We start from the raw sequence: 120,024 nt of genomic DNA, 5'->3' as shown, positions 1-120,024 counted from the left end.
CACCATACCCTTCGCCTGCACCTTGCCCCTGCAATAATGGGGAGGAGTCCCTGCACTGCCATTCCTGCCCTGGCAATTCTCTAAACTCCCTATTATTTGAATAAAACCAGAGTCCTCATCGCTAGCTGGATACTCGGGGGTACGCTGTGTGTGTTAAATTCTCCGCATGCTGGTCATTTGCTGCCACGAGTGTCCGTGTGTGTGTAAAACGGTGCCTGGTGCTTTAGGTGTTCAGGCCCTAGGTCTTCCGGCTAATCGGGATTTCCGCAGAGGTGAGCTGGGTCGCTTGGTAAACTGAGCACAGCACACCCACTGCGTTGGATACAGCTAAACGTAAATGGGTACACCTGGGAGCAAAGAACGTGGGCGGTACTTACACGAGGGGGGACTCTATCGTGGGAAGCAGCTGACCTTGAGGTCCCAGTGCGACGCTGTGGCCAAAAGAGCTAACGTAATCCTGGGATACGTAAACCGGAGCATCTTGAGTAGAAAGAGAGAGGTTATTTTCCCTCTGTATTTGGCTCTGGTGGAATCCCGGGTCCAGTCCGGGTGCCCACAATTGAAGAAGGATGTTGATAAATTGGAGAGAGTTCAGTGAAGAACCACAAAATTTACAAAAGGATTAGAAAACCTGCCTTGCAGGGATAGGCTCAAGACGCTCACTCTAGTTAGCTTAACAAAGAGAAGGTTAAGGGGTTCTTCATCACAGCTCCCTAAGTATCTACATGGCGAAAAATAACGTTTAATAATGGGCTCTTCAGTCTTGCAGAAAAAAGTGTAGCACGATGCACTCGCCGGAAGTTAGATTCAGTCTGGAAAGAAGGGGCGAATGTCTGAAAGTGAGAGTACTTAACCACTGGAACAATTTTCCATGGGTTGTGGCGGATTCTTCATCACACACAGTTTTAAAATCACGATTGGGTGTTTGTCTAAAAGGTCGCGAAAAGAAAAGGAGTACTTGTGGCACCTTACAGACTAACCAATTTATTTGAGCATAAGCTTTCGTGAGCTTAAAAGATCTACTCTAGATCTTATTGCGGGGAAGTTCTCTGACCTGTGTTAGACCGGAGTTCAGACTAGGTGATCTGAATGGTTCATTCCGGCCTTGGAATCTATGATGCATGATTGTGAGGGAGAAATTCCAAGCCTGGCAGCAGGGGCATACATTAATGCATTCAAAGCACCTGACAGGGCTTTCACACAGCCTGGGGATAGCAGTGACTCTGACATCAGATTCAGCAATAGCCCCAGCCACAGGGACGATGCTCTCTGCAAGCACTTTGCCATAGGAGAAGGCTGCTTTGCTGCTTGAAGAGTGACTTTTGTGTTGCGTGTCTCACCCTGTGCTGCTCTGGCTGGGGCCAGGTCCTGAGCTCCTAACTCAGGGACAGGTGGATTGTTCCTCAGATTGCAGGGGCCTTCTGCGCTCAATTCCTCCCCCGCACTCCACTCCCGTTCTGTGAATGCTCTGTGTGTGACTGTGTGCAGGAGAATGGATCAAAGCAGGGGGTAGCCTCCCAGCAACCCCTGCATTCTCTCACCGTTAGGACTGCATTCACTTTTCCACAAAGCCTCCCTGCTCTGCAGAATCCACGTGACAATGGCTGAGCTGGTGCACATTGCCACCAAAGCAGTGTTATTGCGTGGCCACAAGAACTGGCAACGTCTGTTTCCAGAGCCCCCTGGTTCCAGGCCAGAGCATCCCTGCTAGGAGCATGAATAATCGAGGTGGGAGTGAGGACATAGCCCCGGCTCAGCAATGAGAACTGTGTACACACTACCCCGCTGCACAGGTGTCCCTGGCCCTCCTGTGTCACCCTGCCCCAAACCTCTGTGACTCGTGTCTCACGGGGTCTGTAGAGCAGCCTTTCAGCCAGGTGCCAGGGGAAGCTATTACCAGGGGAGGACATTACTGCCCCATGCTCCCCCTCGGCCCACAGGGTTTCTGGCTTGAACTCGGAGCTGCAGAGGCAAATGTGCAGGTGGTGGTCTGCCTCGCTCTGCCTGGCCCCGGCTCGTGTGCTCTGTTCTGAGAGGGGAGATGGAACGCAAGTATAAGTAAGGAGACCTGGTGCCTGATTTTGAAACCTGTCAGCCTCACGCCGCTGAAGTCAAACCTGCTGCGGAGGTTGGAGGCAGGAGAATGAGGCCTTCAGGGTTGCTGTGCATTAGCTGCCTTCCAATAAAGGGCCAGATTCTAATCTCAGAAGCTGATCCTAGCTCCACGGTGCAGACAGCAGGGTAGCGGATTTTTTTCAAGCTGTGCAGCGATACCCTGCTGTGCATCTGCAGTCACGCTCTGGCTCTGGGTGTTGAACTGCTGAGATGAACCTGTCAAGATATGCAAGAGGGCAGCTTCCAGCAGAGATCAGATAAGCTCAGCACAGCTCCCGAGGCTGCAGTTCGCCTTTGGGCTCACCTGGGGAGCTGCTGTTCATGGAAGGGTTCCGGTCAGATTCTCAGCTGTGGTAAACGAGCTACCCTCTGCTCATCATCAGAGAGGCAAAACTTTGGCTGGGGAAGGTGTTTCAAAATCTGGCTCACGATTTCACAGCCGGCTCTTATCTCTATAACAGCCCAACCAAGACACACCTCCCCCCATCCCTGCCACTAGTCAAACCCGGCTGAGCTCTGGGTGGTTTGAAATTCAGACCTCGATCTGAGTCTTGTGGTTAGAGCGCCCCTCCATTAATGCTGGGGAAAGGTTGGCAGAACTGGGCCTGTGTAATCAAGAGAAGAGAAGGCTGAGGGGGAACACGAAAGCAGATTTCAAATATGTAAAAGATTGTTATAAAGAGGACAGCAATCAATTGTTCCATGTCCACTGACAGCAAGAATCATCTTACTCTGCAGCAATGAAGATTGAGGTTAGATATCAGGAAAATATTTCTAACTGAAGGCTAGTTAAGCACTAGCCCGGGTTACCTAGGAATGCTGTGGAATCTCCATTATTGAAGGTTTAAGAACAGGTTAGACTAACACCTGTCAGGGGTGGTCTGGGTTTACTTGGTCAGTGCGGAGGAATAGATTAGACGACCTCTTGACGTCCCTTCCAGCCCTACATTTCTATGGTTTCCATGTTTTATTTTTCCATTTATGGCACAGTTTTCAAGCGTTCCTTTTTTATTATAATCAATTATTTATTTTACAATTTACAGACTCGTAGGTCACCTTCACGCAAGACCTTCCCCCAGAAAACAAAGTCAAGATATATTCATCTACCTCTATCTGTAATAGAGGGCCCCATCGCTGTAGTATCTCAGACCTTCCCAACTATTCACAGATTTATCCTGTGTGGCAGGGCAGTGCTATTATCCCCATTTCACGGAAGGGGAACTGAGGTACAGAGAAGCGAAGCTCCTGCTTCAGCAAAGCGTGACCTGAATGGGATTGAAGCATGTGTCAAAAGTTAAGCATGTGCTTATGGGCTTTGCTGAATGGAGGCTTAAGGGACTTGCCCAAGCTCACATAAGCCTTGAACTCTGATCTCCTTGTCATTGTTAGATCTATCAAGCTGGGCAGTTTCGGTTTTAAAATAAAAATGGGTTAGAAAAAGTTGACAATCAATAATCCTTAGGGAGAGATAATGGGAGCTAGATCTCTAATTGCCCTTTGTGCCTCAGAAAATCTGGCCCTTAGCTCTTATAGAGCACTTATAGCCAATAGAATGATTACTTTAGACTAAGGGACAGTGTGTTGTCTAGGAGTTAGAGACGGGGACTGTGAGTCTGGACTTGTGGGTTCTGTACCTGGCTTTGCAAATGGTGGAATGTTGAGCCCCTCTTTCCATATATATAAAATGGGGATAATGATACCTCCTTATGGCACCAGGGGGTCGTGTGTCAACTTCCGTTAATATCTTGAAGTGCTTTGAGATCTCCAGATAGATGGGCTCCAGAGAACAGCAAAGTGCCATTAATAATAGTAATACCTAAACTATTAAAAGGTCTCTGAAGAAGGCTAGAGAAAAGGACTGGAAATCTCCACTCCAAGCAACTTGGCGTGTCATCTCCTTTTGGAAAAAAACACCAACCAAAAACAGATACTTCTGCAGCGTAAGGTAAAGCTGATTTTGTACAGCTTTAACTGACACAGCCCTCACTTCGTACAGGCTAAAACTTGAGGGATTCCCTTCTTTTCCTCATGCGGATCAGCAAGCAATCCCTCAAGAGACTTAAAGCAACACCTGCTTACAATCACACATGCCATTATCCTGAATATCATTGTACACCTGCTTCAGATTCCATGGAGTGCAGAGGGGAGAGGGATGCTGGGGAGAGAGAGAGATTCCATATAATATAGGGCAATTCAGTTTGGCCAGGAGAAAAGCAAGAGGAAATAAGACAGAGGTAGATAAAATCACAAGGGATGGAAAAGGTCATTGAGATGTTCCTGAGTATCCCAGACCATCAAACAAGAACAATGAAAAGGCAACACATAAAAGGAAAACCTCTTTTCACACAATTATCCTCATGGTCCAGGGTATCAAAGAAATGGCGGGTTGGAAGGAACCTCGAGAGGTCGTCAAGTCCAACCCCCTGCACTCAGGCAGGACCAAGTAAACCTAGACCATCCCTGGCAGGTGTTTGTCCAACCTCTTTTTATAAACCTCCAATGACGGGGATTCCACAACCTCCCTTGGAAGCTTATTCCAGAGCTTAACTGCCCTTAGAGTTAGAAAGTTTTTTCCTAATATCTACCCTAAATCTCTAAGTTAGACAAATCACTTTGGATTGATATAGTTATGCACACTGAGTAGTACCTTACTCCATGAGTAGTCCCATTGAAACCAATGGGACTACTCGCATAGGCTACAATTTCCCCTGGAGCAAAGGATTGCTCAATGTGAGTGAGGGTGAGAGAACTGGGCTTTTAGCGAACACTTTTTAATAGGACACATCTGAAAATAGTAGCATCTGCAGACACCCTAGCTAGGAAAATAACTAAGGAACCGATACTGCTCCCTGTTACAGCACTGTAAATCTAGGGTAACTCCACTGAAGTCAGTGCAGTCACTCAAAATCACTACTGTAACTTAGAATGGACTCGGTCTTTAAGAATTATCAACTCATGCTTCAGGGCATAAACTGATCAGCTGTAGGGCAAGAAGGCATTTGCCCTTAGTATGGTATTATACATTGCACTTGGATTGTAAGCTCCTTGCAGCTAGGACTGTCTTTTTGTTCTGTGTCTGTACAGCCCCTAGCACAATGGGGTCCCGGTCCATAACTGTGGACCTAGACTCTAGTGCATTACAAATAAAAATGATTGTACGTGCCTAGCAGCTTTCCCTCGAGCATATCAACATGCTTTAAAAATTTGTTACATATTATGACTCCCATTTTATGGATGGGGAATTGGAGGTACAGTGACTTGTGTGATGTCACATGCTGAGTCAATAGCAGAGCTAGAAATAGAAACCTAATCTCCAAACTCCATCCCCCTGGGTCGCGTCCTCATTTTAATGGGGTCATCAGGGCTGGCTTAAGATTTGCTGGGGCCTAGGGCCAAAGCCGAAGCCTGAGCCCCACCGCCTGGGCCCGAAGCTGAAGCCTGAGGGCTTCAGCCCCAGCTGGTAGAGCTCAGGTTACAGGCCCCCTGTCAGGGGCAGTGGGGCTCAGGCTTTTGCTCTGGCCTCCTCACCCGGGGTGGCAGGGCTAGGGCACCTCAGGCTTCATCCCCCCTTCCTAGGGTCATGTGGTAATTTTTGTTGTCAGAAGGGAGCTATAGTGCAATGACATAGTCTGACCTCCAGCCTAACACAGGCCATAGCATAAAACATATGGCTTATTTTCATCTAGCCTACGGAAGTTTTTTCCACTGCTCATTTAATAGGAAGGAGCCAACTCTTCCTCTGGATTCAGGCTTCTGGCTCCGGCTGAGGTGAATGAGATCTGTGCATCCACGACCCAGGGAGAATGCGACTCTCAGTCTGCATCTCTTTGCAGGGTGCCATGGCGGGGGAGACCAGGTAAATGCATTCTTTCCAGGCCTTCAGTGCAACATTGCCCCAGTAAAATGCATCCATGTGAACAGCAAGACAAACAGTCTTCACAACCTCATTATCTGTGCTGCAGATGGTGCCCAGTCCTAAGCCTCTTTGTGCTCATCCTAATCCAATTCACAGTGGCCACACAGGTGACCATAGCCCATTTATTCTGTGTCTGCAGAGAAGCGGTTCCCAGGGTGAGATGAGAAGGCTGCCCAAGGGAAGAGATGTAAAGATTTAGGAACCAATGCCAGGGCCTTTTTCCAGCTCTCTGGACATCCACCAGTTGATGGGAAAGTGCTTCATTAACACACAAAAGAAGAGGGAAGGATCTTTATCTTGACCTTGGATTTTCTATGCCAGGGCTCAGGAGGGACGGGCACTTCTCTGGATTATTGGCCTGAGCAAAGCGATGTTCCTGGATTGCTTTCGGCGGGGTAAGTTGAGGAAGATATATATATATATATATATCTTTTTTTACTCTTAAGGCATATGCCTTTCCAACTGTGGAGGCCCAAATGTAAGGCTGAGTGTGGGACATGGAGCCAAAAGGGGAGACACATTCGAAAGGCAATAATGCAGGAAGCTGGAATGGATGCAAGATCAATGTCAGTCTCGGTCCTGTTTTTCAGTAGCTTGATTGTCCTCCCTTTGGACGCCCATCATTTACAGTAATGAAAGCGAGGCGATGATGGGGTCGCATGGGGCAAGCACGAACTTGCTTTTCAAATGAGGGCCGTGCCTCTGAGGGGAAGACGCTTGAGACGAATGATAGATTGGGCCAGAAGTATTACTGATGAATGTCTTTTGAGCTGTTTAGGGTCTTCAAGTGGGAAGATTTCCAAAGATTTGATCCAAAGCCCATTGAAATCAGTGGGCATCTTTGCCATTGAAATCCATGTGCTTTGGGCCACAATGCCCTAGTGAGGCATTTCAGATGCAAAGAGTTTTCCTGTTCACCTGCCACTGGGTTGAACTTTCCTGATCTAACCTGTCACAGCTGGTTGAAATCACACGTGACATTCAGGGACAGAAGCAGATTAAGAGCAGATCAACCAGATAAGCTGATACGGGCTCCCATGCACTGAGGGAGGTGCCCAGTGCTCCCAGCTGGTCCTATCTGTTTTAATAGCATTCCCCTCCTTGATTAGATTGGCTGATCTTGGGATCCCTGCTGTCAAGTCAGTGTCTGATGGCCCACGGAGCATGTGCCTTTTTCACCAGCACCCCTTACATTACCTACAGAGGCTGAACCGGGCCTTCTGCTTGAAAGGGGTCTCTGTGTGATCTGACCAGACCTCAGAACCTTTTTCAGTCGCGACCCTCAACTCCCATCCCTGCCTCTAACTGGAAGCAAGTCTGTAGATTTTTGGCCTGTCCAAGCCACAGGTCATTAATTCGTCCCTGCACCTGGGTGACTTATCATGGAAAATGGATTAATTATTTGGACTGAACATAGACTCAGAGAATAACCAAATGTAAAGCCAGAAGGGGCCATGATCCACATTTCAGAGTTATGAACAACCTCCATTCCCAAGGTGTTTTGTAACTCTGAGGTTCCACCGTACTTATTTATTATTAGCATTTATCATCATCATCACCATCATCATCATTCTTTATATAGTGCCCAAAATGCATTAGGTGCTTTTCAGGGCAAAGAAAAGGTCATGATATGGTCCTTCCTCCACCTCCTGGTTTTCCTTGTTGTATTGGGCTGCCCTTTGATCCATTGTATCCGTGGGAATTCTTTATTGTTTTTTAATTATGTTTTATTCTGTTGTGAAGAGCCCTGAGATGCTTGGCCAAGTGGATGCACTTTATAAATACCATAATTAGTAGTATTTGTGCCTACAAAATGTGTTCACACCCCCTTTGCCCACACGCATGTTGAAAATGGGAAAACTGCACGTGTGAATTAGCAATTCTGTGCGGGTCTGTTCTGAGGGCACAGATGTTCATACACGCAGGTGCAATTTAGGCATTTATATTTGAAAAGGTGGCCCACTCCATTCCCCTGTTAATGCAAAAGTGTTCCCTCTGCTCTTGCATCCAGTCTATTCTCCACTCTTGCATCCAGTTTAATTGTATATGACCCACTTCATTTGGTGGATTATCCCAGTCCAAATGGCCTCAATTTCCCTTCACTCACCAATACATCATTGTTCCCTATCGTGCATTTAGCAGTTTTCTATCCAATCTAATTTTAAATGTGCCAAGTGATGCGTCTTCCATCTTTTTCCATCGAGCCGCCACTGGCACTTTTTAATACTTGCAGACTATTTTAGTTTCTCTTACACACTGGTAGGCCACGTAATGTATATTTAGTTCTTTTACTCTTTCTCATATGTACAACACCTTCATCTCCAATATGTCTCTCAAAGTCTTTCTGGCTTGCAGATAGCCTCCACTGTATGCAATATTCTAAGGCCTTGACCTTGCAAAGCACCTAAGTACACGCATCAGTTTACTCACATGAACATTTCCATTGCTGCCCGTGAGCAAAGCTACATGCATACTTTAGTGGCCTAAGTATACAGATGGAGCATAGCAAATAACTCTGTGCAAAATAGTCGGGGGAGGAGGGTTCAGAAAAAAACCCATTTGAAACCATGCGTGTATGTAGAAAATTGGCGATTTTGTGTGAGGCCATATTGCCAAGTGAAGAAGACACTGGGTTGAGACCTGGGAGACAGGAGCACTGGCTTGCGGGGTGGCCTTGGACAAATCACTTCACCCTCCTACTTTTATCAGTCCTGTCTATTTAGACTGCAAACTCTTTGGGGTCGGGACTGTCACTCACTATGGCAAATGCAGCACCTAGCACAATGGGCCCCCAATCTCAGCGGGAACCCCTAAGCAGCACTGTCATACAAATAAGTAAATAATAACGCTATATAAAAGGGCATCTTGCTCAACAGCGGTACTACATGGCTTTGTATTTTTGCCTTATGTCTCAGCAAACAAATTGTCAGCTAACTTCCCACAGCAGAATCTCCACTGGGGTGGTCATGTAAGTGGCAGAGAGATTGTGACTTGTGTTTCAGATCCCAGGCTGAGTGATAGAAAAAGAATCTCCTGGTGTATAAACTGAGAAAAAATTGATCTAGAAGTCTTTGGAAAAAATTAATACCTAATTTTACAGTCACCTTTTGGACTACAGTTGCACTTCAAAATTGCAAAATATCATGACTATAACAGATAGCAGCTGGTAGAGCTGAATCAATATTTTGTAACAAATAATTTAGTTGGTTAATTTGCCTTTCACCCCCCCACCCCCCATGGAACCTTCACGAACACATCACAATTGTCTGGAATTTGTTATTTGAAATGACGTGATTGAAAACATTTGCAAATTTCATTTATTCCGTGGCCAGACCTGAAATCTAAAAATCATGCTGGGCTGGTTAGTTGCGATCGGTCACAGGCCTCCTGTGATAGCGTTCCTGCTCCCTGACAGCACGAACGTAACTCATACCACCAGGATTTTGGTGTGAAATCCTGTGGAAAATGAATTCCGAATTGCTTTTTACGAGTACCTGTGCAATCTTGACATTCACATTCTGCAACGATTCATGCTAGTAGAAATGAGCGTTCATGCAAAGTGAATACAAATGGTTTGCAAATGCAGCTTGAAGCCAATTCATTTAAAAATTTGAACAAATGTTCCTCCATATTTTTGCTGTATTCTTCCAGCTGCATTAGTCACTGCAAGCTTGTGTGTTTACTTCCTAGACTCATAGACAGTATATTATTTTAAGCCTTTCCAATTGCACCCAAAGCCTCTTAATAACTAATCTCAATTTTTTTTTTTCCCATCTGCCTTTGAAGTGGGTATAGGGAAAAGGGGGCAGTGGTCAAACCTGAATTCAGGTCAGGATCAAGTATCGGCTGGGGATTGGGGCCGAGGAAGATCCCTGAGATGAGCTCAGTGTTATACAAGCTTCATGCTGGCTTCTATGTATGTTTTTTGGAAGAAGTGGGTTTTGAGGACAGGTTTACGGCAGACAGAGGCTGCATGGTGCACTGGGTTATGGAGGACTATCTATCCACTTAAGTTTTTACAAGGTTACCCACAAACATGATATCTGAGCACCTTCCATTAACAATTCAGGCACATGAGAGGAGGTGTGGAATCAGCTAGTGTACATTAAAGAGTGCTGGCCAAGTACAGAACACATACAGGGAAGCAAGGGGCAACTAGAGATGAGGTGGAAGCCTGGACAGAGCTGTACATGGTGCTGGATGTGAACATGACATGGAAAGAGATCAGACTCAAGGAAGAGGGGTGCCTCTGATCTGGTGGCAGGCAGGGGATATAATTTTAGGGGCAGAATTTTCAATAGGAGTGAGGGGAGTACTATGGAAACTGGGGGGAACACAGAAAAAGTTTGCAGTAGTTGAGTCAAGATCCTCAAACACTGATCAGGATTTTATCAATAACAGATGGAGAGAGGAAGGAATAGATCTTGGAAAGATTATAGCGGAGGAACCAGTAGGAGCAATGACCCACATGTGTGAGTTCGGGGAGAAGGACAGAGAGGAGATGAATATGACACCAGGATAATGAACTTGGGTTGAATACAAGGAGGGTGGGCTGATTATTCACAATGGAAGAGGGATAAGTTTGTGGCGGGGAGATGTCCAAGCAATCTTCTCTGAGATCCTTCTGTCCTGTGAATGAAGGAAGACAGAAGGCAGAAGATTCTGGAAGTGAACCTCTGGCTAGGTAAGTGGTGTAGAGTAGAGGGTTTGGGTGTTGCGGAACACAGGTCCATTCTCTATTGAGAGAAGGGGCTGTATAGTTTAAATGGCCTCTGTAGAAGGGGAACCACTCTCCTTGGGGACAGGCTGGTTAGAGTAGTCAGGGGGGCAATAACTAATAACAAAAAGGAAAGGTAAAAAGAGGAAGGATATGAGTATTCAGCACAGAATCAAGATGTTAAGAACAAAATTAATCAAGGAACCAAAGGATATGAAGAGAAGAAATTCTTGAATTGCCTATACACCAATGCTAGGAGTCTGGGTAACAAACAAGAGGAATTGGAATTGCTCGTTCATGAGCATACATGTAATACAGTACTGAAATATGGTGGAATGGTTCACACAATTGGAATGTTAACATCAACGGTTATAACCTATTTAAGAAGGATCAACTGGCCAAAGGGGAGGAGGATTAGCACTCTGTCAAAAATGGCATTACCTGCTTCAGAGTCACCAATAACTAGAAGAAAATGATCTGGAATGTGTATGGATCAATGTCCTAATAGATAAAGCATAAGATAAGGTATTAGTTGGTGTCTGCAACAGAGCACAAAATCACACTAGGGAACAGAATGACCACTGCCATACACACATACTATAGTGTGTAGGAAAAAAAGCTGTGTGAGTGACATATGCTGGATGTCTCATGCTGCTAGAATTACATCATCCTTGGAATTTCTAAATATTATAGATGACAATTCCCTAACTAATGAAGTGTTGAAACCAACACGGGGGAATTCTATGTTAGATCTTGACAGCTAAAGAGGAACAGATCAATGGTAGATTAGGTACAAGTGCTCATGACTTGATCACATTTATAATGTGAAAAGAGAACAATATTCAAACCGGTAATACATATGCAAGGAATTGTAGAAAACTGATTAGGGAAGCAAAGGGATATGAGGAGAAATCTATGGCCAGCAGAGTTAAGGCTAATAGCAGTTTTTAAAGTATATTAGGAACAAAAATAATCCTAATAATTATATTGGTCCATTACTAGATGAAAAGGGTAAAATTATCAATTATAACGCATAAAAGGAAAAGGGTGATAGTGAATAATCAGCTGAACATGAGCTCCCAGTGCAATGCTGTGGTCAAAAGGGCTAATGAGGTCCTTGGATGTTGATAAATTGGAGAGGGTTCAGAGAAGAGCCAGGAGAATGATTAAAGGATTAGAAAACATGCTTTATAGTGAGCTCAATCTAAGCTGACTATCTAATCAGTCAGCTTAACAAAGAGAAGGTTAAGTGTTGACTTGATCACAGGCTATAAGTAACTACATGGGAAACAAATATTTAATAATGAGCTCTTCAGTCTAGCAGAGATAGATATAATATGACCCAATGGTTGGAAGTTGAAACTAGTTAAATTCAGACTGGAAATAAGGAGTAAATTTTTAACAATGAGGGTAATTAATCATTAATCAATGGAACCATTTACGAAGACTCATGATGGATTCTCCATCACTGACAATTTTAAAATCAAGATTGGATGTTTCTCTAAAAGATCTGCTCTCGGAGTCATAGGAGGTCAGACTAAATGATCACAGGTTCCTTTTTGTCTTGGAATCTATTAAAATACAAAAACTATTTTTTCAGTCACATATGTATAATTTACTTATGAAATACAAACCTGAGAGAAACCGGAGAGCGATTTGGTGGTTGCTGTGACATTCTCTAGGGCATTAGAGAGAGCCACGTCCAGAGGTAGACATCGTATACATCAATTTGAGGGAAACACTTTATCTGGTCTCAGGCGAAATGTGGACTGTGATTGCCAGAGCCACAGCTCAGGATGAGAGTCTGTGGAAAGTGAAAAGAAAAGGAGGACTTGTGGCACCTTAGAGACTAACCAATTTATTTGAGCATAAGCTTTCGTGAGCTACAGCTCACTTCATCGGATGCATACTGTGGAAACTGCAGAAGACATTTTATACACAGAGATATATAATGTCTTCTGCAGTTTCCACAGTATGCATCCAATGAAGTGAGCTGTAGCTCACGAAAGCTTATGCTCAAATAAATTGGTTAGTCTCTAAGGTGCCACAAGTACTCCTTTTCTTTTTGCGAATACAGACTAACACGGCTGTTACTCTGAAACCTGTGGAAAGTGAGTAAGGTTTCAGGACATCATGTTCTCAGCCCCTATCACTAATTCAGGAAGAAGCTCAGAGCCCTAGATGGGATTTTGTTTAAAGACACCAGCATGGTGATCCTTAAAAGTATTACAGAAAAACATGTTAAAAAGGACATGTGAAGGCCATTTAGGGATTGAAAAGTCTACAGGAAGGGCTAGAGATGTATTATACTGGCCTCAAATGAACAGCAACATTGAGGCAGCTGTCAAGGTTTGTTGCGTTTGCCATACATACAGGCCAGGTCAAACAAAAGAACCCATGCTGTTGGCACAGGAAAAGTAGGCATAGATTTGTTTACAGGGAAAAAAATGTACTCAGTCTAGACTATTATTCTCACTTCCCTGAGATAGCTTTACTGGCAGATACTACCACTAAACGGGTGATTGTATATGACAAGTCTATTTTTGCTATACATGGTATATCTGACATAGCAATGTTTGACAATAAGCTGCAATTTAGTAGACAAGCAGTTTGCAATGAAGCTTTGGTTTAGACATGTAACCACTAGTCCCCATTATCCCCAGTCCTGCAGGCGGGTGGGAAATGATGTTAAAATAATAAAGCACCTGCTTAAAAAGGTTACAGAGTCCAACTCTGATCCATATTTACTGTTGCTAAATTACAGGTTGGCACCAATGCAATATGGTTTGTCACCTGCAGACAATCTGTTTAACAGAAAACTGAGAACTAATGTACCTGTAATGGTGGGAGCTGATGTCAGAGGAACTGGGGATGTGCAAATGCATAGAGAGAGAAATATAGCTAAACAAAAAAGCAATATGATTTGGGAGTCCCAGGAGATGCCACCACTTCATGACCATGATGCAGCATGCACCTATGACGGAAATCAGTGGTGGCAAAGAGCGCTGATGTCATGTGAGTTTGCCCACAGTTTACTAGGTGGCCATCCCAGACAGATACAAGCTGAGGAAGAATAGGGGACCCCTTCTCCAACTTCCAGAAGGGAGGGAGATAAGGGGCACCGAGTCTGCCATTTTGCTTGAGAAGGTCTCAGTTAGGCGACAACTGCAACAGGTCAAGACAACCAAGCCCCAGGACACAACACTGCCAGAACAAATGGACTTGCAGTCTCCTAACAGTAGTATTCATATTTCAAGGGAAATCTGCAAGTCCAAGTGACAGCAGAGGGCACCTCAGGGATTAATTGAACACTGCTAATGAGCTTAGTTAGTAGATTGGCTATAAATTGGCCATAAGTTTTTGGAAGGTGTGTTATATCAGAGTTATATCATTGTTCTTTAAGCGTTATTAAGTTATGGCTGGGAAAGGAAGATGTGGGAAGTGATCGAGCAGATGGAGGGAAGTGATTATTCCCCTCTATTTGGCACTGGTGAGACCACACCTGGAGTACTGCGTCCAGTTTTGGTCCCCCCACTACAGAAGGGATGTGGACAAATTGGAGACAGTCCAGTGGAGGGCAATGAAAATGATTAGGGGGCTGGGGCACATGACTTACAAGGAGAGGCTGAGGGAACTGAGGTTATTTAGTCTGCAGAAGAGAAGAGTGAGGGGGGATTTGATAGCAGCCTTCAACTACCTGAAGGGGGATTCCAAAGAGGATGGAGCTCGGCTGTTCTCAGTGGTGGCAGATGACAGAACAAGAAGCAATGGTCTCAAGTTGCAGTGGGGGAGGTCTAGGTTGGATATTAGGAAAAACCTTTTCACTAGGAGGGCGGTGAAGCACTGGAATGGGTTCCCTAGGCAGGTAGTAGAATCTCCATCCTTAGAGGTTTTTAAGGCCCAGCTTGACAAAGCCTGGCTGGGTTGATTTAGTTGGTGTTGATCCTACTTTGAGCAGGGGATTGGACTAGACGACCTCCTGAGGTCCCTTCCAACCCTGCTATTCTATGATTTGATGTGGCATTGGGAACTGGACCTTTAAGTCCGGGGGAGGATCACTGCAAAAGCCTATGTGCTGTTACACAGAGGCAGTTGGAATTTCATCATTGGGTACAGAGAATCTCTGTCAAGCACCCAGGTCCCAGAGTGGTCAGTGGACACCACACCAATTCTCAAAACACAAAAGGAGTCTACATACTATACTTTGTAAAGTAATGGAACAAAAAGTTCACTGAACAGCTGTAGGGTAATGGAATTATGAGCATTAAGCAATACTGCTTTAATAAGCAATAAATCTTTCCAGACACACTTGCTCGCGTCTTTTGTTTTTGAATTAAAAGATCAGCAAACAAGGGGAGCTCAAAAGATGTAATTTTTGTGGATTTTAAAGCATTTTGACTGTGTTTTATGAAATCTGGATTGAAAAATTAATTCAAAAGTCTTGGATAGGAATGCTGTCATGTGGATTCAAAACAGCCCAAAAGGCCACGAACAAAGGACATTGAGATAGTCGAGAGAGCCCTGAGCTGCAAAGCTTAGATTCAGATTTGGGTCCAAACATCTTCAGAGTTCGGGTTGTTTATTTCCAGTGGCTTGGTCCAGGCTCATCTTCCAACAGCTGGTCCATGAATATTCCCTTTAAAACACTGCCCCAAGCCCAGAGGTCAAATATATACCTTTCACACAGATGTCTCCTGATAGAGACCATTGTAAAATTGCCTAAATTTCCTCATGTGCATAGGCGCTGACTCTGTGGGTGCTCCAGGGCTTAAGTACCCAAGGAAAAGAATTAGCAGGTGCTTAGCACCCACCAGCAGCCAGCTTCCCCCTACCTCCAGCGCCTCCCACCCGCCATGGATCAGCTGTTCCATGGCGTACAGGAGGCACTAGGAGGGAGGGGAAGGAGCAAGCCTGGGGCTGGGGGCAGAAAGAGGCGGGGTGGGAAGAGGCGGGGCGGGGGTGCGGCCTTAGGGAAAAAGGATGAAGTAGGGGCAGGGGCCGAGTGAAGGTGGGAAGAGGTGGGGTAGGGTGGGGGTTTTGGGGAAGGGGTGGAGTGTGGGCTGGGCCTGGGGCAGAGGCAGGGAGTCGAGCACCCACGGGTAGAGAGGAAGTCGGTGCATATGATCATGTGGCTTAATCCCCACCACCTGCAAGACTAGGGGATGCACCCAATTAGATGTAAGAACATAAAAACGGCCATACTGGGTCAGACCAATGGTCCATCTAGCCCAGTATCCTGTATTGCATCAGCGGCCAGTGCCAGATGCTTCAGAGTGAATGAACAGAACAAGGCAATTATCAGGTGATCTATTTCCTGTTGTCCAGTCCCAACTCCTCTCAGTTAGCAGGTTAGAGACACCCAGAGGATATGGTTATGTCCCTGACCATCTAGGCTGATAGCCATTGATGGACCTATCCTCCATGAACTTATCTAATTCCTTTTTGAATCCCATTATAGTTTTGGTCTTCACAACATCCTCTGGCAAGGAGTTCCACAGGTTGACTGTTCATTGTGTGAAGATGTACTGCCTTCTGGTTTTTTTTAAACCTGCTGCCTATTAATTTCATTGGGTGACCCCTGATTCTTTGTCATGCTTTGCACTTGAGGAGGTGAGTAGCTAATTGGCTCCTGGCCACAGGAGGTAGAGCTAAGCCGTAATAAATAGATTGAAGGAGCTTAGTTGAGGGGGAGATGACAGAGGAGACAGGTCTCTCTGGCTGAGAAAAGTCCAGGATTAGGATACACAGCTAGTGACAATGGAGGCAGTGCAGACTCCTGCAAGCGAAGCCTTGAGATAGGGTTTGCAAGTGGAGAAGAAAAGACTTCAGTTAGCCCAAGAGGGCAGAAGAACTATGCAGTTTTATCTGGACTTTTGTTTGGACTTGTTTATGATACCCCAGAAGGGGTCTGAACTCAGGTGACTTGGCCAGATTGCTGTGCCCCAGAACACCTGGGGCCAGAGGCTGGCAGCCGGCAGGTGGTGCTGGAGCTGAAGATAGCAGCAACACCCCACACTGACACACGGGGGGTGTTCCGAGGGAGCGTGAGCCTGGCCACACTACTGTTAATGTTCTGTTTTCCCAGTGTGTACCTGTCTATACTTCATCTCAGTTAAACACGTGAACAGCTCAGCCAGGTCAGACGAAAGCATGTAATATTCCAGCTCCTGTCCCTTATCTAAGCATTGCGAAGAAGCGTTTGTGACTGTGTGACAAGTAACCTCCCAGGGCTATGGCTACCCCGGATATGCTCCTTTACAGCAATAGGGAATGATTTCTGTGTGCAGAGTTTCAGGAGTTTCTTTTCCTGCTCTGGCCCTAGGGCACCAGAGAGGAAGTGCAGCAAACTGTGCGGTTTCAGGGGTGATTTGAGGAGGGGATGGGAAGTCGGCCTTGCCTGAGTACTGGGGCTGCCCATCAAATTCTGCGGTGTGTGTTGCCTTCTGGAGTAACAGTGAACCAAAGAGAAGGGAGATGGGAGGCTACTGGGGGAGGGAGGGAACACAGAAAGAGAGTAGGTGAGGGGAGTATCCAGGGGAAGCCAGTGTGGAGGGAGTGTGGGGTTCAGGCAGAGAGGGGGCAGTCAGCAGTGAGGGAATCAGAGTCAAGTGGAGAGGGAATGGTCAGCGGCGAGGGAATTGGGGTCAGGTGGAGAGGGGGTGGCTAGAGGTGCAGGAATTGGGGTCTAGTGGAGAAGAAGTGAGGGACTCGGGGTTGGGCAGAGACGGGGTGGTCAGCGGTGAGGGAATCGGAGTCAAGTGAAGAACGTGTGGAGGAAGTTTGGGGTTCAGGCAGAGAGGGGGTGGATCGTGATGAGGGAATAGGGATCAGTTGGAGAGGGAATGGTTAGAGGTGAGGGACTTGGGGTCAGGCAGAGAGGGGGCAGTGAGTGATGAAGGTATCGGGGTAGGGCAGACGGTGAATGAGGAAAGTGCCAGGGGAAGCCAGAGGGGAAAGACATCAAGAATCAGTGCAGGTTGAAGGAGGATCAATATGGGTGTCGAGAGCCAACAAGGAAGGAGGAGCCGGAACTGTTGGTGTTCCTCTGCCACTAGGTGCTCCGGTGGGAGCATGCCCAATCTGAGTTAGACAAACCCAGAACATGATGGTAAGAGGTGAAGGAATCCAGAGGTTGGGGAAGAGGGATGGGGGTTAAAACACATGCAAGTAACATGAGTTGTATTACACAATGAGTGAACCTGATAAGTTCTCCAGCAGGGGACAGGGTGAGGGCAGCTGTGGAAAGCCAGAGGGAAGAATTTGGGGAGAGATATGAAGGAGGACGAATGGGACACACAGAGGGGAATGGGACTGTGGGACATGTGGGAGGAGAATGATGGAGCTGATGAGTGAGAGGAGATTAGAGGTGAGAGGTTGGCACAGCTTAGGGCCCTTTGTAGTGAGGCCAAGCACTTTTAACTGGGTCTGGAGAGAAATAGGGAACCAGAGACTCCATGTGGCCAGAGGGCTGGGAGAGGAGGGTTGTTGTAGTTGCCATGTGTTGCCTAGATAGAAGAAGTGAGAGGCAGGGAGGTCAGAGAGGAGGAGGATGTGGTTACCCAGGGCAGACTGAACCGTGAGGCTCCTATTAATGCTAATGGGATAGGAGCCGTTGGCTGACTTCTGTGTGCAAATTCCTTTGGCCCGATGAGGGTTGTTTGCACACTGTCCACTTTGATTGGTCTAGGTTCTGCACTCACTTGCCCAGCTGTGGGATTGGTCAGCTAAGATGCGCACTATTGTTCAACCCCCTCATTGGGTTACCTGGCCTTTACAGACAGGAGTTCGGACCAGCAGAGCTGTTCAGAGAAAGGTGATTCCATGTCCCAGAGGATTTCAATATTCAGGTTCAATATTCTCTGCGAAAGGCAATGGGGCCTCAAGGCTCTGGAGCACTAGATTCTGGAAGCCCTGGGACTCCGATCCTGGAGCAGTCCACTGGACTTGCTGCCCAGTATCAATTGACCTTTGAAGTCTGGGCCCCGCAGCAGTCTGCCAGGTTGGCTACTGGGGTTCCCGATGGGTGAGTTGGCAGGAAACCGGGCAGGGTTCTGAAGGAAACCTGCCTGGCTGGCAGGGTTCTGGTTGTATTTTTGTGAAATTGCCCCATCTCTGTGAAACATTCCGATTTTGCTGAGTAGGCAAATTCAGATGAAACAATGTTTGCTCTGAATTTTTCAGCTGAACGTCTTAGTGAAGCTTTGATTCTCTCCAGGAGAGGCTGATAGCACATCTTCAGAGGAGAGCAAGATCCAGGAGATAGCAAGCCTAGGGAATCTAGCTAGGATATTTAAAATCTTTTCATCTGAGCCAGGGTTTCTGTATTGTCCTAGTGATGCGGATACATTCACGTACCCTTGTTTGTCCCATGTGATTAGTACCAGGTCTCTGGCCTGGGGTTTTGGGAATAACACAGTCCCTGCCATGCTGTATAGTGTCCCTGCCAATATATAGCAATATTTTATATATCTCCCATACCCGCCTTACACAAATATGCATGAGCCCGTAGAAGAAAAGAGCAGTGCAAAATCGCTTGCACAAATATTCACAGAAAAGTGAATAAGAAGAGGTGGGAATGTGGCTGTATAGAACTGTGAACTCGCAAAGCGTTGATGGATAATTGCAGCACTTGGCAAAGGTCCAGCCCTCACAATGCTGTCATTAAAAGAAGCAGCAGCAGTTGTGGTCCAAAGTCAATAGTGCTTTTCATTCAAGGCTTCCAAAGCACTTCATAAAATGTACACGCCAATTTATTTACAAACAACTAGAGATGGGTCTGAACCAACACTGAATCTAAACACTCCTGAACTTTGGGAGTTCAAAAGCCAGATGTATATGTTGCTGTTTCAGCCCATTACAAACAAGTGTATAATAAGGGACGCTTCATATATTGCGGAAATGCAGTCACCTCTTGGGTGGTACACAGTATCTGGTTAGCAGTACACAACAGCCTTTACCCTACACTATAATTTAAGCCCATGATTTATTATCAAGGGTCAACACTGTGATTGTCGATCTAAATTGGAGCCCATGGTCTGTATTAGGGGTACATGAACCCCTGTTCCTCACAACACACACATGCCTCACTGGCATGATGGATGCTCTATTTACAGTATATAACATATTTTTATTATTATATTTCTCTCCCCCCACCGCTTTTCCTCTCCTCACAGTCTCTGCTAAGCAGAAAGTAAACCCCACAACTATGGATTCTGAATCAAAGTCTAGAACCCAGGATATCTTCGTGGGTTTAGATTTAGGCAAAATGAGCTGACCCACTCTGAGGCTCCGGACCTGTAACCAGACCTGTGTGGGTGAATGGTTGCACCCTGGAAAACCAGTGACGTCAATAGGACTCAACATGGGCACAGGGCTTCACCCACATAGATCCGATTTCAGCATCAGGGCTTGAGTTTGCAAAAATCATGATTCCTGGGCGGTGTGCTGTGTTTATTTTAAAACAAGGTTCCAGTTTATGGTTTAAGTTGATAAACAGGTCATACAACTAACCCAGTGCCACTTTCGACAGACCTAGTGTTTTAAAAACAGTAAGCATTGAAAAATAACCAATTTCAGCTCTTTTGTCATTTCAGGCGGGCGGGTTTCTGTTCTGCGGGATTATGCCCTCAGATTTATTGCTGAGGAGTTAGATAATACATCTAGAGCTGGAGGGAGGAGATTTGCAGTCTACAGCGAGGTCTTCAGCAACTGTAAAGCCATGAGACTCTGCTGATTTACATGAGCAGAGGATCTGGCTCTCTAGCTTTTGTGTGTTTAAGTGCAAGAGAATTCTTTGAGAACTTGCAGCTGGGAGGAAAATCTGGACTAACATGATTGAAGATGAATTTGTTTTAAATGAATGGATAAAATCCAAAATATCTGAGAAGCAAATATAAAGAAAACTTAGTATGAAAGAATTCTGAAAGAATACGGTCTTATCATCTAGCACCTATCTGACTTTTATAAATGAATCCGTAACTTTTGGGGGAATTAATTCAGTGATCAATAACGTGAGGACCTAACAGGATGATAGTGGTTAGCAATGGAAACGTCCAATTTGATCACAGAATCTGTTCCCCACTCCATAAGGGGAGGATTTAGTTTCCCAATAAGGGACATATCATATTAAACTGATACCACACTAGCTCTTAGCCACAAGACTGATCTGAACCAGGCATAGTACAGGCAGGCATTGCGTAAGCTTCCCTCACACAACACTGCTAAGACATCTCACTACCCCTTAAAGCGTTAAATTCTGCCAAGTAGAGATTGTCTGTTGTACTGTGGTTTTACAGTGAGAAAGCACACCTACACAATGGTGGTGGGTACCAATATAAGAATCTGGGTGGATGGGTAGATAGGAATGTCCACAGAGGATGATGTATGAGCAAACTCCATGCCTACTTGTGCATGTGACCTAGTCTCGGATGTAACCCAGAGCTGGCCTCAGCTGTAAGGACAGGATGGGGGATGGGGCATAACCAAGGCATGCATTGCCTCCCCACTCTGCCCCAGTGCTGTAGGGGTGGGGAAGGTCTAATGATGAGATAATTCCTTCCTCTTAGGTCCCACTACCAGAGAGGGGCATAGTTGATCTTTGAATTTAATAGGCTGTGGCGTGTTGTAATGTGTGTGTGTGTAGCCTGTTACTTTCTATGGGTGGTACATGGACATTATATAAACCCTGCTTCGAGTGCCATCTAATTTATAGATTCATAGATTCCAAGGCCAGAAGGGACCACTGTGATAATCTAGTCTGACCTCCTGTATAACCAAGGCCAAAGAAGTTCCCCAAATAATTCCTAGAGCAGAGCTGTTAGAAAAACATCCAGTCTTGATTTTAAAATTGTCAGCGATGGAGAATCCACCACATTGAGAATCCCTTGGCACATTGTTCCAAAGGTTAATTACTTTCATTGTTAAAAATTTACACCTAATGCAGATTCTTGTTTAGCTCAAGTGGTAGAATGTTTTCAAAGCGGAAGGTCTTGAGGTATATCCCCAGTGCATGTGTGTGGTCAGCTGATGACCAAGATGACCAGCTGTGTCCATTATAATATTCCTATTTGATTCCAAGTCTCTGAGAATTTTAGCTTCACATGCCTGGCACTCGTGTCAGCTGTGCTTCCATATTCACCCAGTCAGAGAACACAATCTATACCATGTGACTTATCTGCAAATCACTACAAACCCATCTTAGACAACAAATGTTGAATATTTCGAGAGAGCATTCAAACAAAGTTTGTCAAACAATATTAAATAATGAATAGACTGGAAAATTTGTGATTTTCCTGTTTATATGCTGGGGTAGAAAAGGATGACACATTTGTCATTGTTATTAATGAAAAATTATAATCCAACACTTGTAAATTGTAGTAAATCAAATGTTGTACTTACAAAGTAGAGCTGGTCAAAATTTTTCAAGTTAAATTTTTTTTTTCACCCAAAAATCCAGTTTTGTCTCTATCTAAATGTTTCACATAAACAGTTCAAGTTTGGCAATTTTTCAATGAAAAAATTGTGAAATAAAATGAAATAGACATTTTACTTTGGTATAATTTCAAATTCTACATTTTGTTTTGCTTTGTTTTTCAAAAACCAAAGCAAAACAACAATTTGAAATCAAAGTAAAATGACAAAAAAATTAATTTCCAACTTTTTTGTCCAAAGAAAGCCCAAAATCTTCCGTGAAAATTTTCAAATGAAATCCATTTTTTTTTGCAAAAATAAAATTGGATTAGTCAATCAGCTTTGTTTGAAACGTTGACAGAAATCATAAAACTGTGATTCTATGTGAAAAAAAATGACTATGTAACAATGGCACCTCCTAGTACCTAGGTGGAAAAGAGATATTGGATAGTAGATGATTCTTTAATCTAACAGAAAAAAGTGTAAGAAGATTTAAAGTTTGGAAGCTGAAGCTAGACAAATTCAAACTGGAAATAAGGCATAACGTTTACCCGTGAAGGTAATTAATCCTTGGAACACCTTATCTAGGAAGGTGATGGTTTCTCGCTTGCTTAAAGTGTTGAAATCATGAGCGGATGCCTTTCGATAGGATATACTGTAGCTCAAACAGAAGTACAGGCTTTATGCAGAAATTGCTGAGTGAGGTTCTATGACCTGTGTTATGCAGGAGGTCAGAATAGCTGCTCATAACAGTCCCTTCTGAATTTAAAATCTGTTAATAAATTCAACAGATCTGCTCCCTGTGTGTCTTCAGAGACATACTTACTCTAGTCACAATAAAAGGGGTTTTTACTCCTGTAGCCTGATAGAGCCAATGCAGCTACTGGACATTGAGCTGGATTCTATTCTTCCTTGTGCAACACCAACAGAGGAGATGCTAAAGAAGCAGGGAAACTTTAGAGTCAGTCAGAGATGGGGTGAAGGAGCAGAGGTGGAACTCACATGGTGGAGGCAAGGACAGAAAAGAGAGAGTGTCTGCCCAGAGGGTGTCAACTTTAATTTTGAAAAAAATTGGTGAGATCCTTGGATAAGAAGAACAGGAGGACGCGTGGAACCTTAGGGACTAACAAATTTATTTGAGCATGAGCTTTCATGAGCTACAGCTCACTTCTCCTTTTCTTTTTGCAGATACAGACTAACACGGCTGCTACTCTGAAACTTGGATAAGAAGGAGGCTGCAGGGGAGGAGGAGGGGCTAGGGACAGCTGGAGGAAGAGCAAGACTTGACAGGGCTTAGAAGCACAAGACTTCCCCTGGAGAGAGTTCTGCCTTCACAACTGGAACATGAACAGGGGCAGGCTAGTCCCACAAGAGTGAAATGCAGCATTAAGGACAGGAAGGGTGTACAGAAAGGCAGGGTAGTCTAGTGGTTAGGACACTAACCTGGCACTTGGGAGATCCAAATTCAAGGCCTTGCATTGCCACAGACTTCTTATAGAACGTTGGTCTCTCTGTGGCTTAGTACCCCATCTCTAAGACAGGGATTCTAGCTCAGTCCTAACTCACAGCAGCGTTGTCAGGGTAAATACCTGAAAGACTTGGGGGTGTCCAGATGCTGTGGTGACTGGGGGCCACATAAGTACCCAAGATAGTTAGACTGCTCTCCATGCTGGGTGAGACATACAACAAGTCAGTGCCCTGGAGAGTTTACAGTCTAAAGGCATGAACAGGTATACTAGAGAACACACAGTGATGTATGGTCAGTGTGTGATGTATGGTTCTTACTATTATTTTCTTTGTATTGTAGTAGCACCCATAGGCACCAGTCCGAGATTGGGACCTTGTTGTGCTAGATGCTGTATACACACATGCTACAAAAAATTCCCTGACCCAGTCTAATGCCCTGGACTTACAACTGACTGACTGCATGTAGGAGTAGCATCCACCTCCATGCAGCCGACTGCAGGATCAGAGCCGATGTGCATGATGAGAGACAACAGCTAGATCCCACAAACAGACAGGAGAGCACAAGTACCAGTGAGACGGCCATGGTTACTGTAACACATGGTAGTCACGGCAGCTCAGCTCCTCCCTATTGCAGATGGAATGATTCACAGCACTGGTAGGGTGTATAAGAAGAGAGGGAAGAGAGAATACACCCTACAATCCTTGGGAGGCTCTGCCTGCCCCAGGGGGTTGTATGGGAAAAGGCACAGAGTGGGGTATGGCGGAATGGGAAGAGGGAAGCTGGGGCACAGTGTAGGGATGGGGGGATGCAACTTGCAGGGGTGGAGGTTCTGGGGGGATTGTTAGTTGTTCTAGGGTTTTGCAAAACTCACTTGAATTCAGACATTCAAACTCCAGTTTTATTACCAAGGTGATTCCACCGAAAAACGTAACTGTCGAACAACAAAGCAGGCACCAGAGGGAGAGGAAAGAGGAAGACAGTGAAGAGAAGAACCAGAGAGAGATGTTTGCAGGAGCTTTTATGTTTATTAACAGGGACCCAATTTCGAACCTGCTTGCACATTGTGGGGCTGAAAGTCTAATTCTAACATTACTGGGTCCATATAAGACTGAGGATAATCTGTGGGGGAAAAGGAGGATGAGGAGGAATATAGAGCAGAGAGTGAACCAATGGGGTGCGGGGGAGAAATGCTGAGAGATTATTTGTGGGGTGGGGGGAAGGATCAAAGAAAAGTCTAATGGACAAATACATCTAGTTTTTATACAGTACCATATAAAAGACACTCGTGCCAGTCTAGCATTTGGGGGCTGGTTCACCTGTCCATAACATATAGCACAGGTGTTACAACAGGGACAAACTTGGCTCTAAATTATTAAGTATGCCTACTGTTATATGATTCAGGAAAGTTAGATTGAGCGCCACGTGTCTTTATGCAATAGGAAAGCATTGCTTCTTCGGGCCTGATTCTGCTCTCTTTTACTCTGGTGCAAATCAAGAGTAACTCCATTGAAATCAATAGGATGTCCTGCAGTGTAACCGGGTGTAAGTGAAAGAAGAATCAGAAAATGTGTGTCTAAAGCCCTGTTGGATTTGAGAACCTTCTCTAAGAGATTAGGTAGCTTTGCTTTCTATCCTTAGCAACACAGTCCTGATTAACCCTCAGAGCTGTGGTCAGTCATTTTGAGGACACTTTGATTGACAGCCTATACCTGCTATTGCTTTTCACTGCGTTGAGCAGTGGTTCAGGTGTCAGATTTTTTAAAATCTCTTGGATGTTTTGTAAAGGAAAAGTCATCTCGATCAAGAACCATGTGGCAGTTTGGTGTAAGTACAGACACATGCATTGACGGTGCTTTGTGTTATTTTTCTACAACATTTTGTAACTGGGCTAGGATGCCATTATGTTGTCTAGCTCACACGTTTGATACAACCCAAGTCTAACCCTGGACCTTGAAACAAATGTTTCCACCATTCTCCCTTTGGGACCTAGTTAAAATTTAAACCAAACTGAGACTTTCCTGGGTTTTGTGGAAGGGTTTTTCATAGTGTGGGCCATTTCTCTATAGACAGACTTTCTTATGTACCACCTGCAGGTGTGTGGACCACCTATGGTCCCATTCGCCACTGTATGGACCATTTCTTGTTCCATTTGCAATCACTTAACATCCCTGTACAATTGCTTACATGGAAAAGTAATATAAGGAAAATATTTCATGTAACTTTAGCTCTTATTTAATATGATTTAGCAGCTAGAAACAAGGCAAGCCACCCATATCTAACCAAACAAATTTCCAGGAACCACCTACAAATTCTTTGTGGTCTCCTGGTGGCCCATAGATCTCAGTCTGGGAAGCTCTGGGTTACAAGATTATCTGCAAAGTATGCCAGCCAGTATCTGAAAGCTATGAGAAGGGATTTATGAGCAGAAGGAGAGGGACATACTTTTGAATGCCACTGAAACACATAGGAATGGGACAGCTTTATGAAGGGATAGAGTGGTGGATAGATCTTCATTGAACAAGAAAAGAAATGAACTGAAAAGAAAAGAAAAATCACCTGTCCTTCTCTAGCAAGGAGAGGCGATACATAAGTGAAAAAGCTGGAACTCTTGCAATCCGAGTCAATGTGAAGAGCATCAAAGAGCGGATTAAAAAATGTATCAAAATAATAATCTTTCAAATGGTGCCAAAGTTCATTTTTCACTCATTTTAGGCCAAACCATCATTTACAGAAATGGTAGATCTAATGTACTATCAGTGTGCAGATATTTAATTACAGCAGTAAAAAGAAAAAAATACTTGGGATCCAAAAAGATGTAAAATGGAGCAAATCACATTATTTATTGAGGCCCAAATGTTACACCCATTGAAGGCGATGACAAAATCCCCACTGGCTTTACTGGTAGCAGAATTGGGTGACCACTAAATTTTGAGTTGAATAATTATTTTCTTGAAATTAGAAGTAGCTGTGAAATACTACAAATAATTGTATAATCATGTGTATGAACTGAAGTAGACATGTACTTAGAGAGATGGTTATTACCTTCCTAGGGAATTTATGGCAAGTAAAAGCAGTTCTTTTTTTTTAAGAGTAATTCAGACAGAGTTCCCGTCTTCTGAGAATGTAATGTGGAAGATCAAATGGGTGCTAGTCCTGGACACCATGCCTTACCTGGAAGCAATCAGAGTCTCTTTCTTTGCTGATCACTTTCACATTGTGATCTCTGGTAATTTACAGTGCCTCCACCCATGCAATCATACTTAAAGCCTTCATAGACTTTGCATGTAGTTTTAGTGCTTTGTTGAGCATGTATGAACAGTACTATGGAGATTATTAGGCTGGCAAAGTATCATTTTTGGAGTCTTGATTCCTGTTTAATTGAAGGGGCTTTTGTAGTTTAAGCTCTTACTCAAATGACAATGTGGGATTTCCTGTCTGTCTATCTGTCTGTTTGTCTAGGCATTCATCTCACATTCATCACCACAGTATTTGAGCAGGTATAAATGACATTGAGATAAATCTTTTCAGTTCACAAGTCAAAAAGGATAGTTTTTCTAATGGCCGAGGTAATTCCATGTGGGACTTGAATATTTTCGGTAAACAGAAAGTAGCTGACAATTTAATGTAAGAAGCACAAGAAAGAATAAGAACCCAGCTTGCAGTCTTCTAGGTCTGTGCCTCCACAAATTGACAGCAGTAAAAATGGAGGCCTAGATTCTCAAGGTTGGGTACCTAAAGTTAGGCTCCTTACTCCATATCTAGGCATCTAAATAGGGAGCTGAGCACCCAGAAGCTCCTATACAAGTCGGACATACTTTTCTGATGACAACTATATTTTTAGAGCCACATTCTAATTTCACCACTGTACAGAGTTGCCAGCTATCACACTTCTATTGCAAGTCTCACTATATTTTTAAAGCCCCAGCTCATGGAGACGTGGGATCACATGAGAATCTCAGCTTCCTTTTTAAAAAAATGTAAATTTTTAGCTTGCTCAGTTTTGGAGAAAAGCTTGAAAACATGAATGGGAAAGGGTCAAAAACCAAAAGGCAAATAAAATGTAAGCCAGTCTCATGATTCTGGGGGGGGCTCACGCATAATTTTTGAATGGTTGGGTTTGGCACCACTGACTCCACTCCCAGTGTCTTCAGTGCAGTTGCTCTAGTGTAATTGTGACCGGAATTTGTTCACCAGTTATTAAAGGCTTGTAGTTACATTTGCAGCTACCTAATCTCATGTTTATTTGAGCCAGTTAGTTTGCAATGGTATGATACCAGGGTCCAAATTCTGCTCTCTTTTACACCCATATGGAAAGTATGGTTGCCCATGTGCAACAGAGAGCAAAATGTGGGCCTATGACTTGTCAGCTGTCGATTCTGTGTGACACAGTCCAAACTGTGCTGTGTTTGTGCTTCTGTTGCAGGTACCTTTAAGTGTGGGGAATGACTCAGGCACCTGCGGATTACCTGACCACCTCCAGTCCCTACAACTATGACCAGCCCCTTCCTGCCGTGGGTCGGACAAATTCCATCACGCAGGTTCCTCCGACCAAGAAAATAACCTTCTTCAAAAGCGGAGACCCTCAGTTCGGGGGAGTCAAGATGGCCATTAACCCGCGCAGCTTCAAGAGCTTTAATGCCCTCATGGATGACCTCTCCCACAGGGTCCCTCTGCCGTTCGGGGTGAGGACCATCACCACTCCACGGGGGATACACTGCATCAGCACCCTGGACCAGCTAGAGGACGGAGGGTGCTACCTCTGCTCTGACAAGAAATATGTCAAGCCCTTTAGCATCGGCACAGGCCAGAGGGTAGGCCCTCAGTGGAATGGCCGCCCGGTGAGTGCCCTGAAGAGAGGAGGGCAGGAGGGTAGGCGTGAAGACCATTCCAGGCCTTTCTCCCAGCAAGGCCCCAAAATACTCAAGAAAATCACTCTGGTTAAGAACGGGGACACTGGTGTCCGGCGCTCGATTATCCTGAATCACAGGAACGCCCGGAGCTTCAAAACTCTCCTGGATGAGATTTCCGAGCTCTTGCAGTTCACGGTGAAGAAGCTCTACACTGTTGATGGGAAGAAGGTGAGTCTGTGTGATACATGGTGCTTGCCATTTGTTCCTAATGAGTATTAACTCCTCGCTCCCCTTTATGCCCTACAAGGCAAATCCTCTGGCCCGAGAGAAGACTCAGAATGCAGCAAAGCCAGTTCTGCTGCCTGGGAGATGGTCAGGACCCCCTGTGGGCGGTGGAGCTCAGTCAGCCTCCATGTAGAAGGGGTTTTGTGGGGATGAGGTTGAGGTGGGCCTGGAGGGAAGTGGCCTATGCGTACTTCCCATGAAGCACTTGGTGTGGGGGAAGGATTCCAGACAGTCAGACCCGGAGCAGCTCACCTGCGTAAACTCCATTGTTTTGGGCGTTGCACTGGGGAGAGGATTTGGTCCAGGGACAGCAGTACTAGTCCAATCTCTGACTACAGAAACAAGGGGTTCTTCAGCGGGCGCCCTGGGCCAAACTAATCCTCCACTGGAATCGGGGGCCTGCCTTCAGCTGTTAGAGAGCTTCAAGTTCCCTTTCTCAGGAATGGCCATGCAAGGGTTCCTATTTGAGTCAATAGTTCTGCACGTCCAGACAGGCTGGTGCAAAAGAGAAACGCTGGTAAGAGATTGGCGCTGGCTGGCTTTTAGAGTTTCCTGCCATAGAAGATTATTGACTTGGACCACTTCTGACACGGTGTAAAATTATAGGCAGTAAGGGCTCAGTTGTACCAGATAGGCACAGTCCTGGAGAAGGGGTGGTGTGGAGCTGCAGCACCCCTGTGGGAACACCAGGAGGCATTGTGATTCAGGGAGGTCTAGTGGTTCCCCAAGCTCCCCGAAGTGCAATGGGAGCAGTTTCCCGACACCACCTACTATGAGAGCGCAGCATGCTTCCCGTTGTGCATAGGGACAGCTCTGCTGGCCAGTGCAGCATCAAGGCAGGGCCATGGCGTGGGGGTGGGCAGGGACTATGACTGTGCCTAGTTACTGTATTAGGGGCACAGGAGGGGAAGCTTCTTATGTCTTCCCATCCTTGTGCGCCCACACTGTACCCTGGCCTTAAGCTTGTGCCATGGGCGTGACTGGGACTTCAGCAGAACAAGATGGGCTTTAGATAACACGGTGGTGGGAGTAACAGAAAACTTTAAGGTAGAGAGAGAGAAATCTGTGCTGGGGATGTGATGAAAGGCCTGTCGTGTGTGATCTCCAGAACTCTTTACATGTACAACTCCTTCCTTTTTTCTTCCCCAGAATGATTCCTCAGCTGCCCTGAGGATCCTCTTATTTTCTCTCTTCTCCCCGATTTTGGCTTGAACTCCCCTTCCCCTTTGCAAGCCCCCACATGTCAGTCACCCCTCTCCCCCGCCCAGGACTAAATCGAACTTCCCCTTGAGTTCATGGGTGCAGATCCCTAATATCAGCTGGACACCCTGCATCTGTGGCACATGAAGAATTTATCCCCTCAGGAGGCAAACTTCCTTCTGCTACAGACCTCCCAGCCCTGCTGATCTAGGGAATAAGAGAACAGCGGGCTGAAACCCTAGCCTCGGTCTCGCACCGTCTAGAGGACTGACATTCAGCCACCAGGCAAATCCAAGTAACGTTTCAGACTCCCATCAGTGTCTGCATGAACAGCTGGGTAGCAATATCTTTAAGAACCTGACAGTCCCACAGAAACGAGATCATTCAGTCGCTATGGATGGAGTCATCTTCCATTGGGCAGCTCATGAGCCAGTGTGGGATCCCAGATACACAGAGCACGAGCTGTGGGCAGGACTATGCAGACTGTGCACAGTGTAATCAGAAACCATGCAAAACTCAACCCCTTTCATGTTTCATTACAAACTCTGAGCTGCCGCACCAATGGAAGATTCTCCAAGGTTCATGGATCAGCCTGGGCCAGTCTGTGTTTTAGGGTCACAGCTCGATCAGCCGACTTGTGCTTGGAGGATTTTTGTGCTGAACCTCACAATGGAGCTGACTGGGGCGGGGTGGGAACTGAAAGTGAAGATATTTGCACAGCTCCCTGCAGCAACAGTGGCTGAATTTCAGGTAGTTCCAGCTGCAGCACTCGCTTACAAAGAGACTGATTTTGCATCAAAGCCCATGGCAAACATCCAATAGATTTCAGTGGTATCGGTTCAGGCTCACAGTGGGATAAGCTAAAGACAGAGTAAGCGTACCCCCTCTCTACAGGTCTTTCCCACTCACTTGATAATTTGATCTACTCAGTTACAACAGAATTTGACCCAGAAGTTTTCACTGAATCTTCTCAGTCTCTGATTCAGTTTTGTTTGCTTTATTGGCATGACAAAGACCAGAAAGGTTGGAAAGTTAACAGCGCACACAGAAATCTGGACTGTGTTCCCTCTTCAGCTGGCTGGCTGGCTGAGTAGTGCATGCCTGTCTGAAAGCAGAATCTGGCTCCTTTCTAGGACAGGTTTCCAAGTGGGAAGGAGGTTTTATATTGTCATTTCCAACATGATGACACCATCTGGTGAGGCTGTTTCTGACATTGCTTTCCTTTCTCCCACAGATAGCCTTTTTCTTCCTTGCTATTTCATCACCAGTCCTGCACATGCTGATGGCAAAGTGCAACAGTCGACACCATGAGCAAGCCAGCAGTGGCTTTCCTATGCTCACTGGGGTTCTCTTTCTGAGGCAGCCAAGAGGCAAAGTGCCCCAATGCAATCTCAGAGCTTGAATAGTCATAGAGATGGGGGCAGAGATAGGAGTGGCAGTGTTATCCGTTTGGAGACAGAGCTAAATTACTAAAGTTACAGCCAGCTTCTGATCCCAGTTACACCAGTGTGATTCATTGCAGTTACTTGGGATTGACACTGGTGTAACTGGGATCAGAAGCTGGTCCTATGTATTAATTATTATTATTATAGTGATTGCTGGAAATGACTACTATTATTAAAGTTGCACATGTTTGCATTAACACCTCCTGTTTGAATTTATTCATAACTAGCCTGAGGAATTCACCTTTTGGACTGATATTCTGCTTGGTTGGATTTTGCCCAGCAGTGACTTTTCTTTTCTCAAAAAACTCTTGCTCTAGGCTGGTTTGTTTTAATAACCCTTGTTTTCTCTTCACTTGCATTGACTCGGCTTTGCCCTGAGTTTTCACCCCAAAGAGGGAGAAGTGCCAGAGATTCCATGAAGTCCACTAAGGACATAGACATTGCTATGTCTTTTACATAGAAGGCGCTCAGACACTGTGGCGAGGAACAGCAGTATAAGATTCTAAGACAGGTAGAATTGGCTGTAGGGCCTGATCCGTTTGTGATAACAACTGTGTCTATTGAAACCACGGTGGCTGCTAATTTTTACAGCTGCACTTGCTTTTATTGTTCTCTTGTCTTCCATTCCTACACCCCCCACCCCTTTGTCTGTGTACTCCCTGTTGCATATCGTCAAATATCCTTCTTCCTGAGCTATCTGGCCCAGGGACTGTCTTTGTGTTGTTTGTACAGTGTCTAGTACAATGAGGCCCTGATCTCTTTGGGAGTCCTTAGGTCCTACCGTACTACAAATAATTGAGCATAATGATGCAAAGCTCATTGCAGTTGATGGAAATTTTAGCTGGGAGGTCCTGATTCTGATCTCACTCATACCACTGTTACTCAGGAGCAACCCCAATGGAATCAGTACACCTGATTTTAAACCAAGGTAACGAGAATGATTCCAGTAGAGTTACTCCTGATTTTACACCAGTGTGAGAGCAAAGGTGATCATAAGACCCTGTACCCTTCTGGCCATTGGAGTCAGGAGCAGACCTGTAATCTGTGCAGCAATCAGATTGGACAGTGGGTGGGGAAAAAACACAGGTGAAAGCTTAGCCCCACTGAAGCCTGGATTTCACCTCCTGACACGAACAGTGATTTGGTTTTATTTTGTCAGTTTCTAAATCACAAGTCAGTTCCATGAACTGATTTAACCAGAGATGGCTTTTGAGGTTGATTTGTTTGTTTTTAGCTTTAAAACAGCAGCCAGGTTCTCAGTGGGTATCTAGCTCTTTCCACAGCAACATCACTACCCCGTTTGGCACCAGCCGGTGATCTGGACCAACACCTTTTCCCTGCATCCAGTGGGAGAGCTACTCACTGGATAAATGGATTGCCAAAGAAACTTCTATTTGTGCCTCTGTGTGCAATGAATTGACACCAGGCATGGTTGGTTGGTTGGTTTGTTTGTTTAAAGTGTCACAGGCGTTTACAGGTTTGCCACCCTTGAACATATCATGCCGACTCGAGGTCTGGGGATGCCTGAGGTTAGGACATTGGGATGCTTTGTTATAATCCGGATCTCTCCTAGCTCTCATTGGGGACTTCAGGTCTGGATTTAAAAAGAGCTCTGTATGCTGCTGCAGAAGGGAGTCACGGAAACTCGAGGTGGGAAAAGAACTAATAGGTCATCGTCTCCCTCCCTGTCCAGTGGATCTAAATGACTGAAGCTAAGAGGCTTTCATCTCTGTGGGAGGCTATTCTACATTATAAGAGATCTCACTGGCCCACATCTTTTCTCTCTCTCTCCTGCTTTGAATCTACACACAGAAGACTCTCTACATGCTTAGATCTCCATTGTATATACATGCAGGATACGGGTAATGCGCTGACAGGCACTGTTCCAGCAGCTAGAGCCCACTGAAATACAGAAGACCCCCCCCTCCCCCGCCACACCACACCCCCTTCTTCTCAGCCACACCCCATGCACGGCAGACCTGGAGGGAGGGTGGCATTGGAGCAAGCCGCCACAGCTGAACAGCAAAGGAGGATTACTCTAATGAGGAGCAATCCTCCAGGGTCCAGCTCAGCTGGCTTTAGGGCTGTTTTGCGCCACAGCAGAAGTGGAAAGCCGCGGCCGCATGGCTGTGGCTCTGACCTCAAAGCTCCTGATTCTAAAGCTTGTGTTGTAATCCCAGGGCCGGGATTTCCCAAAATCTCTTCCTTGGAATCGAATACCCTTGTATAATTGTATTCTATGAGCTCGTTACCTGCTCTGGTGAAGAATTCAAGTAGCTTATGGGCACTGGTACCAAGCTCCCCTATTACTTATCAGCGTCTCAAGCAAGAGTAATAACCGATACCAAGAACCAGTAACCTTGGAACAATTTACCCAGGGACACGGAAAAGTCTCCTGCATTTGGAGTCTGTAAATCAAGACTGGGTGTCTTTCTACAAGAAACACTCAAGTTCAACCACAACTTATTGCGCTGGATGCAGGAATCCCTGGGTGATGTCCCATATGGCCTGTGCTATGCTGGAGATTCGGCTAGATGATAGCCCCTTTTGGCCTTAAAATCCATTGGAATTGGAACTGAATACAGATTTTAAAACTCATGAGGCCAAATTCAGAATATTTCTATTTAACTTTCAGCTTTGCTTTTGGCGAATGTTCTCCTGCAAGGGTTATGTCAAGTTCTTCTCTCATCCCTCTCTGTTCCTCCCGTCTCTTCTGCAAGGAAAGCCAGAGAAAAAGAGAAATAATTGGTCCATCACTTGCACTGCTAGTTGAATCTTTAAGACAAGTTTTTAGCTTACTTGCTGGGTAAATTTCACAGTCTTCCCATTCAAAAAGGCTCTAAGAGTCACAATCCGTTCTTAGCTGCTAGATTGAGATAAACCCACAAAGCAGATGTCCTGGTTTTGTTGCCTCTTGCTGTTCAGCTAGAACATCTTTTTATGGGTCCTCTGCACCTCAGTTTATCTATTTGTAAAATGGGCATAATATTTCCTACATGTCTTGCAGAGATGCTGTGAGGATTAATTCTTTAATGTTTGTAAAACTAGCAGAGCTCATTGGATGAACGGCTCAACAGAAGAAGATCTTAGATACCAAAGTGAAAGGCACCTTATAAAGTCCTAAGGACCAGATTTTGTTATGGTTACTTACATTGAGTAGTGCCTTACTAAATGAGTAATCCTACTCATTTCACTGGGGCTATCATACAACCACATACAACTCAGCATGTGGCCCTTACATCAGGAGTGTAAAGAATTACCTAGATTATACACTCTTTAGGCCAGAGGCTGTTACTTTGTTGTCTGTTCTTACAGTGCCTGGTACAATGGGGCACTGGTCCGTGACTGGAGCTCCTAGAGGCTACCCAAATACAATTATTAATAAATAATAATGAAAATATCAGAGCTATGCCAAAGGTGTAGGATTTCAGTCCTTGTGCCAGTATTCTCTTTGGTTTCATTCGGAATGGGTTTGCAGTCTCCCCACCCTACTTTGTTTCACATTGACCAGGTATGAATGATTCCCAATTGGGCCAGATCCTCAGCTGGTGTAAACTGGCACTGCGCTATTGACATGCAGTGAGCTCTGCCATTTTACACTCGTGCATCTGGGTCATAATCTCAACACAAATCATCACACTGACGCAGAATTTTATCTGATTTCATGACAAATTTCTGATGAATCCAAACGGTCACACAAAAGGATTGTAAACACCAGTGAAACTTTCCATGAACCTGATCTATACAGAAACCCAAATCCAGGTGTGTTTCATGCCATCTGGGGATTCCCTGTGAGCATTTTGCCCAGGGTCTCTTCAAGCTGTAGTTTAAGTGACACAAACTGGACTTCTAGGCCCAGATCTACAAACTTCCATTGATTGCAGTGGCTGTCAGGAGCCTAAATACCTTTGTGGATCTGGCCCTTCCTGCTTTCTGATTTAACATGCAGTTTCTTAGCTGCTCTTAATTGTCATAAATTGAAATCAATGCAGCTATGACAATTTATACCAGCTGAGAATCTGCCCAACAGTGAGCAGGGCTCATTCTCAGGCCAGCGAATTCTCACAACTCAGTAGTTCGCAAGTAATCCTATTGGACCAAGGGAAACCACTAGGTTTTGCTGTGTGAACATTCATGTGCCAAAACAATATTTTTCCTGAATATTTATTAATTTAATCCATATCTTAAAAATAACTTTAGACTGGCAAACATGGTGCTTTTCATTTATTTTTTTTTATGATGCAAAGAATGGCAAAATTCTACCCCCTGATGGAAAAGCTGTGAATTTACAGGAAAAAGAAATTCTACATTTCTGCAGGGATACTGTACTGGATTTGTCTGAGGGTTTTTTGGCAGACAAGGCTGCTTTTTTATGGAGACATAAGAGCTTTCCAAGTGTTGAAAACTGCCTTTCATTTTTATGAAAAAAAATTGGAAACGAAAAGAGAGAACGTTTGGCTTTTTCATCAAGTCACATATTCACTCACTAGTGAAATATATATACACACCCACTGATAAGTATAAGTAGGGGCATAGCGAGCAGATCGAGGGACGTGACCGTTCCCCTCTATTCGACATTGGTGAGGCCTCATCTGGAGTACTGTGTCCAGTTTTGGGCCCCACACTTCAAGAAGGATGTGGATAAATTGGAGAGAGTCCAGCGAAGGGCAACAAAAATGATTAGGGGACTGGAACACATGAGTTATGAGGAGAGGCTGAGGGAGCTGGGATTGTTTAGTCTGCAGAAGAGAAGAATGAGGGGGGATTTGATAGCTGCTTTCAACTACCTGAAAGGGGGTTCCAAAGAGGATGGCTCTAGACTGTTCTCAATGGTAGCAGATGACAGAACGAGGAGTAATGGTCTCAAGTTGCAGTGGGGGAGGTTTAGATTGGATATTAGGAAAAACTTTTTCACTAAGAGGGTGGTGAAACACTGGAATGCGTTACCTAGGGAGGTGGTAGAATCTCCTTCCTTAGAGGTTTTTAAGGTCAGGCTTGACAAAGCCCTGGCTGGGATTATTTAACTGGGAATTGGTCCTGCTTTGAGCAGGGGGTTGGACTAGATGACCTTCTGGGGTCCCTTCCAACCCTGATATTCTATGATTCTATGATTCTATGATCTGATACCATGGGATTTTGCTGCAGTTTAGTTAGAGGTAGGGTCTGATTTTCCTCTGACTTACATCTTTTTACACCAGTATAACTCAGCTGACTTCAGCTCCTGTACTGCTGCCAACTCTTAGGATTTTATTGCAAATCTTGCAGTGGTTGGGGTCAAATCCTGTCCTCACCGAAGTGAAAGGCAAAACTCCCATTTACTTCAGTGGAGACAGGATGTCACCCTTGGGGTTTTTCTTAGAGTCCCAGTTCTTAGAATCAGATGATTGTGTGAGAATCTCAGCTTCCTTTATTTTAATGGTGTTTGTAGGCATTGTGGTTGCAGAGAAACGCCTGAAAACATGAACCAAGTGCCACCTAAAGGCTCAGAAACCAGAAGGCAAATAAAAAGAACTAAAAATGTATTTGAAAAATGCATGTGATTTTTTTTTAAGCTAATCTCATGATATTTTTTTATGGGTGAGAGGAGCTGATTCATGATTTTTGAATGCTCAGTGTTGGAAATACTCCTGATTTACCCCAATGTGAGAGACGCTGAGCCGACTTGGGCCCTGAATTCTCACTGCAGAATCTTTACTCTTGGCAGTTAACAGCTGGTTAGAAAGTGGAGAACATTTTTCACAAAAGAAGTCTCCTTTTGCTGTCAAAATCTCCACATTTTTAAATAAAACTTCCGACCGTTTCTCTTGTGGATTCATGATTCCAGGGGCAGCTGGTAGGGCTGGCAGGCAAAAAGAAAGATCTTTTTACTTTTAAATGTAGCAGACTTGATCTGGAGCCACTAAGGGCCCAATCCAACTTCCATTGTTTTCAGTGGAAAATGAATGGTCCCCTTGAGAGACAAGGAACATGGAGCCCTATGATGCCATTCCAATAGTCTCCTCAGAGTAGAACCACACTTTCACCCTTTGCTTCCCTCCTCCTCCCTCACTTTATCCTGTTCACCTGTTTCTCAAGAACTGACCTGTTTTTCCTGTATTCCTCTCGCCAGCTCTTTCCTTTAGGTCCTTCTGTCCTGCTCAGAAGCTCAGCTTCTCCTGTTCTTCTTGCGGATACAGACTAACACGGCTGCTACTCTGAATCCTGTGTCCCAGGTGTTGTTTCTCAACAGTCACAGAACCCCAGGGCCGCAATGTTCCTTCTGGAGTCTTTGAAAGGGGCATCGCCCTAAACAATCTTTGGGGCCCAATTCACAGGGGTGAGTAGGTGTAATTTACACAGGGGACAAGAGGGTGAGGTTATAGCGGGAAAAGCAGCCAACAGCCTAGATAGGTGGGAAGTTAAGATCTCTGCTCCTGATTGGCTAGGAAATGCAAATATCCAATTGTTTTCCATTGCCCCCTCTCATCCATTCACTTGTCTGTCACATGCCTTGTCTTTTAGCTTGTAAGTTAGTTGGGGCAGGGACTGTCATTTTCTATATGTCTGCACAGCGCTGAGCATGACTGGGCTCAACCTGGTTGGCTAGCACAATATAAATATTAAATGAGAGTAATAGCCGTGTAGGATAAAGCAGCCCCCTGTTCTGTTCTACGTAGGCTTACAATGCCCGCATCACATTAAGCAAGATGACTAACATCTTGCCTGTGTGGTTTATTCTGCCTCTTAACCTCCCTGCAGGGGGGAAATCGTGTAGGCAGTGGAGTTGGGTATTTTTAGTAGGGCTTTTGTCTCTTAAAATGTACACACTGCTACGTGTTTATGTTAGAGAAGGCAAGGTCCAGAAATGTACCTTATCATCTTGTTATTTCACCTTCTGATCCACCCCTGTTGGCTGCATTCCCTGCTACAACCCCATCCTTTTATCCCTCTATATGTGAGCCCAGGACCCATTTTTGCATCGCTTCTAAATGTAACCCTCTCTCTTCCAACACTCTTTAGCTGTCTTTTGCCAAGCAGGCGAAAAGCAACTAATGTTACTTATATTGTACCCCTCGGCCGAAATAGACATCATTTTGTTTTCTGGTGGCTTCTGAATACACTTTCTGCATCATCCCTCTGAACCCAGCCACGTCTCTGTGCCCATTGGACTCCACTTTTCAAATTGGTTAGGTTTTGTCCTTCTGCTCACTAATCGATGGCAAGTATATTATTAATTCTATTATAGTAACACGTAGAGGCCCTAGCTGAGATCAGGGCCCCATTGTGCTAGGCGCTGTACAGACACATAGTAAGAGACAGTCCATGCCCCAATCTAAGTCAACAAGGCAGGTATAGAGTGGGGGAAAGGAAGTGTTGTTATCCTCGTTTTGCTGATGGGGAGCCAAGTGAATTGCCTCAGGTCACAAAGAGAGTCTGACACAGTCAATAACTGAAACTAGATCTCTGAGTCTCAGTCCAGAGCCTTACTCACAAGGCCATCCTTCTCTATAAACCTGATCCAAAGCCTTTTGAAGTCAATGGGAATCTTTTCACTGATTTCAGGGGGATTCGGATCACGTCCTCGATTGAGATTTCCACACCTTGCTTCATTGTTCAGTGTTGTTTGATGTGTTTTTTTTTTATGTGAACATATTTCAGCCCATAGGTTACTCTGCAAACTGCTCCCTGTAAGTATTGCTTCCTGCATTTACTCTTTGAAATTCAAGCTGTTTGTGTTGGAAACATGCCTGCCAGTGAACGCATTAGGGTCTCCGAATTATCGCTTCCGCCAAGAAAAATGTGAAGGTTTTCACCATCACTTTCCTCCCAAGTTGTTCATTTCCCTCCCATTCCTTTCATTTTACTCCCAATTGCCCATGTACATGGGATTAGCACAGTTTAGTGCTTACCAGCTAGGACTGGGATTGGAGAGTCAGCCAGTCTGGATTCCACTCCTGATTGGGCCACTGACTCATGCTGTGACTCTCCGCAAGTTGCTTAACAATCAGACGGGAATAATAAGGGGACTGTGAGGTCTAACTCATTCAGATTTGTAAAGCCTCTCTGAGATCCTGGAATGGAAGGCTCTATGGAAGTGCAATCTGGGCTCTCTTCCAAGACACTTTTGCAGCTGTGAGGAACGTGGTCTAGTGTGACAGGTAATCGTTTCCACGGGAGGTGAGATGGTCACCTAAATGGTACTCCTGACTCCTGTTGAGCAGTTTCCTTTCATGCTCAGAGCCAGAAATGATCACAGCATCTCACAGATGGTTAAAGAAGAAAACCGCAGGGTGGGGAACGTTGTGCTGACCAATAAATACCAATCATTTTATTTCATATATAGCATCTTCTGAAAAAGTGAGGCTTTCATGTAGGGTGGGTGGGATAGAGGGCAAGGTAGTGGCTGTGAAATCCCTTTCCTCTCTTTGCTGATGAAGCATAAAGCGCCCTTCACAATAGCTGATGTCTCCAGGAAAATAACAGCCCCTCTTACAACAAAGTGACAATCCAATGAAATAATATCAACCTCTGCTGTAAAGTCCCAGGGCTTCACTGGCTGCATAAAAGCTTTGAAGTGGCATGAAGAGAAGATTTCTATTTTGCTGTAATGATGCCCACTCAGTGAAACTACTCACGTGAGTAAGAGTTCCAGGATCAGCCTGCTATGTTATGTTTCTGGCTTATGTCATACCAATGTTCTGTTATATCTGATATTATACAGCTGCGGGTGATAATTAATACTGTATAATCATAAAATGTCAGAAATGGAAAAAATTTGCAGTTTAAATTCATCTAGTCAGTGTGGCCTAATGGACAAAGTGCTGCCCTGAGATTCAAAAGCTCTAAGTTCTATTCCGAGCTCTGCCACTGGCCTGCTGGGTGACCTTGGATAAGTCACTTCGCCTCCCTGTGCCTCAGTTTTCCCTTCTGTAAAATGGAGCTAAAGATACTAACCCTTTGTAAAGCACTTTGAGATCAGCTGATGAAAATACTACTTAGTCCATGTCATGGAAGTTGAGTAGGATTGTGGTCTATAGACAATTTTTCAGTTCTTTGTGAAACCTAGGTTTAAATGTTTCAAGGATCAGAGCTTTCTCCATGGCGTATGGGAGACTGTTCCCCAACCTCACTGTTTGCCTCCTGATATTCAGCCTAATGCTACCTTTCCTTAATTTGATTCCACCAGTCCTAGTTGTATCACCCTGAACCATTCCTTTCTTTCTTTGGTGTTTTCATCCTTTAGAAATGTTTATACAGTAGTTACTGTGCCTCCTTTTAGCCAATTTAGTTTTGTTTTATATAAAAGTCTTTCCTTATAAACCAGTTCCTCAAGCACTTTAATCAATTCCAATGTTTACCCCCCTAAAATTTGCCTATGAAAACTATATGGTAGATGTCATCTCACAAGAGCCATGTACGGAGGGTCTATCACCTGACTGATGTCTCATATCAAGTCAATGGGACTGCTCATGTAAATAAAGATTACAGAACCAGGCCCATAATTTTAATGTGGAAGTTTTAGTTACAGACAGTGGGGTTGATGTCAGTGGGGCCAGGATATCACCCGTAGAGTTCAGTGCAGTCAGTGGACACTTGCATGAGTGAGGGTTGCCAGAGTGGGCCTGCCATTTTAATTTTTCATCCCTGTGAAACAAAAAGGAAAGCATAAGAAGCAATGTATGGGTTTCATTCTGCAACATGCTGAGTGTGTTCAGAAGGTGCTGAGTGCAGGATCAGGTCCTCTATTTTGAAGCTAATTTAGTACTGGTGAAAGAGGCCATATTGATGGCCCTGGGGAATGGCGTCCTGTTTTCCTGAGTAGCAATATTGTATGCCACATTATTAATAGGATGGGTTATTTGCAAAGAAGTGGGGGAAATATTTTGCTGCGGCTGATGGAGCTGAGTTGTTGGTTTAGTCCTGGAGATCTGTGTTCTGCAGATGGAATGGGAGAGTTTGGGACAATATAAATGTGATCAAATGACTTTTGAAAACCCTTTCGTGCAGCAGCTGTCTCTGCAAATACGTGCAACACTTAAAGGAACATCAGGTGAATTTACTAGTGATCAATGAAAAGAGATGGTGCTTATATAGAAATACAGAGCTAAAAAGCTGCTGATGCTTTATATGCTATGTTATAGACATTTTATTTTAAATAACAAAGTGGCCATAAGCATATTCTTTAAGAAAGAATTCTGATCATGCAGCATGAGCCAGGTCCTCAGCTAATATAAATTGGTTTAGCTCCATTGATTACTAAAGCTATGCATATTTATGCCAATAGAGAAGATAGCTCCATATATTTTCTGCATTCAGTATGCCACAGTGATGCATGTGGTATAAATGCTTAGATAAATATATAATTACAGCTGAGAGAAAAATCCTGAATAAAACTAAAGGAGTACTTGTGGCACCTTAGAGACTAACCAATTTATTTGAGCATAAGCTTTTGTGAGCTACAGCTCACTTCATTGGATGCATACTGTGGAAAGTGTAGAAGATCTTTTTATATACACACAAAGCATGAAAAAATACCTCCTCCCACCCCACTCTCCTGCTGCTAATAGCTTATCTAAAGTGATCACTCTCCTTACAATGTGTATGATAATCAAGGTGGGCCATTTCCAGCACAAATCCAGGTTTTCTCACTCCTCCCCCCCCACACACAAACCCAAATTTGTGAGAGTGATGGGTCGTCCTTCAGGATAGGTTGTAGATCCTTAATAATGCGTTGGAGGGGTTTTAGTTGGGGGCTGAAGGTGACGGCTAGTGGCGTTCTGTTATTTTCTTTGTTAGGCCTGTCCTGTAGCAGGTGACTTCTGGGAACTCTTCTGGCTCTATCAATCTGTTTCTTCACTTCCGCAGGTGGGTATTGTAGTTGTAAGAATGCTTGATAGAGATCTTGTAGGTGTTTGTCTCTGTCTGAGGGGTTGGAGTAAATGTGGTTGTATCGCAGAGCTTGGCTGTAGACGATGGATCGTGTGGTGTGGTCAGGGTGAAAGCTGGAGGCATGTAGGTAGGAATAGCGGTCAGTAGGTTTTCGGTATAGGGTGGTGTTTATGTGACCATCGTTTATTAGCACTGTAGTGTCCAGGAAGTGGATCTCTTGTGTAGACTGGACCAGGCTGAGGTTGATGGTGGGATGGAAATTGTTGAAATCATGGTGGAATTCCTCAAGGGCTTCTTTTCCATGGGTCCAGATGATGAAGATGTCATCAATGTAGCGCAAGTAGAGTAGGGGCATTAGGGGACGAGAGCTGAGGAAGCGTTGTTCTAAGTCAGCCATAAAAATGTTGGCATACTGTGGGGCCATGTGAGTACCCATAGCAGTGCCGCTGATTTGAAGGTATCCATTGTCCCCAAATGTAAAATAGTTATGGTTAAGGACAAAGTCACAAAAGCAAATACTCACCAGCAACCACACACCACACAACAGAACCACTAACCCAGGAACCTATCCTTGCAACAAAGCCCGTTGCCAACTGTGCCCACATATCTATTCAGGGGACACCATCACAGGGCCTAATAACATCAGCCACACTATCAGAGGCTTGTTCACCTGCACATCCACCAATGTGATATATGCCATCATGTGCCAGCAATGCCCCTCTGCCATGTACATTGGTCAAACTGGACAGTCTCTACGTAAAAGAATAAATGGACACAAATCAGATGTCAAGAATTATAACATCCATAAACCAGTCGGAGAACACTTCAATCTCTCTGGTCACGCGATTACAGACATAAAAGTTGCGATATTACAACAAAAAAACTTCAAATCCAGACTCCAGCAAGAAACTGTTGAATTGGAATTCATTTGCAAATTGGATACAATTAACTTAGGCTTGAATAGAGACTGGGAGTGGCTAAGTCATTATGCAAGGTAACCTATTTCCCCTTGTTTTTTCCTACCCCCCCCTCAGACGTTCTTGTTAAATCCTGTATTTGTGCTGGAAATGGCCCATCTTGATTATCATACACATTGTAAGGAGAGTGATCACTTTAGATAAGCTATTAGCAGCAGGAGAGTGGGGTGGGAGGAGGTATTTTTTCATGCTTTGTGTGTATATAAAAAGATCTTCTACACTTTCCACAGTATGCATCCAATGAAGTGAGCTGTAGCTCACAAAAGCTTATGCTCAAATAAATTGGTTAGTCTCTAAGGTGCCACAAGTACTCCTGTTCTTTTTGCGAATACAGACTAACACGGCTGTTACTCTGAAACCTGAATAAAACTATTTTTCATCCCCCCAAAATGGTCTTTTTTTAAAAAAATGAAAATTACCACAAAAAATAATTTTCCAAATTTTCTGGTTTTGTTGTTGCTAATGAAATCTGAAAAAAAATGTCTGTGAGGGGGTTTGGTTTTGGTTTATAGTTTATTTATTTTCCCCTCTTTTTCCTCACTTTCTTTCCTTTCCAGTGGCAAAATGTGGGGAGGGGGAAGAGAAAGAAAGAGCAGTAGTCTATGAAAAAGAGATCATTTTTTAAACTGAAATTTTTTGATAAAAATGTTGCTCCCTCCTAAAAATTGCTCCTTTTTGAAAATTGGGGATTGAAAATGGCTAGGACTTTTTGAAATTATGCACAAAAGTACCTTTATCGTTATTGATAGCCTAGAAAGACAGAAATACAAACCAGATAGGGCGCTATATAGATAGATTGATCTTTCTGGGTTGGTTCCTTCTTGTATTTTCTCTTAATTAAAAAAAATTGCACAGAAGCAAGATCTTTCTTGTTTTGTACTTAGCCAAAGTGCTGCTTAGATTGTAAACGTTATAGGCCAGATTCTCTCTCTCTCTCTCTCTCTCTGTTATATGTTTGTAAAACACCTGGTACAGTGGGGCTGGGGCCTCTAGGTGCTACAGCACTACATATGATAATTAATAATAATAATTAGTAGATCATCAACTTCTATTGCTTATTCTCCATCCGCCCCGCTATATGTCTGTCTAATCTGTCTATCTAGTACATATACGGTGCCAGCACCCCAGGGCTTGAGCTCCTCACGATCTTTAATGTATTTAGCCACACAACCCTCCAGGATACTGCCTAATGAGGACAGTGATGTCAAGGGGGCAGGATGTACCAGTCTTCACTTAGGCAAAATTCACACTGAGCCAAATCCTAAAATCTTGCTCTATGCTGCCAGGCCCTGAGTGTTGCCAATTCTTGTCACAAGCCTTGAGATATCTGGTGGTTTTCTTCAAGCTTCAGCTCCTGGCCAGAGGACCAGCAGCTGCCTGGTGAACATGTGAAATCCCAGCTGGGCTGCACAGGTTCCTGACAGCACTACTGACATAGCAGGGTCATAAGAGATGTTGGCCACTTGGCACTAGCAGCCCTTAACCCAGGCAGCGTCCCCCTGGAAATTACTGAGCATTTTACCTCAGGGCCTGGTTCTACAGCCCTTGCTCTTTGAGTAGCATTTACTCATGCAAGCAGTCCCATGAGTATGGGGCTGCAGAATCAGGATCTGAACAAGGATTCAGGATTTGTCAGGGAGCAGCAGCAGACTGAATTCTTACAAAGGCCCCTGTTCCATCAAGCCCTGCACACAGTAGGGGCCAGATTCTTTCACCCTTTACTCCACTGATTTCACTGGGGCCATTTGCAGAGTAGGGTGCACCCAACAGTGAGCAAGGGTGGCAGAACCTGGCCCTAGGAAAATTGTCAGTCACTGTTGGTGCAGCTCAATCGATGGGAAATATAATGCAGCCTGGACTTGGGATTTCTTTTAGTGCTATGTCATCTCCATCATTTGAAATCCTTAAATCAAGATTGAATGTCTTTCTGAAAGATATGCTCTAGCTTAACCAGAAGATATTTGCTTGATGCATGTTATATTCATGGCATACAGACAGAAAAGCGAGACGTACAAAATACTCTTTCTGTACAGTTGCAATGTAAGAGAGCTTTATTTCTCAAAATCTAGAATCTTAACTCACAAGAACCAAAAACACACATTCAGAGAAAGCAGGCTGTTTACCAACTCACCCAACTTTGCTCTAGGCTGGCTTTTTGCAGACAGGCTGCTGAAAGACCCACCAGATCACACAATTTCCCTACAGGAAGCAGGACCAGGAAAATTTAAAGGCGTAGTGTATAATTTTTACGCAGTTTTCAATACACCACAATGCAGGATTCACTGGGTGAAATTCTCTGGCCTGTAATATGCAGAAGGTCAGACTAGATCATGGACTAGATCAAGCCAAAAAAGGGGATGGCGGGGAAACAGGTTAATAAATATTTAGTTTAGTTAAATGCATCCAAGTCAGCAGGGCCTGATGAAATTCATCCCAGGGTACTTGAGGAACCAGCTGAAGCAATCCTGGAGCTATTGGTGATTATCTTTGAAAGCCCATAGAGGAAGTCTTTGGTCCCAGAGGGCTGGAGAAGGGCTAACACAGTATCTATCTTTAAAAGGAGGAACAAAGAGGACCCAGGGAATTATAGACCAGTCAGACTAACTATGATACCTGGAAAGATACTGGAACAAATTATTAAACAATAGATTTGTAAGGACCTACAGGATAATAGGGGTATCTGGTATCACCAGCATGCATTTATCAAGAAGAAATCATGCCAGATCAACCTAATTTCATAGAATCATAGAATATCAGGGTTGGAAGGGACCCCAGAAGGTCATCTAGTCCAACTCCCTGCTCGAAGCAGGACCAATTCCCAGTTAAATCATCCCAGCCAAGGCTTTGTCAAGCCTGACCTTAAAAACCTCTAAGGAAGGAGATTCTACCACCTCCCTAGGTAACACATTACAGTGTTTCACCACCCTCATAGTGAAAAAGTTTTTCCTAATATCCAATCTAAACCTCCCCCACTGCAACTTGAGACCATTACTCCTCGTTCTGTCATCTGCTACCATTGAGAACAGTCTAGAGCCATCCTCTTTGGAACCCCCTTTCAGGTAGTTGAAAGCAGCTATCAAATCCCCCCTCATTCTTCTCTTCTGCAGACTAAACAATCCCAGCTCCCTCAGCCTCTCCTCATAAGTCATGTGTTCCAGTCCCCTAATCATTTTTATTGCCCTCCGCTGGACTCTTTCCAATTTTTCCACATCCTTCTTGTAGTGTGGGGCCCAAAACTGGACACAGTACTCCAGATGAGGCCTCACCAATGTCGAATAGAGGGGAACGATCACGTCCCTCGATCTGCTCGCTATGCCTCTACTTATACATCCCAAAATGCCATTGGCCTTCTTGGCAACAAGGGCACACTGCTGACTCATATCCAGCTTCTCGTCCACTGTCACCCCTAGGTCCTTCTCTGCAGAACTGCTGCCTAGCCATTCGGTCCCTAGTCTGTAGCGGTGCATTGGATTCTTCCGTCCTAAGTGCAGGACTCTGCACTTGTCCTTGTTGAACCTCAGATTTCTTTTGGCCCAATCCTCCAATTTGTCTAGGTCCCTCTGTATCCTATCCCTACCCTCCAGCGTATCTACCACTTCTCCCAGTTTAGTGTCATCTGCAAACTTGCTGAGGGTGCAATCCACCCCATCCTCCAGATCATTAATGAAGATATTGAACAAAACCGGCCCCAGGACCGACCCTTGGGGCACTCCGCTAGATACCGGCTGCCAACTAGACATGGAGCCATTGATCACTACCCGTTGAGCCCGACAATCTAGCCAGCTTTCTACCCACCTTATAGTGCATTCATCCAGCCCATACTTCCTTAACTTGCTGACAAGAATACTGTGGGAGACCGTGTCAAAAGCTTTGCTAAAGTCAAGAAACAATACATCCACTGCTTTCCCTTCATCCACAGAACCAGTAATCTCATCATAAAAGGCGATTAGATTAGTCAGGCATGACCTTCCCTTGGTGAATCCATGCTGGCTGTTCCTGATCACTTTCCTCTCATGCAAGTGCTTCAGGATTGATTCTTTGAGGACCTGCTCCATGATTTTTCCAGGGACTGAGGTGAGGCTGACTGGCCTGTAGTTCCCAGGATCCTTCTTCTTCCCTTTTTTAAAGATTGGCACTACATTAGCCTTTTTCCAGTCATCCAGGACTTCCCCCGTTCGCCACGAGTTTTCAAAGATAATGGCCAATGGCTCTGCAATCACAGCCGCCAATTCCTTCAGCACTCTTGGATGCAACTCGCCCGGCCCCATGGACTTGTGCACGTCCAGCTTTTCTAAATAGTCCCTAACCACCTCAATCTCCACAGAGGGCTGGCCATCTCTTCCCCATTTTGTGATGCCCAGCGCAGCAGTCTGGGAGCTGACCTTGTTAGTGAAGACAGAGGCAAAAAAAGCATTGAGTACATTAGCTTTTTCCACATCCTCTGTCACTAGGTTGCCTCCCTCATTCAGTAAGGGGCCCACACTTTCCTTGGCTTTCTTCTTGTTTCCAACATACCTGAAGAAACCCTTCTTGTTACTCTTGACATCTCTTGCTAGCTGCAGCTCCAGGTGCAATTTGGCCCTCCTGATATCATTCCTACATGCCCGAGCAATATTTTTATACTCTTCCCTGGTCATATGTCCAACCTTCCACTTCTTGTAAGCTTCTTTTTTATGTTTAAGATTCGCTAGGATTTCACCGTTAAGCCAAGCTGGTCGCCTGCCATATTTACTATTCTTTCGACTCATCGGGATGGTTTGTCCCTGTAACCTCAACAGGGATTCCTTGAAATACAGCCAGCTCTCCTGGACTCCTTTCCCCTTCATGTTAGTCCCCCAGGGGATCCTGGCCATCCGTTCCCTGAGGGAGTCGAAGTCTGCTTTCCTGAAGTCCAGGGTCCGTATCCTGCTGCTTACCTTTCTTCCCTGCGTCAGGATCCTGAACTCAACCAACTCATGGTCACTGCCTCCCAGATTCCCATCCACTTTTGCTTCCCACACTAATTCTACCCGGTTTGTGAGCAGCAGGTCAAGAAAAGCGCCCCCCTAGTTGTCTCCTCTAGCACTTGCGCCAGGAAATTGTCCCCTACGCTTTCCAAAAACTTCCTGGATTGTCTATGCACTGCTGTATTGCTCTCCCAGCAGATATCAGGAAAATTAAAGTCACCCATGAGAATCAGGGCATGCGATCTAGTAGCTTCCGTGAGCTGCCGGAAGAAAGCCTCATCTACCTCATCCCCCTGGTCTGGTGGTCTATAGCAGACTCCCACCACTACATCACTCTTGTTGCACACACTTCTAAACTTAATCCAGAGACACTCAGGTTTTTCTACAGTTTTGTACCGGAGCTCTGAGCAGTCATACTGCTCCCTTACATACACTGCTACTCCCCCACCTTTTCTGCCCTGCCTGTCCTTCCTGAACAGTTTATAACCATCCATGACAGTACTCCAGTCATGTGAGTTATCCCACCAAGTCTCTTTTATTCCAATCACGTCATAGTTCCTTGACATCACCAGGACCTCCAGTTCTCCCTGCTTGTTTCCAAGGCTTTGTGCATTCGTATATAAGCACTTGAGATAACCTGTTGATCGCCCCTCATTCCCAGTATGAGGCAGGAGCCCTCCCCTCACAGACATTCCTGCCTGTGCTTCCTCCCGGTATCCCGCTTTCCCACTTACCTCAGGGCTTTGGTCTCCTTTCCCCGGTGAACCTAGTTTAAAGCCCTCCTCACTAGGTTAGCCAGCCTGCTGGCAAAGATGCTCTTCCCTCTCTTCGTAAGATGGAGCCCGTCTCTGCCCAGCACTCCTCCTTCATGGAACACCGTCCCACGGTCAAAGAATCCAAAGCCTTCTCTCCGACACCACCTGCGTAGCCATTCATTGACTTTGACGATTCGACAGTCCCTACCCAGGCCTTTTTCTTCCACGGGAAGGATGGACGAGAACACCACTTGCGCCTCCAACTCCTTTATCCTTCTTCCCAGAGCCACGTAGTCCGCAGTGATCCGCTCAAGGTCATTCTTGGCAGTATTATTGGTGCCCACGTGGAGAAGCAGGAAGGGGTAGCGATCCGAGGGCTTGATGAGTCTCGGCAGTCTCTCCGTCACATCGCGAATCCTAGCCCCTGGCAAGCAGCAGACTTCTCGGTTTTCCCGGTCAGGGCGGCAGATAGATGACTCAGTCCCCTGGAGGAGAGAGTCCCCGACCACCACCACCCGCCTTCTCCTCTTGGGAGCGGTGGTCGTGGAACCCCCAACCTCAGGACATCGCATCTCATGCCTTCCAACCAGCGGAGTCTCCTTCTGCTTTCTCGCCCCAGACGTATCATCTGGTCCACTCTCCGCAACGGTACCTGTGGAGAGAACATGAAAGCGGTTAGTTACCTGTGTCTGTGTTACTGGAACCCGGACATTCCGCTTACCTCTTCTGGAGGTCACATGTTGCCAAGCTTCTTCACTGGCCTCTTGGCTCCTCTGTGCAACCTGCTCTATATCCTTAGAGCTTTGTGCCCCTAGAAGCATATCCTGAGTTTTGTCCAGAAAATCCTCAGTTTCTCGTATGCAGCGCAGGGTTGTTATCTGTTGCTCCAGACCTTCAATCTTCTCTTCCAATATGGAGACCAGCTTGCACTTTGTACAGACAAAGTCGCTTCTGTCCTGTGGAAGAAAGACAAACATGGCACATCCAGTGCAGGTCACAACAGCTGAACCCCCCCCTTCCATATCACCTTCCTACTATGAGCTTCCTCAGAGCAGTTTGCAAGAGGTAAGCCTCACTGGGCTCACTCCAGGCGAACTCCCAGGCAAACTCCTGCTGTGAGCTGCTCTGCTGTCCCCCGCTGCTCAGCTGGTTCTCCACCGCTCAGCTGGTTCGCAAAGCTCTGGCTATTTTTAAACAGCCAGGCTTCCCTGACACAAACAAACGGACACCCTAATGCCCGCCCCCTGCAGGCTAGCAGCCAATCAGACACTCACTCAGGCTTTCCTTCTTTGACATGGGTTACTGGCCTAGTGGATAGCAGGGAATCAGTAGATGTGATGTAGCTTGATTTTAGTAAGTCTTTTGACACAGTCCCATGAGACATTCTCATACGCAAACTAGGGAAATGTGGTTGAGGGGGTGCACAAGTGGTTGAAAGGCCATATTCAAAGAGTAGTTTTCAGTGGTTCTCTGTCAAACTGGGAGAGCGTATCTAGTGGGGGGGGGGGGTCCCACAGGTGTTAGTCCATGGTCTGGTACTATTTAGTATTTTCATTAATGACTTGGAGTGGAGCGTAAGCTCATAAATGGGATGAAGTGGAGAGTATGCTTATGGAGTAGACAACAGGCCTATAAAATTTGAAGATGACCCCAAGCTTGGAGGGGTTGCAAGCACTCTGGGGGACAGGATTAGAATTCAAAATGACCTTGACAAATTGGAGAATTGGAGAATCCCTCCTGGCCTTAAAATCTACAAATGCTACTCTGAGCCCCCAGCTACCTTAGTGCTCCTGCCACTGGCTGAAATACAGCAGAAATGGGTTACAGGTCTTAATTTTCCTCACGGGGGTGAGGCCTCACAGAACAACCTTTATCTCAAATGAGGGTGGCACGTGTGAAAGGCTTGTAGGACAGGGCCCGAAGTTCCTGTTTGCCTTTGGCTCTCCCTTATAATACAAAAATAAACTAGAGAAAGCATATACCAGGGGTGGCCAACCTGAGCCTGAGAAGGAGCCAGAATTTACCAATGTACATTGCCAAAGAGCCACAGTAATACGTCAGCAGCCCCCCTATCAGTCCCCCTGCCCCAGCTCCCAGCGCCTCCTGCCCCCTGGCAGTCCCACTGATCAGCGCCTCCTCATCCTTCCCCACACCTCCCGATCAGCTGTTTCGTGGCGTGCAGGAGGCTCGGAGGAGGAGGAGCGAGGACACGGCAGGCTCAGGGGAGGGGGCTGGAAGGGGTGGAGCGGGGGCAGAGCCAGGGGTTGAGCCGTGAACACCCCCCCAGCACATTGGAAAGTTGGTGTCTGTAGCTCCAGCCCCGGAGCTGGTGCCTATCCAAGGAGCCGCATGTTAACTTCTGAAGAGCCGCATGGGACTGTGGAACCGCAGGTTGGCCACCCCCGGCATATACCCAGGATTGCTTGTAAATGGACTATTTTATAGTTTGAGGTCTCTATGGCCTTATCAGCTACCTCATTTCCCTCACACCCTGGCTTGCTTGTTTGTCTCATTCACCTGTTATGTCTTGTCTTTTAGATGATAAGCTCTTCAATGCAGGGATTGAGTTATATGTTTGTACAGTACTTGGCACAAAGGGGCCCAGCCAGGCTGAGGCCTTTACGTGTTCGATAATAATCTAAATCAATAATGAATAAGCACTGCATCAGAATGAGATGCAGATCCATTCCCTGGTAGACGTATTAGTATTAATGTTTCTAACAATACTCAAAATGTCTCCTGTCTGTTTTGCAATACTGTTTCTTTGCGATGGGACCCAGAGCAAGTCAGCTATCTATCCTTAAAGGAAACTGGGACACCCTTATGGGGAAGTATTTTTTCCACAGCAGGGTTTCACTATAGCAGGAAAGGGCCTCCCTGGCAAGAGAACTTGACACCCCAGGTTTAATGTCATGGCCTAACTTCACCCCGTGTGGTTGCAGCGAGGTGTGGGAGCAGCAGCGGCTTTGTATGTGCAACTAGCCGGGGACAAACAAGCACAGTGTTAGCATGGGTTACATGTGGGAGGATGGGGATCCCCTTTCTGGGAAGACACAACATCACACCCAGCAAAGAGCAGGTCTCGTGAGGTCCACTCCTCCTTGTTCCCATCTGAGAGCAGCTGCAGTTAGACTGCGGGACAGGGCGTGTGGTGTATTGAAACTGTTAAAATGATAATTGTTAAATTCCTCAGGGGGGTTTCCTGGTCCTGCTTGCAGACTAGTGGGCTCTGTAGGGAAGCGTGTGATCTGATCTTTCAGCAGTCAGTCTGCTAAGAGCCAGCCTTGAGCAAGGTGGGGTGAGTTTGCCTTAGGGAGCAGCTTGCTTTGTCTCTCTCTGGTTTTGGTGCTTGTGGGTTAAGGTTCTGGATTTTAAGAAATAAAGTAGAGTTCCAGTACCAGTATTTTATGTTTTTTGTCTAATTTCTTTGTTTGTAAGAGGGAGGTAGCAGCTTTTCTTCTCTCTTTCATTCATCTAGCGCAGAGGAGGAAGAGGAGAGGATCATGGCCCCGGAATGCAGCATTTAGCAGAGCTCCAGCAGGTGATAGCTGCCACACTGCAAAGGAATTAGCAGTGTGGAATCCAATTAAAGCTGCACTCCACTGATAAGTTTGTACTCTAAGGGTATGTCTACACTGCAATCACAGGGATGACTGCAGCTCATGTGGGCATACCCCACACTAGCTAAAAGTAGCAGAGGAAACCATGGCAGCATGGGCTTCAATGCAGGTTGTCCACCTGGGTATGTGCTCGGGTTGCTAGTCTGCACTGAATCCCACGCCACAGCATCTTCATGGCTATTTTTAGCTGTGTTAACCAGATCAAAGCTAGCGGGGCTGGGGGGTGCTTGCTTGAGCTTCAATCACACCTCCCATTGTAGTGTAGACATACCCTAAATGGAGAAGAAAGTCAGTTGGAGTGCCCTGAAATGACTGGAGGCTCTTACTCACCCCTGCTAGAAGTCCTATCATTACAAGTGATGATAAGTGGGTTCCATTATATCCTACCTGGTTCTGGGTCTGAAAGATGGAACAAAGCTGACAGAATCATAGAAATGTCAGGCTGGATGGGTTCTCAAAAGGTCAGGATCAAGTAAACCTAGACCATCCCTGACTGTTAGCTGTTTGTCTAAGCTGGTCTTAAAAGCCTCCAGTGACAAGGATTCCACAGCCTCCCTGGGTAACCTGTGCCACCGCTTAACTAGCTTTATAGTCAGAAAATTTTTCCTAATATCTAACCTGAATCTCCCTTGCGGTAAACTGAGCTGATTCCTTCCTGTCCTCTCCTCGGTGGACATGGAGAACAATTGATCGCCATCCTCTTTATAACCGGTTACCTATTTGACGACTCTTCTGGCCCACAAGCATGTTGTGACTCAGCAGACGTTTTCTTCCCTCCAGATCGACAGCATGCCGGCTCTGCTCCACTGCCCCAGCGTACTGGTGTGTGTAGGCCGGGAACCGTTTAAACCATTAGTGATGGAGAATTCGAGGAAGCACTCTGCCGAGAAGCTCCCTGGCCTGGCTTCCCAATCCAGTGACAACAACATCAGTGGAAACAACGGGAGTAAGAAAGATGGTGAGCTGCGTTGTCCCAGACAGCTCGCTGCAGGGCTGTCAGTCAGTCCATACCTGTCCCTCTGGACATCTAGAATTCTGAAGATTATACGCACATGTTGTAATGGTCTAACGTGCATGGTCAATGCATGCGCATCACTTTATTTGCATAATTTAACCACTCTCAAATATTTCCACTTTCCCCTTGTTCTCTCTGGCTTCTTCCTTTTGAATTTTCCCCTGCCCCCCTTCCTCTGTTTCCTTTCCACATGCCCTCTCTCTGCCTAACTTCCCCGCCCCCGCATCTCTGCCCCCTCTCTTCCCTTCTTGAACTTCCTCCTTTCCTGCTTCTGTCTCCCCAAAACCCCTGTTTCCCCACATATCCCCTGCCCCCAACTCCTTCTGTTACTTGTCAGTATTTTCCATTTGCCTTCACTGGGAGCTGTGGCTGAAAATCCGGCCACTTCATTAGGTGTCTAATTTGAGGCACTCGCTTATGCTAGCTTTGGGTTCAACCTCTCTGACTCCCATTTCCTTATCTGTGAAATGGGGGAACGATACTTGACAGGCTTTGTATCACCTTTTTGAGACTTAGGGTTTGTCTACACTGCTGTGCAGTTCGGACTCTGGGGGGTGAGAATAGCAGTGCGCAGCTAAGTGCTCCCCCGTGTGGATGCTGCAGGTGCAAACGGAAAAGTTTCCTAGTTCACGTTAACATAGTTCTCTTCAAACAGGATTATATTAATGTGAACTAGGAACCTTTTAATTCATATCTGCAGTGTCTACACAGGGAGTTACACTGCAGCACTTTGGTGCGCATTGCTGTTTACAACCCCATAGTCCTCCCTGCAGGGCATAGTCTTAGTTAGCTAATATCACCAGAGCACTTTGGCAAAGAGGCCAAAACAAGGGACTGAAAGAAGGGGTCAATTAAAGTGCGTATGTAAGGTTGGATGGGAACTACTTTGTGTCACCAAATCATAGAATTCAAGGCCAGAAGTGACCGGGAGATCTTCTAGTCTGACTTCGTGTGTATCACAGGCCATGAAGCTCTACCTAGCCACCGCCACACCGAGCCCAACAACCAGAATTAGACCAAAGTATTACAGTTCTCAGGAGACTAAACAATTGTGTATCACAGACAGAGAATGGGTGTGACCAAAGTGCACCAATGCTGAGGGCACTGAATGAATTGAGTGAGATATACCCTCCTTCTTGGGCATAGGCGCTGACACCGTGGGTCTCCAGGCCTGGAGCACCCATGGAAAAAAATTAGTGGGTGCTTAACACCCACCGGCAGCCAGGTCCCCCACCCCCAGCGCCTCCTGCCTGCCAGGGGCCCCACCGATCAACTCCTCCTCCTCTCTCCCAGTACCTCCTGCCGACCGCAATCAGCTGTTCCGCGACATGCAGGAGGCTCTGAGGGGAGGGGGAGGAGCGGGGATGAGGTGCGCTCGGGGGAGTGGGGGAATGTGGCAGGAAGAGGCGGGGCAGGGCCAGAGTGGGGGGCGGAAAGAGGCGGGGTGGAGCCTTGGGGGAAGGGGTGGAGTGGGGGTGGGGCCTAGGGCTGAGGGGCGGTTGAACACCCACGGGGAAAGGAGGAAGCCGGTGCCTGTGTTCTTAGGTGTGTTTCCTGATTCATCCTTCTTTTCTGGGCCTTTCGTACATATTCGGCACTCGATCAGACCTCTTACATCCACTTGTACCTTCATGCCGATATGCAATTAACACCAACATACACATCTTCATTTTGACCCCATTAATCCTGATAAGCATTATTATTATTCAAAGTAATGTACCCATAGGGTGCACCCTCCAATGTGTGCTCTGCCCTACGTACATTTGTCAGCATTCAGGTGGATCAGCAAATAATACAGAATAATTGTCCGGTACCCAGACATTTGTCTAAAGGCTTGGGCAGTTCCTCAATGCAGGTACCCTTAGGCTGAATAAGGAAGCAAACATATTTAGGGAAATGCATATTAGAAATTAAACAAAATGGGGGACAATCATTGTGGGACATGCTCTTTTCTGCTTCATGGGATAGAACAGAAGGCATTACCAAAACATTTGTAATTTAAATTAGACTTAAAAAGAAAAGCTAAAGAATAGAAAAAAGAAAAGGAGTACTTGTGGCACCTTAGAGACTAACCAATTTATTTGAGCATGAGCTTTCGTGAGCTACAGCTCACTTCATCTTTTTCTCAATTCCAGTGAACTTTGGACTGAAAGCCAAAAAAAGCGTCATCCACCCAAGATCGGCTTCAAGCAACAGGTCAATGAGATTTTCCTTATCGTCAGGAAAGTCCTACGCAAATGGTCTCAACACATCCCTGGAGAATGGTGCTCCTTTCCCAAACAACTGTCCACATGAAAAAGCTGGGGACCTGGCCCACTCCTTAGTCAACGATGACATTGAAAAACGAGTGCACATGAACAAGGATGGCAGCTTGTCCGTCGAGATGAAAGTTCGCTTTCGTTTGCTGAATGATGAGACTCTTCAGTGGTCCACGCACATCAAGAAGTCCAATTTGATGAGTAAGCCGCCCTGTAAAGAGTCAGGGGTGGAGGAAGACAATGGAGTGGACCCCATGCAGAAAATGAACCTAGAAGTCAGCTCAGAGGCGGAAGATTCATTATATCCCTGTGATGCTGATTCCTACATCTCAAAATTCGATGAGTCAGAATCTGAGGAAACTCATTGCCACAGCTGTGGCAAGCAGCACCAGGACTATGACATTTGGAAGAATCCCATGCATGCTTCCCAGAAAGAGGAGCCTGATATAAAAAAAACTTGGCACACACGGTCTTCATGCTCCAGCACATCTTCCTGTAGGCGGGTAGTCCGCAAAAAGATGACCTCCGTGGAAAGCATCCACACCACATCCAGTGAAGAATATTCTGAGCACATCGTGCAGGAGTCATCATGCTATTCAGAGACTATAGAAAACAGGGTGGAGTACTGTAATATTAAAAAGTGTAACTATCGAAGCGCTTTGTCTACAGCTGCCTCCAATGGAGAAGAGTCACAGAAATACACCCGAATGAACGCTAGCAGTAGCCAAAAAGCATCTTCATTCGGACCAGTCTCCCATTCAAGCTGTGAAAACAACCTGGATACTGAAGAAGCTCTTGATGAAGCCGAGGTCAGTAAGACCGATTCACAGAACGAGGATGAAAACTGCATGGAAGTTTCTTCAGTGAAGTGTTCAAAGGAGGAAATGGATGAAATTGAAGGCAGCAGGGTTGGAAGTAGCTTGTCCAGGTCATCTCTGCACTCCAGACAAAGTAAGACGAGTATGTGTGAGGAAACGAGTAGTATGGCAAGGACCATATCATCCTGCAGTTTGAAAAAGGCAGAAGAAGAAGATATAACTGCATGCTCAAGTTCTGCCCATAGTGTCTACAGCAGATCTAGCAAGTACAGCATGCCAAGAGCAAAGAGTGACCAGGACAAACATTCTGACAATGATCCAGTGATCTCTTCCTTTTCCAGTGAGTCCTGCCCTAAGAAAGATGCTGAAGAGAAGGAAGCAAAACAAGAAGACCACGAAGATAATGAAGTTGGTTCAGTATCAGCACAAATGGTGCCCACGGAATCACTCAAAGATGACTTCAGCGAATGTGAAAGATGTTCAACAGAAGGCTCTAAACATTCCAAAGCTTGTGATGGGAATAGCAGGAGGAGTGACAGAGATGAAATACTTGTGTGCAATGCCTCCTGTTCTTCCAGGACATCAAAGAGAAGCAAGCACAGTAAGATTCATCTGGATGCAGGTTCTCAAATGTCCATGTCATCACTTGGATCAGCTTCTAAGAAAAAGAAGAAAAATTCTCTCCACACAGAAGTTTCAAGACCAAACAGCAAGGCATCTAACTACTCCAAAAGTTCCTGTGAAATCAACAAAAAATCTCTTGGGAACCACACATCTCATTCAGACTCTCTTCCTTCAAGCACATCATCTATGAATGAAGCAGCTGCACCTCCCATTAATAACGAGGACCAAAGCACAAGCAGCACCTATAAGTGCTACAGTAAGTCTTCAAAAGGCACCAAACAGGGAAACCAATCAGAAGAGAGCAGAAAGATGTCATCCCCTTCCTCAAGTTTGTCAGATTCTAATGGAAATGATGGAGAGGGAAAAGTCAAAGTTAGTTCTGAGACCCCAAGCTCAAGACATGGAAGCATGTCAGAGTCTTTATGCTCAAAATGTGATCAGACCACTGAGGCTGGGAATGGATATCCCCCAAGTTCAAGTTCAAGAGTCTCTTCTTACTCAGACATGCAGGGCAAATGTGCAGAGACAGAGTTGTCCAGAATAAGCAATGATGGCTGTTCACAATCCAGTGTGTCACGATCATCCAAAGCCAGGAGGAAAAAAATTAAGAATCTTCATGCTGAGGTGGAAAATTCTAGCAGAGCATCGGCATCAGAGGTTGCCTCAATGTACAGTTTGCACTGCCCAGCCCCACCAAAAGGTAAGCCAAGCAGCAAAAAAATACGACTGGCGGTGTTTAAGAATTCCTCCAGCACCAGTGCATGCACTGAGTCAATGCTGACTGAGGACAAAGAGCAGAAAGAAGTAGTCGACTCTTCCAGACCAACTTCGTCAGGGTCTAAATCAGCAGAAACTAATACAATGAAAGCAGCAGAAAATAACTCAGATGACAAGCAAAAAAAGGATGGTGCTTCTTGCGAAGAGAAATTACAAGAGGCCAGTGCACCAGAGGAAGATGATCGTGATTTAGCACCTTCTGCCCTGCCAAATACATCTCCAGATGAAGTTGTCCAGGAGTGGCTAAGCAAAATTCCTCAAGAGACATTGCTTATGAAATATGAAATGGAGGGTGATGGGGAAGAGGAATGTGCAGAGACAACCACTGAAATATCAAACTGTGAAAATAATCAAGAAATCTCAGAACAGGAAACTGCTGAGAAAGAGGATGCAGGGGAAGGTGAAAACAGTGTAGAGGAGGAAATGGAAAAAGAGGCAGCTGAAGCCAATGCTGCTAATGAGGAGGCAGAAGAATGCCCCAAAGAGGAGAAGACTTCTGAGGTGACATCAGAAGGAGCTGAAGCCAGTCATGCAGAATGCAGCCAGTCTGTTGAGACCTCAAGCCAAAATAATAACAAAAAGGACTTGCCAAGCACTATCCAGACTTCGGTGCAGATAATGAAGGCATTGCTCAGTTCAAAACAAGAAGCAAAATTTGACCGGTCAAACAGTTTGCCTGAAGTGTCCCCCACCATGGGGAGGAAGCTCAGTAACTCTGCCAATATTCTGATCACTTGTCTTGCCAGTCTACAGCTCCTTGATGAAGAGCCATTAGGTCCATCAGATAAGCCAAAATGCTTGAATAAGCCTAGATATACAGAACTGCTCAACATTTTTCAGGCCCTGTGGTTTGGATGCACAGTGGAAAAAGGCGGTCCGAGTTCAGGTCAACCAGGCAGTGACCAGACAAAGATGAGCTCAGGCTTTAAAGCCCAGAACTCAACATACAAAGACTTCACTCCAATGTCATCTTCTGGGGTTGACGTCAGTAGTGGTTCTGGTGACTCAGGAGAGGGAAGTGTGGCCAGTGCCAGAGATTGTACCTTATTGCCCCAGAAGACAGTTAAGTCCAAATCAGCTGAACAGGGGACAAGTTTAGCGAATGAACCTGAACTGAGTGAGACCGAAGGACAGAGTAAAGAAGGAGAACAGCGTTCTCAGCCTTTAACATCCTGCTCAAAGTCCAAAGAGGAAGAAGAAGCAGATTCTACCAGAGCGGACTCTCCAGAGCGGGGAGCTGAAGCAGACCACAATAAAGATGATCAGGGTAGTAACTGTGAAAATGGCGAAGGGGGTGAAAATGAAGTGGAAGAAAATAGCAAATTAGATGAAAATGAGGGCCAAGCTGAAGCTGAAAATGAAATACCTCCAGAAGCAAATACTGATGAGGCAACTGAGCAACCAAGCAACATTGCTGAAATTGATGCAAATGCTGATGATACCAATGGTGAGAAAGAAGCTGAATCCAATTTGGAAGAGGAGATAGGGGAGGGTTCTCCCAGTGATCAGGAAGCCGAAGTCAAGGCCATCCCAGAAACCAGTGTGAACACATACTCCATCGCCCAGCAAAAATCAGTCGATCCCAACCCAGTCTGGGTGCTGAGGCTGCTAAAGAAAATCGAGAAGGAGTTCATGACTCACTATGTCAGTGCCATGAATGAGTTCAAGATCAGGTGGAACTTAGAGAACAATGAACTGCTGGACAAAATGATATCAGAGCTGAAGGACGAAGTGAGTAAAAGAATACAAAAGAGCATAGAAAAGGAGCTAAGGAAGATCAAAAGCAGAGCAGGGCAGAGGACTCCAAGGCCTCCAGATGAAACACTCAGGCGTGAGTCAACAATCCAGACAGAGCAGAGAAGACAACGGTTGCAGATCATGCGCAATAGGTCTCTCTTTAATGACAGAAATATGACCCAGAGTAAGCAACCGGGGACAACAGACTTATCATTTGAAATGGGCGAGGAAAATTTTGGTCTCAGTACAGCTCTTGGTGATGATGTTAGTGAACAACCAAGTGAAGAAGAATACTGCCCCTGTGATACCTGCATAATGAAGAAAATGGCTTCTAAGCCTATAAGAAACCTGGTGGTGGCAGCCGATGCCCCGATTGTGAGGGCATTTGACTTAAAGCAAATCCTGAGGGCAAATGAAACTGAAAACAAGATGGTGGACTGTGCCTCAGAAGCAGTTCAGGACAGCGAGGTGATTCCCAATGAGCACATGCAAGAGGCAGAAGAGGAGACCAACCCAAACGAGGAGGACGGTGAATATGAACCTGACTACCCTGAGCAGGAACTGAATGCCGATGAAGAGAAAGAGCCAGAACAACATGAAACTGATGAGCAAGGAGAACAGGAAGTGAATGAAGATAAAACAGCAGCCCCTGCTGAGGGAGATGAAATTTCAGATAATCAAAACTGTGAGGTGGTCATGGAGGATGAGGAGAAAGAAGCAGAGGAGGAGGAGGAAAAAGTAGTGGAGGAGGAAACAAAGAAGGAAGAGGGGGAAGAGGAAGAGGAAGTGAAACAGGAAGAGGGGGAAGAGGAAGAGAAAGAGGGGGATGAGGAAGAGGAAGTGAAACACGAAGAGGGGGAAGAGGAAGTGAAAGAGGGGGATGAGGAAGAGGAAGTGAAACAGGAAGAGGGGGATGAGGAAGTGAAACAGGAAGAGGAGGAAGAGGAAGTGAAACAGGAAGAGGGGGAAGAGGAAGTGAAAGAGGGGGCTGAGGAAGAGGAAATGAAACAGGAAGAGGGGGCTGAGGAAGAGGAAGTGAAACAGGAAGAGGGGGCTGAGGAAGTGAAAGAGGGGAATGAGGAAGAGGAAGTGAAACAGGAAGAGGGGGATGGCAAAGTGGAAGAGGAGGAGAAAGAAGAAGAAGAAGATGAAACACAAAATGAAGATCAGGAAAGTGAGAAAGAGCCCAAAGCTGAAGAGGAGACTGAGGGCAGAGTGGAGGAGGCCATGGGCGAGGCTGACAGGGACGATAACAAAGAGAATGGATCTGAATGTGAAGAGAATGCTAAAGTCTCTGATGCTGTTGAAAACTCAGAAGAAGCAGCCATGGGCAGAAAAGAAGAAGCTGAACAAGAGTCCCAGGACGATGCTGGGGATGAGGCTGTGGAAGAAGCAAGCCCAGAGGTGGAATGTGAGGCATGTTCAGAAGCACCAGCAGCCGAGGAGGAAAATGAAAGTGAAGGAGATACTGAGTGTGCACAGAATGGTGATGAGGCAGCAGAAGCAGCCAATGATGAACCTAAGCAAGATAACGATGAAGATAGAGATGCAAGGAACAGCGAGGTTCCTGAGATGGCCTCTGATGCGAGAGGAGACCAAGACTGCAGCAAAGGGCCAGAGACTCTGACCAAAGCAGCCGCCTTCTCCTGTAACTCTTCCATGGGAAACTGTTCGCAGCAATCCCAAAAAGGGTCAGAGGATGGAAGTGAAGGAGAGTGCAGAGATGATGGGAATCCGAATGAGGATCCTGACAGGGAGGCTAACAGTGATGGAGGCAGCAAGCCTGCAAAGATGTATCCTGACAGCGAGGAGGAAGATGAAGAGGAGGACAGACCATCCTCATGCACCAGTCCTGTAGATGGAGAGAAGAATGGTGCTGATGGCGCTGACCCCCAAAACAATGAAGACACCAATAATGGCCAGAAGACTAAAAAGAAGACTGAAAATGCCGATGAGATTGACCAAGACGACTTGGACTTTTAGAGCTGCTAATCAAAGACTGGGCTTTTTTTAATATTACTTTTGTTACGTATTCCAGTATTACCAATGAGTCAGTCCACCCTAACGGGCATGTCTATTAACTGAGTTAAACATGTAACCTTCTGTTGGAATCCTGTAAGTGAAATGCGTAAAATCAAGGTTGCTCACTCTCATTTCTAGAGGGCTGATCAATGCGTTCAGTAGACTGAGGAGGTTTAAGAGAAACGTGGGTTTGGGGAGCTGCTGTCATGTGTGCATTTCCCTCTTATTCCAACTCTTTAGCTTGCCCTGGTATTTTCTTCTTGGGTAGTCTGTGTCTCAGCTGGGCTTTGTCGTGATTGACTTCAGGATGCCTTGATGTATTGCACGTAATCCTTTTGCAAATGCTGATAAACTGTGGGACCCTGACACCATCTGGATCATTTGCCAAAGTCTGCTCAGAGCCCGCATAAATGTCCATTCCTTATTCCTACTAAGATGTTCTCCAGTATAGGGCATGATGCTGCGAGATGTGGAGTGATCTTAGTTCCCATTGACCTTTCAATGAAGCACGTAATGCCTTGCAGGATCAGTTTAGTAGAGCCAAGTTCTACCCAGCCATCCATTTCTACTGCACTCATCGTCCTCGTATCTAAGCACTTTACCCTGATATAAGGTCCCTCATACAATATTCTAAGAGGCACCGTGCTTCTGAAATCAAAAGCAGTTGCAATTACTTAGTACCACTCAGTATTTGTTCTATAATTTATTTCCCCAGTATAACTGATCAAATTCATCTTTAAAGTGTAAAAGATTTGCCCAGTGCCACTAAAACTCCTTACCAACTAAGGAGTGTGAAATAGTCACAACAGAAGCTGGAACTTTTCAAAACAAGCTTGAGCCGAGGTCCTGTTTTGGGGAAATTGTTATGAATTATTCCAGTTAGGATATGTACAGTTCGTTTCTAGGCTGAGGCAACCAAATAAAGACAAACTGCAGAGTGTCTCAAAGTTTGTAGGTTTATTACGCTCGAGCGTGGTACCACTCTGTTAAGCAGAACGGGACCCCGATTACAGGTTACACAAAGATTATATACTGTTGGCAAAACATCCTGCCTGTGTGCCTTGGGGGGCCTAAACCAATAAACAGGCCTTCTCCTTATCTATCACCAATCCCCTGCAGCCACCTTCCCCCTGCAAAAATGCTGAATTAGCAGCTATTTCAGGCACATCGGCTGGTTCCTATCTCCTTTGTTTCCCTTATCTTGAAACTGTCCAGCTGTCCACCCTGAAGGATCCTCCCTTGGTACGTGATGTGCTCGCTTCTAGTTAATGGCCGAGAGGAAACCCAAAATGGAGTCACATTTGCGAACTAGGTTGATTTTTCCTAACAGTCCCTCCTTTTCTTATGTACATCAGTAAACTATATCGGGGCCGAATAACCTCGATGCAAGATTAAAATTTGATGGCAGCACATACTACAGCATTGTAGGTGTACAAAAAGTAATACAAAAACAGAAACAGCCATTAGAATGAGGTACAAAATACGACTTCCCCAAGCCCCCAAGTCTGGAAGCCAGGAGGTGAGCCAGCTCCAGGCCTCATGGAATCCGGTACTGGTGTCGTCAAGGGTGACACGGTGAAGCGAGGTGGCCTGCTGCATAAGGGTGTGGATATCGGTTTCCACCCTGCGGTGTTGATTCACAAACACAAAACAGCTTGAGTTAGCAAGAGCACAAACCCCCCACCCTGGTTTGCAAGGAGATAGTCTAAGGCTAAGCGGTTCTGCAGTGTGGTCTGAGATAACTGAGTCACCTCAATTTGAAGGGTAGACAAGGCGTCTGCGGTGGCATTTGCCATTAATTCTAAGGCTGCAGAAATATTAACTATAGCCTTTTCCAATTCACTCACCCCCACCCAGGGCAAAAACCAATGAACAAAGGAGTGAAAGCCTGTAGGCCGTTCAGAGAGAGGATTTAATGGGACATTTCGTTGGTTCCTCCATACCACGCTCCGAATTTCTCCCTGGGCCAGGGTCTGGTGTACTGTAACAGCGGGTACTAAGGTGCATTTACCACACCAACCTGCCGGGAGGACCTTATAAGCCGTGTGGTTGCACAACCAGAACCAGCCTGATCCCTCAGGGACCGGTCACCGTACCCTGGAATACTTGGGGGGACTTGCCGCACCAGACCTAATGCGGGTGGTATCATTGCACCCTACAAAGTTACCCACAAAAACTGTATTTTCGAAATTCTTATGTCGTGACATACATAAAGCATAACTACCCTGGGCCACCATATCAATAGACCAAGTTTGGATTTTAACATTCCAGTTAAATGGAGCGTCTGTCCATAATCCGGCCAGGAGGGTTTGGTTGAGAGGGATAGGCACCCCTACCAACGGGATTCCCTGACCTACGTACGTGGGGGTATGAATACAGACCCAACACCGCATTTGGTTAACCCTCTGTGCTATAGCAGGGGTTAAATCCAGGAAGCTGTTGCCTTCCCATCTGTGTACCGAACTCGAGAATAGAGAGGGGATTCCACAGGCCACCCATACCAGTATTTGCATCCTCCTGTGTAACACACACAAAACAGGACAACAAATATAAGTCCAAGTAACAAGAAAACAAGAAATCCTGATGGAGTCTCGAGATCCCAATAGTTGGGGAGTTCAGCTCAGGGACTGCCAGTGGTGTTCATTCGTGGGGCGGCTCGTCAGACAGCTCGTCGGGCCCAGGCGGGGGTCCCTGCGCCAACTTAGCGTAGCTGTGATGGATCCAGGAACTTCTACCTGCAACTTTTAAAGCAGAATAAGTACATAACAGAACCTGGTATGGCCCCTCCCATCGGAGTTCCAAGGGGTCTGTATGGGGGAATTTTTTTATCACCACCCAATCCCCTGGTTTGAAGGGATGAACCTGTAACCCCAATGGCATGGTTTGAAACAATTGACCCGCAGACTGGTTGTTATTGAGCTCTATTTGTAATCTGGCTTCATACCTAGCCAAGGTCTCATCTCCATCCAAAAGGCTAGTGTGAGCGGGAACACAGGTTCCCGGAACGAAAGCCGGCCTCCCAAACAATACCTCAAATGGGGACAAGCCCAGAGGCATGCGTGGGGCCTGCCTCATGTGCCACAGGACTATGGGCAAAACCTCTGGCCACTTCAGTCCAGTCTCTTTGCAAAACTTTGCTACCATCATCATCAGGGTTCGATTCATGCACTCCACCTGCCCTGCTGACTGGGGGTGATAAGGGGTGTGGAGTTGTCGCACAATACCCAGGCACTGGTACAGCTCCTCTAAAATCTTTGCAGTGAAGTGTGATCCTCGGTCTGAGTCGATGACTTCAGGGACTCCAAATCTGGGCACAATGTCTTTCAGTAGAAATTTTACCACAGATCTGGCATCTGCTTTTCTGGTTGGTACTGCTTCAGGCCATCCGGAAATTTGATCCACTATTACAAGGAGGTGGTGAAACCCCGAGCTTTTAGGCATTTCTGCATAGTCCATCTGTAATCGCTGAAATGGGAAGTTAGCCCAAGGTCTCCCCCCGTAGTGTTGGCATTGAGCCGAGACCGAGCAGAGAAGGCCAGGTAAGTAGAGCAGGAGCCAAGAACTCGTTTCACCGCCGGATAGACATGAGGCGCTGCCCAACATTTAAGAATAGCAGCTGCAGTGGCCTGAATGCCGGCATGTCCCAAAGAATGAAAATAGTGGGCGGCCGAGAGCAGATAGTGATGGGGGAGAATAGCTTTGTTCCCGATTCGCCAAACCTTATTGATGCCTTCAGAACCTTCCCAATGTTTCCAGTCCTGGAGCTTGTCAGGCGGCACATCAGCATACAAGTGCGTCCAGTCCATTGGCGGGAAGGACGCATCCAAAAGAAGAGTTGCTGACACCGGGAGGGGCTGAAGGGCAGCAGTCTTTGCGGCTGCATCAGCCAAAGCATTACCTTGAGAGACAGGATTCTCAGACTGCTGGTGAGCATAACAGTGGACAACAGCCAGTTCGAGAGGACCTTGAATGGCACCCAAAAGTGCAGAGATTAAAGGGCCGTTTGCAATCTTAGTGCCTGAGGAGGTTAGAAACCCTCACTGTTTCCAGAGCTGGCCCGTAGCATGGCAAACCCCGAAGGCATATCTAGAGTCTGTATAAATGGTAACAGATTTCCCAACAGACAACAAGCAAGCCCTAGTAAGAGCGTGCAATTCCGCGCCCTGAGCACTAAAGGAAGGTGGAAGGGGGGCTGCTTCTACATCGGTTGTCTGAGTAGTGACGGAACAGCCGGATACCCGCTGGCCCTCCAAATAGAGGGAGGATCCATCGGTAAAAAGGGACAGGTCCGGGTTTTTCAGAGGAAGGTCGCGTAAATCCGGGTGAGGCTTACCGCTCTCAACGATGACGTCCATACATACATGGTGAGGCGTGCCATCCTCCGGAAGGGGTGTCAGTGTAGCAGGGTTGAGGATGTTGCAGCGCAAAGGGTGATGTTGTCAGCGGCCAGCAGAATCAGCTCGTATTTGTGGGCCCGCTGCGGAGACAGCACCTGCATTGTATGCTGTTTTAAGAGAACCTCAACCTCGTGGGGGACCCAGACAGTCAAAGGGTGCCCCAGAACAATAGGGCGTGACCGTTCCACCATAAGGGCCGCAGCGGCAATGGACCGCACGCAGGAGACTGATTCCCGAATGACAGGGTCTAATTGTATGGAATAGTAAGCTATGCGGTGTGGGCGATCCCCTAGGTACTGCAATAGGACACCGCTGGCCACTCCCCGCTGCGCGTGCCTGAAGAGAAAAAATGGTTTACTGTAATCCGGGAGTCCCAAGGCGGGTGCAGAGATCAGGGCTTTCTTTGTGGATGTGAAAGCGGCTTCCATCTCCAGGGTCCAGAGAACAGGATCGGGGTTAGAAGTTGTGGTGGCCTGGACTAACGGTTTCACCAATTCCCCGAAGGCCACTATCCAGGGTCGGCAGAACCCCGCAGCACCCAGGAAAGCCCACAACTGCTTTTTTGTAGTCGGGCGTGGGTAATCCTGGATTGCCTGCACCCTATCAGGGGAGAGTAAACGCTCTCCAGGCCGAATCACAAAACCTAAATAGATCACCTGGGTTCGGCACACCTTCAGCTCGGATGGAGATGCACAGTGGCCCTTATTAGCTAATGCAGTAAGCAGAGTAACAGAATCAGCTAAACATGCATTATAATCAGAGCTAGCAATCAACAAATCATCCACATATTGGACTAGAACAGAGATGCTAGGCAAAACAATGTCTTTCAAATCATCGACTAGAATTCGGGAAAAAATAGTGGGGGAGCCTGAGAACCCTTGGGGGAGGCGCATCCAAGTTAGCTGCTGACCCCCCGCAAGTGAACGCAAACAGATACTGGGAGTCGGGGTGCAAAGGAATACTGAAAAATGCAGCACACAAGTCTACAACTGTGAAACAAGTAGCCGACTGGGGAATCAGTGTCAGGATAGTACTCGGATCAGGGACCACTGGGTGGGGGGTTATAACATAACTATTTATTGCACGCAGATCTTGAACGAACCGATAAACTGGGCGCCCATCTGGGCCCAGTTTTGGCTTTTTCATAGGAAGGACAGGAGTATTACAAGGAGAACTGCACGGAACCAAGACCTCCTGAGTTAAGTAGCTAGAGATAAGAAGGGAAATACCTTCCTCCGCCTCCTTCGGCAAGGGATATTGTTTTACGGAGGGAGGCGGCCCATCCCTCACCTACAGATTGACTGGAGCGGCTGATTTAAGGAGGCCCACATCGGTGGAACTCACGCTACACAAATTGGGTGGAATGCTGGACAATTCTGTGGGGAGATCGGGAATCGGGGTAACTGAGACCATAAGAGAAGCAACTGCTGAGTCTGGGACGGACATGCGAAGCCTGTCGGGGGCACAATATATGTGGGCTCCCAGCTTTTTAAGCACGTCCCGCCCAAGAAGGTTAGCGGGGCCTTCTGGCATGACAACAAATCTATGTGACAACTTTAAAGAACCCAGCTCCACAGGGATGGGGCAGGATAGGGGAGCCAGGCACGGGTTGCCCTCAACACCCTGCACCCAGACCTTGGTAAAAGAAAGAGAGCCCGGAACAAAAGTTAAAGTGGAAAGGGTGGCTCCGGTATCCACCAAAAAGGGCACAAACCGTTCCCCAATTTTCAAGTAAATTTGCGACTGCAATCCAAGATCCCATTCCAACTCTCCCACAGCTCCCAAAATCTCCGCCTCTAGTCACTGGGGATTAGCGAAGTCCTGGGGAGCGTTAGGGGGAAAGGAAAAACCAGTCTCCGGCTGATCCTGCCAAGGAGCCCCTCATGGAAGCAGGGGGCATTCCCTCTTCCAGTGCCCCGGTTGCTTACAATAATTACAGTTCCCATTCCTTGTCCCACCCCAGCCTCCTCCCCGTCCTGTTCCGCGTCCGCGTCCCCTCCCTCTTGTATTCCTGTGTCCCTGCCATTGCTGAGTCCCCAAGGAAACCTGCAGTGCGGCTGCCAACATACTTATTTCCTCCTTCTTTTGCTAACGTTTTTCCTTAGCTTTCTCCTCGTCCCTACCATTAAACACAAAAGTGGCCAGGCGAACTACTTCGCTTAGGAGTTTCCCTGGCCAATCGGCAACATGTTTAGTTAAATACTTCTTTATGTCCGGCGCCGCTCGATCGACAAAGTGAGAGACCATCATCGTGCAGCTAACCTCGGCTTCTGGCTCCACCCCTCCCCCATACATTCTAACCTGCTTAAACAAGCGGGCCAAAAATGCAGACGGATGCTCATTTAGGTCTTGCTAGCATTCTAATTTTTGACCAATTTGCCGTCTTACTACCCGCCCTATGGATGCTCTCCAGGAGCCATTCCCAGGCAGCTGAGAGGCGGGCCCAGCCATCGAGGTCATTAGGATTCCAACCTGGATCAGCTTCGGGCCAATGGGTGTGATTCTCAGCGTCCCCTGTCCAACGCCGATTAGTGTCTAGAATAGAATACCTCTCGTCAGGGGTAAATAGGGTTTGCAAAATAGCCTGGACGTCTGCCCAGTTGGGGTTAAATGCTGTAAAGACTGAACGGATAGTCTGTGGGACTCTTTCCGGATCGTTGCGCAACCTCGGCATCTGTGACTGCCAGGTTACCAGGTCCCCAGGGCCAAAAGGGTGGTGGACCGTGATAGTAGTGACACGGTCAGTGCCCGTCGCAACGGGCTGTTGTATCAGGGGTGCTTGAAGCGCAACAGGGGGTAGGGTTAGAGACGGGTATAGAGGGGCAACAGGAGCAGGAGTAGGGGGAAGAGATGGAGGAGGGAAAGCAGCATAGGGCGGAGCGGAACCCGCAAGCGGCATGCAAACCTTAGATCTGGTACCAGAGCCCGAAGTCGAGGGGTGCCCCTTATCTCGGGTATATGCCCAATTATCCTATACATACCAATAATCCATTTGAGCTGGATGCTTGTCCTCCAGCTGTTGTCTCAGGCAGGTTAATTCATCCTGCCCAAAAGTTCCGTCGGGTGGCCATCCAAAGGGCGTCTGAATAGTCAGCGCTGGCATTCGACTTTACACAAAATTACAGCTCTCCTTTTACCTAACCCATGGGTGCCAGAAATATTTTTCCAATTCTTGAGAATCTCAGCCAAAGGGGTTCCCCTGCTCACGCTCTGCCCAGAGCCCATTCTAGGGCTACCAAAAGAATGCCTAATGTGCCACCTTATCGCCTAAGCGACAGCCCACACTCCCATTCCTCCGAGTTCTCAAAGGTGAACTCACCCGGTGCCGGCTGAAGTTGTCCGAGGGAAGGAGTGTGGCTTCACTTACAAGGGCGAGCCTAGAGTCCCATCTGGGTCGCCAAAACTGTTACGAATTATTCCAGTTAGGACACGTACAGTTTGTTTCTAAGCTGAGGCAACCAAATAAAGACAGATTGCAGAGTATCTCAAAGTTTGTAGGTTTATTGATGTAAGCAGAGTCAGGATGAGCTCTACCCTGACATCTGGTGGCGAGTCATGGTGGGTTGTGGAAAAGAACTCTAGGGGCTGATCTCATTTGCATAGGCACACCCACCCTGCCTAGATGGTCACTTTGGCTGCTGTAGGAGCCCCAGTTTCTCTGTTATCGGGGCAGGAATAAACTGTTATTATCCTGATTATGTGAATCAAAGACAGTGGAACTGTACTTGGCCTTTTGTTATGATGGAGGGACTCACTATCAACTAATCAGCACTCGCTAGGCAAGGGTCATGGGTTCCAACTCCCAGTGAATGGAGAGCAGGTGAGGACAGGTATTAATATTTGGTGGTATGGGCTTGCTGGTGGGGGTATTACAGACTAATTGCACTTCCTCCTCTCTCCATTGTAGAATATCAGAGCTAATTTTGATTCTATTAGGAGTCTAGTTACAGACTGCTGAGCTGAATTCACTTTGGGCTAATGGTGCACCAGCACTGAGGCTCCCCTACTACAAACTGAAATCACAAAAGAGCTAAACTTACTAAGAGCTGAAATCACTGCGTGTTGTGTTAAGTAGTGGGGGAGCCTGAAGATATATGGCGGAGCAGTTTGTGGGACGGCAAGCAGAGCGGCTGGTGGAGCAGAGCAGTTTGTTGGATGTCTGGAGCAGCTCATGGGGAGGTGGGGCAATCAGCTTTAGACCACGTAAGGGGCCCTAAACACCCCCAATCTCCACCCAGGTTGGGAGGTAAAACTCTGCAGATAAACTTTTGAACTCTGGGGCTGCCCTGACCAGGGACAGAGACTTTTGGGTCGTTGGACTTTTGGGACTTTGGGTTGCTGGACTCAAGAACCAAAGGGAAAGGACATGCCCCAATTTGCTTGGGGTGGGTTTTTTGCTCATGAGTTGTATTATGAATCCTGTTGGTGGTGTTTCCCCAACATAATGCCACATTGTTTCTCTCTGTTATTAAAAGGCTTTTTTGCTACACTCAGACTCTGTGCTTGCGAGAGGGGAAGTATTGCCTCTTGGAGGCGCCCAGCGGGGGTGGTATATAGTTGTCCCAGGTCACTGGGTGGGGGCTCGAGCCAGTTGTGTATTGTGTTATTGGAATGGAACTCCTAGATACTGAACCCGGCCCTTGTTGCTGCCAACTCTGACAGGCAGAAGGGTTACATTATGCTCGAGCGTGGTGCCGCTCTGTTAAGCAGAACGGGACCCCGATTACAGGTTACACAAAGATTATATACTGTTGGCAAAACATCCTGCCTGTGTGCCTCGGGGGGCCTAAACCAATAAACAGGCCTTCTCCTTATCTAGTACCAATCCCCTGCAGCCACCTTCCCCCTGCAAAAACGCTGAATTAGCAGCTATTTCAGGTTTCAGAGTAGCAGCCGTGTGAGTCTGTATTCGCAAAAAGAAAAGGAGGACTTGTGGCACCTTAGAGACTAACCAATTTATTTTCCACTTTTATGCATCCAATGAAGTGAGCTGTAGCTCATGAAAGCTTATGCTCAAATAAATTGGTTAGTCTCTAAGGTGCCACAAGTCCTCCTTTTCTTTTTGCAACTATTTCAGGCATGTTGGCTGGTTCCTGTCTCCTTTGTTTCCCTTACCTTGAAACTGTCCAGCTGTCCACCCTGAAGGATCCTCCCTTGGTACGTGATGTGCTCGCTTCTAGTTAATGGCCGAGAGGAAACCCAAAATGGAGTCACATATGCGAACTAGGTTGATTTCCCCTAACAAAATATAGCTAAATTTCACACTTCTTTTCTTGTCGGTGGGGCGATTTTGAAATAGAAACAGAACCATTTCCAAGAGGAGGTGACATTGCCTCAGCATGATTTGAAAATATAAATTTTTACACGTCTTTGGGATACACAAAACCATTTTACCAAAATTCACAGAAAAAAGAAAAATTGGTAAAGTGTGAAAATGCCTTACACAAAATGGATAAAATGTGTGTAGGCAATTTTCTGCAGCTATCTACAAACCACAATAAAATAAGGCCTCAAAGCATCACGTTCAAGATTATTTTCTAAATCAGATACAATTAATTGACTTCAGCACATGCTTAAAGCTGACCCTGTGCATAAGTGCTTTACTGAATCTGGGCTTAAAAATGTAGAAAAATCAGATAACCCAACCCTCCCCTGTCCCAAAAACAGACTTGCATTTTATAAGAACCCAGTATTACAACAGATGGTCTAAGTTCTTACATCTCAAGTGAATATGGGCCTTGGTCTATGGGGTAAATTACACTCCTGTGCAAGGGTCTATGCATGACAAGTTTATTTAGAGGGCCTAAGTATGAATGAAGTGGTGCATATATGTCATGCTGGGACTCTGCACAGATGTGACTTGCACCCTACATGAATATTGATTAACTGCCGCATGGTACGAAGTCAAGTTTGAGGTTACATGTCACCAGCAGAAAACACTGGCATGTTGGAACTATGTTGTGACTGCAAAGGTCATGAAATCCAATGCATGGATCTTCCAGGGTCCAAGACTGCACTGTCCCCATTTCTGCTGAGAACTGACGAACACTGCAGTAACTTTATTCACCGAGGTCATCTCTTTGTAGTTAGTGGGACTATCACATCAGTCATTCACAAGCACGTCTGCTGGCTCGGGCCCAGAGTTTCAAGTCTCAGACTGAGCAAGAGAACTTAAGATAAATAGAGAAGGCTTAGCCTGTACGCTCTCACTTCTACAAGCAGGTTAAAGAAGCACAAAAAGACAGGCATGAGCAATGTCTAGCTATTCCTTCCAGAACTCCTACTTCCCCTTTCCAGATCCTTCAGCCTGCTGCCAATGATCCTGATCCAGCAAGGCACTTAAGCATGTGCTTAACTTTAAGCACATGACTAGTCCCATTAACTACTCACATGGTTAAAGTTAGGCATGCATTTAAGTGCCTTGCACAGCTGGAGCCAGCAAGCTTGCTTTCTGGGTCAGAGACAAACAGCACATCTCATCGGTCATTTTTCTTACTACTGTGGTGTCCTATGACACACCAACTTTATGATTGTGAATTAACCCCTTGTAACTAGGTAGACAAAAGCAGACATCACATAGCCAGCCAGGAGAACATCCTTCATTACAGACAGCTGGGAGAACTTCCTATTAGAGGTGTATTTTTTAAAATGTAACCGTAAAACCACAAAAATTGGCAGGGGGACATGGGATGACAAAATTATTTTTAACTTGTATTTACATTGATGTCAACTTTGTCCCTATGAAAGAGAAAACCTGCACAGATATTTGAATTCTGCACTGTTTGTATATCATCGTAATGCCTAAAGCGTGCACATCCACCCACGTAAGAGCCCAATCCTGTTATGGCAAACTCACACAAACAACCCTGTCAACTTCAGTGGGGCTATTTCCATGAGGAAGTGTTCCAGGATTGGACCCAGAGACTTATGTTGTTGAACCAGATCTTTTTCACTGATTCCCACTCCGGTCTTCTCTCCCTCAAGAGCCCTGAGTTTTTGTGAACGGAAAAAGGATACATTGTGATTATGTTTCTCACCCTTGCTATGCTACAAAAGTTTACATTTCCCTTTGGCTGATATGAATCACTTGCATGTTAAATCTTGCCACTGCCCTCTCCTTTTGCCACAGGGACGCATGCTAATGGCAGATAAAAAGCCCTCACATTCTTGCTGGCTGGGAAGATAACGCATGTCAGCACCCCAGTGGGGATTATAGCTGCTCGCTTTTAGTGCGGAGTTGAGGCTGAGGAATTATGAACAATATGGTATTTCCACAGTTGTGTCAAATGTGTCTGGCTGTACATAGTTGGGTGGTTTTCTTTGCAAGCAGGACAAATTGTCTTTGAACGTTGTTTGGGTTTTTTTAAAAAAAGACTATGTAGTAAAGGGTTAAGTGAAATGATGAAGCATGTGATGGAAAATGAGATCGCAAACCACTGAAATAAAACAAAACTGCTTTCTAACTCTTGGGGTCTTCTCCAGATGTGTGCCCATCACAAACCAGTCTCACACGGGGAGCACAGTGATCACACTTGCCTGGTGGTTCCTTTCTCACACAGTGCTCTGTGCAGCTCTGGTCCTTTACATTCCCAGCTGCCTTGCAGGAAGGGAGGGTTCTGTTGTTATTACAGGACCTTATAGTTAGCCAATGGGATTCTGCAGAAGCTGGGAATGGGTGACGGGTTGGATCACTGGATGATTACCTGTCTGGTCATTCCCTCTGAAGCACCTGGAATTGGCCACTATTGGGAGACAAGATACTGGGCTAGATGGACCATTGGTCTGACCCAGTGTGGCCATTCTTATGGTCAGAGCTGGTTCTGCACATTGCACGACTTCTTTAACTTTTCTTGAGTTAAACAGTCACTGGATCAGTGACATTCAGACTGAGGCTTGGGAGCTGCAAGTGGCTCTTTAGTGCGTCTCCTGTGGCTCTTTGCTGCACACGACATTGAAACCCTGTGATTGAATTATTAACCACTCTTTTAGGGAATGTTGATTGCTAATTTGGCTCCTGGACCACTGAGGTCTGAGTATCACTGTGCTGGCTGTACACAAAATGGCTTGATGGCAGATGTTGTAAAGCCCTCTAGCTACCCTGAGGTTAGGGCGGTGGAGGTAATGGGATAACACAGCTGCCTTGTTACCCAGAGGTGTCCCCACACTACCCAGCTCTCCAGGGCACACTGTATACCAGGCACCTGGAGATGATATTTCCTTCAGTGTCAGTCCCAGAAAGTACAGGACTGCAGCTTTCCCCAGCAGCGACACCAATGGAAGTGGGCTTACTGCATCTGCCACTCAGCGCCTCTGACAAGGCGTATACTCCTGCAAAGGGGCACCCCGGCTAGCTGAGAGGAAGGATGGTCCCGTGGCTGGGGTCGTCATTTGGGACCTGCCCCCCCCGGGTACGAGTCCCTGCCCTGTCATAGAATTCCTGTATGACCTTGGGCTTGGGCTTGCTGTGTCTCACTTCCACATCTGTATAATGATAAATGATGAAGGATTCTGACGATAAATCCGTGCAAGGCTGTGAGGTACTTAGCTACTCCAGGGAGGCAAGCTTATAAGTAGAGCCTGGTGACAGTCTTTATCTTGTATACATTTTTGTTTTATTTTTTCAGGAATTGTGTGTGATTTTTATCCATTTTACCCAGAAAGCCTGGGGTGGGGGTGGGGAGGGAAGCAAGATTGCGTTCTGCCCCTGGGATTGGGGGCGGGGGGCAGCGGCAGGCCTGGCTGGGAGAGAGATCAGGTCTTGTCCCCAAGGGGGAGAAGGGAGGCCCTGGGGGAGTTGGGTCCTGCCCCCTGGAGGGGGTTGAGTCTTGCCCTGAGGGTGTGGGGGTTGGAAGGCCCTGGGCGGGTTGCAGCCATGGCTTCTGTTCCATGGGACTGGGTCCAACTCCCTGCTCTGGATATTGCAACCTGGCACATGGGGCCACAGAAGAGCTCAGGTTTGGCCTGGCTGCCCCCCCTCATGAATTTGAGTGCGTGGACGCTGTTCAGTCAAATTTGGCCTTGCGGTGCCCCTGGGTCAGGATGGAAGGGGTGGGGGCGGCCAAACCCGAGCAGTGCTGTGACCCTGTGTACAGGTTGCAATGCCCAGGGCAGGGAGCTGGGCCCAGCCCTGAAGGACAGGAGCCACAGGATCCATGGCGGCGAGTGGGTTTTTCATTTTATTTCACATTTGCAAACAAACACAGGGCTCTACTTACAAGTGCTACAGCCAGGAGCGATAATTCTCAGAGGGAGGCGGAGAGGCGATGGGGCCGCACTGCTGTCACACACAAGGATCATGTTTTCACACTACATAGCACAGTTCATAGTTGAGCCCTGGATAGATGTAATTGCCAGGATCCCTTCTCTTTCCTTTGTCACACATTGCTAATACACTTATTTTTTCCTCCCATCATTGGAATCACCCTAGTTTTCCATGAGTCCTCAGAAATAATTATGAGTGGTCCACTAAGTTTGTTTGCTAATTCCCTTAATAGTCAAGGGCACGTTGTACGGAGAGGCTGATTTGCATATGTTCCTATTCATACAGGAATGATTTCTGGGAAGTTCTCTGGCCTGTGTTGTAGAGATCAGATAGATGATCACAGTGGCCAATTGATTTTGGTTGTGGGTTTTTTTTTTAAATCCCTGTTTAAAACGCAAAGGACCAATTCCTGCCCGCTGGCTGCAGGGTCTGGCCCAGCTGAAGTGGTGCAATACGGCTGCAGAAAAGGGAGGGATGGGTAGGAGCTGGGGTTTCTGCTCCAAGTACCCAGGGGAGCTGTGCTGCACAGGGTCTCTCCAACACCCTGCACACAAGGGCAGGGAGCAGGCCAGCTATAGGTGGATCACTGACTAGGTTGCTCCACAGGCCAGACCCACGTGCAACTGAGCCACAAAAGCCAGCAAGGCTACAGCTTTGTTGCCTCTTCAGCTGTGCTGGACAGGCTGGGGGTTAAGGCGTTCGCCTGGGCAACGGGAGACCTGTGTCCAATGCTCTGGTGTCTCACAGCCTTCTTGTGTGCTCCTGGGCAAGTCATGTAGGCCCATAAGATCCAGGGTATTTAGGTGCCTAATTCCCATAGATTTCAATGGGTGTTAGGCACCTGGATACCTCTGGGGACCTGGGCCTTAGAGAATATGCAATGGGAGAATAAACTAGGATGTGGGGATCAGGTTTAGAGCACACACAGGGGCGTGGGCCTAAATTAGCCAAGACACTGTGAGATCTTGCTTAACGCTTTATCAATAAGACTACCCTTGTATTAGAACAGCCTTGAAACTCACCAATACCGTCCATCTTCAGCCGAACCATTTGACAAACATTTCCCCCGATGTTCACCCGCCGTAAATGGAGGCCAAGCGTCTTTGCTTCTCTTGCAAGAGCCACCGACTTGGCAGCTCCCTGCTTCATTTTACGTACTGGGGGCCAAACCCTGCTCTCAATTGCACTGCACACAACTGGAGTCACTCCAGCAGAGTCACGCTGGATTTTCACCAGGGAAATGGACAGCCGACCTCAGGGATCTGAGAGGGGAGCATAAGTCTTAGTGGAAGCAAGTAGAAGTCAAGCTCCTAAATCACTTATATGCTTCTGGAGCTGAAAATTCCTAGTGATTTTAGTGCAGGGAGAGGGGGGCTTGCCGCGGTCAGAAGGGCAGAGCTGGGTCTGTTACGCTTGCAGGAGAAATATGTACGTGAACAAAGAGCTTGTCAGGTTAAAAAATCCCTTTTGTTTAATTTTGAAAAGGCAGGGATTAGTAATGTGACAGCTCCCCCTGTGGTCTGGGAAGGGGGTAAACTGGAGGGGATGGCTTGGTTTGCTAATCCTCATGTTTCAAACCCTGGGAGTCCGTAGAACCCCAAATCCAGTGAAGTGCTGGAAGCGGCTCCCGGGAGACCCTGGTTCAAATCCCACCACCAGACTAAAGTGAGAGGGACTGAGGTTTCCCTGCTAAAGACAGCAGTCCCACTGCCCCCCCCCTGCCCCCAGTTACTGCTGAATCTGCCCCTGCCAGAGACTATTGTTTATGCATCGAGGACCAACTTACATTGCTTTATGAACAGATCAGATTGTACTGAATGGCAGGGACATCCCAAAATACCACCTGGAGGAGGACACCCCTTGTTCCATAACATCTTCCTCATGCCCCATTGTTTCTGCAGGATTCACATCACTAGTGCTGTCTAAAACAAATATCTGACGCACGCATGAAGAGAATGGGCTGGCAACGGGCGGGGGGGGGGGGGATCCCTGCACAAACAAGTCTGTGCTTTTGTGGAAAAGATGTGCCCAGGCAGGCATAGGATCTTTATCATCTTCCATAGCAGTTGCCTACACTGACCCACACTGACTTAATTACACCGGACGTCTCTTGTGACTGCCAACTAACCGTGGAAAGGTTCCCACTCTAATCTCATCAGCTTCACCTTCCCATGACATCTCTTGAGCAGAGACAGAGGACTGGGGATCTCTGGCAACATCTTTGAGCCACAGCTGGCAGCATCTGGGGACAAGCCATCAGGCGTACTGTTCGGAGGAGGGGAGGGCAGAGCAGATACTAGAAATGAACCAATAAACCACAAGGCTGCATCTTCTCCATCCCTGGTCTCCCTCTTCTTTCTCCTGCCTCTCTTCTCATCTGTTGATCCTGGTGAAGATTTCCTATCCCGACCAACCCAGCAAGTGCTGCATGTTCTTTTTGCTCACCCTCCCTACCAGCTAACCACAGGTCATCCACCAGCATGTGCAAGGAGCAGTGCATGGAGCCTGAAGCTGGGATCGGGGCGGGGAGTGGACGTGACGGATTTGTCTCTTCTGGGACTGACCACGCCAGCCAATCCAAGCCTGGGGCCTGGGCGGGGGGGCAGAAGTGACGGATTTGTCTCTTCCGGCACCGACCGCACCGGCCAATCACACCAGCCCACGGGGGCCCCCAAAGTTCAGGGCTTGGAGTGGTTGCCCCGATTCGCCCTACCCAAGGGACAGCTCTGCATACAGCCGTCCCTGGAAGAGTATGTTTACTTCTGGATGCCGTCTCTCCAGACAGCTATGTGAAAATGATGAAGGGCCTGGACAGGGATGTAGTCGAAAGAGAGAACCTGAGACATGAGGCCTGGTATAAGGGGCTTGCTGTAAGGCCTAAGGCCTGAACTAAAGTCAGGCGCTGCGGCTATAAAGCAAAGTTAGCAAGAGTCAAGCTCTGAGCAAAAGTTCTATATTATATATGTTACAAAGCAGATGCCTGCTTGCAGGTTCATGGCTCAATACATGAACTTGGCAAGACCAGGGCTGATGTTGCAAAAACACAAACACTCCTAGGCACCAAATATTCACATAAACACATTCCAGAAGGGTAGCACCACAACACCCCGATACAAGGTTATGGTGTAAACACACTCCCCGAAGATGATACAGGGTCACACTGATCTTTCCTAAGGATAAGAGCAGGATTATTGGGTAGAGATGGTTTGATTGGACCAACAGCTACAAGGAAAAGGGCTACATGTAACTTCTTGTATCAGTGTATAAAAGAGGGGGGTCACAGAGTGGGTGTCTTTGTCTGGCCAGGGTGGGGGAGCAGAGGGTCAGGCTGCTCACTGAGCCGAGTCCTTGTCACAGGCCTACATGTTTCACTGTACCTGTGTCACGTACACGCAGCCAACAACTGACAACAGCGGGTAACTTATGAGGAAAGATTCGAAGAGCAAAGTAGAACTGAGGGTGGCTAAGAGACAACCAACCTGCTGGCCCTATTCTGCTCTTCTGTTTGCCCATTTAGTGCCATTGACAGCAGGAGCATTACTCCTGATTTAGAGCCGCGTGAGCTCAGTAGCCAGCCCATTAAACCTATAAAGCTTCACAGGGAGTAAAGACCTAGGATGGGAATACTTTGAGTGGGTTTGTTGTGGGGATAGGAATGTGAGGAAGCTGACTGGGATCCTAGGGGAAAATTTGTGCCAAGGAAACGGATGATGTTGTAGAATAGTTTCCCAGGGGAGCCCCCATCAGTTGGGCTATTGAACACTAACCTTGTAAATGTACAAGAGGGAACCAGCCGGCATTGACTGGGAGACAGACCAGATGACTCCCTAGGTCTCTATGCATAGAGCGGTAACAGCTTTCTGGACCTGGAAGCTAATTCCATGAGCATGGCTAGACAACAAGCAATACTGTCAACAAGGCTAGATGAAAACGATCCTTCTGCCTTGAAAACACTGAAAAACTAACAATCCTATTGGTAGAAGGGTGGAGGTGGGGTAGGCAGACAAGGATTTTAAAGAAACTAGTTTTAGCTGAGGATGTTTTGGAGGGATGTAGAGGGGAGATACCGTCTGTCCCCATCCATACTAGAGTTGGAGCGAGGCTGGTGGCAACAGAACCGTGGCCACTGATGGCAGAGCTCTAGAATGGTTTTATTGAATCAGTGCAGACAGGGATTGTTTGCTTCTGAAAAAAACACCTTATAAAACCAGGCTGTTCACTACAGCTGTACATGCGTGAACAGCGCCTCGCCCAACGTAATCCCTGTGAATCTCCAACTGAGGCCTCTCGGTGCTTCTGCAGTACAAACAGGGTCAAGGAGGTGTGGTCTCCTAAATCCTTTCTACTGCCTCTATGTGGAAGACGCTCAGATTCTGTGGCGATGGGCAGTGGCCAAAAACCCTGAGATGGTAGAACAGGGCCAGTGTTAGGCAAAGGTCACCTGGAACGCTGAGTTCTTGTCCCGGGGCACCACAGCCTGCTGCCCCACCCCATGCCCCAGCATGACTCTGGCCTGACGACCCCTTTAAGGGTATGACTGCACTGCAGGTGGGAGCGGTAACGTCCAGGTTGGGCCGACCTACACTCACTAGCTCTTCTCAAGCGAGCAAACTAAAAATAGCAGTATCTCTGAAGTGGTGTATATAAACCACTCCTCCAGGCAGACAGTGCTCGAGCCAGAGAACCCTGCTCTAGAAAGGACAGAGTCCATCGGAAGTTGCACTGCCTTTCACAGATCACCACCGAAATTGGTGGCGTAAGAGCTCCAGTGCCCTTTGGCAGTTAAAGGGTGAACCCTTCCTGTGGCAATGAAGCAGTGAATTCAAAGGAGCCCTTAGGAGCTGGGCATTATGCACACGGCAAAAGCAAGAAAGTCATCATCATCATCATAAAGAGAGGCTGCACTAATTGCCTCCCAGGAGGGGGAATCCACATGCAGGGCTTGCTATTGGTGGATTTCACCGTTCCCTGGAGACCCAGACTGTCATCCCCTGGAATAACCCATGCGCATGAAGATACATAATAAGGGTAAAGCAAAAAAATCTTCTCTCATCAGGTGGAAAGAAGAAACGTCATGTCTGACCCACAGCCGGGCAAACCCCAGCAGGTTCCGTCCCTGGGGAAGCCACGGACACATCATTTTGCTTTCTGTCTATGCGGGTCTGCAATCCCTGACATTTTGCATTGAGTTTAGGAGTTAGAATCCAAAAAGCTGCTGAGACACCTGGCCGAAACTGGTGCGTTTTCAGTTTTCTTGGTGACTACAATGTTGTGGTCCTTTAAAACCTTTGTTATCTCCCATTGGACCTGATCCAAAGTCTACTGAAATCAAAGGAAAGATTCCCAGTGGCTTTGGATCAAGCCCTATCTGCGGTATTTCCTGGTATGTTCATCTCCATTTTTACTACACAGGGCACTGAGAATAAACCAGATTCTGAGTTTAACTAACTGCAAATACCTGTGCAAAGGCAGATGATTGGGATACCCTTATTCATACTCTGAGCAGCATTACAGTAACAGCTAAAGGCTCTAATGAGCTCAGGCCCCATTCTCTTAAGCACAGAACAAACACATCATAAGAATCGGCCCCCAGCTCCAAAGAGCTTCCAGTCTGCACAGACAAGGGCTTGAACAGGTGAAATGACTTGCCCAAGGTCACACATGAGGTCAGTGGTATTCCCTAGAAGGGGGAGCAATAGCTCAGTGGTTTGAGCATTGGCCTGCTAAACCCACGACTGTGAGCTCAATCCTTGAGGGGGCCATTTAGGGATCTGGGGCAAAAATTGGGGATCGGTCCTGCTTTGAGCAGGGGGTTGGACTAGCTGACCTTCTGAGGTCCCGTCCAACCCTGATATTCTATGAATGCAGATCTCCTGCTTCCTAGTCACTGGACCACACTGCCTTGCCAGGAGTAATACCTTACTCATGTGACCCTAGACAATTCAGATGGGAAATAAGGTGGAAATTTTTAATGGTGAGAGTAATGAGCCACTGGGACAATTTACCAAGGGGCGTGATGGATTTTCCATCACTGCAATTTTTAAATCAGGATAGGATGTTTGTCTAAAAGCGCTGCTCTAGGAATTATTTTGGGGCAGTTCTCTGATCTGTGTTATTCAGGAGGTCAGATTAGGGGAGCCCATTAGCCCCTTGTGGTCTTAGCTGCTATGAAGCTGCTCCATAACTCGGTCCATTAACGTCAGAAAGACCACTCGTGATGTGAGGTAGGAGTTGGCTGCCTATCTATCTGTGAAGAGCTGGGCCCAAACATCTCACCAGCTAGCCCTTCATGATCTAATAAGGCAACTGTCAATATTTCAACATCATTTCCCTCATACTGTGGTGATAGCATATTAGGCCTGCTAGACGTAGCTCGGGAGACAGACAAACAGGCACGTTGCAAAAGGGCCCATCTGAGAGGGTTTAGACTGGGAACCGTCAGCTGATCCCATCGCTCATGAAACCATTGTGCACTTTTGCAGACATTTTAAAGAACCCACAGTGAGTTTGGAATAAAACTGCCACTGAGCCAGGGGCTGTAGATTCAGATTTCATTGCAAACACCCCACTTACTAATTACATTATTATCAATAAACATTTATCATGAAGCATGGTGGGAGCACACAGAGGTGAACCAGGCTGGGGCCCCACTGTGCTGAGTGTTGCAAAGACATTTAGGAAATGCCAGCCCCTGTCCCAATGAGCTTACAATAAAAAAACAAGACATCATAATAGCTAGCTGTTACATAGCGCTGTTCATCAGCAGATCTGAATGCACTTTATAGTGGAGGTCAGTATTGTTGTTCCCATTTTACAGGTAGGAAAACTGAGTCACAGGATGGTGCAGTGACTACACAGTTGCTGGCTCCAACAGACAGCACTGTAAATGAACCATGTCAATTAGATATGGACGAGACCACTGTAGGATCTTCCAGTCCATCTGAAATGCATCTGAGAGTCTATTCTTCTCTGGTCTACTTTTACATCTCCCAAGCGAGATCGGTCCCATTGTCTCACTTATTTGTAATTCAAGAGTGCTGTCTAAGTTTTGCTTGGCTGTCCATGCTTGTGTTCAAAGTACAGCAGGTTGGGAAAGAAAGCCCAGATTTATAAAGCTGAAAAATATTATATAAAGAAAAAGAAAGAAAGAGCAATGCAGAGAAATGCAAATAGGCAGCCAGAAGTAGCTGGGGATCAGCTGTAATGGGAAGGTTTCAGTTTGATATATAGTGTCACAGCTATTATTAATGGTCTGCTGGTTTTTACCTTTAAAACTTTGGCTGGATTATTTATTATGTCACCCCAGTGTACAGATGATCTATGGAAGGGGCAATAATATTTGTTCTTGGCCTCTTGGATTTACTGGGTTTTTACAGACTTTAATTAGGTTTAATTCTGCCCTCCCAACACATAGAAAGAGTGTGTGAATGCACATACATACCCACACACGCATATACCCCACGATTAAATGACAAAACATAAAGTAGAAAAAACAGTTTTAAAAAAATCGTCACATTTTAAAACCCTTTTCACCATAACGAGCAGCTCTGCTGATGGACTTTGCATATTATGGATGGGTCAGAAGGTTTGTTTTCATTTGCAAATGATCAAGAACTCAGGAAATCCAATAGGAGAAGAAACTCCACCAGAACCATGGAGTTGGGATCTTCCCGTTAAATTTGTTGTATTTTCCAAAATCTACAGATTTCATCTGAAAAAGTGTCAAGCCTCTGTGGTTGCCAAGGTAAGAGCCACCTCCTTGAGGTAAATGGATGGAGGAGCTGCTTCTGGGTTCAGGACACAGACTATTCAGTCCTTGCCTCACCGTGTGTTCCTTCCATGTCCCTACACTCCAATCCTTTGGCTCTTTCTACTCTCTTTGCAAGCTTGCAGCTGAATTCCCAGATCCGTTGCAGCCCACTACATTCCCGGACTCCATCCTCAATCCCTTAATGCTGCCCTTCCAACTTTCTAAACTGATGCCTCAATGCCCCCTGCCCAAGCTTTGCCAGCTCGCGCTGATTTCCCCAGTCAGGGATGATGGAGAAAAGAAAAGCAAGCTCAAACAACAGACCAAAATCTTCCTCTCTCAGTTACACCTGTGACTGAGACCTAGGTGACGTCGGTTCAAGTCTCCAGCTCTGCTGCTGCTTTGCTGCGTTACCTTGGGCAAGTCATTTCCCGCTCTGTGCCTCAGTATCCCCTTCTGTAAAATGGGGGATAATGATAAAAGACCTCCTTTGTAAAATGCTTGGAAATCCACTAGTAAGAGCTAGGTGTTACTACTGTTTTCCCATACGTTCTGCATTATGATTCTGCATTGGCAACGCAAGTGATTTGTAACCACGGAAAGTGGGGTAACACTGACATGGGCAGGGAAACAGCTTGCTTGGGCCTACAGAAAGGGATGACAGTGATGAAGGAGGGCAGGCATGAGAGAGGATGATGCTGACCTCCCACTGCCAACGCTGAGACCGCATCTAGATTGATCTTCAGTGGAACTATGCTATGGCAGAGACACTTGGCTCCCCTGGGCCCACTGCCCAGTGTGGGACATAACAGCCGTGGGGGAGCTGCGTGCGTGTCTGCATGCTGGGTCCAGTGTTGGACGGACTCCGCGGCAGGACACTGGGGAGCCCTCCAAGCAGTGATGGTCAAGACACTGGGCTCCCCTCACCCACATACAGACTGAGACCCTCCTCTACTTCAGCCCCTTCCCCACCCCAACTCTCACACCTGCTTACCTCTTGGCTCCCCCCATGCCCCGATCAACTCCCACCCCTCTGCAAACCATGCAGCAGCTCTGTGAGGTGCTGGTGAATGGCTGTATAGATGGGGATCAGGGTGAGTAGGGATATGTAGGAGTTGGGCGGGGGTTTTGGATTGGAAGGGGAGCTTTGCTCGGATGAGTCATTTGGGACTCCTCTCACCACTTCTAGTCCCCACTTTACCCTCCATCATCCTTATGCACAACCCATATTCCCTTGTGATCCCACCCTCCACAGCCTCACTCGGACTCCCTGCCTCCCTTGCAGGCCCACACACCTCCCGTGGCTCCTTACCCCCGCCACCTCCCTAGAATTTCCACAGGATCGACTGGCACAGCCCTGCCCCATCCGAGCCCCAACGGGAATCCTCGTCACTCGCATCCCCCACACTGCCCTATAGCCTCACACTCCTCAGCACACAAGGGTGGACGTGGCAGAGTGTCCAGCAAATTTCTCCTCCTGCCTCCCCAAGCGGGCTGGGGAATTCCACCAACCAGAAGATCCCTCACGAGCTGCATGGGGCACTTGTGGACGCCAGAGCCACCCACCTGCAAGCCCTGTGGCTCTGCACTGGGTCTTGGCTCATCCCCTTCAGCTCCTTGACAGCATGGCCCTGCAGGAAGTGTCCCACCAACCACCGCCTCAGGAACCCAGGGACTCCATGACCAGCCTTATTTTACCTACTAAATCCCCCAGGGTTTTGGGAGGTAGCAATGCCTTGGAGAGTGGCTACCCCTTTGACTCCATCCCCTATGGCCTGGCTTGCCCCTTTGCAGAGCACAAAGCTGGACACCTGCAGGACCCACAGGCAGAGGGCGTTCTGAAGGCTCCAGGGAGGGATACAGTTTTGTGGGGGAAGCTCTCTATTGAGGTATGTAGCTAGTCCACATCACAATAACACCCCCTGAGGAGATGATATAGACCTACAGTAGCTCAAGCTTCTTTCTGTGCATGTGTGCACTCGTACCCAGAGGCGGAGAGATGGCTTGTCTACAGTAGGATCCCGGGGGTGCGACTGCAACTCAGGTAGCCATCCCCAAGCCAGCATTATTCGAGCTAGTTGGGGCCCAGATCAGCAAAGCCGTGGCAATGCAGGCTCCAGCATGGGCTAGCTGCCCAAGTCATTACCCAGCAGCCTGGGGGGCAAGGGGGGGGCTGTACAGCCTGCACTGCCGGTCGTGTGGCTATGGCTTAAGACAGCTAGATTAAAACTAGTTGGGCTACTGTCAAGGTTCCTTCCCCACTCTGAACTCTAGGGTACAGATGTGGGGACCTGCATGAAAACCTCCTAAGCTTATTTTTACCAGCTTAGCTTAAAACTTCCCCAAGGTACAAACTATTTTACCCTTTGCCCTTGGACTTCCACTGCCACCACCAAACTTTATCTGGGTTCCTGAGAAAACGTTGTTTGGAAACGTCTTTCACCCCAAAATCCTCCCAACCCTTGCACCCCACTTCCTGGGGAAGGTGTGGTAAAAATCCTCACCAATTTGCATTGGTGACCATAGACCCAAACCCTTGGATCTTAGAACAATGAAAAAGCATTCAGTTTTCTTACAAGAAGACTTTTAATAGAAGTAAAAAAGAATCACCTCTGTAAAATCAGAATGGTAAATACCTTACAGGGTAATTAGATTCAAAACATAGAGAATCCCTCTAGGCAAAACCTTAAGTTACAAAAAAGACACACAGACAGGAATATTCGTTCTATTCAGCATAGCTATTTTCTCAGCCATTTAAAGAAATCATAATCTAACACATACCTAGCTAGATTACTTACTAAGTTCTAAGACTCCATTCCTGTTCTGTCCCCGACAAAAGCATCACACAGACAGACACAGACCCCTTTTTTTTTCCCCTCCTCCCAGCTTTTGAAAGTATCTTGTCTCCTCATTGGTCATTTTGGTCAGGTGCCAGGGAGGTTACCTTTAGCTTCGTAACCCTTTACAGGTGAAAGGATTTTTCCTCTGGCCAGGAGGGATTTTAAAGGTGATTACCCTTCCCTTTATATTTATGACAGCCACAATTGCAAGGCGATACCTTCAGAGGGGAATAAAGACACAATGGCTACTACTGCAAAAAAGAAATAAATAAATAATAATAATAATAATAATAAAGGAACATTTGTACTTTTTCAAACAGGCAAAGGAATACCTGTGAATAACGGCGATACCCCCCAAACCCCCAACATTCCCACTGAGAAACCCACAAGGGTTGCTGATAGAAAGGTTCGCAGCACGGTGAGAATACAACAGCCCTCTGCTCAAAGCAGCCACTTGCAACATGCCATGTCAGCATTAAAAGGTTAAACAAACGCCTCGACTGACTTTAAAGAAAAAAAAACCGCGGCCCTGTTTTATTAGTTGTAAAACAATCTTTTTCTCTTCATCATGAATCATTATTAATAAAATACCAATAGCTGGGGGCCTGCAGCGAAATGTGTTACGGGAATTCTGTTCTATTGCTTTTACTGGCCAAAAGGCCAAAGCCAAAAGCACCCTGGCATCATTTTTCAGTTTCATCTGTTGATGCACCAATTGGGATGATAGAACACCCTCCATAACCTGTCTGTCCTGGGAGAATCTGTGTTTACTCAGTACCCTGTCAAGGTGAGAGGTCCAAAATCCCATGGCAGGTCTTGATGGATCATCTATGCTAGATTTCATACATCTCCTGCTTCAGGAGGGGACCTGACACAAATAATTGGTGTCACCGCTGCTGGTGCGATGCCAAATGATGCCCGACGCTGGTCCGATGCGGACAAAACAGTTCAGAATAAGCTGCTCAGCTGGTTTGCCCCGATCAGGTGGGGAAAGCTGCTGGAGAAGGCACAGGAGATCATCGTGATAAGGCTATGGGGATAAATTCTGCCCTGGGGGGCTTAAACTCAGCTGCCACTTTGGACAATGGATGATTTCAGCATCGTGTGAGGACTGAGTAGGATGACACAGAACACAGCAGAGCCTGGGCTTCAGGCACAACGATGAAGAGGTAGGTCAGGGCCGAGCTGTGGAGGGCTTTGAAGGTGAGGAGGAGAAGCTGGAGCTTTATGCAGAGGAAGAGGATTGGGACCAAAGCACCCGGTGGCCCTCTCGGGGTTGCTATTTCTGAATGCAGGGTGCTGTATATCCCTGCATGGAAGTCATTCACCCCACTGAGGTAACCTTGTCCCTGGCACCCCTCCGCCTTGTCCTAATAATGTTCTCCTCCCCCTCCTCCTTTAGGGCATGTCTACATTGCACCCTAAACCCGGGCTCTGACACAGGGCGAAGCCCAAGCCCGTTCGATCCACACACAAATGAGTCTGACTTGGGTCAGCAAACCCTCAGGACCCAGATCCTAGGCTCCTACTTCTCAGCTGAGATTCGGGTCCAAGCCTGGTCATTCTGCAGTGCAGATGCAGCTCAAGCCACAGAGGTGGTCTGCGTAATGCAGTACAGATGTGCTAGCACGGGTGTGAGGCCCAGATCCAGCAAGTGTAAACCCAGGTTTACAATGCAGTGTGGACACTCAAGCACAGGCTTGGAAACACTGATAAGCACGGGTCCCAGACTTGGGTTTACAATGCAGTGTAGACATACCCTCAGACTCACTTCAGCTAAGATACCTGCAGGACACTGACTTTTAATAATGGCTAAGCAGGTAGCATGCTACCCTGGGTACACAGCTAGTCCATGCAAAAATATGCTTCTCTCATGGTTAATTACTTCATTACAGTAGTCCTGGGCAGCGGGTAAACTCCCCCTTCAGGGAGGCTAGCCTTCCAGCCCCGCCCCATTTGCCCGAGCCGCCCTTCTCCATCCCCCCATGGCCAGAGGAGCCCAGGGCCACGCGCCCTAGCCACCCCAGGCCACCAGCCCCAGCGTTGGGCCGCCAGTCCCAGCTGCTGACCCCAGTGCCAGGCCGGCCCAGGTTGCCCAGCCCCTGGTGGGCCCGAGCTCCTGGCCACTGGCTAGAGCTAAGCCCCCCACTAGCTTCAGGGAAGGGAGGGAGGCAGGCGGGATCCGGGGGCAGAACATGGGCGGGGCCACAGCCTGGGTCAGCAGAGGCTTAGCCTGCCCCGGCCTTTGATACCCAGCACCCATGACAGGGCCAACTTTCTGACCGAACAAAACCAAACACCCTTGCCCCACCCCTTCTCTGAGATCCTGCCCCATCCACAGCATCCCCCCTCCCTCACCCACTCGCTCATTTTCACCAGGCTGGGAAGGGCCCCTTTTCGACTGGGTGTTCGGTTGAAAACTGGACACCTGGCAACCCTAACCAACAGGCCCCAAAAGAGATCAGGGCCCTATTGGGCCAGCTGCCCTACAGACACATAACTAGACACATTCTCTGCCTTCCAGGGCTTACATCTAAATAGGCAAGTCAAAAGGGAGGAGAGAGAAAGCATTAGCAAAAATAAGTGACTTTCCCAAGATGAGTCTCTGGCTGAGTCAAGAATTGAACCCAGAGCTCCTAAATCCTATTCCAACAGCTTAACCCCAGCACCCTCAATCCCCATGCTGCCACTGGCATATTTTATTCATCACTTTTATCTGGTCATTAACCAGCATTGAGCATTTCAGGGCAGAGACTGTCTTTACTCCAGGTCTGTCCAACACCCAACACAACAGGGCCCCATCCTTGCCTGGGCCCTCTGTGCTATTGGACCACAAGAATAAGGAAGGCTGGAGCACCCAGGAGGGAAGCTGGTCTGACATATGGGTTTGGACAGTACAGCTAAGCCTAGGAGTTTGCAGGGTTTTGAACCTGCTAAAACAGATTATGATGTGAGAAAGTTAGTGATGAATTTGGTTTACACACTAATTCGTCAGCTGCCCACACTCTCCACCTCAGCCAGTAGCACGGTCATTGTCATACAGCCAGCGACTGCCCTGCCAACAGGAACTTTAAGTTACTGTAAAAAAACAAAACAAAAACAGACCCTCCCAAAACCCCCAAAGGGCTCAATTCTCCTCTCACTTGTACTGGTGTGAATCAGGAATACCTCCACGGAAAGCCAGGGAGTTATGCTGGTGTCATGTGATTCAGAATCTGACCCAAAGGTCTCGGGCCCAGAGAGTCAGCTGATAACTACACCCATGTTTCTGTACTTGGAAACCTGGACATGGTGACACATGAATAGTGGGAGGGTATTTTACATGTCCCCAGAGCTTTCAAAGGCTGTTTAATTGTCCTTCATCTATACCACTTTTCCTTTGCTGTATTGTTAACGTTATCGACAATTCCCATGCACTATCCCCCTGCGCAGGAAAATAATTCAGCGCCTGGCACTGGACTCGTATCCTGTCTGAAACGGCTTCAATTGAACAATTAGCTCTGCCCCACACATGGCTGTTCTGGGAAGGAAGCTGGGGGCAATTGGACAATTGATAGGGGAAGCATCAGCCACGCTCGGTGAAATTGTTAGCTGTTGGCAGATTTGTTGTGCACTTCGGACTTCAAGGAACAAGTGTGCATTGGACTCCCTCTGCTGGTTCTATGACAAATGCCGATGTACAGACTCTGTATGGGACACTGCAAAGCAAAAGACAGGCCCGGTCATCGTGACAGTGCAAATAACCCAGTGGGAGCCAAATACAGTAGATCTAGGATCTGACTCCACCTGCATGGGATGGACAAGGGAAGGAGAGGGGCAGCTGAAGAACCCCCTACCCATGGTGCTGCTGCAAAAGGGCAGCCCCACTCCCACCATTTGTGCTGTCAGTTCAGCAGCTGAGTTGTTAACCCATCACGTCACCTGACAGGGCGTGAGGTGAGGGGATAGCTCTGGCCCTGCTTCTGTACCAGGTGGCAAACCAGGAGGGGGAACAAATGTGACATCTGTGAAGGGCTGTCACAGCTGCTGTTCCTTCATATGCTCCTGCAACAGCCTGTGAGGTAGGGAAGTAGTTTTACACATGGAGAAACTGAGGCACAACATGTCCTCAGAGAATGGAGCCCTGATGCCAGCATATGAGAAACTCCTATTGATAGTGGTGAATAGAGCTCCAGGAACGCTGACTCCCAGCATCTCTCTTCCCCATTTGGCCAGCGTTACGGTGGCGGGGGGAAGGGTGTCTACAGCTACACAGTCTGAGCACAGGGTCCAGAGATGGGGCCCTATTTTGAAGGGGTCCTGCTCTGTGCAGGGGTCCAATCATCACTTTCCATGTACCTTATTCTGGGTAAATTACATGAAAGGAATCCATGCTTGTAAAACTAAACTGGCTCTTTCCTAAGAGAGCTATTTATGGAGGTGCTAGCTTTCCAGCCATGTGCATTCAAACTGAGTTCATGGCCCCCCTCCAGACTCTTCCCTCCTACAATCTGTGCTCCTCCCTGCACATTCCACGCTGGTTGCTACAGCTTTCCTTTTAACCAATTTTTATTGTCTTTCGTGCCAGCAGTTGCTGACTTGCTGGGGCCAGAGGTTACGAGTACCTAGCCCACCCTCGCAACATGACCTTTACCACCAGCCAGTTGTGGCCTCAGACCTTACAGACCAGCACACTTGAAGGACTTTGCACCAGTCTTCTTTTTGTTTGTGTTAGGACTCTTGCTTCCACCCTACTTCTGCCCCCGCAAGCCTGAATTCGCTGGCACATGCCAGTTCCTGGTGTTTCGTTTCTGTGCAGACATAGCCGGTGTTGCTCATATACCTTGTTTCCTTCTGACCCTCTTACATCAGGCCAGCTGATAGCAGAGGCTCTTTCTAAGTCCTCCTGGTCCTGACCTTGGCCCTGCCTGTTCAGGTATGCCAGCCATCTGCCACTACTCCACATGTCTCTTCAGTTCCTCTCCACTGCTGTCCTGAGTCAGCGGTGTCCCATGCAGCTTGGATCATTGCCATTTGACGTGGCTTTGTGCAGCTTCTGGATGGACAGCCCCCAACCTGCCCATCTGTGTGTAGTGGCCTCAGGTCCTTGGCGCTTCTGTTGTAGCAGGCTGCCTGCTTTTAGCTTGGCATTCGCCTGACAACTCTCCATTATTCCTCCGTTGTGCTGCAGCAGACTACCCTCATGGGAAGCAGAGTCTTGGTTCTCCAACCCACTAGCCTGTGCTAGGCTACCCTCTATTCCCTACAGGATTGTATCGTGATGGTGTAACATTGCCAGGTAGGGATCCCTTCGTGGCCGTTTTGCCTTTGGCATCAGTTTCTTGGCTGTCTTTACTGCCCACTCTGCCTTCCCATTGCTTTGTGGGTACCCAGGGGAAAGACATCTTCTACTCCAATTCTCATTTGGCACTGAATTGTTTGAATTCTGCTGCAGTGTTCGATGATGCGTCAGGTACGTCCTCACTTGCAAAACGCGCCTCCGGTTCTTGCCTTAGCTGCCTCCAGAGAATCCACCTCCCAGAAACAGGAGCAGCACTCTACTGTGACCACATAGCTCTTGGCATTAAAAGCTAACAGGTCTGTTTGCAGCCTTTTCCCAGGGCGGGGCTGGCTGTAGAATCTCCTTCCGTTGTCAATTTCACATTGTCCCATGTGTGCTCAACTGGGCCTTCATGCCTGGCCAGGAGATATACCCCCCCTGGCTCGTCTCAGCAAGACCTCTCTCCCCAGCTGTGAACGGTGTATCCATCTCAAAATATCAGCTCCCAATTGGCTGGGATTACTGCCTTGAAACAAGATCCCATCTTGCACACAGCTCCTTTCTCACCTGGGAGTAGGGGGAAAACATCCTGTTCCACTTGTCTCTTAGGATCTAGCCAACCCTGGCGTAGGAATCGTTTTACTTCCTGTAGCACCCCATCCTTTTGTGGAATTGCCTGGCGCCTCCCATCATAGGCACTGTAGTCTGTCTACATGCTATCTGTGTGGAAGGTGTCTGGGAGGTACGCCTGGTACAGGTGTAGCTGCCACCAGTAGTGACTTTCCTAGCTGCACCTGACCCACACATCAAAGTGCTGCAGTCTCAGTATCATGCATTTTAGTCACCTGGGTGCACACAGCAGCTTCTTCATGATGCTTTCTAATGGCTTGTGCTCAGACCGCACATCCACCTTGTGCCCAGAGCTGCTGGAATGTTCCACCCCAGAGATCACGGCCCATAGCTCCCTTTCTAGCTGAGCACATCCCCTTTCAGGGTCTACTGGCACATTCTTTGGGCTGCTGGCTTCACACCAGTGCGGCACCTAGGCCTCCTGAGGCATCCCACTATCGCTCTATCTACTCCACTGGGGCGTTGCACTTCAGGACCAGTGCCTCGCTTATGATTTTCTATACTTTTTCAAACACCAATTCTTGGATCTCTCCCCATTCCCAGGCTGCATCTTTGTGTGGTAACTGTCTCAAGGGTAAACAAGTTTCGGATAGGTGGGTGCAAAAATCTGGAAAGGTAGTTGGCCATCCTTCCAAATCATTGGACCTCGTCAAGCCCTTTGGTCTTGACATTTCCTTAATGGCTCTCAGTTTCTGTCTGGAATCCTTTAGAAGTCAACAGATGTCCAATATAGGGAACTTCAGTTCTTCTCAGCTTGTCTGCATTCAGCCTAATATTCTACACACAGCCCCTGTTTAGGAGTTGTCTCAGCGGGGTATCATCATCATGGGTTGTCATCTCCTTCTACAGTAAGAAGGTCATCAACCACAATCTTGGTTTCTGGAAGTCCCTCTAGTTCCCGGGTCAGCTAATACTGGAAAACCTTGGGGCCAGGCCAATGCCCATAGGCATTAATGCCCTACTATACCTGCCAAAAGATGTGGCAATGGCTGTCAAGGTGGCTTGATGGCTCATCTAGCTTGCTATGCTAGAAGCCGTTCTTGACAATGAACGAACAATGAATATTTTTGCCCTGGACAGATCAGGTAGTAGATCCTCAATTGTTGGTAACAAGTAGTGACTTCTTTACCATGCTGCGTCAAGTGGTTTTGGATCAATGCAGATCCTCCGTTTACTAGTTTCTCTCACCACTACTAAACTGCTGATTCACTCTGTGCTAGTTTCAAACAGGTGTGATGATGCCTCTTCGTTTCAGGCTGGACAGTTCCTTCTCCAACGGCTTCACCAGAGCTAACGGAACTCTGCATTTTGGTAACCGCTTGGACTGCACGCTGGGGTCCGTTACTGTTAGAATGCTCCTGGATAGGGCCCACAATGGCTATTCTCCCTCCTATTTCACAATGAGGATAATGGTGGTGCTATACCGCGATCAAATCCATGGCTTGCACTGCCCTGCTGCCCGGCAGTGGGTGCTATTCCTGTCTGTCGTCCACTATAGACTCCAGGCAATGACATCTTGTTTCAGGTCTCAGAATGATTTTACTGTTCATCACCAGCACTTGGCCTCATTTCTCTAGTCTAATACTGCTGCTTCCTAATGTTGCTAGGATTACATGCAGCTGGCTCCACAATCCAGTGGGAATCAAACAGGTTGTGGACCAGATGAATGGCTGGCAGACTTCTTCTGCAGTGTGGATACATCGAGAATCGTGGGATCTGCCCCTTCAATGAAAGTCTCTGCATCCTCATCACTGCATGTATTTGTGCTTTTTTCCTCCTAAGGTGGCTGCAGCATTGAGACATAAATTAGTTTTGTTTCTCCCATCCCTTGCACCCCTGCCCATAGACTAACCATTTTTATTTGGGGTTTCTTTGCTGTTTTCCAGAGTGTATTCACTGGATCATGATGCCTGCATTCTCAGTCAGTCTCTGGTCTGCTTCCTGGGTTCCTTTAGCTTGACACTGTGTAATTGTTCTGCACTAGTGACTGTCATTGTTTTGATCCTGTCTCTGGACAGTTCAGCTACCCTTGCTATTTGGGAGCATTTCTCTGGCCTTAGCTATGTTTCTATCCATGATCTGTCCTGTAAGCTAAAAGCACAGCTCCCACAAATGATTCTGCCTCTACTTTGTCTACAGAGTTACATATGGATGCCAAAGTTCTCAGCTCTGTAATGTAATTATCCATTCCCTCTTCTCTTTATTCATTTTGGGGTGACGGGGGGTGGGGTGGGGGGAGGAAGACGGGACTTGTTCTCTCTCCAGAGTCTCATGCTGTCTAGGGTCACAATATTCAAACACCTGTATCAGCTCCTCTAGTTTTCAGGCATTATTTTTGGCTACAGTGTCTCACTCACTTCTTGTCCTCACCCACCGACCCCAATCAGATGGAAAAAATAAAGGTAAAGTTTTTCTTACTAGCTTGCCCCCGATGGCCAGCTCTGTATACAGAATCAATTCTTGCTTCCACGCTGGTGTGGAGTATTTTGTCTGGAAATCCAGCATTCCTGGTGGGCTGAGTCCCTCCATGCTGCCTGTTTGCTGTTTCTAGGTGTTCTTTTGTTTGCTTATTAATCATACTCTGTTCCTTGGTGTGTGTCTCACCAGACTGCCCACTATGACCATGTTTCATGTGCTGAGTAATAACATGAAAGGACACATACTTGTATGACAGAGTGCTGGGCAACAGCACTGTATCGCCAATTAAATCATCCCAGAGTCAATTGGACTGGCAAAACTGTGCCTATTTAGCAGATTAGAATGGGCTGGGGAGAGTTAAAGCACAAATTAGCCTGTTAGCTCCAGGAGTAGAAGATGACACAGGAAGGCAGTGAAGAGGGAAGAGAGCCAGAGTGAGGCAGGCTTTGAGAGACAGAGCAAAGACAGCTCAGAGAGCGATATCTTTTCCCTCTCCTATACTTGGCCTGAATGGCTGAGGAATAATAGGTTAGAGTAGATATGGTATGCCACAAATCCATAAGGGTGACTGGGGAAACACTGTAAATAAGCCACACATGATGTTTATTGCAGACAGTCTCCAAGGGTCTGTGGGTGCAGAGGAAGACAGGAGCAGAGGGGTCCCCTGTCACAGCTTGTAAAACTAGACTGGTCTTTCTTAAGAAAACTATTTACAGAGGAAAGGAGTACTTGTGGCACCTTAGAGACTAACCAATTTATTTGAGCATGAGCTTTCGTGAGCTACAGCTCACTTCATCGGATGCATACTGTGGAAAGTGTAGAAGATCTTTTTATACACACACACAAAGCATGAAAAAATACCTCCTCCCACCCCACTGTCCTGCTGGTAATAGCTTATCTAAAGTGATCATCAGGTGGGCCATTTCCAGCACAAATCCAGGTTTTCTCACCCTCCACCCCCCCACACAAATTCACTCTCCTGCTGGTGATAGCCCATCCAAAGTGACAACTCTTTACACAGTGTGCATGATAATAAAGTTGGGCCATTTCCTGCACAAATCCACGTTCTCTCACCCCCTCACTCCCCTCCCAAAAACCACACACACAAACTCACTATCCCGCTGGTAATAGCTCATCCAAAGTGACCATTCTCCCTACAATGTGCATAATTAAGGTGGGCCATTTCCAGCACAAATCCAGGTTCTCACATCCCCCCCACCCCCATACACACACAAACTCACTCTCCTGCTGGTAATAGCTCATCCAAACTGACCACTCTCCAAGTTTAAATCCAAGTTAAACCAGAACATCTGGGGCGGGGGATGTAGGAAAAAACAAGAGGAAATAGGTTACCTTGCATAATGACTTAGCCACTCCCAGTCTCTATTTAAGCCTAAATTAATAGTATCCAATTTGCAAATGAATTCCAATTCAGCAGTTTCTCGCTGGAGTCTGGATTTGAAGTTTTTTTGTTTTAAGATAGCGACCTTCATGTCTGTGATTGTCACTTTGGATGGGCTATCACCAGCAAGAGAGTGAATTTGTGTGGGGGGGTGGAGGGTGAGAAAACCTGGATTTGTGCTGGAAATGGCCCACCTGATGATCACTTTAGATAAGCTATTACCAGCAGGACAGTGGGGTGGGAGGAGGTATTTTTTCATATTCTCTGTGTATAAATAAAGTCTGCTGCAGTTTCCACGGCATGCATCCGATGAAGTGAGCTGTAGCTCACGAAAGCTCATGCTCAAATAAATTGGTTCGTCTCTAAGGTGCCACAAGTCCTCCTTTTCTTTTTGCGAATACAGACTAACACGGCTGTTACTCTGAAACCTGTATTTACAGGGGTGCTTCAACTGCAGCTAGAATTCCAGCCATATGCATAGAGACTGAGCTCCTGGTGCCTCCTCTAAAAACTCTTCCCTCCTGAAACCTCTGCTCCTCTCTCCAAGTTCCATGCAGGTTGCTATTATCACCGCCTGTAATAACAGCTTGCAGGAGGGAGCAGAAAGGAGGGTCTCTATCTGGCCTGCAATGCCAACAGATCTCAGCCTCACAAGAAGGGGTGAGATCAGATATAAGGAGAGTGGGTCTCAGGAGTTTTGAGGTTTTCAGAGATATGTAATTCTCAAGGGCTTTTAAGACTAAAGTCTCTTAGGTTAAGAAATTCCTATGCTAAGCCTGTGTTCCTTACTCTCCTGCTATGTTATTCTTGATGGAGTTAAATTATTAGCTCAGACAGCCCGCAGTCATGGTGGAACTATGGGGGGCAGGAGCAAATGACCAGGGGGTCTGAGACACTGATTTGGGGGACTAGAGCAGTGGTATCCCCTGTCCCAAGGAAAGGCACCAACAAGAGGTCTGAGCCTGGCAGTTTGCCCTAGACACCCAGAGTCAGAAACAATGATTAGACTCTGCCCTGACCCAACTGGCTTGAGAGTACATGGAACCCAGTGACTGGGTCCCCTTGCAACAAAGTGGTGTCTGTACAGTGGGGTATTAGGCCAGGTTATAACAATGAGCATCTTCAACTTCAGCTGAGGTCAGTGGGAGCTCAATGCCTCTGAAAAATAAGTGTGTCTGGTTAGGCAACCAAAAGGGAAGGCACCCCAGATCAGTGGATGCTTATGAAAAAGTGTTAATATTTAGTTTTGATGTTGGGAGGTATCTAAACTTGACAGGAGGACAGCTGTATTTCCTGTATCTTAGGCCAAGAGACAACATGCACACATGTAGCAAGTTTGTGTATCTATACAGAATTTTGCCTTACAAGGAACAAAAGCAACTTGAGTCAAGGGAAGTCACCCAACCAATGCAGTGTGTTTAGATTTTTGCTTTGGAAAATATTGTGCACATGGGAGTTCCTTAATATGGCAAGACAGCCAGCAGCTTCCTGTTATGAAAACAGTCAATCTATGCTCTACACATGATAAACAATACAGATAAAGATCTGCTGTAATCGACACAATAGCAAATAGCCCTATCAATGGGGAGCGTTAGACATGAAATAACCCCTGACAAACTGAATACCATGAACTGTCTCACAAGGTTTATTTAATATTTAAGATCAATAATCTCTCCCCTTCACACACACACTTTCCAAAGGTAAAACTAATCAATGTCAGATAATACTGAAACTGCATGGAGTAGGATCCAAGCTTGAAGCTCTCTTCTTAGTTATAAGTAGGCCTGGAAGGATTACATTTATTGGTAAATGTCAACACACTTCAATTTCACTGTACAGCCACAAAGCAACAAAAAATATTTCTATTGATAATTAAAGTTTACAGATTAGCAGCATTTTTCTTATGTTGCCTGAGATCTTAGAGTTTGACTTAAGGAAATTTACTTTGCATATTTTGACATATGATAGGACAATTTGTGTTTTACTGGTTAAGATTTAACTTTCTGAATCTCAAAATCTATGGTCATTACATAATTCTGACCCCACCCACCCCTCTTAATTTCCCACAATTATGAAAATTTAAAAGGATAAGAATAGAAACTCATAATTATGCATAACTGAAAATAGATAAAAATAAAAAATGCTTAAACAAACATCCATATAATCTGTTGAAATGATATAAAAATTGAATTCTGCCAAGCCTAGTTATAACTTAGTGAGACAAAATTAAATCATGAAATAGGGAAATTGTAAATAAACCTCTCCCTTGCCATTTATGGTCCACCCGCCCTTTCAAGACAACAGCTGTTGAACTCATCCAGTCTGTCCCCAAATTAACCTTTTCTATCTGAATTAGACTTTAGAAGCAAAAACAGAAGAGACTGGAATTTTTTCCCCTTCCCTGACCTTGCTAATGCAAGTTCTTTGCAGCTGTGGATGCCTTTTATTACATGTGCACACAGTGCCTAGCACAAGAGGGCTCTGATCCTTGAAGGGGACCTCCTGGTGTGAATGTAACACAACAAATAATATCAAGAAGAATTCACCACAGGAGGAGACCTGTTGAAAGATGTAGCTCTGCTCTGAAAAGCAACTAGAAGAGGGTCAACACAGGGCTCCCTGTTTATTGACTCCCAGCTACTCCACAGCAAACGTGCTCTGTTTATAAGTTTAAAAGATTGTTTTTCCCCCTAACTGCCAGCCCATAAGCCTCTACCATGAGGTCTGGGAGTTGAGCTGGGTCCTTTCCTTCTCACACTTCACAACAACATCCCTGCAGGTCAGGTTCTGCCCTCAGCGATGACTGAGCCACCTGCCATCATATTCTGCCCTCTGTGAGGCTTCCACCATCCCACGGCCTTCAAGCCCTCCCAACTCCTTTTGCTCTCCTGAATTTTGCTCTGAGTTTGGGGGGTTTTGCACTGTCAAATGGGAACTTGGGAGAAAGCACACATATTCTTAACTGGAATGGCTCAAGCGCCATTGCATCATCTCTCTTCACCATCTCCCCACGTTCCAACAAGTCCCAGACCTCCTTGCTACCTTGAACTAGATTCTAGAGCAGCGAGGACAGATGCATGGGCTTGCTTCCAGTGCCTGTGGGATACAATCAGTGAGCAAGATACTCTGATTTCTAGTTTTTGCCTTCAACCAGAGGGCAAGCTTTCCCACATCCTCTGGGGAAGGTGGTCTTCAAAGGGAGCGTGGATGCCATTCTACAGCACAGGAGAGTCTAAAGGCTCCTCTGAGCACAGCCTGCTCCACACTATTCTAAGGAAAACTGGTCTGGTTTCAGATTGACCCCAACTCTCCCTGAGACTTACTGAAAGGTTCACTGCACTTTGACTAAAACTTCACACACCTGGCTGCAGAGTGCTCCTGTGTTCCCCACAGTAGGGTTCACACTGCATTACACATTTCAGTATCTACGAGATGCTCTAAAACAAAGCCAGTGTCCATTCTTGAAATAATGGAAAGGGCAAAGACAGGCCCAGATGGGCTCAAACCAAAACCCTGGACCCAAAGTCTCAAATATTTGAAATCTCTATCCTGATCCAAAGTTTTCAGCTCAAGCCCATGTCCAGATAGAAAACTGCAGGCTAGTTCCAGTCTACGAAAACTGGATTGAAGAGCTGTTCAGCGAGATCCAGCAGAGAAACTTCACACACCAAGCACATCTCTGGGAGCAAGGAGGATAGTGGATGCAGTTACCCTGCAATAAAAAGCCCTACAACAGCAAGTCTTGGGGCCTGGGCCAACTGACTTGGGCTTGAACAGCTCATGCTACAGGGCTAAAAATCGTGTAGGCATTCCCGCTCGGGCTCGGAGACCCATCCCCCTCACCAGGTGCACTGCTGTTTTTACCCCCATAGGGCAAGTCTCATGAGCTCAAGTCTGTAGACCCAGGCTCAGAGACTTGCTGCCACAGGGTTTTCATTTTGCAGCATAGACATACCCACTATGGAAAAGGAGGCGTGCAGCCAGACAGCAGCTGGGTGGAGGAAGCATCAAGGCACAGCGAGGAGTCAGTCATCTCTGTTGGAGTCACACTGCAACGTGACCTCTTGCAGATAGAGCGAGGAACACCCTTGCAATGTATTATCACTTCTCACTTAGACCCATGTAAACGCCAGCACTCTGCACATTCATGAATTGTAAGTGCAGGCTAAATGAATGATAATCATACATGAAACGCTGCTTACGAAACACTCGGTAATGGCTAAACTACTGGCCTGCTGCCCATTACACTAAGCCATACCATCCATCAGAGGTACTTATATACCCCTCATTAGTGTAGTACCTGAGCACCTCATAACCTTTAAATGCATTAATCTTCACAATACCCCTCTGAGGTAGGGGAGTGCTGTTATCTGCATTTTACAGATGGGAAACTGAGGCAGAGTGACTACGACCTAGACTGTCAAAGGACCATAGTTTGTTCTGGGCTCAGAGTTCATAGAATATGAGGGTTGGAAGAGACCTCAGGAGGTCATCTGGTCCAACTCCCTGCTCAAAGCAGGATCAACACCAACTAAGTCATCCCAGCCAGGGCTTTGTCAAGCGGGGCCTTAAAAACCTCTAAGGATGAAGATTCCACCACCTCCCTAGGTAACCCATTCCAGGGCTTCACCACCCTCCTAGTGAAATAGTTTTCCCTAATATCCAACCTAGACCTCCCCCACTGCAACTTGAGACCATTGCTCCTTGTTGTCATCTGCCACCACTGAGAACAGCTGAGCTCCAGCCTCTTTGGATGTTGCATCCTCTTTGGAGTTGCAATGCCTGACTGATTTAGGAGCCTAAGTCTCATTTCAAAATGAGATTTAGGCAGCTAGGATCCTAAATCCCATTGACAGTGATAAAGTACCTAAATCCCCTTTGAAAATAGACAGGCTCCTAAACCAGGTAGGCATTGCAATGCTGAGCACAGCAACAGCCACATCTCTTTAAAAATCTGGGCCTTCGTGACTCTGTCCCAGGCTAGTGTCCTACCAATCACTGAACAATCCTTCCTCTCCAAATATTAACTCTTCCTAACTAGAACCATCTCACTATTACCTTGTGCTTCCCACTCTCCCTTGGGCACATCCACTTGCAGTCTATCACTGTAGAGTTAAGGTGAAAGCTCCCTGGGCAGGGACTGCCTTTTCATCAAATGCCTGTGCAGAAGCTTGCATAAGGGGGCAGGAATTCCAGACTGCAGCCTCTGGGCACCGTACAATACACCGTCACAGTACAAATAAATCATAATTTGCATATTAAAATGTCTCTGTTAAAGTCAGTGTAGAGCTGTCAGGTACAACTGGCCCTTCCTGTGCTTTGTCTGCGTGGATATTTTCCACTTACTTGGAGGGTAAAACAGCAGCTGTTTCTCCATCAATGCCCCGCTGGGTAGAATCATAGAATAACAGAGTTGGAAGAGACCTCAGGAGGTCATCTGGTCCAACTCCCTGCTCAAAGCAGGACCAATCCCAACTAAATCATCCCAGCCAGGGCTTTGTCAAGCCTGACCTTAAAAACCTCTAAGGAAGGAGATTCTACCACCTCCCTAGGTAACGCATTCCAGTGTTTCACCACCCTCTTAGTGAAAAAGTTTTTCCTAATATCCAATCTAAACCTCCCCCACTGCAACTTGAGACCATTACTCCTCGTTCTGTCATCTGCTACCATTGAGAACAGTCTAGAGCCATCCTCTTTGGAACCCCCTTTCAGGTAGTTGAAAGCAGCTATCAAATCCCCCCTCATTCTTCTCTTCTGCAGGCTAAACAATCCCAGCTCCCTCAGCCTCTCCTCATAACTCATGTGTTCCAGTCCCCTAATCATTTTTGTTGCCCTTCGCTGGACTCTCTCCAATTTAGCCACATCCTTCTTGTAGTGTGGGGCCCAAAACTGGACACAGTACTCCAGATGAGGCCTCACCAATGTCGAATAGAGGGGAATGATCACGTCCCTCGATCTGCTCGCTATGCCTCTACTTATACATCCCAAAATGCCATTGGCCTTCTTGGCAACAAGGGCACACTGCTGACTCATATCCAGCTTCTCGTCCACTGTCACCCCTAGGTCCTTTTCCGCAGAACTGCTGCCTAGCCTTTCGGTCCCCAGTCTGTAGCGGTGCATTGGATTCTTCCGTCCTAAGTGCAGGACTCTGCACTTGTCCTTGTTGAACCTCAGATTTCTTTTGGCCCAATCCTCCAATTTGTCTAGGTCCCTCTGTATCCTATCCCTACCCTCCAGCGTATCTACCACTTCTCCCAGTTTAGTGTCATTTGCAAACTTGCTGAGGGTGCAATCCACCCCATCCTCCAGATCATTAATGAAGATATTGAACAAAACCGGCCCCAGGACCAACCCTTGGGGCACTCTGCTAGATACCGGCTGCCAACTAGACATGGAGCCATTGATCACTACCCGTTGAGCCCGACAATTTAGCCAACTTTCTACCCACCTTGTAGTGCATCCATCCAGCCCATACTTCCTTAACTTGCTGACAAGAATACTGTGGGAGACTGTATCAAAAGCTTTGCTAAAGTTGAGAAACACGTCCACTGCTTTCCCTTCATCCACAGAACCAGTTCTCTCATCATAGAAGGCGATTAGATTAGTCAGGCATGACTTCCCCTTGGTGAATCCATGCTGGCTGTTCCTGATCACTTTCTTCTTGTCAAGTGCTTCAGAATTGATTCCTTGAGGACATGCTCCATGATTTTTCCAGGGACTGAGGTGAGGCTGACTGGCCTGTAGTTCCCAGGATCATCCTTCTTCCCTTTTTTAAAGATGGGCACAACATTAGCCTTTTTCCAATCTCCCGGGACTTCCCCCAATCGCCATGAGTTTTCAGAGATAATGGCCAATGGCTCTGCAATCACATCCGCCAATTCCTTTAGCGCTCTTGGATGCAACGCATCTGGCCCCATGGACTTGTGCACGTCCAGTTTTTCTAACTAGAAATAGTTTTTCTAAATAGGGTAGAGCAGCAGGGTGTATATTCAACTATGCTCTGTTAGTTTAGATTAGTACAAGATGTTAGGGAGCACCTATCCAGGGCTCTAGGTGCCTCTGCTATCTATTAACAGCGGTACTAAATATGGCAGCCACTTCAAAAACCCAGCAGGGAAAAGAAAAACCCACTCCAGTCTTGTTGCACAAACCCCAGCTGTCAGCACACACTTCCATCCCCAAAACATTGAGGAAAGAAGTGAGTTGGGGGGTTTTGATTGTGTGCACGTGCATGTGCGTACAGGGCAATTTGCCAGGACACTGTCGTCTTCAGGGGGAGGCAGCCATCTTGTGCTTCACTTCAGCGTGGGCTGTCAGACACACGTGCGCATGCTGGGACGCTGCTTTTCTTTCTTGTTTTGGTCTCTTCATCTAAAATAAAGGCCATTCAGACTTTCTGTGTAGGGAGCAACATCACAATAAGGAGATGAGGAAGAACCCCAAGTCCAGTGGAAACTGGAAGGGAAAGTTAGGAACCAGAGTGTAGTCACCTAAATAGGAATTATTTAACCAGGATTAACAGACTTGTTCTTGCAAAAAGTGGCATGGGATCTCTAGAAGCCCCATGTGATTATTCACAATTATTATTTGTATTGTGATAGCACCTAGGAGCCCAATCCTGGATCAGGACCCCATTGCACTAGGTGCTGTACAAAACCAGAACAGATGATCCCTCTCCTGAAGAGCTTGCAGTCTAAGTATAAGACAAGATACAACAACCCAGGCAGGGGAGCAGCAAGTAACGATGAGCCAATGCGTATTGGCATGAGATGCTGTGGTCATAGCACCCACAGCTGCCAAGATTTTTGTAGGCATAATGTCAGGTGAGACTTAAGGAAGCATTTGAAGGAGGACCATGAAGTAGCTTTGTGGCTGTTTATGTGGAGCTCCTACCATGCCTAAGGGGGAGGATGGGAGAAAGCACAAAGCATGTTTATGTCCCTGGTTCTCCACTGCACTGCACCTGTGTAGACATTTACACCTTGTAGCAGGGTGGTGACTCACCCCTGCGGCGCCTCCTGCTGATCATCCAGGGAATTAGCGTTTCCAGCCTCCGGAGTGCCCTCTGCAGGCTAGTGTTCTGCTTGCTGCTGGGCCCCAAGTCCCTCCTGGACCCCGGTGCCTCTTTCACGCCAGGGTACTGCCCCCTGGCCAGTACCCCCACAGATCTGGGTCTCCCCACCTTGGGGAACCCCTCACCTTCTATCCCCACCTCGCCTCAGTCTTTGGCTACTGCCAGTCACCATCTAGCCCCTGCTCCCTGGGCGGACTGCAGTATAATTGGTAATCTACTGCTTCTGCCTACCCTTGGGCTGCCCTTTGCAACCCCAGTACCCTTTTCCTAGGCCTTCATCAAGGCCTGCAGCCTGGGGGTTTCTGAGGCTGGAGCTTCTCTGGCCTTTCCCCAGCCCTGCTCCACTTTATGTAAACCTGCTCAGCTCCCAGCAGTCAGGCCCCTCCCTCTCAACATCTAGAGAGGGACTGTGTCCTCCTGGCCCACTGCCCTCTTATAAAGGCCAGCTGGGCCCCGATTGTGGCATGGCTGCAGCTGTTTCCCCAGTCAGCTGAGGCTTGCTGCTTTCCCTAGCAGCAGGCGCCCTCTCCCAGGGCGGATTTCAAGCTGGGAGCTGAAGGGCAGGAGCAGGTGACCACCCCATTACACACCTGTTCACAATCGGGTCAAATTCTACCATTCTAACTGGGGAGTTTTTGACACCTAGTTTGCACCAGTGTAAATGACCAGGCAGAACAAATATTTTGGCCCAAATGTGGCCCATGATGCAAATATTTAAGATATAATATAAGTCAAAATATAAGCTCTCCATGGTTTTTTTTTTTTTTTTTTTTTTAAATAGAGAGAGCGCGTGCATATATTAGATAAGCAAACTCAGAGCCCTCCCAGTGTATTCAGGGTCATTCTCCAGATGAGCCCTTCGCAATCCTGCAGTTGAGCAGAGGAACACTGGGTTTCTCTCTTCGCCCACCTGGGCGGCTCTAGTTACTTTGAAAATGGAAAGACTGCCATGGACTTCAGTGGGGATCAGAGCAGGTGGATGCAAAGCCTATATGAGGATACACAATAGGAGTTTTTTCTATTTCCTTCAGGGCACTTTGAATTAGCATAGATCACGCTGATTATTTGTCAAAAGTAACCTACAGCTGAGGTGGTTTAGGAGCTCTGCTTACCTTCTTTTCTGGTCATTTATTGAAAGGGAGCTTTTGTTAAAGCATGGACAGGATTCACCCTCATGTTCCCCAGCACAATCCGAGAGAGAGCGAGACACAGGGAGAAAACAAAAAACCACCAAAAATCCTCCAAACAATTGCAACACTTTGCAAATAATTCACCGGGGAATAAAGTTTAAAAATAAAGTTCTGTTGTCCAGGGCTTTTATAAGCTCCGGTTATATTCTCTGGCATATAACTCAAAAGCACAATAGGTTCTCTCATTGTGAAGGAGTGTGAAGTACCACAAAAGGAAAGAGGAAACCCCTAATGTAGTCCTGAATAGACCTGTGAAAAAGGATAATAAAAGTTGTCCTGGATTTCCTTCAGCAGCAGGTGCTTCCTTTGGTGTTTCTATTCATTCATACTTCGGACAGATAGAGGCTGCCAATTTTTTTTTTTTGAAGGCCTAGAGTTCAGCTGATGTGAGAAAAGGTGACTGTTAAAATGGCGGCTCCCCACCACTGCTGTCAGTGACTGCATGAGCACAGGCTCTGCAGGCTTTTGATCTGGATGGGAGCTTCCCAGTACTCGGGGGTGTCTGGGACCCAAAGTTCTCATTTCAGGCGTACTTCCCCTTTCTAACGAACCTCTACTCTAGCCTCAGGAGCAAGACTGCTGCCCGTCTCCCATTCATGTCTCATTCTACATTCCAGTGTAGCTTGGACCATGGTTGGAAGGCTGAGGTTTGGAGTCACCCAGCCTCAGAGTACAGAGTTGTGTAGGAGACATTTGGCACTGACCAGTGCAGTCCAGGTCTTAGTCTGCAAAACCCAGATAATTTAGGTAACTTGCCACACAGGTTCCTATCTGACAAGAAGGGGGAATATGCTGCTCTGTAATTAAACTTCCATGGCCACAAGGAGGATCAGTGGGACTCTTACTGGAATGTTTTGCCATCAACTCAGACTTCACACAGCCAAACTTAAAGTCCTCGTCTTCCCTCCCAATCCCTTCCCACAGCCTTATTCTTTATCACCACTCCTTCCATCACTGGTTTTTTTGAATCCCTAATTCCTGTTCCGTCACCCTCACATCATCTCTAAATCCTGTTCTTCTCTCTCCAGTCTTCTTTGAAAGCTCTTGTCCAGGACTCCCCTCTTGCCTACTGTAACTGCCTCCTCATCGCTCTACTCCCATCCATACAAAGGCTGCCACTATGCTCATCTTCCTTGCTGTGACCAGGTTGTCTTTTCTTTGACTACCTCCATTGGCTCCCTGTCTTCCAATGCATCAGGCTCAAGCTTATCAACTTCAATACCTTTCATAACTGTGTCTCCTGCCTTATTCTTCCCTGTTTCTTTTCATCCCCCACCCCTCACTCCACAAATGAGGTCAGCCTTAATGGCCCTTCTGTCAGCTTTTCCCCACAAATATCCTTATGTTTTGTTCCTTGTCACCCCCTATGCATGCAGCTCATTCACAAGTTCACCAAACTCTCTGCATTCGAGTCCCTCCTGAAGGCCAAATTAGGCCATGATACTAATGGGAATCTAGTTGACCAATGACGACAAGTCTGAGGAGTCATTGGCAATAGTTTATATACTCCATTTAAATAATAATTACTCTTGACTTCCCATTGTAAGGCCACTCACCACCTTGACCACTTGGCCCTCCCCCTTCCCCTATGTTGGTCTGTCTTTAGAGGAGAGTACTTTGGGGGTAGGGATCACCCTCTCTTTTCTGGTTGGAAAGAGCTTAACATGTTGTGGATGCTGTCGAAAATAAATCTACCAATAGATTCTAAAGCAAGAAAGGACTATTATGATCCTCTAGTCTGACTTCCTGACTAGCACAGGCCAGAGAATTTCACCCAGTAATCCCTAAACCAAGCTACAGTGTATATTTTAAATGGCCATCCAATCTTGACTTAAAGACTTTGGGTTTCACTGTAGAGTGAATCCAGCACCTACCTTGGCAAGCTGATCCAATGGTTAATGACTCAATTCTCTCGAAGGGAGTCTGTAGTAGCTAAGGTGGAGCTCCTCTTGGGAAGATTTTTGGAAGCCAGGAAACGGAGGGAAACACAGCTTGAAAAGAAATAAGATGAAATCAGCCAAAACCCTGATAACATTCAGCATATAAAGTCATTTGCTGCAAAAAGTGTCAGTTCACCTATGGCAGGTGGGTCTGTCTGTTCAAGGGGAGTAGGCAATATTTGCAGAGTATGGCCTGGGGACAAAGTGGGTACATATTCCCCTTGCCATAAGCACCTCTTCATCAGATCTGTCCCTAAACCACCTCACCAGCTTGTTCTTGTGTCAATGGCACAGAAATGGTAGGAGCACATTCTGAGTCCAAAGCCACTGACAAACTCTCAGAAACAACTATCTGCCTTTGTAGCCTCCAACACACAATTTTCAGACCATAGTAATGATCCCACTGGGAGTCTTCCCCCGCCCCGAGTAAGAACGCCAATATTTGGCCCATTATTCAAGGAATGGTGTGCACACATCACGGAAAGAACATATTCCCATTGCCAAGTGCAGTTGACTTACAGGAGTGCAGTGCCATTGACATCAACGTTGGGGTACACCAGTACTGAATTTAGCCCTTTCTTCATGGTTTTAAATACCATTAGTGGATGAGGTCCTGAGGTTTTCCTGAGTCAGGACTGAATTTAAACTGGGTGAAGACCTCAGGCCGGTGTCAGGAGAAGTTACCTGCTGAAAAGAATCAGGTCAAATCTTCCTAAAAAGCTAGCAACTTAGGCAGCTGGTATGCTGTTCCTTTTACTGAGGAAGATAATTAGGACTGGTTCACTGTTTATTTTCTCCTTCCCCCAGTTTGTTTCTTCCATCGGCTGTTGTCTCATCTTAAATATAGATTTGATTTGGAGCATGGACTGTCTTGTTATTATATGTGCATACAGTGCCTAACACACTGGGCCCTGGATCCCTGGTTGGAATCTGTAGGGATTATCAGGATAGAAATAGTAGTGTGTAAAATAAGGTGCATCCTATAATTTTATCTGGAAAAGTCCTCTTTGGTCACCTAGTTCATTCCCAGGGTCCACTGAAGGATGGTTTGCTACAATACAATCAGTCTCCAGCACTTTGCCCAATCTAGTTTTAGAGGATGCACATGAGGATGTTTCTATCACTTCCTCCTGGAGATTCTTCCTAACGGTGAGGTCTTTGAGGCTGTTGCAGAGTCCCCAGATATTGAGCCTAAATTGTCCTTTGCTCCTTGTTGCACCTTTTGAGGATCATGCCTTCTCTCCAGTTGTTGGTGCTGCGCCCTTGAAAAACTTGGCCCTGAGCAATTTTGAAAAATCTGGCCCTAAATCTTGGCCATATCTACTCCAGATACAACTCCACTGCTGTCAAATGGGTTACAGGGATGAATTGGGCCTATTTAGTTCTTTTAATCATTTCTCAGTTTATGAGCATCTTTCTGATACTGAGACACCCAGAACTGCACCAAGTATTTCAGGAACAATCTCACACAGACAGGGTCTACTGCCTTCCTACCCCCGACTCATCTGAATTGTGGTTCACACAGATATTGTGAGGTAACCTGGGTTATTCTGAAGTTTAGGTAGATGAGGCTGTATTGTATTTTCCAACCCTAAGACAGTAGTAGTAACCAAGGATCAAATATACTATACTAGGAATTTTAATACAGAACCAACATAACCTACAACTAAATTTCCTCATTCACTTTCAGTGATAGACCAATAAAGGTTTTTAATATATTCAAATAATGAGCTTTCAGATCAACCCTTCTCTCCCCATTTTTATTTATTTATTTAGGCCAGTTTTCCTCTGACAGTTTCAGTGCAGAGAAAGTTCTCCAGGGACTATAGTTCTTTCCCATTTTTATCAGAACCACCAAGGAAACCCAGATGCAATCCATTTATAGCAAGGAGAGGGAAAGCTAGTGCAAGCTATTCCTGGGTTTGGTGCCTGTAACTGGATTAATTTACATAGGTTGTTGGTGCAAGAGCATGCTGGACCTGCTAACACTTTGGCAACTGAATTAAGGATTTGTACAGTGTGTTGGGGGAGGGTGTTCTCCACCTTGAAAGGGTGTTTGTTTTATGCCTATGATAACTGGTCATCAAGCTGTAGATTTCAGTTTTATCCGTTACATTTATTTGCAAAGCATGTTCTGACACTTTCATCTGAGTTTTCCTCCCTCTTACAGTTCAGTTGGGAGAATTCTTTTGCTTAATGCAGGAAAAGGTGTGAAACCACATTAATTAGCTCCTCCATCTCTAAATATACTATTTAACTCCCCAGTACTAAGTTCAGGGAAAGGAGTCAAGGGAAAAGTCAATTTAAAAAAATAGCTAAAAATCCATTCTTTTTAAAAAACAATTGAATTGTAAAAAATGGTTATATTGGCTAACCAATAACAGGAAACTCTGTACATAATCTCTCTGCACTGGTAAGAGGAAAATAAATTAGTTAAGCCCCAACTGAACTCAAGGCCCCATTGTGCCAGGTGCTGTATTATTTGTATTTCTGTAGCACTTAGGGACTGTAGTCACAGATCATGTCTCCATAGTGCTAGGCACTGTGCAAACAGAGTAAAAGACTCCTGATCTAAGAAGCTCACTGTCTAAATAAAGTAGTATTTATCTCAACTGAGGCACAGAAAGATTAAAATGACTGCCCCCAGCTCACACACAGGAAATCTGTGGCAGAGCCAGAAATTGAGCCCAGTTCCCCTGAGCCCCATGCCTTAACCATTCTACATCTTCAGCCACAAAGCACACCTTTCACACAGTGGACCTTATTCAGTCAGCTGCATCATAGTCTGACATTATATGGTCTGTTTTAGATTGAAAAAATATAAATACACAGTGGGAAATTTACTTAAACTTCAAATATAGCAGGACTTTAAACATCTTCCACTTGTTTCAGCCTTTTTAAAAAAAAATACATAAAGACCTTTCTGCAAGAAAGGAAAAATAAAGCCACCCTTCCAATCCATGTGCTAGTCAAACTGCACAATGTGACAATGTTCTAGCAGACCAGCATGAGTACAAAACGCTGAGCAGATTATCCCTCTCAAAAGGTGTTGCTGAAAGATATTCACCCTGTCTGCTGCAGAGCTAATCATTCTCAATTAGAAGCCAGCTGCAATAAGCGTAGCATGCTGGGAAACCCTCTGCTTCTCTGCACAGCTCCTGACTTATCCATCTCTGTATCAACCCAGAGGAGGGAGAAAGGAAGCTGGTGAGAACCTAACGTCCTTGACTGTACTGCTTCCGCCCATGGCAAACGCAGTGAGAGGATGATGTGTCAGGGGAAAGGTCTCTTGCTGTTTTCTAGGAAGAGAGATGATAACCTACCACACTCAGACTGACTTAGACACACAAAGCCACATACACACAGGGCTTGACTGTCCTGTCACTTTCACCAGCTTAAATCAGGAGTAAACCCTCTTTAAGTCAGTGGAGCTACCAAAGGTAAAAATCAGGGCCCTGTTTACTTCAGGGGCATTGCTCCGGATTTCCACCCACATAGATCAAAGCGGAAAACTCAGGCCACTCACACACCACCTCCCTCTTATACACTTATGCAGAGGGCCCAATTCACTGGTGCTGTGTGGCTATGCTGGCCAAGGGGGCACAGGGCAGGCAGAAGGACCTTGCAGCGAATATCCCTGGTGCAGGAAACCACAGTGCCAAGGGCAGAGCTAGTTCTACGAGGATTCTTCCAGGGAGGGCATGGAAGAGAGTAGAAGCATGTCTAGGGCAGGTAGGGGGCATGATTACACATGCAGGGCCAACCCGTGTGGATTCTGCACCCATGTAGTTGCCTATAGGGGCCATTTTAACAAGGGCATAAATTGGGCTAGGCTTAAGCTTGCCAACTTTCTAATGGCACAAAACAGAACACCCTAGCCCCGCCCCTTCCCCAAGGCCCCACCCCCTGCTCACTACATTCCCTCTCCCCTCACTCACTTTCACTGGGCTGGGGTAGAGGCTTGGGGTGCAGGGCGGGGGTGTTGGCTGCAGCTGGGCATGCCGGCTCTGAGGTGGGACCAGGGATGAGGTGTTTGGGGTGCAGGGGGGTGTGGGCTCTGGGGTGGGGCTGTGGATGAGGGGTTTGAGGTGCAGGAGGGGGCTCCAGGTCTGGAGGGACCCAGGGCTGGGGTGCAGGAGGGGGTGTGGGCTCTGGGGTGGGTCTCAGGGCTGGGAGCAGGGTTGGGGTGCAGGCTTAGCTCAGGTGGCTCCTGGGTCAGTGGTGCAGCAGGGCTAAGGCAGGCTGCCGGTCCTGACACCATGTTGCATGTGCCCCAAAAGCGGCCAGAAGGTCCAACGCTAGTAGGCGGGGCAGCGCATGGAGCCCTGTGACCCCTTCCCACCCCCACCTAGGAGCTGGGCCTACTGGCCGCTTCTGGGGTGCAGGGCGGTGCCACGACAGGTAGGGACTAGCCTGCCTTAGCAGTGCTGACGGGACCTTTAACAGTCTGGTTGGCGGTGCTGACCAGAGCCGCCAGAGTCCCGTTCAAAAACTGGACACCTGGTCACCCTAGCCAGGCCTCAGGGATGGCCTTGCCTGCTCCAGGGGATGATCTGGCCCCTGGCAGGCAACCCCTGAATAGGGGAAGGGCAAGTCACCTGAGTAAGCCTCCCCAAGCCCAGTACCTATACCTGGTCTGACACACACAAACACCCCCCCACCCCTACTTCCAGGGCCCAATACCCAGACACCGCAGACAACTGCCCAGTTCCTTTCCACCCCCAGCACGCACACATGCTGCCAGCAGCAGCGCAGGTAGAAAGAGGTACAATCAAGGGACCAGAATGCCCCTGGGGGGTGGGGGGAAGAAGTCCCAGCAGCCTGGGAAGAAAGGAAGCTGATCCCAAGCTCTGGCTGCTGGGAGTTCTTTCCCAAGGTGGGGGATTCGGGTCCCTTGATTGTTTATCCCTGGATTGCAAAGCCCCAGCGAGGCAGGTTGTTGTTGGTTGCCAAGAGGTGATATTTGTTCTGACACATATGAGAAAGCCGGGCCATCCGTGCAGATGTTGCCCAGGGAAGCTGAGGTTCCCACACCGAATAGGAAACAGGGCCTCACAAAGCCTGGACTGGGAGCAAGGAAGTGGCAGTGGGGCTGGATTTGCAGTGGCAGGCTATCCAGGGATGAAGGGAGAAGAGAAGCCGGGCCCTGGTGGGGGGGGGGGGCGGGGGAAGAGGGGGGAAATCTATTCTTAGAGAAAAAGGGGGGGCAGAGGGGGATTTTATTGTGAGACCTTGTTTACACTGAGAACTGAATGAATCAAATGACCTTGTTTATTGTCAGCCATCTGAATGGACGGCAGAGGGAGAGGGAGGGGTAGTATGGGTAGGTGAGGGGGGGGTCCTCTTTATATTATTGTTAATTTGGCCATTCACAGACTTTTTCCCAGCACACACTGTGTGTATTGTTGCCAAGATGAAAGAATAAAAGGTGAAACTCTATTCCTTCCTCTCTTTGCCTCCGCAGTATTCTCCAGATCCCCAGACAGACATCTATTATGATTTCTTAAGTGCCAATCCACACAGCCCCATGCAAGACACAGAGTGATTCTGCTCTCATTTAATCCACTTGTTTGGATTTTTAAACCCCAGAGTCTTCAGTGGAGTGGCTCCCAGTTGCCAGCAGAGATAGTCACTAATAGATTGGGGCCACACAGTTTCCTCATCTGGTCTGAAAGTTAGCACAGTGACCCCTAACTCTGTGGTAGGATGTGGGTTCATTGCTATCAGGGAAGACAGACCCCCTTGGCCAAGATTTTCATGTGATGACAAATTTGGGGTGCGTAACTTGAAGCATCTTAAGACGGCCTGATGCTCAGAACAAGCTGAGCACCTGCCCTTTGAGAATGAGGCACTTTTAAGGTGATCCAGGTTTGGGGCCCCGCCCATCATTATAGAACATCTTGGCCCTCGGTCCTAACCATCACTAAGGGTTCTGCATGGTAGTTTCTCATCCAAGGACTGAAAAGGTTAATGCGGTTTAGCTTTACAAAACCAAACAACTTCATTGTCTGAGTTAGCAGACAGGTTACCATTACCATGCAGGTACTGTTGTTCTGATTTAGGTCTCACAGAGCCTGGGATGTGCATGAGGAAGGGGCAGTGAATTAAGTAAGTTAACATAAGCTTCCCCACCCTTTAAGAAAATCCTTATCTGCTTTGGACAGGTTGAGCCAGGAGTGAGGTTTCCCAGCTCTCTTCCCTGCATGGCCCTCAAGTACTGATCACAAGGGCACAGCTCAGTTTCTAATGGGAGTCAGCCCCAGGTGTGACTCACGCAGGAACTCATGACCTCCTGTCTCTCCCTGGAGCCAGTCTCTTGCTGTCTCTGGTTGAATGGCTCAAAGGCATTTCAATTTCGGTAGCATTATGTTCCCAATTCTCAGTGGGAATTAGACCATCTCAGTGAGTGTCACACCTGACTGGATGCAAGACAACCTAGTCTACTTGTGGTCTTACTTAGGGTGACCACATTTCCCTATGTGGAAGGCACCTAGTAAAATTACTCATATTCAAGTGAGTTCAGCTGCAATCAATCCATCAGAACTATGCAGTACAAATGTTCAAATTAACATTAAGTTGACTGAGCCCCTGTTAAAAAGAAATACTGTGTAGCTGGATTCTTTTTATTTACCTTCTTATCTGTAAGGCTTTAGGGTTCACATGGGGAGGGGTGACAAACACATAGATGCCTACTCCCTCCCCCCCCCCACACGGGGAGAGGTCACACACACACTCCTGTACACCTCTCACATGGGGGAAGGGGCGTGACTGACTGTTCTGACCCTCCCTTCCCAGTGCCCTCCACGCTTGGCTGGGCCCCCGGGATGGACCCGCCTCTCCTGGTACCATGTCTTCCAGAGGCAACATGTGCGGGGGGGGAGGGGAAATGCAGGGTCACATGATTCCCCCTTGCCAGATTTCTGCCAGGGTTCACACCACAACGTGGCCAGCAACATCCTTTCAGCACTGTGCAGGAGTGAAGGGACAGGAGCTGCTTCCAGCCGCAGGGGAGGAGGTGGTGAGGAAGGGATGACCTGGCCCATGTCTTTGCAGAGCTCATCTCTCCTCCCCCTCCCCCCCCCATCCCTTCCTGAACACACAGTGTCGAAAGACAGGTAACACCTCCAGGCTGCTGCTGGCCACGACATAACCCATCCACCTCTGGCTACAGCATGGGCAGGAAGGGGTTAAGCTTTAAGGATGCACTGTGCACCAGGGAACCTGCCTGCAGGGGCTTCCGTGAACCTGGCCAGAGAGGTGGCTCAGCAGGGGAGGGTACCCTGGGATGGAGCAGCCTCCTGCTCCCTGGGGACAGGACCTGGGGAGGGGGAGAGGTAGGTGAAGAGGGTGCTAAGCCCCTGCCCCAGGGGCTGCTGTGGAGCCTGCAGGTTCAGGGTGTGAACAGGCTGGAAAAAAAAATAGCTTCCCCTTCCTACTCCAGAAGTTAGCTGAGGGGTGGAGAGGCTTCCCCATGCCAGTGCTATGCAGGGCTTTGGCACATGCCGGGCTCGGCTCCCCCTGGCCAGCACCCTGGGCTGGTGGGTCTTGGGCTTTCCCAGGGCACCAGCCCAGCCAGAGGCAGTGGGGGAAGGAAGGAGCCTGCCAGCCAGGCTGCTGGTGAGCTGAGTGCTCTGACCAGGGGCTGGTTCTCCACACAGTGCTGGGAGCAGGATGTGTCCTGCCGGGGGGATAGGGAGAAGGCGACGGGGCAAAGCAGGGAGAGGACAGCGAGAGGGGGGAAGCATGTAAAGGGCCAATGGGTGGGCAGCAGAGGTGACAAGTAACCAGCCACTGCCAGCCCACACCTCACCAGCCATTGCAGCGCGCAGCCCATGTCAGCCAAAAAACAGGGTGGAGTCCTGCTGGCCAAGAGCCAGCATGCAATGGGGGCTGTGCTGCTGGACCAGCAGCCATCCCTGTGCGCTGTATCTTCGCCCAACCACCAGCCTTACGCACCCACCCCCATTGCTGGCCACTGGACCTCCCTGCTCACCCCTGTTGGGCAAATAGTCCCATATTCTGTCTTACCCCTGCCCCCCTCCTACCCCCCCCATCTGTACCAGCAGGTCCTGCTGCTGGCTGGATCCCTGTTGGCCAGGTGGCTGGCAAACAGGGATCCAGCCAGCAGCAGGACCTGCTGGTACGGATGGGGGGGGGTAGGAGGGGGGCAGGGGTAAGAGAGAATATGGGACTATTTGCCTGTTTTGAAGAAAAGCTGGGACACCTGCAGGAGGGCTTAAATAAGGGACAGTCTGTTTAAAAATGGGACATCTGGTCACCCTATGCTGACTCCAGCGGCCTTCCTCACATTCCCATGCATCTTTCACTCCATGAGGGAGTTTTTCCTAACCAGCAACATTGGTGCCATTGGAGTGGCTTTAGTTGAAGCAGGAACTGTGGGATTTTGATTCAGAAGCCAGACATCACCCATGGACTCCGTTTGGCTTTGCCTGACTCCTTTCCCAGTTCAGAGGGGCTGGCTTGAAAAGGCCACTCTTGGCTCTTTTCTAGCATTATGCTTGCAATGAAACACAACATCTACTTGTATTGCTCCCATCACCTTACTCGGAGTTGCTCCCAGGTATTCATGGCTTTCTCCTCTCATCACAACTGTGAAGTAGGGAAGTACTTCTCCCCATTTTACAAATGGGGAAACTGAGGCAGTAGGCTTTTAAGTGACTTGCCCACAGCATAGAATCACTGGAAATTAAACCCAAATTTTCAGAGTCCCAGTCTAGTGCCTCAGCCACAACAGCATACTTTCTATGTAATTGTTAATTTAGCCAAGCTAATATAGAATTATGCTGTTTAGTCCTGTAATGTTGCTAACTGAGGGTTAATACTTAAGTAACTGTTGGTGGTTATCAGTCAGATTCAGAGCTGTTGTGTTCCAAGTACCATTTGATGAAGTATCTTTTTGTTTACTCTTGGTTTCATATTGATTGAACTGTTCTCTGTATAATGAGGAATAGTTTGACTAAAAAAGGTTTTGTAGAACTTTAGTGCCAATTAAACATGCCAGCCTGACACCTGTGGAGACTGAGGGTCTCTTGGCAGAGACAGCAAGCTTCCCTACTAACCTGAAAACAGGATACTGAGCTGCAAACAATGGGAGCCGGACCACATGAGAATGCACAAAACATCAGGCATGTTGAGGGGAGCAGGATGGTACAGAACTGGGAGAGAGAGGGAAATGTCACTCTTCTGTCCTTGTTTCTCTCAGAGGCTGTAGCTGGACAGATACCATCGCTCACCACAACTGATCTCCAACCACCTAGTATTTATCTTCCCATTCCTGAGGAAGGCAGCTGAGAATCGCTCCCAGGTCATGTCCAGCTCCACCAAGGTGGAATCAGAATCCTGAACCCCTTTCAGTCAGGCTTCAGGCCAGGGTGGGAACAGCGATAATGCTCTTGGCCCTGATGGGGGAACTCCTTGTGGCCATGGACAAGGGCTGTATGTCCATGCTCATGACTGGACCTCTCCCCCGGATCTGACACATCTGACCATGGACTCCTGCCATCCCTCCTCAGAGATGGAGCAAGCACTAGATGAGATGGGTTCAGCTGTTGCTGTCAGACCCAACCCAGGGAGACAATCACCTGCTTCTCCTCTTCCAGAGCTCCTGCCTGTAGAGTCCCACAGAGATTCATCCTCCTGCCAAGACTGCTACAGTCTCCATGTGGAGCCACCAGGGGAGATTGTGAGAAGACATGGAGGGGACACTCAGCTCCACAGCACCTGCCCATCAGATGCAAGTGACATCATCTCACAGCTGAGGTCAGCAACTGGATCAAGAGCAGCAGGTTGAAGCCTAAGGAGATGTGTGGTGGGGGTGCCCCTTGGTGGTAGTTCATGCCAAACTCCCACCCCTGGCCTTGGGATGGAGACCCCTCCTTGTTGCCCTTGGGTAGGCAGGGATTCACCCAGAAATCACCCCACCACTGTAATCAGCAACAGTCATGTCCATCAGCGCCAAGCAGACCCTCAGTCACAGAGGTGGGGCCTCCTTCTGTCTGATCCTCACAGTCACTGTGGTGCAGGCTCATCAGGGCCCCAGGCTCAGGCTGCTCCCTCAGCCCAGGCCACAGCCCAGAGCTTGGACACCTGGCCTGCTAGCACCCTTCAGCAGCAGCTGTCACTGCACAGGTGCACTCTCAGCAGCCCATACAACTGCAGTTCCTTGCAGGAGAGCTCACAGCAGGAAGTATGAGCAGGATTTCCTGCCTGCTCTCTCTAGCCCACTGGAGCTCTGTGAGGTTGGATTCTCCTGTTTGAGCAAATCCCACCAGTCAGGGCTCCCTGGGAGTGGGGGGCTCTGTAATAATACAGAAATGTTACATAGACACTTCCATCACTAGATCTCAAAGCACTTCACAATCTTTAATGTATTTATCCTCACCATGCCGCTGGGAGGCAGGGTAGTGCTGTTTATAGATGGGGAACTGAGGCACGGGATGGCTAAGTGACTTGCCCAAGGTCACAGGAAGGTTGTGGCAGAGAAAGGACTTTAACATGGGCCTCTCACATGCTAGTGTCCTAACCACTGGCCCATCCTTCCACCTGCAGTTCACAAGACAATTGTGCCCTGTCTTGGTGGATTTGGACTTGGCTGTGGTGATCATTCGTGACCTCTGGCTCTTATTACTGCACATTATTGGGCTTGACTGTGTTTGCTTCAGGAAAAAAGGAAGTATAATTCCCTCCCTGCAGGACTTGCTGGGTGGAATCCCCTCACCTGTGCTGTGCAGGTGCTCAGACTAGGCAACCATCATGAGCCCTTCAGGCCTTAGCATATAGGACTCTATTCCTGCAAATATAGGAATGCAACTGCCAACCTTAATAAAATAAAAAGCTACATCTGGTTCAGATCACTGCAGCAGCACATCTGCTCTGCCCCAGAGCTCACATCACCCCCGTGCTCTGCTCTCTGCACTGGCTCTGCATAGAATACTGGGTCACATTCAAGGTTTTGGTTCTCATCTTCTTTGTCATACATGGGATTGGACCAGCAGGTTCCCTAAAGAACCACCATAGCTCTATTCCACTGTCAGCCTCCAGAGTCAAATTCCCCTGTGCAGGAGGCAGAGCTTCCTCAGCAGCCAGCTGACAAACCTGGGACTTGCTCCTGGGAGGCCTTGGGATGACACAAACCTCAGCACCTCCACAGCAAAATGGAAACCCACCCCTATGACACAGTCTTGGGAACCCCATGTCAGAGGTTAAACAAATCCAGAAAGGGGAAGAAAAAAAATGCATAAAACCAGGTCAAAAATGAAATCCTCTGCTGCCCAGAGAAAAAGAACCCTATGCCTCTGGGGGGATGCTCAGATACCTTGGAGGCCATGGAAAAGCCCAAGGAGATGTATCAAGAATATCAGGTTGCACGGAGTAAGGCTCAAATTGCCCTCCCAAAAGTACAATACCTAGGGTTTCACTTACAGCAAGAAAAGCACCAGCTTTCAAACAAACAAAAAAAAAAGCTATGTGTCAGGTCCCTACCCCAAGCACTCGTAAACGGCTCAGGGCCTTTCTGGGTATGGTGGGCTTTTGCAGAATATAAATCCCAAAGTTTAAACTATGGCTAAACTGTTATATAACAGTGTCAAACAAATCACAACCCCTTTCACTGGTCCCCAAAAGCCAACAAGGCATTTAAAAATCTTTAAAAAAAGCTAATAAAAGCTCCAGCGCTGGGTCTGCCGAATCTCTAAGCCATTTCAATTGTATATACATGAACAAAAAGGGGTAGCCCTGAAAGTGCTAACCCAGTTGTTGGGGACCTGGAAAACATCCTGTGGCTTATTTTTCTAAACAACCTAACCAGGCTGCAAAGGGTTGGCCGGCATGTTTACGGGCGGCCACGGCTACTGCCCTAGTACTTAAAAAAGCCAAAAAGCTAACATTGGGAGGAGTCATGCAAGTGTATACCCCCCATATGGTCCAAGCACTGCTGGACACCAAGGGTGGCCTCTGGCCCACCCAGGCTCAGATAGCTCGGTATCAGGCTAAGCTGTTCGAGAACCCCGAGGTCACCCTGCAGTCTTGCCCCACCCTTAACCCAGCCACCCTCCTGTCAGAAAGGGGTACAAAAACACAACTGTTTAAAGATCATAAATGCCCAATACTCCAGCCGCCAAGACTTAAAGAATCAGCTGCTCCCAAATGCAAATTATAAGTGGTTCACTAATGGTAGCAGCATTGTCATAAATGGGCAAAGAAGGGCGGGTTATGCTGTCGTGACCCTCCATGATACTGTAAAGGCCGAGGGGTTGCCCACTGGGACCTCTGCCCAGCTGGTTGAGCTAGTAGCCCTGACCAGTGTGCTCAAACTGTTAAAAAAAAAGCGGGTCAACATTTTTACCAATTCAAAATATGCTTTTAGAGTGTTACATGTCCATGCTGGCCTGTAAAAGCCAAGAAAAATGCTAACGGCCCAAGATATCACCAATCTCCGCTGACAAGGCCACCAGTGGTGCTAGTTGTGATTTAGATGCTTGCCCACTGGGTAATGGAGCCAAACCCCTGAACTCATTTCACAAAGGCACCCCTCAACCTGCCCCATTGCACTAAGCCCTGTACAAACAGAGACAGAGACAGTCTCTGCCCATAAGAATTTACGGTCTAAATGGGGTAAGCAATTTCTGCTATAACCTTGGTTTCAAGATTCTGCACTTGTCCATAATGAAAGTGAGGGGGTCACCAACTGTGGGTGGAATGCAGGGTACTTTGACCCTCATATAAAGGACACTTTAGATGTGTGCACTAAACCATCACTTGCTAGATTGAACTGGTGAATTAAAGAAAAGACCTCTAACCCCAATAGCAAGTTGCTGAGCCACCTATTCTCAGACTACATAGATCTCACAAAAGGTATCATATCAAACTCCGTTGCAATAAGCTTAGTTATGTTGAATGGAAGTGAGCAGCTAGACAATAAAGCACAAAAGAAGGAAACTCTGCCATCTAGAGGTCATATTCCTCAATTACAAACATTAATTAAAAGGGACACTGTCAGGTGGTTTGCCCTACATTTAT

General features: G+C 47.0%; 1 protein-coding gene and 1 long non-coding RNA gene across 2 annotated transcripts; one reads left to right on the top strand and one right to left on the bottom strand.

Annotated features, from left to right (window-relative positions):
• Positions 1–28,067: 28,067 nt before the first annotated feature.
• On the top strand, positions 28,068–57,268 carry RP1L1 (RP1 like 1; the record flags this gene model as incomplete). Its single annotated transcript, XM_084624058.1, has 4 exons — positions 28,068–28,703; positions 53,353–53,518; positions 55,723–56,753; positions 57,242–57,268. 4 exons carry the CDS (start codon positions 28,068–28,070, stop codon positions 57,266–57,268), a joined length of 1,860 nt encoding a protein of 619 aa, XP_084480184.1.
• Positions 57,269–62,781: 5,513 nt separating this feature from the next.
• Positions 62,782–118,336, bottom strand: LOC311517364. The gene is made up of 3 exons (XR_014710678.1): positions 116,067–118,336; positions 106,921–107,037; positions 62,782–64,564 (listed from the first exon to the last, which is right to left on the bottom strand). It is a non-coding gene; the product is annotated as an uncharacterized lncRNA (long non-coding RNA).
• Positions 118,337–120,024: the final 1,688 nt, after the last annotated feature.

Source organism: Lepidochelys olivacea, assembly GCF_965140295.1.
Source record: "Lepidochelys olivacea isolate rLepOli2 genome assembly, chromosome: 3".
Lineage (NCBI taxonomy): Eukaryota > Metazoa > Chordata > Testudines > Cheloniidae > Lepidochelys > Lepidochelys olivacea.
This window is presented reverse-complemented; position numbering and strand designations above follow the sequence as displayed.